The following is a 144,179-nucleotide window of genomic DNA, read 5'->3' on the forward strand; positions in this document are numbered from 1 at the left end:
TCTTTACTTTATACAGAAAATGGGTAATCATCCTATTAGTTGATCTCTCTATCTCTGAGACTCCCTTGTCACTTTCTCATCAGCACCCTATTTCTGCATCTTTTTTTTTAATTAAAAAAAAAAATTTTTTTTTTTTAAGTATTTGATGTCCACAGTCTAACTCCACACACACACACACACACACACACACACACACACACACACACACACACACACACACACACACACACACACACACACAGTGTCAAATGTCTCATCATTTTCCTACATTTCATCTGCCTCTGTTCTTTGGAACAGCCTTTCTCGCAGTTTTTTAATGAGTACATACCCAGCTTTCAAAGAAACTAGTTAATAGATTATTCTTTCTTCTTAATCACTTGCCTAATGAATGACACCATTGTGTTATAGGTCTTGTGGTATCTCATGTATAGGGTCAATATAAAATCAGTTTTTAAATAAATCTAAGAAGAAGAGCAACCAAGATAATCAGTAAAATTTAAGCAGCACAAAATTAATACTGGAAATGACTGCAGAAAATGTCATATTACTTTGTGTACTGTTTAACAATGATTTGCAAACTTTAAGACATAAACTTACATTTCAAAATAAGTTCATGTTGTTAAGACATGGGCAAATATTTTCGATTATAACTCATAGATATAAAAAAAACTGTTTATACATGCAATCTTATGCAAATGAATATACATAGAATGGAGAGTTAGTACTGATATATTCAAATTAGGAAGACATTTATTAAGGCTGGTTCATATATTCAGATTTTTTCCTGCAAAGTTCTAGTATAATACAATATATGACTAGTAATAAATGAATACACATGGATATTATTATTTGGCTTTATATATCTCTTACATGTTTTCCAATTTACAGTACAACCTAGTCAGTTTTTCCCATATGATCCTGATGATACATTAGCAAATGTTAAATCAACATTTCTAATATTGAATAGAATGTTCTGTTATAAGACAATTTAGATAATCAGAAAGACTGTGTGCATTTACTATGATCAAAGAAACAAATAACATTAAATTCAGTTTGCAGTAACTGAAAATATTTTTAATGATCACAGTAACTCAATATCCAGCCATATATTTTCCAATTCATGCCACAATCCCTCACATTTCTACAAAATGGTCACCTGATGATACATAAGCAAATGTTAATTGCTTGCTTATCATCAAACAACCAGATCTGAATGAACATATCATTTGAGTTATATTAAATTTGATTTTAAGTATCAATGTTATTTAAACTGCATAGGAATAAAATAAATCTATACTGATAAACAATACATATAAAAAAACTGGATACAGATGTTTCCATAAATATTTAAATTCTATAATCAGATATTTAAATTCTACAATTATAGATATTCTATAATTCGATAACACCACAGACCAAAATTTGGTGCATGATACAGAATCTGTATACTGATGAATAAAACAATAACTACTATAAAAATATCACATTTTTCTTGGATTATATTATAACAAGCACCCTAAGAAAGTAGTATGTAAATTTCATATAATTTACAAAAAACTGGCAGTTATGAAACGAAAGTATGAGACTACAATAATGAAATGCAAAATGGATTTTCATATATAAAGAAAATTTCAATTCAGGGTGATATTATTTTTGTCTTAAAATCTTGAGATTTTTGTATCCAAAATATTAAGATTAACAATTTTGTATTTCAAATAACAATTAGCAATACAAATCAACTGACCAATGCTAACTCAGCAAAAAAAAAAAAAAAAAAAAAGATGTAACTCATCACTATTTCCATTTATATTTCAAATTAAAAAATTCTGTTTCATTATATATTATAAAACAACAGCAGCAGCACTATTCCAAAATTCAAAAAGAATCTACAATACTAGCTATTATACTACAAGGATATTACATATTTCTGTACACAAAATATTTACAGAAATTTCCTTGTGTGTGTGTAATACAATAATCAATTTAATACAAGTATATGATTTAATTTATATAAAATTAACCCACAGATAGCTGTAACAACGTTTACTGAAGGTTGTAGTTCAACATGTCTGCTTCCTTCAGAAATAAGCTCTTAAAAATTATGACAAATTAATTTGAAAACACATGAAAAGTCATGTTATAATGGTTACTGAAGTCTTCATTCAGCTGACGCTCATTTTCCTATTTACGTAACATAATGCATTTACTTACTTTGGAAACATGCTTGTTTAACACAGCTATTTAGTTTCTTATGGAAAAGAACTACTATTTTGCAATATGCCACTCTTGATCAAGTTTTTTTTTTTTGGAGGGGGCATGTCATAAGTGCACTGCAAGTAATTACTTTATTTGTATATGGATACATAAACAAAATGAATTTTTCTCAGAGATCAGAACAAACATATACTAGAACCATTATCTTGAAATGACATAGGATTTATAAATTGTAATAATACATTTTTAAAATTGTATTCATTTGAATAAGCAAATTCCTTCTCTTCAACAGAAAGTATAATGGATATGAAATAGGTGTTTTTTTTTTTTTTTTTTGCATTGTATTACAGCAAAATGCCAACAGTTCAGCACCTTATTAGTTCATAACTCCCAGAGCTTATGATTTAATGCTCTACTTATCACCTTTAAATTTAAGCACTTTTCATCTTCACTGATACATAGCTCAGTCAGTACAAACAAAGCCCTTTGGTCAGAAAGACCTGCGTTCGATTCCAGTCCATGACATGAAGAACCTTTATCTTGTCTTTTGACAAAAGATGATATTGCCGGTCTCATCCAGGGTTTTTTCACCTGGAAACTCAGGTTTTTCATCCCTCAGAACAGGCAAACTGGCTTCATGAACACACACACACACACACATTTACAGACATAGGACATTCCTTGAATAAGGATTAACCAACCTATTCTGTAGGAATTCAGTTTTGAATGCCCGCAGGGTGAAGTGTGGGCCTACACATGTGAGCATAAACCATCAGCAACAATTGATATATACATGTTTTCTAATGTGAGTACAGGTAAAAGGATAATAGTTTAAAAAAGAATGTCACTTTGAAAATACATTGAACATTGTATTTTCAAAATGGCAGAAATTATACAGAAATTGAACGTTATAAAGCAGGTTCGAAAATACTGAATAAATGGATAGGACATTTTTTTAAGTTGTACTGCAGCATGTTGCATACATATAAGCATGTATTACATGCTAATCTAATTTTGCTCATTTCTCACAATAAATCTGATATAAGTGAGTAAAATGAAATATTGTTCTCAAAGGGAGGATATAATAATTGTTCATAAAATTACTTTAATACTATCTAATACATGAAAGTATAAAATAATAGTATCTTGATATGCCTTAGGTTATTTATAATAGTTTCTAATAATTTGAAACACCCAATAATTTGGCACATCATGCATATCAATAGAGCAGAGTATCAGAATTTTATTGTATGAGTACAAAAAAATGATATTTATATGACATTTTACATAAGACTAGTCATATAAAATATCTTGCTAACTAATTACAGATTGTTATATTTTGCTCTTTGTATTTGCATGGCAAAAGATTAATATCAAGTAAATTATCACCTGAATAAACAAATTAGTCACTTAGCTAAGATTTCTTCTAAGTTGAACTTGAATTTCACATTCTAATTGTCAGTGGTGGGAATGGGCAATATCTATAACTGTTTATATATGAAAAATGAAAATAAATAGTGTTGAAATCAAGCATCTTACATATAAATTGTTAAAGTATTGCTATTTTCATAAAACCAAAGTCAATTTATTATACAATAGTTAGATTCACTTCAAATCAATTAAAAGAGTAACAATTTTTAAAAAATTTTTAAAGTGAACCTAGAAGTTCATATCACATACTGGTTGCAGCCTTTAATAAAAAAATATCAGCCTTAATGCCCACATGACACACAGTCCTAATAAGTAAGATCAATTATTAAACTTTGACATGTTTAATTTTACTACATGTGCACTCAATACAATTTTAACAACTTTCAACAACTAACAAATTGCAAAATCCTGATGAGCAAAATATGAATCCAGAATCAAAGATAATTAGTCTTCCACAGACTAACAATCATGACATTAAGGGAGGTGGGGGGGGGACTCCAGAAGATATAAGATAAATCCATAAACCAAGTGACTAGAAGGGAGATTTACACCTTTGCGATTTTTGTATTATTAATATCAGTTTCAATACTACTAGGTTATTCAAAAGTGACTCAAAAGTTTATCACAGGAAGAATATTGATAATTTGTACTGAGCAATACAATTTTTATATAAACAAGTGCTTCAATTCCATTTATGAAAGCAGTCCATTCAAGAAATATAAGTGTATATTATTTCAAAGTATATTTAAAAGCATATTTTATATGTTAAGGAAACTCATATAATGATATACTAATCCTTATATAAAGAAACGGTCTTTATATAATTTACAAAAAATAAATAAAAGTGGAATGTTATTGTAGTTATGAAGATTAAAAAATGCTGCATGCAAGCAAAACTGACTAAACTCACTAAATGTATATATAGAATCTGCAACAATTCCGAATTGAACTCCTCCAAATGTAACATCAAAAAATGTGGATACAACAATAAATACTCACATTTAATCTCACTTTTTACACTTAGTTCAAAAGTTCTTTCATCAAGTACTACTTGTGGTCACTAACAATTTTCAAACAGAACTAACAAGCATGAAACAAAAGATAATGATAACTCAGTATCTAGGAATAAACTTGGAGATGAATATAGCTGCATTTTTTTTTTAATAAATTATTTATTCTCTGTCCAAAACTAGATAATGTAGCTCTTATGCTTCGCATCAGCTGTCTGTTACATTCCTCTTTGACAAAAAATTACCACTATTAATTAAACTGACCACATCTGTGTCAAGATGATGTTACTAAAACCATCCTAAGAACTATAACAATGGATATTTTAATAATTTTAACATTAAAGTCATATGAAAAATTTCTGCATGTTAATTAAGATTTTAAAGAGCATTCACAAGGGGGGGGGGAGTTGAACTCATTTAGCAGTTAACTGCATTATTTTACATTCTTTTTAAATTATGTATAACTAAAATTGTATAGTAAATTTATTGTAAACATAACTATATATGGTGTATTATGATGGTAAAGGTTTACGTTTTTGTGACCATTAGTATAATAATAAAAAAAAAATGTATAACCTTGCAAAATGCATCCAAAAGAAAGATCAAATAAATAATAATAATAAAAAAAAACTCCTGAGTATTGAATATTAATTATAAAAATAAATGCTCTGAGAGTCCCAAGATATTTCTGTTAACTCACATTTACCAAAATTAACAGCTCTACAACAGATATAAGAATTAAAAAATTATCTGTGTAACTGCTTAGCACAATGAGAATGAAATTAAAATGTTCAAATAAAGACACAATTTCATACAAATACATAACTGTCCTTGAGATACTCACATACTATAACATCTGGAAATCATCATTCAAAGGAACAATAATGTAACAGAAGTCTGAGAATACAAGACTAGGTGAACATATTTTATGAAGATGTAAGAATGCCATGTCATTGCAAACATTTGCTTATTTTCTTGCTCTGCAAGAAATTAGGACTAACTCCCATCCACACCAACAATGAATAATTCCAACTGTCAGTGAAGAAGCATGTTGGAGAAAAAATGTTAGAACTGAAGGAAGAAAAAAAATTACTGGTTTTGCAGAGATGTGTGCTCCGTCATGTAAGTAACTCTCTGTGAAGTATTAAGCCCTGTGGTCTCTGTAGCATTAGGATCACCAGCAGCAGGCATTGGTATTGCAACTGATTCTGAACCTTGTGGTTGGGATCTAACTGGAGATGAAGGATTACTTTCTTCACTACTATATTCCTCCTAAGAAAAGTAAAGCATACAGTAAAACTAACTATACTCAAACAAAAATAATGAAATTTAATACTTTTATAAAATAGATTAAAAATAGTTGGTCCATCAATACAAAAGCAACTAAGATAAGAAGGAAGCACATGTAGTGTCTAATATAAATACACAGCACATTCTAGAGACAGGGTGGTTGACCATGGGATGAAAAACAAGAATTCACTTCTGTCATAGCTAAGGGGAAAAAAATACTCATTGTATTCTTAGTTGCTGAGTAATAAAGTCTTACTTTTTATCGAATTAACTTAATGAATTACTTGAAGTACTTCAAAGAATGCAGGTGAATTGATGAAATAAGATATTTAAATATTTCATATGTTTGTTAACTTGAACTGATAGTGCAAGTTAAATTATCATAAATGACTATACTTTAATAAATATTATCCGATATTTCGGCAATGTCACATTGCCATCTTCTAAAGGACCTTACAAAAAAAAGCACGTGCACATAGGCACTACAAAGACAGTAACTGGGAATGAAGAGATGAAGCTATTGTTCTCCTAAAAGTCCTGATGGTGCCCTCTAGCGGGCTAAGTAGGTGTTCTTGGCCGTTGGGCTGAAGGTCTGCTGATGTAAGCCTCCCAAATTTGGGGCAGTCGCATACAACCAAATTTGTTGAGGTTTGGAGAATTTCTTAGGGCTGATTCCATAAATAGTCTTTCGTATTTGTATTTGCTACGGTGTATTACTGTAGCTTTCTTCCACCGTATTCTGTGGCGTGTATCCAGAGCATGGTCCACAAGACCAGAATGGCTGTACTTGTGAAACCGGATGCAGTCCTTGTGTTCAGAAATTCTGATATTCGCTGTCCTGCCTGTTTGGCCAAAGTAAGATAGATTACAACTGCAAGGGACCTGGTATACACCAGGTAGGTCTAGGGGAAGTGGTTGGTCTTTTGTGGAGCGGATAAGGGATGCCAATTTTCTGTAAGGTTTGTAACAGGAGGTCAGGTCATGCTTTTTTAAGATTTTGGTAATCTTTTCCGAGGTGCCTCGGATGTAGGGAATGGTGATGGATTTAGAGTAATCCTTGTTGTGGAGGGGGGGGGGGGATCTGTGGTTTGTAGGTTCTAACTGTAGGTTCTGCGACTGCCCCAAATTTGGGAGGCTTACATCAGCAGATTAGAACCTACAAACCACAGATCCCCTCCACAACAAGGATTACTCTAAATCCACACACACACACAGGAAGATACCTACATAAACAATTACATCATCATCCAGTTCAACAGTATGGCATTTTAAAAACACTTAGCATAGCCATTTGTTCTAATGATACAGCTCTGCCCACAGAACTCAAATATCTGAGCCATACGTTCTTGGTCAACGGCTACAATCCTTACAAAATAGATAAAATATTCCATAGTTACCCATTATCCCTTCCACCCTAATACACAGGAACACAACATTATCATTTCTATTCCCTATGTCAAAGGTACATTAGAAAAGATAGCCAAAGTACTGATGAAACATGGCTTTTGCAGCACATTCAAACCTCATGTTAAACTAGCAACTCTGATCCACTCACCTAAGGATAAACTTCACCCTCTAGCACACCCTGGAGTGTATGAAGTTCCCTATGACTGTGATATGGTCTACTATGGGCAAACAGGAAGATCAGTTAACATCTGCCTGGAAGAACATAAAAAATATATTCACTTGCTATAGTAATAGTAGTGAATACTATTTCACTACTATTCAGGACTAGCAGACCACACGTTGGATACCCCCTTCACACAGGATTAGATGGAAGAAAACAAATGTGCTATTTAGAAGCCATTATAGATCAAAAAGATTATTTTTTGAGTCAGCCATGGCTTTGAAGAATTCTCCTAATCTAAACAAATATGGTTGCATTAATTTGCCAAAAATTTGGGAGACTATTATTGTAAGAACAACTTCCACATAGCTATAATGTTTCATTTACTCACTGTTGCATATACTAGCTGTGTTGTGCTCTGATAATGCTGATTTGAAATTCAGCAAAATATAAACAGTTAATAAAAACGTCTTTGATAAAATTGTTTGCTGTTGTTAATGCCATTAAAAATAAGTAATGAATAACTGTCAATACCTAAGCTTATCTGTTAGAGTAATATTTCTTGGTTACACTTACTGCAATCCATACAACAGACAGGTAGGTATGAAGTTACAGCCTAAATGATTTCTAGAATAAACAACTTGGAGTATATGGAAGTAATGCAGCAGACTGCAATGAAATAAGAAAGTAATGAAAAAAAAAAAACAGACACTAACCTAATGTTCATTAACAAGAAACTTGACTTGCTATAGATGAACAAATCAAGGTAAAATCACATTTGCTTTCATAATAAACAAGCCTTGTTAATGATAGAAGTATCAGAGAATCAAAGAAACCAAGTAAATATTTCTGGTAGATATGCTTATACATTGCTTACTGATAACTTATTTTTGAGGAAATAACGTATACTAAAATATTAATTATAAAAACTTTAATACTTTCCTATGTTTCAGCAACATTACATTGCTATCATTGGGGATCACAAAAAAAACAATGATATGTGCATGCAACCACTAATACTAGGCAAATGAGGCTGAAGAAAGGGAACCAAAGTCAGGCCTAGAATCCTAAATGGTATCCCCTAGCAGGCTAAATTGAGTAGTCTTGGCCGGTGGGCTGAAAGTTTGAGAATTAATGCTTACCAAATGTGGGGAAGTTTCATGCACCCAAATTTGTTGAGGTTTAGAAAGTTTTTCAGGGTGGTGGCAGATTCAAGGAACAGCCTTTCCGATTGGTATTTGTTGTGGTGTATTAGAGTGGCCTTCTTCTATCATAGCCTGTGGCAGGTGTCCAAAAGCATGGTCAGCAAGCAAGTCCTTGGTGGAACCAGATGTAGTCCTTGTGTTCAGAAATTCTGATATTGACTGCCCTGCCTGTTTGGCCTTAGTAGGACAGCTCGCAACTGCAATGGACCTGGTAGACCTACGGAATGTGGATGGTCTTTGGTGGAGCGGATAAGGAATGCCAATTTTCTATGTGGTCCATAAATGGTTGTATTTCCTTAAGATTTTTGTCAATTTTTTTGGATTATCCCAGATATATGGAATTGTGATAGCTCTTGAGTAATCTCTGCTCTGAAGAGGGAGTGGGATGGAAGAGAGGTGGGATGGAAGTATATTGTGTAAACACTTTGGCTAATTTGTATGTGGGTGAATCAATGCCATCCACAATAGGACGCGTAATGGCACATTGTTTATGGATTTTTGGTAGTCCATTTTTAAGGAGCCTATGGAGTGTTCTGATCTATGTACTGGTGGGATCATATTCTATAGGAAGATAGGTAGGCATAACAATTTGGAAGTAAGGAGGCAAGTTTACTTGTGTAATCCAATTGGTTTAAAATTACAGTGGCATTTCCCTTATCCACTTTAGTAATTACTATTCTGTTGTTGTTTTTAATTGCAGAGCTTCAAATTCTTTCCTTGAGAGGTTGCTTTTTGGTGGTTTAGCATGAATGAGTACATTGGCTATATCCAGTCTGATGTTGTTGGCAATATGATTGGAAACACACCTTCACACACAACAAAAAAACTCAGCCTACTTTAAAGCCAGTATAAAAAAAACCTCACGCTCCAACATACTGACATAATGGAAAGTTTTGATGTCTCCTCTTTATCCACTGATGTCCCACTCAAAGACACCTTAGACCTCATCCAAGCCATATTTCCAACTGATATCTCAGCCCTATTTCAGTTTGCCATGAACTTAGGCTACTTTGTTTGGCAAAGAAAATTCTATAAACAGATAGAGGGGACAGCAGTGAGTTCTCCATCCCCTGGCCAACTTCTTCAAGGAGACCTATGAAGAAAAAGATTTAAATTCTGCCCAAATAAATCCACTATCTGGCTATGCTACGTAGATGATGATGTGTTCTCCATTTGGCCACATGGCCTGGATATGCTCCGCAATTTCTTAACACATCTAAATGATCAACGCCCTAGGATCCACTTTACCTTAGAAAAGGAAAAACAACAGTGTCCCATTCCTAGACACAGATTACATGTTAACCTGACGGACCCCTGGAATTCTCCATTTACAGAAAACCTACACATACAGGTAGATACATTCATCAGCAGTCACACCACCCCCTCTCCCAACAATATGGGATTATAAAAACTCTATATAACAAGGCAAAATTAATCAGTTCAGATAACAATGCCCTAACTACTGAACTTATCATATCCTTTACACCTCAGCCAATGGTTACAATCCCCCAAAAAAATTAAAACCATTTAACCACACCCCTCCCTCTGCCTTCATAACAGAGATTACTCTAAATCTATCACCATTCCATATAGGCAGGGTACATCCAAAAAAACTAACAAAAATCCTAAGAAAACATGACCTCACAACTAGTTACAAACCACATAAGCAGTACCCTAATATTGAACTTGATCATTCTCGACACTTTCTTAGGCTACAACCTCCAAAAAATATTAAAGCCCTGTAATAACCACAACCAGAGCAGAGATTACGCAAGAACTATCACTGTTCCATATATCTGGGGGCTATCTGAAAAATTGACAAAAATCCTAAGGAAATACAACCTTACAACAACTTACAGACCACGCAGAAAATTAGCATCCCTTATCCGCTCCACCAAAAACCAGCCACATCCCTAGACCTACCAGGTCCCTTGCAGTTGCAAGTTGTCCTACTATGGCCAAAGAGGCAGGACAGCCAATATCAGAATTTCTGAACACAAGGACTACACCCAGTTCCAACAAGGACTTGCTGACCATGCTTTGAACCCACCACAGGATACACTGGAAGAAGGCCACTCTAATACACCGCAGCAAACACAAATATGAAAGGCTGTTCCTCAAATCTGCCTCAGTCCTGAAAAACTTTCCAAACCTCAACAAATTTGAGTTCATAAAACTGCCCCACATTTGGGAAGCATTAATCCTCAGATCTTCAACTCAAGGGCCACAACTACACTTTGTGATCCCTGTCACAAAGGTGATCCCTGCTGATGGCAATGTAACATTGGCATGATCATGTAACATTGCCGAAATATAGGAAAGTATTAATTCAAGTTTTTATAACTAATATCATTGTTATTTCCTGAAAAATAATAGTCAGAAGTAAACCTTGCTATGGAATATAAACCTTACACTGGAGAAAATATAAAACAAGCATACCATGCTGCATTTCATCTGTTTATATGTTAAATATTTTCTGGATGAGTGTGTGCAGTTATGCCTAAGAGAGAGAGAAGAATTTTTAAAAATCAATTCCACCAAAAGGCTGTGAAATCTAGCCCACACATGCATGCATGCACACACACTGGTGCTACATGGACAATAAAATAGGCATATAAAATATCCTTCCAGAAACAGTAGAGAAATATTTACAATTAATTCAAAGATCACTACAGCAAACTTTACTCACATCATTCATTCACTATAACAAAATCACATGTTACGGAGTGAGACCAAAAAAAGTCCCAATCAAAACCCCAAAAGATCTGGTTTATGTCACACCTTTGAAAAGTAATAGTCTCCTGGACCAGATGGAAAACATTTGTTTCTCTATTTAATAATAAGTAATGTGGGCTAATTTTAAATATGAAGGACAAATATCAGTATATATTTTATTTATTTTAACCTCAATTTCACACAACTGAGAACACAGAATCTAGTACTGTGTGTAGAATGTAGGCAAGAGTTGAGAAAAAGTAACCTAACTTTTTTTTTTGTTTTGTTTTTTGAAAAACTGGATGTTGCAGTTGGGGAACACTTTGTGGGAAAGACTACTGCAGAGAATAGAGGAAGATGAAATAAAAAATGAAGAGGATAAGCGGACAGGATGCGTTTGATGTCGGACTGTAAAAGGATGCTGGCTAGATACTGCTCATGTTTTAACATGTCCAATGAAAGCAGAGGAATGATGGTGGTGTTATTTCAGTGAATCAATGTCCATGGAAGTACCTATAGAAAACAATGCTGAAACATAACACTGTGAGCTAGTGAATTGAAATGAGACAGTGAGCAAGGGATCAGCAAAATTACTCTCTTTTGGATAACAACAAGAATTTTTGAGGTATTTGATGCCCCCACCCCATGTGAAGAGTATTCTAAGGCCAGGAAAATTTAGGATTTGTAGAGTTAGTAGTTGAATGGGTGAAAAGTAGAAAAGGATGTCTAGTTTTTGAGAAGTTAAGGAAGATAATGATGTAATATATTTCTGACAACTTACTGAAAAGGCCTGAATGTCAGACTCAAATGTTTTGGAAATATCAAAGGAATATCACAAGTTGGGAGAAACTTTTTCACTGGATGTGCACAGTGATGTAGGCTGAACATCCAAGTATCTGCCATGGAGCTAAAGTGGCAGAATTCATATTGGTGGTCATTCATTAATTAATCAGCATCTAGGTAGTTAAGTTGACTGTTGATGCCTTCTCCATGATTTTGGAGAGGACTGGAGTAGGGAAAAGGCAGTAGCTTTACAGAAGATCAAGTCCTCCCTAAATCTTTTTTTTTTTTTTTTTTTTAATGAGCTTTATTCCATGTGAGTCCACAAAATTTAAGGTGTTACCAGTGGTGTATCCCTAGGATCAGTCCTTGGCCCATCGGCATTCAATCCTTACATTAATAATATTGGAAGGGATTTGACAGGAGAAATACAGATATTTGCTGATGATGCAAAGATAGGCAGGATTAACAAGTATGTGACTGACATGCAAGAAGAGAGAGGGAGATCTGACCCTGTCTGGTGATTTGTGTGGCATTCAAGGTAAGGGAATGTGAATTAGATTTGTGAGGAAAAAAATGGCAAGATTGCATTTTAATGTTAGTAAAAAACATTTAATAAATGTTTTTTAAATAAATGTTTATTTAAAAAAAAAAATTTTAACATAAATTCAAGATGTCATGAAAACTTTTTCAAGCAGCATTTGAAAAATAGAACTCTAGGTCAGAGATGTCAGATTTGATCACGGCATCCAAAGGGAGTCTCAGTAAGGTCTCATGTGACTGTTTTGTCACCAGGAAGAAGAGAAGTAGCAAAGTATATGGATATTCTAAATTAGGAGAGATTACATGCTGAACTACACAGCTGGAAATTATGACAAACTCAGGAGAATACTATGTTCAATCTCATGGTATCAGTTACTCAATGGGAAGGTAATCAGTATTGCATGCAAAACTTTGAAAAGATGTTTAAATGATGCAGTATGTGAATGTGTCCCTATCTGATGAAAAACACAGGGTAAGACTGAAACGATGTGCAACCTTATTAAGCAGATTATAAGGTGATGAAGAAAGAATATTGTAATAATAAGGATGAGGAGTTATGAAATATATACTGCATAGACTAGAAAAGTTATAAGTATTGCAAAGAAAGCTAAGTGTATGAAAATAAATTTGGATTGCTTTCAGCCTACACAGCCAAAAAATGTTATCATAATGCTGCAAGTAAAAAAAAAAAAAAAAAAATTAAATTAAAAAATAACATGGAAGAATATAGCTTGACTAAATGCAGACAGTACCTGTGTCAGAAGTAGATGCAATTGTTCAAATAATAAGTGCTCACTTTGCTAAGGTCTATCAATCTAGTGTATGTAACATGGTATGGTAGACAGTGCAGTCACTATATTGGATGAAAAGAGATAGAGGTACATGAGAAGAAAGTTCTAGAGCTGTTGCATAACCTGGATAAGAATTCAGCAATAGGGACAGGTGTAATATCAGCATGTATGCTACAGGAATGTTCAGCCAAAATGGTTAGGCCTTTGATATATTTGCATAATTTGAATCTCAGCTGTGAAAAGATCCCACAAGAATTGAAAGAATGTATGACAGATCTATACAAGGATGGTGCAAAAACTAACACATAACTATTGGTCTATCTGTATCTCAGGAGTGGTAATGAAGAGTTTAAAAAATGCTAGTAAGAATTCACATACATTAATGCATTGAAAGAAAAGCTGTACTTTACAATGAACAACGAGATTGCTAAAGCGAGGTCCTGTCTGAGCAATTTGCTCATAATCCATGATAATGTTAAGTTGGGAATGATAATGAGATAAAGGGAATGGATACTATGATCCATTGACTTTGCTAAAGTATTTGATAAGATACCACATGAAAAGGTGTTGTATAAATTAGAGGATAAAGGAATAGAATACAGTAATCACCCCTTATTTTCAGTTTCAGTTGTCCACAGTCAACTACAGTCCAAAAATATTAAATGGAGAATTCCAGAAATAAACAATTCGTTTTAAATTGTGTGCTGTTCTGAGTAGTGTGTGATGAAATCTCACAGCATTCTGCCTGTGATGCGAATCATTCCTTTGTCCAGCACATCCACCTATATATGCTATCCACTTGTTAGTCACTTAGTAGCTTTGGTTATCAGATCAACAGTTCGCAGTATCTCAGTGCTTGTGTTCAATTAACCCTTACAGTATTTTACTACCTAATGGCCCCAAAGCGTAAGAGTGCTGGTAATTCACGCATGCCAAAGAGGAGCCATCAAATGTTTCCTTTAAGTGAAAAGTCAAAAGTTCTTGACTTAATAAGAAAAGAAAAAAAATCGTATACTGAGGTTGCTAAGATCTACAGTAAGAATGAATGTTCTATCACTGAAATTGTGAAGAAGGAAAACGAAATTTGTACTAGTTTTGCTATCACACCTCAAACTGCAAACATTATGGCCACAGTGCATGATAAGTACTTAGTTAAGATGGAAAAGGCATTAAATTTGTGGGTGGAAGATATGAACAGAAAACGTGCTCTCAATGACAGCAATGTGTTGTGCAAGAAAGCATTGAGCCTATATGAAGAAGGATTTTAGAGATTTCCTTGCAGAAGACTTCAGCAAAGAAATCTCTAAAACGAGTGACATCAAGCCATTTACTGCAAGTAAGGGATGGTCACAAACGATTCAGGAATAGGTTTGGACCAAAAAATATAAAAATTACTGGAGAGACTGTGTCTGTCAATGAAGAAGCTGCTGCAACATTTCCAGCAGAGTTGAAAAAGTTGATTAAAGAGAAAGGATACCATCCAAAACAAGTCTTCAATTGCGATGGAACCAGACTCTTCTGGAAGAAGATGCCCAATAGAACTTACATTCATAAAAGTGCAAAGGAGGTGCACTAGGGCATAAAACATGGAAGGACAGATTAACTCTGGTACTATGTGGCAATGCTGCAGGGCGATAAAGCCAGGCATAGTGTACAGAGTGAAGAACCCATGCGTTCTCAAAAACAACCTGCCCATGTTCTGGCAACATAATCAGAAAGCATGGATGACAGTCATCTTGTTTATGAAATGGTTCCACCAATGCTTCATCCCAGAAGTGAAAAAAATACTTGGAAGAACAAGGGTTGGAATTTAAAGTCCTATTAATAATAGACAATGCACCTGGCCATCCTGAATCTGTTTGCTATGAAAATTAAAATGTCAAGGTTTTATTTTTACTTCCTCATTGCTTCAGCACCTTGACCAGAGCATCATTGTTTGTCAAGGTCACATACACCTGCCTTGTATTTAATCACAGATCAGCAATTGATGCAAATCTTAATCTGGACATAATACAGTGCATGAAATCACTCACAACTGCTGACGCAATAACATTAATCAAAGATGCAATGGATGAATTAAAACCAGAAACTGTAAATTCTTGCTAAAATAACTTATAGGGTGAAGTCATGAATGATTTTAAAGGATTCCAAGGGATCAATGGAGAGGTTAGGAAAATCATTCATGCAGCAAGACAAATTGGTAGAGAAGGATTTGCTGACATGCTTGATGAAGAAGTGGAAGAACATATTGAAGGCCATCGAGAAGTATTAACAAATGAGGAATTGAAAGAACTTTTTGAGTCATCTACAGAGGAAGATGAAGAAGAAAACTGAAGCAGAACCAGTAATGTGGACATTACCAAATTTTGTCAAAGTGTTTTGAATTGCACAGGCATTAAAGGAGAAAATTATGGAATATGATCCTCAGATGGAACGAAGCATTAAAGTTACCTGTATGATCACCGAAGGATTACAACCTCTGCGGCAACACTTTGATGAGTTACAAAGAAAGAGGCAAATTCCAATTACAATGTTCTTTGACAAAAAACCTTCAACTACTGAGGATCTCCAACCATCAACATCGTCTGCTCTGACATCCATTCATCAACATCATGGCTTGATGATCCTCCTTCTGACATATTGTCAGAAGGTCAATAGTAGCCTAATGCTATGTCACAATGCCTACATCATTCATCTCATCTCCTAGGCATTGAATCATCTCAAATCATCACAGGGTGAGTACAATACAATAAGATACTGTATTTTGAGAGAGAGAGAGAGAGACCACATTCATATAACTTTTATTGCAGTATATTGTTATAATTGTTCTATTTTATTATTGTAGTTAATCTCTTACTATGCCTGATTTATAAATTAAACTTTATCATAGGTATGTATAGGAAAAAATATAGTATATATATATAGGGTTTAGTACTATACGAGGTTTTGGATATCTGTGGGGGAGGGAGGTCTTAGCTCTTTGAACATATCCCCCACAGATAAGGGGGGTGGGAATATGGTATAAACTACTGACCGGGATAACAAGGTAGATGGACAGAGCATCAGAAAATATGTGGGAGGGGAGATGCAAATCTGCCAGATTTAAGATGACCAGAGACCAGATATCAGTCCTTGGACTATTGTTCAATCTATACATCAATAATATCGAGAAGTACCTATTAGAAGATGTTTAACTGTTTACTGATTATGCAAAGATAGGCAGGGCAATCAGGAATGCTACAGATATAAGAATGTATGTGTGTGGGGGGGGGGGGTGAACTGGAAAGTTCTGATAAACACCTAAAACAAAAATGATATTAAAGTAACTGATATAACTGATAGTAGCAAAGTTATGAAGATAACTTATGTTCTCATATTCTTGTACGTCCTTTCTTGTAGTTATATCAGTTGCTTTAATATAATTTCGTTCTAGGTGTTTATTAGAACTTTGCAAACCTGACCCCATATATATAGCATTTAAAGTATGATTTGAACAAGCTGGAACAGTGGGAAAATTATTACAGCTATCGATATGTATTAGCAAATGGCAAATTATATTGGTAGGATTATGTTGAGGAAATGGATGATTGTAGGGGATCTTAGAGTTAAGGTGGACAGGAGGTTGAAATTTTAAAGATCACAAAGCAAAAATTGCAAATACAGCTCTAAAGATAATTGTGATGCTGAAATGAACAGTCTCCTGGTTCTGAGGAGATAAAGTATACAAAAAAGATATTATGAATTATAAGGACAATTGAGAGTATGTGGAGTAGAGCAGACACGGGTAAACAGGAGAAAGAGGGTGATATGAGAGAGGCCTATAAACTTCTGAAAAGATGTTATAGGTCATGGGTTGAAGGAATATTTTGTTATATAGAAGCACGGAGAGAACAAGGAGCATCCATGGGAGTTAAATATCTGTATGGTTAAATAAGGGGTGTGAGCTAGATTTTTCTCTCCCAGTGAGTGAGTGGAACAGTCTGTTCCACGCTTTGCCTGTTGAAGAGGTGAATGCAGCATGTTTGAATAAGTTTAAGAGATGGTATGACAGATGATGTGGGTGATGTAATGTCTCCTTTGATAAATACCAGACTCTTTGTAGGTTGCTGATAATAATGCTTGATTCTGGTTTTTGAAAATCTAAACACATACCTTGGAGAATCAAAAAAAATAAAAAATAAATAAATAAATAACATTTCTGAGGTATTGAAATGAAACCAAAGGAAATTTATGGTACTACAGGCAAAAAATACAATTCAGATCTTGAGAGATGCACAAGATAAGAAAAGTGGAAACCCACAGCTGCAAACTTCCAGATCAGCGACAGCACCTGACTGAATGAATGAAAGTTTAAATTATTAACAGAATAAATTAAAATATATAGGAATTTCCACATTCCGGTTTAATCAAGATGTTCTTCATACTAAAATGCATAATGATTAATTAAATATGGTCTAAAGAGACCAAACAGGTAGGAAAAGAGGAAGAGGCATGTTTGAACTCTTACTCCAAATAGGAGAAGTTTAGACCAGTGATGATAAATAAGCATGAATAGTGTACAGTTGAGGATGAGTTTTACAATAACAGACAAGATGATATTATGATGGTGATATATCCATACTGTATATTTGTGCAAGTCTGATATTGAACTTAACGAATTCATTGATTTCATTAAAAATTTATTGAAAATGATAATTGCAGTTTAATTCAAATGCATATACGATATGAAAAACTTGCATATAATCTTGCACACTTGAACTGTGCAAGATTTTTTTAAAGCCCCATAACTATAACACATAATGGAAGCTCATTTTTCTCACTTCATAACTGAAACAAAACTATCTAGAAACAAAACTTCTAGAATTTGTTGGCACCCACCTGTGATCAAAGAACTTGACAGCATGATTGAGATATTTTCAGAAAAATAAAAGTGTCAATTATTTGCCACTGACATCGTGGGTTGGACTGTTTATAGATATCGGGAATGACCTCACATAATGGGATGTCTTAAAAATTTTTTGCTGGTCATGGAAAACTCATCGGGAAAATAAGGTGATTCGTATCGGCCGGAAGTGTGTGTGTGTGTGTGTGTGTGTGTGTGTGTGTGTTTGGGGGGGGGGGGGTAATTAATGGCTTTGGGATGTTCTGAGTGAAATTTTTGGGTATATGCAGGGGATGATTCGGACATGACAAGGGATGTTATTCATGATGGAATCCATGGATGCCAAGTTCGTATTTAGTATCATGATGAATGGAGTAAGATAAGAACATTTTTCCCTCGTCTAACAATGCACTTAGCGAATGAATGGAACAGTTTACATGTCACAGGTCAAATCAGAGAGTGCATGAAGATAAAAGTTGAGGCTAGCTTCATGAGAATGGGAAGATGAATGGGGATAACATACAATATATAAAAGTTGCTGTGGGTAGATGAATGAAGGTATCAGCAGGATGGCATTCACATTCCCCATTCATTTGCCCATAGTACCAACGGCGCTAAAAATGTTGTCGTGGGGTGAGCTTAATGATGGGCAGATGAATGGGGATTCATATAAAATATAAAAGTTGCTTTGTGCAGATGAATAGGGGTGTCAGCAGGACGATGCTGTCATACCCATTGATTTGCCCACAGCAAATTGGACACTGATACCTTTATTTGTTTAATAAAAATTAAAACTTTTTTCAGTGATGATACATTTTGAATTGTTTATTCCAACTTAATTATGTTTACATATGTATTTGTAAATGTTTATGTATATGTAATTGTTGTATCTAAATATAATATGTATATGTATATGTTATAAATATATATGTAAATATTGGTAATCCCCACATACATTTAAAAAAATTACATAACTTAGTGGTCCGTAGAATTGTTTTAGGCATTTTACTGGGTCCTTGGTCTTAGAAAGGTTGAGAAACGCTGCCTTGCTCAAGGCAGCGTTCATGTTCATTATTCATGAGAAAGAGAATACAAAACAGAAGGAGAAATGCTATCCTTGCTGTTATCTATTCCTATATTCTTCACGAAGAAACCTACGAAGATATTTAGGGATATGAATAGGCATTCCCATGGATATTTTTTATATTTTCATCGCTATTCATTATTTTAAGAGTGATGGTTAGTAAAAATCTGAAGAGATATTACATTACTGGTCCTTGGGTCTTAGAAAGGTTGAGAAATGCTGATGTAGAGGATACTGACTTGTATTAGTACTGGTTCCATTGCATAAGGCCTTGTTGCATGTATGCAATTAGTCGCATATGAACTACTGTGCACAGATTTGGTCATCTGGTTTTCAAAAGGATGAAAATATACTGGAAATAGTGCAGAGGCAACTGACTAAGGTAGTTTCTAGTCTCTGGTAAGTTGAGTATGAAGAAAGGTTGAGAAGATGCAATTTGCAGTCAACTGGATAGGAAGAAGAGGGGCGAAATAATAGAGATACAGATGTTGCTAAGCGAGTTATTATAGGATTAACATTGTAGAGGTTTTTCATAAAATGGTGGGAGATGATAGAGAATAAGAAGGAAGATGTAAGAAGGGTATGAGGAAGGGAGTGAGAAGTAGGTTTTTTTGTATGGAGATGAATGATTGGAATGCATTGCATAAGAGTGTAGTGTCAGCACAAAATCTGAATGTATTTAAGACACCATATGATGAGGAGTGGATGACAAAGAGATCTCCTGCAATGAGTCTTTGACTTCATGGGGATTCATGCTCATGATCCATGATGATGATAATGGATACAGAAAGCATGACTAGATTAATGGAATATGAGATTACTGATCAAAATAGGAGGGAGAAAAAAAAAAGATTTAAGTGACTGCAGTAATTGGAGAGGAATATCATTATTGAACACAAGTAAAATACATACAAGAATAATATTAGAAAAAATAAAAAATAAATAAATAGCCCAAAAGCTAAGAGAAACAAAGATTTAGAGCCAACAGGTCATGTATAGATCCATTATTAGCACTCAAAATAATAATAGAACAATCTAGAATCGCAGTTGAATCTTTATATCAACTTAGTTGAATTTGAAAGAGCTTTTGACAGCATTGACAATGAAGCAAATATGGAAATTAATATCACATTATGGCATACATGTAAAATTATCAATACAGTTAAAAATTTATGAAAAATATAAAACGCAGATCATGCAAAAAGTTTGAAATTTAAACAGGAGTTAGATAGCGTTACATTTTCTCCTCAACAATATTTCTTATTGTAAACTGAGTTGTGAGAAATGCTAAGAAAAATGCACAAGTAATACCTTGGAATTTAATGAAATACAGCTACATGACCTGGATTTTGCATATACAACAACATATATATACATATACTGGCATATACACAAGATATGAAGGTAAAAACAATAAAACTCAATGAAAAAGCCTTGGCTGTATGACTGAAAATAAATAAAATGAAAGCAAAGATAATGAAAATAAATAAACAAAAAGAAGACAATACTAGATGGTCAATTTTAGAAACAGTGGAGAACTTTAATTAATGAAGATCAATAATAAATAAAGAGGGAGAGAAGAGGACATATAAAATCTAAGATATAAGGAGCACAGAGAATTTTTAACATGTTAGGGAAAATATGGAGATCAAAGGAAATAGGTTTAAAAACTAAAATCAGATTATTTAATACAAATATTAAATCAGTTCTACTCTATGCATCAGAAACATGGACAGCAACAAAAGCAACTTGGAAAAAAAATGCAATGCTTTGCAAATAAATGTTTAATAAGAATTCTACAAATAATATAGCCAAAAAAAAAAAAAGATATCCAATAAAGAATTATGGCAAAAAACAAAACAAAAACCAATAATGTATAACATCAGAGAAAATGGAGATAGATAGGGCATGTACTAAGAAAATCTGAAAAAGACAAAGTCGAACAATCATTAGAGTGGAATCTGAAAGGAAGGAGAAAGAGAAGTAGAACGAAAATGAGCTGAAAATTGGCACAAAAATTCATGCCAATTTTAAAATGGCATGTGTGACAGATGGCACCATCTATGGGGAGCTTAGTGTACCAGTTTCAACTCTCTACCTGCATCACTCGTTTCCTAACATGTGGAATGCTAAGTGACTGTAATGCTAAAAATTGAGCACCATGCTGTGACCAAGTTTTTCCCCAAAGGTTTTCTCCAAGTGCTATCAAACAGCAATTGGCTGGTGTTTATGGGGAAGCTTCTCCTCCCTCCTTCCACTGTGAAGGAAAGGGCTTAACAGTTTTGCCTAGGAAGAGAGAACATCAAAGATGATCCTTGTGATGGTTGGCCTGTGGAAGTGATAACCAAAGAAAAACCTCTCTCTCTCTCTCTTGTTCAGGAGGAACTGCTCAATGACAGAGGCTGAAGCTCAAAGAAATCTCAAAGGTTGGAGCTTTCTATAACAACTGTCTTTCGCATCATTCATGAGAAGCTTCACATGACAAAAATCAGTGCAAGGTATGTGCCCCGACTTCTCTCTTCATTTAAGGAGGATCATGTGACCTGTTTCCACAAGTTTTAAGACCTTTGCCAAGGGAATCAGAGAAAAGTGCTGGAATCCATTGTCGCCAGGGATGAAACCATGGTCTTTTATTATGATCCTCTCTCCAAAAGGGAATCCATGTAGTGGCACAAACCAGGTGAAGTACCGCCAAGAAAAGCCAAGGTCACTCAGTCCACCGAGAAGATCATGGCAACAATCTTTTGAGATTGCCAGGGAATTCTCTTGATTGATTTCAAGGAAAGAAATACCACCATGAATGCAGAATATCATGCTTTACTCCTGCACAAACTGCGCAATGCCACAAAGGAGAAGAGACGAGGAATGCTGAGTCACGGTGTTTGTATGCTTCATGACAATGCTCCAGTCCATATGGATTTGTTACAAAGACTGCAGTGAAGGAATGTGGCTTCCAGGAGATTGAACACCCAGCTTACAGCCCAGATCTAGCACCCAATGAATACTACCTCTTCTTGAACTGAAGAAAGACCTTCAAAGAAGAAAATTTACAGATGACAATGAGGTGAAAGATGAGTTTAAGGCCATTTTGAAGACAAAAGTTCAGACTATTTTTTCAAGGGCATAGAAATGTTAATTCAAAGATGTGAAAAGTGTGTTGAAGTAAAGGGAGATTATGTTGAAAAGTGATATAGTTGTTTTCTATCACCTCTAAAAGTCAGTCCGGCCAGAAACTTATGCAACAACCCTCATATATGTGGAACTACGGGACAGACAATTATGACAAGCTTAGAAAGCAGGTCAAAACAGTGACATGGCATAAGAATCTGCAAACAAAGGATATCAGCGATGCATGGGAAATGGCTAAATGGTGTCTGAAGGAGACAATATCAGATTGTGTATTCAATGTCAGGAGGATAAATCAAGTAAGCTAGATAAACAGTATCATTAAGCAGTAGCTGCAAAAAAAGAAAATATTGTAGAGGAGTAGTAAAAGGCACAGATAACAAGCAGGTAATTAGCTTGGCAAAGAGAGCAATGTCCTATAATTGGAAAAAATAGCCAAGCAGGTCAAAAGAAGTCTCAAACAATTCTTTTGCTATGTGGTTAAGTAAAAGAAAGAATGACTATGGAAAGTTAATGTTAATGAGTTAATGCTAACGGTTTTGGTAATTCTTTTGTTTCAATTCCTTAGGATAATTACATGAATAAACTAAAAACAAGTAAAGTGAAAATATATGAACATGATTAACCCTGCGAAGGTCGCAATCGAAAAAATTGCAGTGTAGGTCGTGTGTATTTGAGAGATACATTTATTACTAGTATGTGCTAAAATGAGATAAAACTTTAAAAAAAAAATACTGTAAATATCATACATGATGGTTTATTTATTTTCAGTTACAATCTAGAAATTAATGAACAAAGAACAAAAAAAAAAAAAAAAAACTAACCCAATACTATACCGACATCGGAGTTCGCAGTATCTCTCAGATACAATTTACTATCAAATATCACTTTCACTTCCGCATTCGATTTTTATCATTCTCATCATTGGACTCAGGGTGCATAAGGGTCAAAGCTGTATAACTGAGAGGAGACCTCCACGTAGCCTTTAAAGGAATGCGGAGAACCGACCAGGGCTTCTGACCTAATGTCCAATCCTCACCTTCTCGTGGTGAACCCTGTTGGGTATCTACTTTGATACTGAACGAATGAGGATGGGCTGGCAATTTGGGATTTAGCCGACCAAATTGTATTCTTATTGGTTAAACCAAAATAAAAAATGATGGTACAACATGACAAAATTTCATGCCGGCTGGGGCATCGCCCGGTTAAACAAGGCCCCCGTTGTTTTCGCCAGGGAACCAGGGCGAACAGCAAAAAGTCAGCTACTGGAACAAATCTGAAAACAAACCCCAACTCAACATCACCAGAGTTAAAGATCGGTACTATCAACGTAAGAAGCCTGAATGGCAAAGAAATGGAGCTAGCTGAGGAATTAGATAAGTACCAGATCGACATAATAGGGGTGACTGAAACAAAAAAGACCAAAACTGGTGAGATCTTTCTGAGCAATAAATACAAAATGTTATATTCAGGCAATGACAATCAAGGAAAAGAAGGAGTAGCCATAGTATTCAACACAAAATACGAGGCTAATCTTCTTGAATGGCAGTCAGTCTCAAGTAGAGTAATGTGGGCAAATATGAGAATGGGGAACTGGACAATGAGACTTATTTGTGCCTATGGTCCCACAGAAGGTTCTACTAAGGTAGAAGTGGAGGAATTTTTTGAGGCTTTAGAAAAAGCAACTGACACAATGAAAAAGGAAAAATTGGTCCTTGTTGGGGATCTAAACAGTAGAGTAGGAAATGATTGTGAGACATACAAAAATATTTTGGGAAAATTTGGAGAAAAGAGCAAAGCTAATAATAATGGCAAATATCTGTTGGATTTCTGCTCAGGACATGGACTGGTTATTACTAACACCATGTTCCAACATAAAAATGTGCACAAATTCACATGGAGAGAAGAGGCTAGGAATAAGAAAAGTCTCATTGACTATGTTATTGTTGATAGTGATGTTTTCTCCCTGGTGCAGGACACCAGAGTGTACAGAGGATTTGAAATTGGAAGTGATCACTATTTAGTCTTGAGCAGGATAAAATTGAATTTCATATTGAAAAGAATAACATGTAAGAAAGTTTTAAAGCGAATAAAAGTTGAGCAGCTCTCAGATGTGAACTGTAGACTAAAATACAGAAATATTATTGAAAAGAAAATGAAAGAGTTTGAGAACAGGAATCAAACCTTGAAGATTCAGTGGCAAACTCTGAAGGAAACATTGATTGATTCTGCCAGAGAGACATGTGGTGAGGTTGTGTGCAAGGATAAAAAAATCAGAACTCCCTGGTGGACACAGGAAGTTAAAGAGGCAGTGAAGGAAAAGAAGAAAGCATATCAAAAGTTCCTGGCAAATAAGTCAGCTTTTACTCTTACAGAATACAGAGACAAATGTAAGAAAGCTAAACAGTGTGTAAAACTAGCTAAACAAAAGTCATGGGAGGACTTTGGCAAGAATATAGAAAATAAATATCAAGAAGGTGGCAAAATATTCTGGAGGTTGTTGAAGAAGCTTAGGAATGGAGGAAAGAGTGCTGTAAAAGGAATTAGAGATGATAAAGGTGAAATGAAAACAGGAGAAAAAGATATCCTTGAAGTATGGAGTAATTACTTTGAAAAACTGCTAAATGAAACAAGCAGTAATGACAGCACAGTGATAAAAAACACTGACCAGGCATGCAGTCAGGAATACATATCCATACTTGAAGTAGAAAAAGCCATCAAAGGCTTGAAATGTGGAAAGGCAGCAGGAGTAGATGATATTCGACCAGAAATGCTGAAGTATGGTGGTATAAGAGTCTTACAGTGGCTGCACTGCATAGTTCAGAAAGCCTGGACAGAGGGACGAATTCCTGATGATTGGAGTAGAGCTCTCACAGTACCCATATATAAAAAGGGAAATAAAACTGAATGTGAGAATTACAGAGGTATTTCCCTCTGAGTGTTCCTGGCAAGATCTATACAAGTATACTTGAGAAACGGTTGAGAAGAATTGTGGAAGAAAAGCTTGGTGAAGAACAAGCTGGATTCAGGCCAAATAGAGGCTGTCAGGATCAGATCTTCACTTTACGACAAATAGTCGAGAAAGCATGGGAATATAACAAAGATCTGTATTTAAGTTTTGTCGATTTGGAAATGGCATATGACAAGGTGCCAAGAGAGAAGTTATTCAATACGCTGCAGTTATATGGTGTCAATGGGGCATTATATATCAAGCAATACTTAGTCTTTATTTGAGTTGTGAGTCAGCAGTTAGAATTGAAGGAAGTACAGGAAGATGGTTTAATGTTAAATCTGGTGTGAGACAAGGATGTACATTATCCCCTCTGTTATTCATTATCTATATGGATCACATTATGAAGGAATGTGGTATTAAACCTGATATCAAAATTGGAGATGTTAATGTCAGCTCTTTGCTTTATGCGGATGATGTTATACTTCTAAATAAATCCGCTACAAGTCTGCAAGATTTTCTGACTAAATTGAATAGCTGTTGTAATAGATATGGTATGAAGGTCAGCAATAAAAAGACAAAGACAATGAAAATAGGCAGAATCATTGAAAATGTCAACTGTGTTGTGAATGGAGAACCCGTGGAACAAGTAAAACATTTCAGCTACTTAGGCACAATTTTTACTGAAGATGGTAAACTAAATATAGAAATAGACAACAGAATCAGCAAAGCTGGTATCGTGGGAAGTCAATTGAATAAATTCATATGGAATAAGAAAGAAATTAGTCGGAACACTAAATTAGCTGTATACAAGACTGTGTTCAAACCAATTTTAACTTATGGATCTGAGAGCTGGGTCAGAAGTAAAACACTTGACCAAAGACTAGAGACCGCAGATATGAGTGTCCTGAGAAAGATTAGAGGCGTGAACAGATGGCATCAATGGCAATATCATATTAAAAATGAGGATATTAGGAAAGAACTTGACATTGTCAGCATCCAGGAATGCGTTAGCAGAGCTAATCTCAGATGGTATGGTCACTTAAATAGAATGGGAGAGGAAAGATTAGCAAAACAAGTGTTCTCTGCCAGGTTGGCAGGAAAACGACCCAGAGGAAGACCAAGATATAGGTGGATTGATACGGTACAAAGTACCTTAGACGATAGAAATATAAGATCTGATAATGTTGGAGTCTTGACAAGTAACAGACTGATTTGGAGGAAAATTGTAGATAAGAAGTTAGTAATGATGTAATTTTTTTATGTAGTACTGTCATATTCTGTACACCCCTTGAGGGTACATGGCAGGAATTTGATGATGATCATTGGACTCGTGTAATACTGAATCTTTTCAACATCTGATGGATTATCCAATCGATTTTTCCAACCATTTTCAATGGTTAAAAAAAAAAAAAAAAAAAAAAAAAAAAAAAAAAAAAACCCACCCTAAACTAATACTATACTGACATCGGAGTTTGCGGTATCTCTCAGATACAATTTACTGTCAAATATCACAAACCTTTACATAACGTGTTAAACCAAACTGACAGCAAAAAACAATGCGGAATATCACTCGTAACATACGCACGTGCAGCTAGTTATGACCTTCAAGCTATAAACTGAATATGTGTAAGAAATATTTATATTTTTGCATGTATATGTCAGAGCAGCCATGACCTTCACAGGGTTAAACAATGGAAAGTGTGCATTCACTATAATGCTGGCTGCTAGTTCATGAGTTGCCATATACTACTGGCAGATACGAGTGTATCATGATGAATTAATGAAGACCAAACAATGTAAAATCATCCTTTGTTTTTTTGTTGCACTATAAAGGATGCTTTGTCATTTCAACTTGATTCTTTATGCTCTTGAGAAAAAAAAAAAATGGTAATCTATGTGGAGCATTTTTGTCCACGCTACTTGAGGTTTTGTTTCTATTGTTGTATGTGCTGTCAGCCCTGATTTGTGTCTTCTTTCATTCTCAACATCTTTGAAGTGTTCCAATCAGCTTACCTCTCCAGATGTAATGTAAACCACAGCTACAACTGATCTGTAGAGGCCTGGTATTTTTAAGTGGTAAATGAGGAGATTTAGGAGGTTTCAGGTGATTAGAGATCTTGTTGATTGGGTACTTACTTTTTACTTATTCCTCTTCACTCCATTCAGAGCACAGGGCCTCGACCACTGAGCTCCATCTGACTCCATTTTGTACTTCTCTTTTCATCTGTGTGCAGTTCTTTCTAATCTTTCTGAATTCTTCTACTCCTCTCTGCCAGCTCATCTTTGGTCTCTCTTCCTACAGATCCCACTCTAATGCTTGTTTGATTTTTTTCTTTTCTAGGTTTTTTCTTAGTACATGCCCTATCCATCTCCATTTTCTCTGAGTGATGTCACATATTATTGGTTTTCGTTTAGTTTTTTGCCATAATTCTTCATTCAATATCTTTTCTGGCCATTTTATTTGTAGAATTCTTCTTAAATATTTATTTAGAAAACTTTGCAGTTTTTTCCCTAATTGCTTATGTTGTTGTCGATATTTCTGATGCATATAGAACTGATTTAATATGTGCATTAATAATCTTTTTTTGTTTTTTTTTAAACCTATTTCCTTTCTTCTCCATATTTTCCTTAACATGTAAAAAATTCTCTGTGCTCTCTGTATCTTAGATTTTATATCTCCCTTGCCTGTTTGTTTATTATTCATATCATGTTTTGGTGTGACCGTAAATTTAAGGAAGCCTGTGAGATTTGATCAACCACCCTAATCTGACAATAATGATAGTCTTAAAATCCCAATCATGTGGAAGGCACATATTCTACAAACGGAACCTTTCTCCCTAAGAGTTAAATATAAACATAGCTGTAGATAATCCAGAATCTTAAATCTAATATAACAATTGTTATGTTAAATTAGGACATCATTGTTACTGTAAGAAAACTATCCATATGAAAGAATGTTTCTCCTATGTTACCTTAAATAGAATTTAGCTTTGATGTAGTTTCTAAATAATTAATTTTATCATTTTTTTATATTATATATATATATATATATATGTGTGTGTGTGTGTGTGTGTGTGTGTGTGTGTGTGTGTGTAAATATATATTTTTTTTATATTATATTTTCACTAGAGGTCATGCCAGTAGAATAACTGTTGATCAAATCATTGTTTCTTTAGCATACTGTGTGAAATGTAACTCAGCTTGTCCCTGTATATACTCCGGATGATGACCTTAATATGAAGGATATGTTATTTGTTTTCAAAGGAATTTTCATATCAGCAACGAGGAGTTGATGACAGAGCCACAATCAGCTCTGGGAAATGCTTTAACATTTTTCATCACAGACCTCCATCTTTTTGTTAAACGTCGGGAAATTAAAAGTTATTTATAACATGGTTATAAAGTCCATAATTTCTAAAATGAATTCAATTTCTCTGCATATGTAGTTGATAAAGTTGTTTTTTATTTTTAATGCAAAGTCTTTTGATGAGCTTCGATAACTCACTATAGATCTGTCTATCATTCTCCATCGAGTCCTTTTGACTTTATTTCTCTTCTTTTTTTGACTTGCTTCAGAGTTTCATTTGATATTCAAGGGTGTGTTGATTCTGGATTTTTTGAATAATGTTGACTTTGTAGTTTCCAGTAATATTTTAGTTTTATCCCAAAGTTCTTCTGGGGTCATTTCATCAGTGTAATTCCCTAGCTCAAGAAATTTATTTTCCACATGAATGGTATATGTCTCAGTAACTCCTGTGAAGTCTAATCTGGGTGGATATGTTATTTGTTTTCAAAGGTATTTTCATATCAGCAATGAGGAGTTGATGACAGAGCCACAATCAGCTCTGGGAAATGCTTTAACGTTTTTCATCACAGAGCTCCATCTTTTTGTTAATAAGAATGAAATCAATTTGGTTTCTTGTTCTGTCTCCAGGTGACCACCAGGTGTATGGATTTTCCATTTGTGTTGCTTAAAGAAGGTGTTAGTAACTATAAGTTCTCTTTCTATACAAAAGTTGATCAGTCTTTCACCTCTTTCATTTTGGATGCCCAGTCTGTGAGATCCCAGGACTCTCCTGTTGTGGTCTTCCATACTTTTTCCAATTTTTGCATTGAAATCACCATTAATGATCAAAACATCTTTTTGGTATTGCATCTATGGCTAAATTCAGATCTATGTAGAAGAGGTCAATGGTCTCTTCATCTGCAGCACTTGTAGGAGTGTAAATTTGTTAGAGTGTGATTGGTATCAGATTACAGTCAATCCCTTAAGGAAATATTGTAGCTGATTTGAACATACATTTTTTGACAATTATTGCAACTCTTTCTGCTTATAGAATCATGTCCAGCAAAATAAATGGCATTGTCTAGCTGTGATGTAAAGTGGCCCTTGTTTTTCCAATGTCTTTCTGCAATTCCTAGTATATTGACGTTTAGTCTATTCATTTCATTTTGCACTACGTCCAGTTTGCCTATATGTAGATCCTTGTACATTCCAAGTACCAATACATGTAATTTTCCTTAATTGGTACTTTTTTTTTTGGTGATAGTTGGATTAGCTGAGAAAGGTATCAGTTTTTTTGAACGTTATAAATCCTCAGCGGTTGTGAAGATTGGAGTGTGCACTCCTTTCCCCTCTGTGCCTGGAAGTACTACCTTGGTTTGAAAGGCTAGTAACTGCCTCACTCTTATCATCATTCTTCATTGTGGCTATGGTTGTCATGGGAGGATAGTAGAGTCTTTCCCCTTGCCTTCTCTACCACAGAGCTATTGCCAATAACATTGATTCAGCCACGCCAAATTGCTGTCCAGACATGAGCCATTGATGATATTGCACATCAGCTTCATGCCAGTACCAGAATGTGCTGTTGTCCACTTCCAGGGTATCTTGCTTAGTCTGGCTCCTGTCCAAATGAGACCTGAGCAGCTTGGGTAGACCTGCCGGTTGCTAAGCAACCATCAGTATAGCTCTCTGGGTTGTCGGAGCACGTCCCCTCACCACATCAAGGTAGAGATAACTTTGAGGTGGGTGGACATACCTTCTGTGACACCGCATATCAAAAGCTGCTATCCTTTTCCTATCAGACTTCTTAAGTTCCAAGTTTCACATCCATAAATCGCTGTTGAAAAAAACAGCTGCATACAAAATCCTTAACTTTGTTCTCATGGAAATAGATCCATTCTGCCAAATTTTAAACAAGTCTCTGACTTTTGTTTTAGCCATTCCTAATCTTCTGACAGCAATTCTTCACATCAATAATGAATCCCAGGCACTCGAACTTGCTAACTTCTTCAATTCTTTCTTGATTAAGATACATGTGTTTCTCAGTAACTTCCCTGTTATTTTCTTTGAGAACCATAATCTTTATCTTATATTTATCTTTGTTTATATCTGCTTTTCCATTTTTACTAAAAAGTAAAAATGGAAAATTAATACCTATTCTGAATATTTTTTCTTTTCTTTCTGGTATTTGAATTTCTTTTTTAGTTTTTCCCTATTCCTTATCTCTTTGAAGTATTCTACTCATCTTTCTATTTTTTTTTTATTATTGTTTATTATATTTCCATGTTCGTCTTTAAAAATATCTCTTCTTCCTTTCTTGCCTCTTATTGTTATCATAATATTATATAATGTATTAGTATTACCTCCATTAGCTGTAATTACTGCCTCATATAATAAGCTTTCAATAAACTCTCTCTCTTATCTATTATTTTTCCTGTAAGCTGTTGTTATTCTTATCTGGCATTATTTTTTTTTCTTTATTTCTTTTCTTTATTAAATTTTGAGTTTTCTGTGTGAAAATATCCATTCTTCGTCTTTTCTTCTATGTACTATTAGTATTTTTTTTTCTGTGACTTCATGGTATGATTTTAATACCTGTCGACATTTCTTCAATGCTTCTGAACTTTTTATGTTCCTTCTGTCTGGTCTGAGTGAGAACCTTCATATCTATTTCCTTTTAACTTATGTTATGCATTATATTTTTACCCATTATTTTCTTTATGGTTTAATCTTATTTTAATTTCTTCTATTACTAAAAAATGGTCTGCTCCTCTCATTTGATCTCACATTCAAAAGAGAGCCTCTCCATTTTCTTTGTATCATTATGTGATCAATTTGGTTATAAGTTTTTCCATCTGCTCTTCATGTTACTTTAGGTATATTTTTATGCTTAAAGATGGAGCCTCCTATTACTAATTCATTCATCATGCAGAAATCCAGTAACATCTCTCCATTCTCATTTACATTTCTTATACCGTCTTTTCCCATTATCATTTCCTCTACTTGTATGATCATTTCCTATTTTAGCATTTAGAGTCCCTATTATTATAATTATATCTCTAGGATTTGTTATCTATTATTTTTTGTAATATATCATAAAATTCATATTTTTCTTTTTCATCTGCATTATTAGTTGGTGCATATACATCTTGCTTTTGGTCATATTTTTCTGTAGTTCTGGTTTCCATAGCAAAACAGTTTTTTGCGAGGATGGATTGCTAGCCCTCAACCCTCACTTATGTACCTGGGCTTGTGAACAGCATCATGGCTGGTTTTGATTTTAGCTGCCTCTATTTACACTAATCATTGTTAAATATAATACAGACTGTAAATGTCTGTACTAGATTTAGTGATATAATAAAATAACTTGTAATTCTTGCATCTGTAGGATAGTGCATGTTGGGGACAATACAGTGATATCACTATACATGGACGTTTTAATTTTATCCTTTGGAAAGAATAGATGTAGTGAGTAAAAATCTATCTATTCTGAATTAAAAAAAAAAAAAGAATCATTCTGTTTTAAAAGAAAGGGACTGTATCTGGTGATCTCTAACATTGGTTGATAAGATAGAAGAGCTGTTGACAAGAAAAAAAATCTCAAACAACATGTATAATTCAAATGATAAATTATTTATGTATATATTACCACTTGCTCCAGGCAAGTAAACAGAGACATATTAACATAAACCATTCATAAAAATATTCAGAATTTTAAATTATGATTATTTTTACAGGTCTGGATAAGCATCTGCTCCTCTCATTTGATCTCACATTCAAAAGAAAGCTTTTCCATTTTCTTTGCATCATCATTATATGATCAAGTTGGTTATAAGTTTTTCCATCTGGTGATCTTCATGCTACTTTATGTATATTTTTATGCTTAAAGATGGTGCTTCCTATTACTAATTCATTCGTCATGCAGAAATCCAGTAGCATCTCTCCATTCTCATTTATATTTCTTATACGTTCTTTTCCCATTATCATTTCCTCTACTTGTATGATCATTTCCTATTTTAGCATTTAGATTCCCTATTATTATAATTATATCTCTAGGATTTGTTATCTATTATTTTTTGCAATATATCATAAAATTCATATTTTTCTTTTTCATCTGCATTATTAGTCGGTGCATATACATTTATAATTGTCACTTTATAAAAACTTGAGTTAAATCTTGCTTTAAGCATCTTTCTATAATTGGTTCCCATTCTATCATTGCAGCTCTTGCTTTAGTAGATATCATTATTGCCACTCCTTTTTCATGTTCACTATCCTTATATCTTTGTTTCCAGAGTATATTATTGTTTCTCTTAAACTCGACTGGATCAATTCCCTTCCATCCCATCCTGTCTTGCTTATTACCATTCTTTCAATTTTGTAGTCTTTCATTTTTCTGGCTCTATATTGGCTGCTTTTGATGTTTTATACACAGTCCTCACATTTCAACATCCAATTCGAACTGCCCCCCCCCCGTCTAAATAATTTGTATGTCTTTCTCTCTCTCTCTCTCTCTCTCTTTTTTTTTTTTTTTTTTGCGTCTTGTCCTAATTTTCTCTTGTATTCCTTAATTCCTTGGTTTCTCCATAAGAGCTTTCACTAGGGGATATCATTCTCAACAGTTTTTCTTCCTTTAGGGTTATTACTTTTTAGTGAGATTTTTCTGTCGTCCTGGTGTCCTAGTAAAGCACTTTTTTGTTATAAGAATTGGTTGCCAGCCTTTTGCTCAACCCTCACTTATTTACCCAGGCTTGGGACTGACATGATGTGGCATAGCCTCATTATGGCTGGCTTTAATTGGGTAGAAAGTGACCTTTAAGTTTTATATTGGCAAAGCAACCATGCCATTTTATCTATGACTGATTGTATATATATATATATATATATATATATATATATTAGGGAATCACTGCTCCTTTAAAGTCTTGGTTTTCTTGTTCATCTGATTGTTTTGGAGGTTGAAATAGAATTTTTTAAATGAATATTCTGTTGTAGCCATATTTTAGTAGGACTGAACTAACATATAGTAGAACATGGTTCTTTTTATCTATGTTGGTGGAAATTCTGTAGACCCTACTATGTAAGAAATGGATGATGTCTATTTTTTTAACTGGGTGGTGATGAGATGTGGTGTGTAGATAATGTCCTGTGTTTGTTGGTTTCCTATAGAGAGAAGCTGAGTAAATTTTTTTTGTTCTACTTTAACCTCAACTATTGTGTCCAAAAATAGTCAAGATCTGTTTGTTTCTAACTTGAGGATGATGGTGTTGAGGTGGGTGATGAAATCTTCAAATTGGGTAATAATACTGGGCCAAATAAGAAAAATATTGTCAACATATCTTTTGCAAATTTTCAGTTGTCTTCCTTGATACCAGAAGGCTAATTTTTATCATTAACATGACAAGTTGCAGGAACAAGGAACCTTGTACAAATACCTGATACAGAAAGGGAAGGAAGTGGATCTTTAGAAGAGTGGATAAGGGCTGCCACAGTTTCAAATGATGTTTGAAAACATTGCAGAGATTATATTTCTTTAAAGTTCGGGATAATTTTTATGAGGTAACTGGATACCGGGAATAGTAATAGCATTACTATAATTGGTATGTTGAGAGAGAAGTGAGGAAAAACAATTTTGTTAATCTTTTTCGTATTGTAGCCAGTGGATAGTAATGTATGGTGAATAAAAGAGAATTATTCAGCTGTAAAGGAAAGTTTGTGTATGTATCTATTTACCTGGGTACATTTTGTTTGCAAACTGAAAAAGAAAGAGTGCTATTGGGAAGATGTGTAATTAGAGCATTCCTGAAAAGGCAGGCCATCATTATTTTCTTTTATTATGGTGAACTGGTTTCTGGGGTGAAGGTGGAGGAGAAAAGAGTAATGTGTGGGCCATGTGGCATACCTTCTTGTCTTATGGAGCATTTTGAAAAATATGCTCTTGATACTGCCATTCTCAAATCTTCTACCTAGCTAAGATTTATTAATGATGGATTAATGATGTGGCCAGATGGAGATGTGATCTCCATCTGGCCACATAGCTCAGACACATCACTCCTTCCTCCTCCACTTCAACAGTTAGTACCCCAGAATCCAGTTCAGGAAAATTCAGCTGTGAGTGAAGCCAAACAGAGGTTGAAGACTGTTGACAATAGCCTGACTTTTCTGGAATACTAATCACCCATCTTCCGAATGGCACTCTTTCTTTCTTGGTTTACAGAAAATATACCTACACGGAGAGATACATACTCTTGTGAACAGTTTTCAACCTCTATTCAGCTTCCCTCACAGCTGAATTTTCCTTTATTTGGTATACCATTTTGTCCAATGGCTACAATGCCAAAAAGATTAACAAAGTCGTTCTTCATAACACATTCCTCTCAACACACAGATAATTACAGTAATGCTATTACTTTTTTTATATATCTGAGGCATCTCTGAAAAATTATCCAGAACTTTAAAGAAATATAATCTCAATGCTTTCAAATCTCATTTGAAACTGCTATCCTTATCAGCTCTCCTGAAGATCCACCCTCTACTCTCTCTATGCTGGGTGTTTACAAGGTTCCTTGTTCTTGCAACTTGTTATGTTATGGATAAACTGGGAGATCTGCCAACATCTGCCTTGGAGAATATCCATCAGCTATCACAATTATGGTCAGTCAGGTCTAGCTGACCATGCCTTGGATATGTTGCACATAATAAAATGGAGAAAAACTATGCTTCACTGCACTAAATACAAACTTGAAAGACTTTTTCTAGAATGAGCAGGAGATTTTTTTTTAAAAAACAACAACATAATCTAAATAAATATGGTTAAACTTGCTAAGATTTGGGAAACATTAAGTCTTAGATTGCTTGCACAACAGTAGGTACCGTGTCTCTCATAAGACTTAAGACTTTAGGTTTCTAGTCTAACTTCTTCCACTTATCATTTTGTGTGTTTTCATGTGTTATTACAATTTTTATAACATATCTCCCAAGATGTCACTGCAACAGAGATGACATATCTAAATGATTAAACCTAATTATTTCTCTGTGCTCCTTCTATTAAGCCTAATTCTGAGTTTTACCATGCTACAAATGCATCATCGAAGTGAAGATTTTATAGTGACAGAAGTAGTTGGGGGAACAGTAGTTGATGAATGAACCACTTGATATATTGCAGAATCTCAATGCAAATATAGCCATGGGTATTACTTGAGTTAATTCTTCCTATGATGACAGAATGAGGATTTGAGGATTGCTAAACTTGGCTGATAAATGGAAAGAGAGAATATAATAGAAACAAGTTACTAAAAAGGTTTTTATAGGACTGATGTAGAGGAAATATTTCAACACTTGGTTAGAGAGGACAGAATATGAGGTCATCCCTGAAAATTTAATCTTAATTTAAACTTAATGAAAACTTAAGTCCTATAGATTAGATTTTTCACTTGGAGAGTGGTGAATGACTGAGTTTTGCAAGAGTGCTTTGTTGGTGAATGCTTTCAATAAGAGGACAGGCTGGACCTCCACAGTGAGTCTTTGAAAGTCATGCATATTCCCATGATAAAATAATATGCAATTTTCATTTCTTTTGTTCATAGGTTATTTAAAAAAACTAACACTATACAATTTTGCAGAGAGAGAGAGAGAGAAATTTTTTCTTAGATTTTACTTAATTAGAAATTTGAAAATCAAAATTTTTCTGATTCTATATTAGCACATTTTACTATATTTTCACCTCAACGCTTTTAACAGATGGAAAGTAAATGTCACATGCTATCCATCATTAAAAAAAAAAAATATTAATAATAAATAAATAAAATCAGAGCTAAGTGATTGATGTCGTTGTTTCTAGTAATGGCAAAGTCATGCAATGTTGGTGTATACCCAAAATTATTATGGCTAAATAAATGTCTTTTTGTTGGGAGTTGCGATTAATCTGTTTATGAATGAGCAGATATGATTCGGTCATCTTCTCTAAATGCAGGTATACTACTTCATTCACACAGACAAAATATTATACTGCATTATAAGTATAGAAATTGTTGTAACCTGATTTATATAATAATACACAGTAATACAAAATGAGAAAAAAAAGTACTCACTTTTAAGTTACAGTAATCTCCAGAATCTTCAGGAGGTCGAGGCTTACACTTGCCACAACAGAAATTACAACAGCAACAGAAGCAACAACAGAGGTAGCAACCAGTAATAATGCCACAGAAAATGAAAAGTGCCTAAGTGAACAGAAAACTCATATTGTAGTCTTATAGGTTTTTAATTTCAAGTAATACATAAATGTTTCTCTCTCTCTCTCTGAGAACACTTTATGGAAAATTATTCAATTTAATTAGTTAAATTTAATTATCAAACCTTGCCCTTTTTTTTTTTAACTTTTATTGCATATACTTGTTCAATTCAAATAATTATGTAAGTTTTGAAATATATAACACACCAATATATGCCTATTTCATAATTACAGATGATTGGCAATACATACATATACTAGTGTATACAAATAGCCTACTGTTGTCATAGAGACGTGGAAGCATAATGTCACATCCATCTTAATTAAATGAGCAGAACTACAGTAGTTTCCATAAATTAAGGAACAAAGACAAAATCATGATAACCCAAAAACTGATAAATATTTATGTAATTTGGTGAAAAGCAGTATCATTATTATTATCTGAGACCTCCAGGGAGTTCTTTGGCTATAAATCACCCAAACCTTTCCTTAAATTTATTCACACCAAATACACTCACTACCCCTAAAGGCAAACTATTATTATTATTTGGTAACCTCCGTGAGGCCAACAGACTTATTGTGGGAGACCCACTCAGCCAGCAACATGTCTATCACAATGAGCTTTGAAGTTGAAATACAATTTTATTAATACAGACCAGTATTTTACAATAAAAACATTTATTCAAACCTACCAGTTTCGCCAGCAAACTGTCTGGCTTTTTCAAGGCATTACGGAGATATGAAAGTTAGTAAATGCAAATTAAAAGGAACATAAAAAACGTTGTAAACCAAACCAGTATCTATGGTTACACGTTTCGCGTGACAGAGATGACTTATTGTTCTTATTCATTATCACGCATGTGTGTTTGTTGTAGACTTGTAATGTGATTACTGGCTAGCTGTAGTTCAGATTGATTGAGAGAGAGGATCAAGTTTTTCCATGAACTGTTTAGAATTACACCCTGATTTCTGTTGAGGTTTCCGCCGGTTATTAGTACTATTGTGGCTTCCTTAAATACACGATGCCTGTAGTCGTCATCGAGATATGGCATGGAGCTGTTTTGCCAATCTGTCGTGTGGTTAGACGTGCAGAAATGATGTGCTAAGCCGAAAGAGATGCTTCTGTTGTGGTTTACATCACCAACATGTTCTTTTTGTCTAATTTCTAAACTTCGTGAAGTTTGGTCCAATGTAGGCAAGACCACAGGAGCAGGGAATGTAATATACTCCTGGATATTTGTAGAACGGAACTTTATCTTTTGGAGATCCTAAAACTTGTCTGATGTTGGTGGTTGGTTTGAAGACCACTCTGATGTTGTGGGCTCTTAGTATTCTTGCTATTTGATAACAAATTGACTTGATGAAAGGTATCACTACAGTAGAAATGTGCTGACGGTGGGATTCTTCTTGTCTGGGGGTTGTCATTGTATAGATATTTTTTGATGATGTTTTGAGGATATCCATTTTGTGATAATGTGTTGGCTATTAGTGAGAGTTCATTCTGTGTATCCTCCTCTTCTGATATAAACGTTTTGGCTCTATGTTTCAACATGTGGATAATACTCAGTTTGTGTGACTTGTGATGGTTTGAAGTATAGTGAAGATATCTTCCAGTATCTGTGGGCTTTCTGTAAATGGATAATTTGACACTGTTAGGTTGTTGTTTTTTTATCAAGATATCTAAAAAATGCAGTTGGTTGTTGTTTTCTACTTCCAGAGTGAATTTTATCTTGCTATGTATTGAGTTGATTTTATCCACGAACGATTTTAGGTTGTCTAAGCTGTCTTGCCATATGATGAATATATCATCCACATATCTCCACCATGTAGATGGTCTCAGAGAGATTGCAGAGAGAATTTCTTTTTCAAGTTTTTCCATGAAAAGGTCTGCACAAGATGGTGATAGTGGGCTTCCCATTGCTAGGCCTTCTAATTGTTGGTATATGGTGTTGTTAACCTTGAAGAAATTAGATTGAAGGCAGTGTCTAAACATCTGTGTGATGTCTAGAGGAAAGAGGTCTTGGAAAAACTTGAAAAAGAAATTCTCTCTGCAATCGCTCCAAGACCATCTACATGGTGGAGATATGTGGATGATATATTCATCATATGGCAAGACAGCTTAGACAACCTAAAATCGTTCGTGGATAAAATCAACTCAATACATAGCAAGATAAAATTCACTCTGGAAGAAGAAAACAACAACCAACTGCATTTTTTAGATATCTTGATAAAAAAACAACAACCTAACAGTGTCAAATTATCCATTTACAGAAAGCCCACAGATACTGGAAGATATCTTCACTATACTTCAAACCATCACAAGTCACACAAACTGAGTATTATCCACATGTTGAAACATGGAGCCAAAACGTTTATATCAGAAGAGGAGGATACACAGAATGAACTCTCACTAATAGCCAACACATTATCACAAAATGGATATCCTCAAATCATCAAAAAATATCTATACAATGACAACCCCAGACAAGAAGAATCCCACCATCAGCACATTTCTACTGTAGTGATACCTTTCATCAAGTCAATTTGTTATCAAATAGCAAGAATACTAAGAGCCCACAACATCAGAGTGGTCTTCAAACCAACCACCAACATCAGACAAGTTTTAGGATCTCCAAAAGATAAAGTTCCGTTCTACAAATATCCAGGAGTATATTACATTCCCTGCTCCTGTGGTCTTGCCTACATTGGACAAACTTCACGAAGTTTAGAAATTAGACAAAAAGAACATGTTGGTGATGTAAATCACAACAGAAGCATCTCTTCCGGCTTAGCACATCATTTCTGCACGTCTAACCACACGACAGATTGGCAAAACAACTCCATGCCATATCTCGATGACGACTACAGGCATCGTGTATTTAAGGAAGCCACAATAGTACTAATAACCGGCAGAAACCTCAACAGAAATCAGGGTGTAATTCTAAACAGTTCGTTGAAAAACTTGATCCTCTCTCTCAATCAATCTGAACTACAGCTAGCCAGTAATCACATTACAAGTCTACAACAAACACGCATGCATGATAATGAATAAGAACAATAAGTCATCTCTGTCAAGCGAAACGTGTAACCATAGATACTGGTTTGGTTTACAACGTTTTTTATGTTCCTTTTAATTTGCATTTACTAACTTTCATATCTCCATACATAATAAATAACGGAAAAACTCACGTAGAAATATTATTTAATAGTATAATTTTCGCCTGTGTGTCACAGGCATCTTCAGTACAATAATTAGCACAAAAATTAAACACTAACTGACAATTCCAAAAAGCGCCACCTAAGTAGCTGGTGTAAGATAACTAAAAAGGTCAATAACTTTCCTAAAAAAAAAAAAAAAAAAAATACCAGCTACTTAGGTGGCGCTTTTTGGAATTGTCAGTTAGTGTTTAATTTTTGTGCCAATTATTGTACTGAAGATGCCTGTGACACACAGGCGAAAATTATACTATTAAATAATATTTCTACGTGAGTTTTTCCGTTATTTATTATGTATAGTTATGTCTACTCACGGTTTACCTCTTTTAAAACTTATTTCATATCTCCGTAATGCCTTGAAAAAGCCAGACAGTTTGCTAGAAAAACTGGTAGGTTTGAATAAATGTTTTTATTGTAAAATACTGGTCTGTATTAATAAAATTGTATTTCTATTATAAAACGACCAAAAATGTATAATTTAAAAAGCTTTGAAGTTATTTACACTACTTGCACTCACAATGCACTCAGGCAATGCATTCCACTCACCAACAACTCTCCACATAAAAAATCTACTCCTCACACCTTTCTTCACCACATCTTTATACAACTTCCAAGGATGGTCTCTCATTCTTCCCATCTTAATAGCCACTCTTTTTATAATTTCTTCTGTATTAATCTGATAGAATTCCTTCACTAATTTGAAGGTCTCTATCATATCTCCTCTTTTCCTCCTATCCACCAACCTCTGCAATCCACATTCTCTCAAACACACTTCATAACCAAAATTCCAGAGTCTTGATATCATTTTCGTTATTCGTCTTTGGACTCTCTCTAGGTGTTTTCACATCACAATGAAAACTAAGCGGCCACCTCCTTATCCCTACCTGTCAATGTACTTTTTATCATAACAGCTATATAACGTGCAGTCTTTGCACATCAAGGTTATGCTACAAGAAACTGATGAGGCTTGGTGTAACGGTGATTAGGAATTTGAAATTCAAAAGGTCACATAGCAAAAATCATTTGCAGCATCATGCACACCACTATGATATACACTGATGAAGTTTTAGTAAATATTCCACTCACTCACTGCTCTGTGAGAGAAAAACCTTTCTTTGCTGCAAACAAACTTAATTTCCATGGATGCCCCATGTTCTCTCCCTACCTTCCATATAACAAAAAATTTCATCAGATGATATCCTATAACATCCATTTAGAAGTTTATAGACCTCTATTATATAACCCCTCTTTCTCCTGTTAAACAGTCTGTAATCCACATACTTTTAATCTGTCCTCAATCTAAATCCCCATAATTCAGATATAAAGTTTGTAACTCTTCTTTGCATCCTTTCCACAGCTTCTTTATCCTCTTGGACTCAGAAGAGCAAATCCAAGTGCAGTCTTATCAAGGCTTTATAAAGAGTCAAAATGACTTTCTTATTCTTACATGTCAAGGTTTGCTTTAACATCGCAATTATCTTCTGAGTTGTATTTGCAATTTTTGCTCTGTGACCTTTGAACTTCCTTCATGTCCACCATTATGCCAAGATCCCTAGCTTCATCAGTTTCCTGTATTATAATCACATTAATATAATATGCCTCTGGAAATCTCATCATGCCAAAGTGCATAACTTTACACTTACTAAGATTAAACTGAATGCCATTTTCATCTGCCCAAATTTCCAGCCTATTCAAATCATTTTGTAAGTGCTGGATATCAGTAGCATCCCTGATTGCCCTGCCTATCTTTGCATCGTTAGAAAACAATTGCGCATCTCCTGTTAGACCCTTTCTAATGTCAATGTATAGAGTGAACAACAATGGCCCAAGGACTGACCTCTGAAGTACACCACTGGTCACCTTAAATCTGGCAGATTCACACTCGCCGTACACCACTTTTTGATATCTGTCAACCTCCACTAATCCAAGTTAAGAGTTTATATTCCAATCCCATATTCTCCAGTTTATGTAACAGCCTTTCGTGTGGCATCCAATCAAATGCCTTAGCGAAATCCAACATTTTCATAATGTATCCTTTCAACCTGGCTCAACAACTCAGCCATACCATGTTATAAAATATGAGCCAATTGCTAAAACATGACCTTCCTTTGATAAACCCATGCTGCTCCTTGCAGAGTACAGCTGGTTTATCTTCCCATTTCTGTATGCAAGTTCTTACCATCATCATCAAATAACTGACATGTACCCTCAAGGGATGTATAGGATATGATAGTACTACATAAACTTACATCACCACTAACTTCCTATCTACAATTTTCCTCCAAATCAATCTATTACCCTGCCAAGACTCCAACATTATGAGCTCTTATATTTCTGTCTTCTATAAGCACTTTTTACTTAATCAATCCACCTATATATTGGTCTTTCTCTGCATCTTTCCTGCCAACCTGGCAGAGAACTTATTTGCTAATCTTTTTGCTAATTTTCCCTCTCCCATTCTGTTTAAAGTGACCATACCACCTGAGATTAGCTCTGCTAACACATTCCTGGATGCTAACAATGTCAAGTTCTTTCCTAATATCCTCATTTTTAATATGATATTGCCATTGATGCCATATGTTCACATCCCTAATCTTTCTCAGGACTGGGTCAAAGCTGAATAACTGAGAAGAGATAGACCTCCACATAGCCTTTAAAGAAATGTGGAGAACCAACCAGTGCTTCTAACCTAATGTCCAATCCTCAACTTTCTTGTGGTGCATCCTGTTAGGTATCTACCCGGATACTGAACAAACGAGGATGGACTGGCAATTTGGGATTTAGCCAACCAAACTGTATTCTTATTGGCTTAAACCACAATATAAAATGATGGTACAACATGACATGGCAAGTTGTACCTTTCACATCTCAAATCACTTTAGAGAAGTACTAACTTCTCTAAAGTGATTTGAGATGTGAAAGAAACCCCAGAAGAACACTAAATGAATAGTTTAATTCAATAGCCAATGTGTACAAAGACAATGGTGAAAAACAAGATGCCCATGTGAGATTGCAAAAAAAGTACCTCAATAAGAAATATGGTCATCCCTCACAGCAATACAGCACTCACAACACTGTTTTATATTGCTTATAATGGTGTCCAGCAGCTCAGATGGTAATAACTATTTCTCCTGCATAGCTCTTATAAGAACCTCAAGGGTTATTTTTTGGGGGAAGGCAGCAGTTTGAGAGCAGCAACACCACTACAGCATGCCAGACATCCTCAATAGAATTAAGGTGAGAAGACCTGGATGGCCAGTCCATACATATGATAGTGTTTTTTTTGAAGATATTGGTCCAATAAATGCATCTCCTATAGCAGCTGCATGTGGAAGAACATAGGGGTCTAGGACCTCATCTTTATAAGTTGCATCACTCACAGTTCAGCTAGGAAGCACATACAGGTCAGTGTCCACCCAACAAGATGCTACCTCCCTAAACACACTACCTCCACCGTAGGTCACTTTCATGATATCAGAGAGATAATGTGTCCCTGATTCTCTCCAGATCAGAGATGCTGGTATCATTTTGTAGAGCAAATTGAGACTTGTCTGTAAGCGATACTGATCTCCATTGGTCTTTGGTCCAGATGACATGGACAGATAGTAGCACTCCTGTTTTGGAGCAGATAATCAGAGGTATTGGTCACTCAGAGCGAATGTATTCACACCTTCCTTCATTTTATCTCTAGGATGCGGTTTGTGACTGCTGGAATTGGTTTCACAGTCTAAACCACAGAGTGATTCATATGCAACTATCTGGCTATCTCAGCCTGCCTTTCGCTGGCTTCTAGTTTGACAATCGCTCACCACCTGAATTTATTGGTTAAATGATGTCTTGCAGCCATATCCAAGAATTTTATCATGAAATTTCTTGTTTTCACTTCAAACATGAAATGGAAAACCACTCCAAAATGCCTGCTTTTATGCAGTGGCTTAGTTGCATATACTGCTGACAGCACCACTTATTTGTATATGATAACCAGACTCAGCGTCACTTTTTACATAACATACCTGACTTTCAGATGCTTTTTCCCAAGAGTTATGATTTTTCTCTTTGTTCCTTAATTCATGGAAACTATAATATTTTGTTATATTACGCACAAAAATATGTATTTTGCATAATATCAGCTTGCCTGATGGTTGGAGAGCTGGTATGCTAAGGGTTCAAATCATGCATTAGGTACAGATGTTTATTAATGTCCATAAGTGGAAGATGAACTTCACCACCTAGTGTGTGTGTGTAGACTACTGCCTTAGTTACTGGCCTGAAGTCACTTGAGAAAATCCCACATTTCATTTCTAGAGAAAGATTTCTGGATTATGTATTAAAAAACTTAGTCCTATAGGTGTTAAATGTACATTATGTTCATAATCTTTAATAGGTAAGTCACATAAATATACACTGCTTAGAAAGAAGGCAATGGACACCCTATATGCAAGGTGCATCATGCCATGTAAAATGAGTCATGTGTTTGTAGCCAGTATAAACTAGAGGAATATGATGCTCCCAAGTCAGTGGAACTGTGTCTGAGTGAAATAGCTGAGAGAAAGGAACTGACAGAGTTTGAAAGAGGCACTGTGATAGGATGCCATGTTGCAGGCCTATCTGATCGGCAAAATGTTGACAAATTAGGCCATCAAAAGATCAACAATCAGTGATACCATACTGAGATGGAAACGATGGAAACACAGGGAGTCAATTGCAAGCGCTACCCACAATGGACAACCCACCAAATGTTACCAGAGGGTGCTACAAAGGATGATATGTAAAAACTGCCATTCATCAGCAGACACATTAATTGCAGAGTTCCAGACATCGACTGGATCGTGAAGCTACACAAAAATGTTCAGAACCGAGGCTCACAACATAGGTTTCATGGTACATTTGCAACGTGGAGATCTCACATTACCCAAACCAAACTCACTCTTTGCACAACTAAAGCATAGTCTTTAGTGGTGCAAAGAGTGAGTACAGTAGGACATGGAGGCTTAGAAAGCAGTGTTATGGAGTGACAAATCATGCTACACCCTTTGCGAGCAGATGGATGGGTGTGGCTCCCATCCCAGTGAACATCTCTTACCAGTGTGTGTGTGTGTGTAATAACCCCCAACTAAGAAATACGGATGTGACAGTGTGATCATATGGTCCTGTTTTTCCTGGCTTGGCCTCAGACCGCTGTTTGTGATGCTATGAACACTGAACTCCAAGAGGTATCTAAACATTTGGGACAATATAATGCTTCCTACTTTGTGGCATTTCTTGAACTGCCCATTGTCTTTTTCAGCAAAGACAATGCACCGTGTCATACGAGGGTGGACTGAAAAGTTCTCGGTCTAACAATGAAAAAACGAATTTATAATTTAAAAATTTTTATTTTTCAACATAATCTTCCCTAAGACTAATACATTTATTCCAGCGATGCTCCAGCACCATTATCCCATCCCTGTAGTAGTTCTCAGCAAGATATGCAAAATATCCCTCTACAGTTGTAATCACCTCTTGATTCGAAGAAAAATGCTGACCAGCGGGGAAGAGTTTTAGTTTTGGGAAGCGATAGAAGTCAGAGGAAGCCAAATCTGGAGAATAGGGTGGGTGTTCCAACAATTCATAGTGAAGATCCCTTAATTTTCCCATTGCCAAAACACCTTTGTGGGAAGGTGCATCGTCATGATGAAAGATGATTTTTTTTTCTTCTGCAAACAGGGTCTTTTCTCTCGCAAATTTTTTCATCTGGTCTGGTTAAAAGATCAGAATAATATTCCCTGGTTATTGTTTTACCCTTTTCAAGATAATTAATAAACAAAATGCCTTTAGCATCCCAAAACACCAATGCCATGACCTTTCCTGCTGATGGAACCAACTTTGTCTTCTTTGGCACTGAACAACTGCTTCTGTCCACTATTTTGACTGCAGTTTGGATTTTGGTATGTAATGGTGAATCCAAGTCTCATCCATAGTAACAAGTCAATGCGCAAAATTAGTTTTATTCTTGTTAAAATGCTCCAAGTACTGTTCAGAGATTTTCATGCGAGCGAGTTTTTGATCTGCTGTGAGCAAGTGCAGCATCCATCTTGCGCAAAGCTTTTTCATTTGCAATTCTTTATGCAAAATGTATAGTACATGTTCTTCTGAAATGCCTATATTCTCAGCAAATTTCACGCACTTTGACTTTGAATGACGCTGGTCATCCAATACCCTATCGTGTGTACTTGATCAATGATTTCTGGTGTTATGTTACACTTTTTGCACGACCTTCACATGGATCATCTTCAAGGCTGATAGGGCCACATTTAAACTCGGCAGCCCATTTCTTAATTGTCGAAAACGAAGGAGAACAGCGCCCATAAACTTTTTATGAATTTCGAATGAATTTCTTTTGGAATTACACATTCTTTTACAAAGAATTTTATAACTGCACGATACTCAATTTTATCAATTTCAAGGGATACAGACAACACTTTTGCTTCAGACAGCTGTATAAAACAAACTACTTGATAGAATGACTTGCAATTTCACATGGATGCTTATGATAGATGTACCAAATTAGAAAAAAAAATCTTGCCGGTAGTATTGCCATCTATGGTCGAGGCTGAGAACTTTTCAGACCACCCTTGTAAGATTGCTGCTGCAACTGCATGGTTTGAGGACATTAACATTATCACACTTGACTGGTCTCCACAGATCCTGATCTCAACCCTGCTGAACATCTGTGGGAAGAACTGAAGCATCAGGTGAAGTAAAGAGATACCCACCACAATAGTCCAGGACCTCATCACATACCTACAGGAAGAATGGTCCAAAAGTCCCACTGATTGCTATTATACACTTGTGTAAAGTATGCCCCCTAGGAATGCTGCAGTCATCGCAGTGAAAGGAGGTACATCTGCATCGTATTAAGGTAGGCACCATGGATGTTTGTTCCTCATACTATGGTGTCTCTTGACTTCTTTTCAAGCAGTGTATATTATATAAGGTTGTTTTTGATACAACAACACCAATATCTGATTATTAGCAACTAGTCATATATTGGTTAACAACTAGGTAGTTGTTAAGTCAGTGTTAAATAATTTTTAATGCATTTCAGTTTAAGATTGAAAGATTTTTAGTATTTAGATTAGTTTTTAGATTGAAAAGGTCATACAGAATTTCAATAGATGAAAATTTTCATTTTATGGAAAGTGGGGAAAGGATGCAAGGGCATCCATGGAAGTTGAGAATGAATGTATGATTGGAACGGATTGCCTTTGGATGTTGTGTATGCAAGTAGCATGAATAAATTCAAGAACAGGTATGACAATTGCTATGAATAGTATGGCCTCCATCAATGAGTTCTGACTTCCTGGAGGTCTATAATAATAATAATAAACAAGCTCATAGATCTTGGTTGAAATGAATGATTTGAAAGGAGATAAGTATGGTATGAGGGAAGATATGAATACTATTAAATGAGTTGAAAAAAGAAGACCAGAAGAGTGTCAAAACAAATTTTGAGTAGTTATCACTTTTCTTGTCTTTATAAGACAAGAAAAGTGATAACTACTCAAAAATTGTTTTTAAATTAAATAATTTTTTTCTCGTCTTTATAGAAAAGTGATAAGTGATAAGTAGTTTTAAGTTTATGAATACAGGTAAACTTAAAACAGATACATTTTACAGATACATTCTTAGCAAGTAGTAAGCTCAAAGGGGACAAAAGTTATTGCATTAGTGAGATCCTCAGGAACAGAATGTAATGGATACATGGTACTCAGGGTGGATAGACAAGATGGAAAGGGAGAGGGTGGGTATTGCTAATGACTGAAGATGAATTAAATACAACATGCCAGAAATCTCAAACTGCAATGATAGCATCAGTGATAAATAACAGATGTACAGACAACACATCTGATGTGGTTTGATAGGTGACAGACATTAAGAAGACAATATAGCTGGATGCTGCTAGAGACCTGGTTGCTTGAAGACGACTGCCAACTGGATATAGATAAACCTTGATAATACAAGAAAAGATATCATTATAAGTGACTTCTACTTTGAGGATATAGATTGGAGGAAGGAGAATGCACATGCAACATAAAGGAAGTTACTGAGGATAACTATCTTAAGCATCACGTAAGGGAAGAAATTCAAGATACAAGAATGTAGGATCAAGTAATAGCAACTGAGAATCTCTCTCTATAAAAGCGACTATTGTTCCTATAGTTGGTGAGTAATCACGTAGCTTTAACTTGGTAACAAATCATATGAAAGCTCTGATTAAGAAAATCATATGAAAGCTCTGATTAAGAAGCATATATGAAACCATATTGATGTCTAATATTTAAAGATGAACGCTATTGCTAAAGATTACAATGCAAATTCAGACAAATCAGCTTATGCTAATTTGTATAACTGATGATTTCGAGTAGAAAGTGGTTATAGTTTAAAATTTTCAAAGAGGTCACGCAGTAGCACTCAACAGAATAAAAGACAAAAGGGTGCACTAAGCAAATTATGTTTGAAGGAAACTTTTTTTTGCGAAGGAATAAAGTTGCAAACTTGGATGTCTTGTAATGGCTCAAAGACATCATCTAGATGATTTCATGTGGGAAGAATTATTGGAAAGCTTGGAGAGGGCATTGAATTACTGATATTTTGGAATCTCATATAGCATTGTATCCAAGCTGTGGACAGCCCTTCAAACCAATGAACTGTGTTCCCAATGTTGGTTAAGAGGTCACTCTCACTCTGCCATGGAGCATGAAGACAGATTTTTGGTTATCACAGCAAAATGCAATTGATGCACCACAACAGGTCGGCTGGCAAGTCCGCTTCACTGCAGCACAGGTATGCGGATATCTCAACAAACTGTGGCAAGATGTCTGCGATGAGTAAACCTATACACCCGAAGGCCTGTAGTCCATCACTTTGTCCACAACTCATTGTAGAGCATATTTACAGTGGTGTTGTATACATAAAAATTGGACAAGACACCAATGGGCTAATGTACTCTACAGATTAGCATCATTTTTGGCTTCCTTCTGATTCTAGATAATACTTGATCTGGCATAAAAGTGGTACTGCATACCATTGCATGAAGGTTCTTGAAAGGGAGAGATAAGGTAGTGCTGCGGTAATGCTGTAAGGATACATCATGCTTAATGGATAAACCAAGCTACAACTGCTGGAAAAAGAAACTATGACTAGTGAAAGATATTACAACAAAGTTCTTTAACGTCACATTCGGTTGTTCCAGGATATAGGCAAAGTAATCATTTTTATTATTATTAACAGGCACCTCTATGGAGTCTGAAGACTCACTGAAGGAGACCGAATCTATCCACACAATCTATCATAACTCTCCTTGAACTCATTAACAGATAAAGCACTCAACTGACTCTGGCAAATCATTCCACTAATTCACAACTCTTCAAGTAAAAAAATCTAGTCCTCGCATCCCTACTAACTACACCTTTATTCAACTTTCAGGGATGACCCCCTTCTGGTCCTGCTTGCCAAGTGCTGAAACATTTCCTCTGCATCTATTCTACAAAACCCCTAAAAGCAACATTTAAGTTGCTTTTAGGGTTTTGTAGGATACAACCAACTTCTGTAATCCACACACACCTTCAATCTGTCCTCATGTGGAACATTCTACAGGTCACTCACCTTCGTGGTCACTTGCCTCTGAATCCTCTTCACCACTTTCCTCATCCCCCCCCCAAAAAAGATGGTAAATTAAACATGGAAATAGACAACAGAATCAAGAAAGCTGGTATGGTAAGAAGTCGACTGAATAAATTTATATGGAATAAGAGAGAAATTAGTGAAAACAGTGTTCAAACCAATTTTAACTGATGGATCTGAGAGCTGGGTTAGAAATAAAACACTTGAACCAAAGACTAGAAACCATACCATATCTATTACAACAGTTATTCAATTTAGTCAGGGAATCTTGCAAACTTGTAGCAGATTTATTTAGAAGTATAACATTGTCAGCATAAAGCAAAGAGCTGACATTAACATTTCCAATTCTGATATCATGTTTAATACCACTTTCCTTCATAATGTGATACATATAGATAATGAATAAGAGAGGGGATACGTACATCTTTGTCTCACACCAGATTTAACATTAAACCATCTTCCTGTACTTCCTTCAGTTCTAACTGCCAACTTGCAAACTCTGAGCTTTTTCATGTTAATCATGTTTAATACCACTTTCCTTCATAATGTGATCCATATAGATAATGAATAAGAGAGGGGATAATGTACATCTTTGTCTCACAACAGATTTAACATTAAACTATCCTCCTGTACTTCCTTCAGTTCTAACTGCTGACTTGCAACTCTGAGCTTTTTCAACAGACTATTTTGCCACCTTCTTGATATTTATTTTTTATGTTCTTATCAAATTCGACTTTTGTTTTGTTTAGCTTTTGTTTAGCTAATTTAAACAGTGTTTAGCTTTCTTACATTTGTCTCTGTATTCTTTTAGAGCAAAAGCTGATTTATTTGACAAGAACTTTTGATCTGCTTTCTTCTTTTCCTTCACTGCCTCTTTAACTTTCTGTGTCCACCTTAGAGTTCTGATTTTGCTATCTTTGCAGACAACCTCATTACATGCCTCTCTAGCTGAATCAATCAATGTTTTCTTCGGGATTTGCTACTGAATCTCCAAAGTACCTGTTCTCAACTCTTTCATTTTTCTTGAATAATTTTTGTGTATTTTAGTCTATAGTTTACATTTGAGAGCTTCACAACTTTTATTCACTTTAAAACTTTCTTACACGTTCTTCTTTTCAAAATGAAATTCAATTTTATCCTGCTCAAGACTAAATAGTGTTCACTTCCAGTTTCAAATCCTCTGTACACTCTGATGTCCTGCACCAGAAAGAAAACATCACTATCAACAATAACATAGTCAATGAGACTTTTCTTATTCCTTTGCTCTTCCTTCCATGTGAATTTGTGCACATTTTTATGTTGGAACATGGTGTTAGTAATAACTAGTCCATGTCCTGAGCAGAAATCCAACAAATATTTGCCATTATTATTAGCTTTGCTCTTTTCTCCAAATTTTCCCAAAATATTTTTGTTCCACTTGTTCAGCTAGCTCCATTTCTTTGACATTCAGTCTTCTTATGTTGATAGTACCGATCTTGAACTCTGTTTATGAGTTAAAGTTTAGAGGACATATTACTAAGGTTGCTACTGTAGCCATAAGTACTTTGCTATTGAAGAACACATTTACAAGTAGAGATAAGGAAGTTGTTATTCCTTAGTAGGAATAACAACTTCCTTAAGGTCTTTATATGCCCACATGTGGATTACTGTTCTCAAGTCTGGTCCCCTGGGTTTTTTTGGGGGATGAGGAAAGTGGTGAAGAGGATTCAGAGGCAAGTGACCACGAAGGTGAGTGACCTGTAGAATGTTCCACATGAGGACAGATTGAAGGTGTGTGTGGATTACAGAAGTTGGTTGTATCCTACAAAACCCTAAAAGCAACTTAAATGTTGCTTTTAGGGGTTTTTAGGATAGATGCAGAGGAAATGTTTCAGCACTTGGCAAGCGGGACCAGAAGGGGTCATCCCTGAAAGTTGAATAAAGGTGCAGTTAGTAGGGGTGCGAGGACTAGATTTTTTTACTTGAAGAGTTGTGAATTAGAGGAATGATATGCCAGAGTCAGTTGAGTGCTTTGTCTGTTAATGAGTTCAAGGAGAGGTGTGAGAGATTGTTTGGATAGATTGGGTCTCCCACAATGAGTCTTTGGACTCCATGGAGGTGCCTGTATAATAAGAAAAAAGAGTACATATTATTAATCAAAGTGTGACTTTTTCACAGTTCTTTAATTATTAAATGGATGAGAGGAAATGCAAAGGAAATATCACAAACATAAGGAAGTGCAAGCCATGCTATTCAGGACTGCATATTTAGGAAGATAACATGTTTTCATGGTGGTCACAGTGGTGCTTGAAATATATATGGCTTAACTGTTGGCATCTGGAAGTGGTCTTTCTCTAAGTGTTCTAATTAATGAATACAGTCTAGCACACTTTCTGAAAGGAAATGAGAATTCATTTTATTGGTGCCAGGTATACCTGGTAGTGGAAGGCAGAACTAAGTGCTAATTTTTTAAAGTTTTTAAATTCCTTTGACTTTAAAATCGCTGTGTTCTCTTATAATATTCAAAACTTACTAGCACAGTTAATTGAGCAGATAGGATCCCCAGTCTATACGATGTGGGTTCAACATGTAGGCTTGAGAGAGAGTGTGAATATCACACAATTGATGATTTTTGTTATATGGCTCAATAAAAGAGAGACTCTACCCTACTTACTGGAGCTTTAAGATGTATCCCATTTTTCTCTGGAGCAGGATTTCTAGATTACTGAACCTAGGGCACTGATGCCAGTATTAATGTACTACACATTTATGACCTTTTATGTGGAATGGTACTCTTATTAAATAGAAATTAAGAAATATCATTTTAGGTGTGTAATTAGGCATATATATGGATAAAATAGTTCGATTTAAAGTAGTGACAATAGCCAATACCATTAGTATAAAGAAAATCAAGATGCAATGCAAAAGGTCCCCATGTTGAGGGAAAGGATTATTGCAAGGTCATTGCAATGCTTAAAGAATACCTCATTTATCCCTGATGTTAAATTTTCCAGGTTCATAAGTGGATGCCCCTTATCAAAAAATGCAAATATATTATACCAGTAGAGTATTACAATATGAGGATGCAATGACAAACTGGTTCCTCTTTTAAAGTATCTCTAAAACTCAAGATGCAGCAGGTCAACAGCAACCATATGTGGTCCATCTTCAAACCCACCATACTAGCTTTTCTTCCCCTTCTTTCATTCTACTTTCCTGCCCCCATTCTTTTCTCTGGAACAACCATCTTCATCTAGTATTTTCAAAGGGTTACACAACCTGTAAATGTTTAAGAATGACAATGATATGGTTGTTCTCTAATGCTGAACCAGCAACTTACATGTGGTATTAGCATGCTATAGGTTTTTTTTTGTGTGCAGGAAGATAATCTTGACAGGTCCTTCACTAACACAATACCAACTAGATTGCTTGGTTCTAAACAAATAGCTTAGATATTACAGCTGTTAAATCTGTATTTGTTCAGGAGAGGAGAAAAAAAAAATCCCAACACTTTAGTCAAAGTGGATAGTATTTTCACTCTCCAATCAACAAAATGTGGGTTCGAATACTACCATGGGTATGAATATCTATGAATGTAAGTAAGAGACGAATTTTTGGCTTGATGCAAGACTGTCACCCTGCTTATTGGAGACATGAAGTGGCTTAAAAGTTTTTCTAAATTTTTGGCCTCTAGCACAGAGTTTCTGGATTGGCTATCTCTAAGTCCCCATACAGTACCAATCTATGATAAGTCTACAACCCTTTGTGGGTAGAATTCACATAAGAAATGACAGCTAAAACAATCTTGCTTAAAAAAGACTAAAATATGCCACTTATTTGTTCTTGATGGAATAAAACTGTTTTAGCAATAAAATGATCTTCATATTTTTAATATGTTTTCTCCTACATGGCAACGGAAAAATAATCACAGAAAAGTATAGATATGCAATATGATTACAATTTAATAAATAATGCAGAAATGAATTCTTACCTTACACCAGCCACTAGTAAGAACAAAGTATGTATTAACATTTTCTTCTCCAAATTGTTCAGCAATATAAAGTCCTAAAGATCCATAATTATCATATATATTTCTCTTTGTTAAGTCACTAAGTATACTGTGTGCTCGATTTATATCCTTGAACTAAAAGAAACAGAAACTAGGTTATTAAAAATTACATAAACTAGGTCTTCAAATACATTTAGAAAATTATTAGATTTTTAAAAAATTGCAATAAATTAAAAAAGATACAGAAAGTATTTATGAAAACAATATTTGTTTAATTAAAATGCACTGATTCAGCTTCTCAATTAATGAACAGGCCACAGAATTTCAATGGTAGAAAAAAAAAATGCAATTTAGAAACAGAAATTTTCTTAATAGAGTATAAGGAAATTGACAATGTTAAAGATTGTATTTCCACACTCTTTTTTGATGCAAATTATGGTATACTTTTTTCCTTATAGAGCTACCTTGACTATTAACACTGATAATATTGCTACTATTTAATTTTAATGCATGATTATATAAACTGACTATTAGTGACAATAAAACCAATAAAATAAAGGCACAATTTTACTATGAAAAGCTGATTTAGCACAAGACCAATAAACAAAGAATGAAAATCACCTGAACTGGCTTTGGCTTTATAGCCTGGTTTTGAAAGATTTTTACTATACTGCACATAAGGTGTAACTTTTGAAACTACAAAAATCTACCATTTATCTGACCTCCAAAGCAACAGTACTTCAATTAATCGATTACCCTTGCATATCAACTTCTGGTGTAACACCATGTAAATGTACTCAAAATTAAGTGGATACTGAATACCACATTATTTCTTAGCCAAATGAGAAACTCAAAAGATAGGAAATCTAATCTAAGAGTTTCATGCCGAATATAGAAAACTATATAAAGTTCGGAAAGACCAAGTGTAAGCCAACACCTGGAAGTGCAATGCTGGGCAACTCATAGTAAAGATGGGGTAAGCTCCAATCACTGTCTTTAGTATTTACCCATAATGTAAAACATAGCTCCCAGGAGATGTGTTATTGTTCTACATTATGAGAGAAGGTCACTACCCAGACCAGTTTGACCTTTTTTGAGGTCTCGTGAGTAGGTAGACCTAGATGTAATACTAACGTTTCAGTAGTCAGAGCCTTATTTCTTTACTGTACGATTTGCCAAAAGGTGCACAAATACAATTACTGAAATAAGAGCCAACAGGCTTCACTTCAGCGAAGTAACATATTCAAAATTAAGTTTAAGTCTTAATTTTGAGTATGTTATTTAATTTCACTTTCACTTAATTTTGAATATGTTACTTTGCCGAAGTGAAGCCTGTTAGCTCTTATTTCAGTAAATGTAAATATACTTCAATTATCAGAATGACAAACTGTCTTACAAATGTGATCTGATAAAGGATAGATTACTGTAATTAAAAGCTTCTAAAACTAGAGGCCTCCAAATTTCAACTTTAATCTAATAGAGAAATTTGTGAGGGAAAAAAAAAAAAAAGCCAAAGGAACATCATCGTAACACTAATTATGAGTATAGACCATATTGGTCTGTTCTGGTCTCATTATCCATCCAATATCCTTTTTTGAGGTTTACCATGCCTTCTCTTTCCAACTGGCTTATATTTCAGTATTTGTTTAGAATATCGAGCATTGGCCATTTGGTTTACATGTTTTATCCATTTTTGTTTATAATTGTTTAGCTTTTCTTCTATTGATTTTGTTTTCAGTTTTTTTTTTTTTAAATGTCTTCATTCCTTTTTTGGTCTAATGTGTATTTTGCAGTTCTTCTCATAAATCTCATTTCACTTGTTTTTATTCTTTGTTTATCTTGTTTGTTTATTGTCCAAATTTCATTGCCATATATTAATGTGGGCACTGCCACAATATTATATATTTTTAAGTGTGTTTCTTTTTGTACTATATTTGGATTGAGTGTTCTATTTATCAGGCCTATAATGTGTAAAAATTTTGAAGTTTTTAATTTTGTCTTTTTCTCCTTCATAAGATATTTCACATCCAAGATAACTGAAAGTATTTAACTGTTCTATTATTTTATTATTAATAACAATTTTATTTCTAACTGGAGTTTGTCCACAAAATGCCTTTTAGTATTATCTATGGAAATTTTCATTCAAAACTGTTCTGCTATAACATTTAAATTATATATTGTTCTTTGTAGATTGTCTTCCTTATCTGATGTTATTACCTGATCATCTACAAATAATAGCATATTTATTTTGTTATTCTAGGAAATTTCCATACCTGGATTGCTTAAGGTGTTCCATTGTATTAATATTTCATTAATGTAAATATTGAAAAGTACTGGAGGGGCATCCCTGTCTTACTCCTTGGTTTATAGATTGTTTTTCAGACATTTTTTTTTCATTTATTTTATTTCATTATCTTTGTATATATTCATTAGATATAGCAAAATTTTAGGTATATTTATTCTTTGTAATATAAACAGTATATATCTTTTTACTTTGTCAAATGCTTTTTCGTAATCTATATACAAAAGATGATTACTAAATTAAATTCTGTTCTTTTTTCTATAAGTAGTTTTAAGAAAGCTGCATCCATTGTAGAGCGTCCTTTTCTAAATCCATTTTGATATTCTAATAATATTTTTTCACTGGATATTTTATGTTTTTCATTAAGTATTCTACTATATATTTTGTAACATGTATTCAATAAACAAATACCTCTGTAATTAGCAGGTTTTGTTTTATCCCTTTTTTAAATATAGGTATTACTATACTTGTATTCCATTCTATTTGTTTTTGATCATTTGTATATATTTTATTTAAAAATTTTAATAATCTTTGCTGAATTTCCCCCCCTAGCAAATTTCTACAGTTCGGAGTTTATCGCATCTTCTCCTACTGATTTTTTATTTTATTTAGGTCGTCCTTTAATTCTTCCATTGTTATTATATCATTTAAAGTATTTTGTAAGTTTCTGGTGTAATTTTTTTGATGCCAGTATTATCTGTCCAAAGATCTGTAAAGTAATCCAAGATTTCTTTTACATCAATTTCACTTTTTTATAATTGTAGTTTCATTTATATCTGCATTCATGTGTTTTAGTATTTTATATGCATTGTGTCTTATTTTGTATAGTCATTTTCTAGATATGATACAAATTTTTCCCAGCTTTCTCTGTCTCTCTTTTGGCTATTGCTCGTCGTATTTTATATTCAATTTCATCTTCTTGTTTTCTGCTACTTAACCAGCTTTTAAAAGCCAGCTTTTTATTTTCAATTATGTTTTATTTCTATGATATTTTTAGTGTGTTCCTAGACTTTCATGTGCTGCTGATGCAAGAATTTCTTTTATATTATTACATTCTTTCTCAATGTCTTCATTTTCCAAATTTTTTTTTCTAAGTAGTTATTAATCCTCTGTTGGTATAAATTTCTTATACTTGAATCATTTAGTAGTCTTACTTTGTAATTAGATTTTCTTTCTCTAGTTGGTTTATTTTTTTGTATTTTTTGTAACCAGTTTGATGAAAACCTTAGTTTTGCCTACACTAAATAGTGTACCCCTCTTCTGACTTCCACATCTAGAAAGAGGTTTGCTACTTTTTCATTTGCTATAAAGTAGTCTATTATTGATTTGTGTCCTCTTCCACACCATGTATATTTATGTATATTTTTATGTTTGTAAAATGTAGTCATTATTTTTAAATTATTATAAATTATATATAGGGTGGGTGCTTAAGGCTCAAAGCTGTATAACTGAAAGGAGACCTCCACACAGCCTTTAAAGGAATGTGGAGAATCGACCAGGGCTTCTGACCTAATGTCCAATCCTCACCTTCTTGCGGTCCACCATGTTGGGTATCTACCTGGATACTTAACGAATGAGGATGGGCTGGCAATTTGGGATACAGCTGACCAAATTGTATTCTTATTGGCTTAAACCAATATATACAAAATGATGGTACAACATGACAAAATTTCATGCTGGCTGGGGCATCGCCTGGTTAAACAAGACCACCATTGTTTCACCAGGGAACCAGAGTGAACAGTGAAAAGTCAGCTACTGGAACAAATCTGAAAGCACACCCCATCTCAACATCACCAGAGTTACAGATCAGTACTATCAACATAAGAAGCCTGAATGGCAAAGAAATAGAGCTAGCTGAGGAATTAGATAAGAATCAGATCGACATAATAGGGGTGACTGAAACAAAAAAGACAAAAACTGGTGAGATCTTTCTGAGCAATAAATACAAAATGCTATATTCAAGCAATAACAATCAAGGAAAAGGAGGAATAGCCATAGTATTAAACACAAAATACAAGGCTAATCTTCTTGAACGGCAAGCAGTCTCAAGTTGAGTGATGTGGGCAAATATCAGAATGGGGAATTGGACAATGAGACTTATTTGAGCCTATGGTCCCACAGAAGGTTCTACTAAGGTAGAAGTGGAGAAATTTTTTGATGCTTTAGAAAAAGCAACTGACACAATGAAAAAGGAAAATTTGGTCCTTGCTGGAGATCTAAATAGCAGAGCAGGAAATGATTGGCAGACATACAAAAATACTTTGAGAAAATTTGGAGAAAACAGCAAAGCTAATAATAATGGCAAATACCTGTTGGATTTCTGCTCAGGACACGGACTGGTTATTACTAACACCATGCTCCAAAATAAAAATATGCACAAATTCACATGGAGAGAAGAGGCAAGGAATGAGAAAAGTCTAATTGACTATGTAATTGTTGATAGTGATGTTTTCTCCCAGGTGCAGGACACCAGAGTGTACAGAGGATTTGAATTTGGAAGTGATCACTATTTAGTCTTGAGCAGGATAAAATTGAATTTCATATTGAAAAGAATAACATGTAAGAAAGTTTTAAAGGAAATAAAAGTTCAGCAGTCTCAGATATGAAAAGACTAAAATACACAAAACTTAATGAATTAAAAATGAAAGAGTTTGAGAACAGGAATCAAACCTTGGAGATTCAGTGGCAAGTCTTGAAAAAAAAAAAAAACCTGATTGATTCAGCCAGAGAGGCATGTGATGAGGTTGTTTGCAAGGATAGAAAAATCAGAACTCCATGGTGGAAACAGGAAGTTAAAGAGGCAGTGAAGGAAAAGACGAAAGCATATCAAAATTTTCTGTCACATAAGTCAGCTTGTGCTCTTAGAGAATATAGAGACAAATGTAACAAAGCTAAATATTGTGTAAAAATAGCTAAACAAAAGTCATGGGAGGACTCTGACAAGAAAATAAATATCAAGGTGGTGGCAAAATATTCTGGAGGGTGTTTAAGAAGCTTAGAAATGGAGGAAAGAGTGCTGTAAAAGGAGTTAGAGATGATAAAGGTTACATGAAAATGGGAGAAAAAGATATCCTTGAAGTATGGAGTAATTACTTCAAAAAATTGCTAAATGAAATAATCAGTGATAGCACAGTGGTACAAAACACTCAACAGGTATACAGTCAGGAATACATATCCATAATTGAAGTAGAAAATACCATTAAAAACTTGAAATGTCGAAAGGCAACAGGAGTAGATGATATTCGACCAGAAATGATGAAGTATGGTGGTATAAAAGTCTTACAGTGGCTGCACTGCATAGTTCAAAAGGCCTGGATAGAGGGACAAATTCCCGATGATTGGAGTAGAGCTCTCATAGTAACCATATATAAAAAAAAAAGAGAAATAAAACTGAATGTGAGAATTAGAGGTATTTCCCTACTGAGTGTTCCTGGCAAGATTTATGCAAGTATACTTGAGAAACAGTTGAGAAGAATTGTGGAAGAAAAGCTTGGTGAAGAAAAAGCTGGATTCAGGCCAAATAGAGGCTGTCAGGATTGGATCTTCGCTTTATGACAAATAGTTGAGAAAGCATGGGAATATAAGAAAAATCTGCATTTCAGTGTTGTCGATCTGCAAAAGGCATATGACAAGGTGCCAAGAGAGAAGCTATTCAATACGCTACAGTTATATGGTGTCAATGGGGCATTACATCAAGCAATACTTAGTCTTTATTTGAATTGTAAGTCAGCAGTTAGAATTAAAGGAAGTACAGGAAGATGGCTTAATGTTAAATCTGGTATCAGACAAGGATGTACATTATCCTCTCTGTTATTCATTATCTATATGGATCACATTATGAAGGAAAGTGGTATTAAAAATGATATCAGAATTGGAGATGTTAATGTCAGCTCTTTGCTTTATGTAGACAATGTTATACTTCTAAATAAATCCACTACAAGTTTGCAAAATTCCCTGACTAAATTGAATATCTGTTGTAATAGATATGGTATGAAGGTTAGCAATAAAAAGACAAAGACAATGAAAATAGGTAGAATCAATGAAAATGTCAACTGCGTTGTGAACGGAGAACCTGTGGAACAAGTAAAACATTTCAGCTACTCAGGCACGATTTTTAGTGAAGATGGTAAATTAAATATGGAAATAAACAACAGAATCAACAAAGCTGGTATGGTAGGAAGTCAATTGAATAAATTCATATGGAATAAGAAAGAAATTAGCCGGAACACTAAATTAGCTGTATACAAGACAGTGTTCAAAACAGTTTTAACTTATGGATCTGAGAGCTGGGTCAGAAGTAAAACACTTGACCAAAGACTAGAGATCGCAGATATGAGAGTCCTGAGAAAGATTAGAGACACGAACAGATGGCATTAATTGCAATATCACATTAAAAACGAGGATATTAGGAAAGAACTTGACATTGTCAGCATCCAGGGATGCGTTAGAAGAGCTAATCTCAGGTTGTATGGTCACTTAAACAGAATGGGCGAAGAAAGATTAGCAAAACAAGTGTTCCTTGCCAGGTTGGCAGGAAAACGACCCAGTGGAAGACCAGGATATAGGTGGATTGATACGGTACAAAGTGCCTTAGACAATAGAAATATAAAATCTGATAATGTTGGAGTCTTGACAAGTTACAGACTGATTTGGAGGAAAATTGTAGATAGGAAGTTAGTAATGATGTAAGTTTTTCATGTAGTACTATCATATCTTGTGACTGCGCCCCCCCCTTGAGGGTACATGTCAGGAATTTGATAATGATGATGATATATTATATAATCAATGAGTCACTTTCCATTTTTGTTTACTGTTGATTCTCCAAATTTTTGTATATTATTGTTAATTTTTTTCATTTTCCTATTCTGGCATTAAGATTTCCGCTGTAATTATATGGTCTGTTTTATTTAATTTTTCATATATTTCTTGTAACTCTTTGTAAAAGTAATCATTTTCTTCTTTTCCTTCTTCAAGGGCATACACGCCAACAACTGTTAAATTTTCTTTATTTAAATTTAGTCACACTTCTAATATTCTTTCATTCCAGTATGTATAATGAGTTATTTTTGCTTTAATTGATTTATGAAATCAAATCATTATGTCAGTTTTTGCATGTATTTGTTTCTCCACTCCACTATATTTGGTATTGTAATTAGCTGTTTCTTTTTTTGTCTCTGTAAGAACAGACCAAAGGAACATACATGTACAATTCAGCGAATTTTGAAAACTAATAGATTCAAAATATTAATAGGAAAGATAATAAGAGAAGGAAACCACTACGTTAAAAGAACTAAGTAAACTATATACTGATCATTTCATAGTTTATACAAGCTAGGAGAATATATGATAAGAATAAAATAAAATTGGGAAGATCAATAAAAGGTCATAATTTTGTGATTGAACCATTTTCTTTAGGAAGATTTTGCTATGTTTTCTACATCAACTGTTGTTATATCAAACAGTCTCAGCCCGTGCCTCTATTCACAATGCTATTATAAACAAAATCCATTACAGTAAACCATAGTAGTAGTTTTATTATAGTAGTAAAACTATCCTTGTGGTCTGAATGAATTAGCTATATTGAGAGTTCAACACTGTAATGAGTTCAAATAGACTAAAATGTGTTTCTTAAAAAAAAAAAAAACCTATCTGAAAGATATTTTCCTTTATGTAGCAAAAGTTGGTTAATGTCATAAAGGACAAATTATTTCAAATATTTTTTTTTAGAAAACACAGCATTTTTTTCCAATTGTATATTGCTGTGCATTATGGGAAGAATCACTAGGCAAATTTGATGTAAATTCATCTGCCTCAATGCATAAGTTGCTCATGCTTGGGTAAAGGATTAAAACAAGAATAAAACTTCATGTCAAGAAATTATATTCATGTTTTAATCCAGAGTATTTTAATAACATGGTGATACATCACTTTGCTCCTTGTATATGAATAATATGACTTTTGCAATGAGTTAGCTTTGCATATCTCCACAGGTCTAGCTCCCACAGAATGAGACCTCAAGGTCTGAAACTGGTCTAGGTAGTTTCCCATCAAGTACAATATATATTCCAAAATAAGTGTTCTGTTCATTATGGGATTTTAGAGTAATTTAATGAGAAATCATCTGCTTTCATATACAAGTAACTTACTTTTGAAGATACTTCACACACAAACTTTTGTTAGCTCAAGCTTGGGTAAAGGATTAAAACATTAATATAATTTCTGATGTGGTATAATTTACTTTGTAACCAAGCAAAAAAAAAAAAAAAAAAAATGTTTCTTATAGCTTGTAGTTACAACATTGTGTTTCTGGAACACATTTTAGTAACTTGAAATTTAATATTTTGGCCAACTTAAGGAGCTATATAATTTTATTCTCAAGATTTTTTTTGTTGTTGTTTATTTGCTTTGTTGAATCAGTGAGTTAATGACTATTTTAAAGAAGCTGTCACTGACTAAGTCAACATTATAAGTAAATAAATAAATGTACTGAACTTATGCAGTATCTGATGTAACTCTTATGACTTATTTTTATCTTTCCATTGTGTGTTTTGAGACATGCATGCTAAAATGAAAGTAACTATTTAAGTGTTAGTTTGAAATAACTTAAACACTGAGATTTACTATAAATAAAATGACTGTTTTCTCATGTATGTCTTAAACTCAAGTCTTTTTATTATTATTATACGGTATCTTCCAGAGACTCATCGTGGGAGACCCTAACTATTACACACACACACAAAACCTATAATACCTCTCCTTAAATTCATTCATGGTCTGGGAACTCGCAACTAATTCTATCAATTCATTCCACTCATTCAGCACTCTCCATGCAAAAAAATCTGGTCCACACATCCATACTAACCACACTCTGATGTAACTTCCACGGATGGCCTCTAGTTCTCTGAATATGTCATATATTAAAAAATTTGAAAAAAATGATAAGTTGGTCCTTGTTGGAGATCTAAATAGCAGAGTAGGAAATGATTGTCAGACATAAAAATATATTTTGGGAAAATTTGGAGAAAAGAGCAAAGCTACTAACAATGACAAATATCTGTTGGATTTCTGTTCAGGACATGGACTGGTTATTACTAACACAACGTTCCAATGAACAGGAACATTTTTATGTGCATATTTTTATGTTGGAAATATGTTCCAACATAAAAATATGCACAAATTCACATGGAGAGAAGAGGCAAGGAATAAGAAAAGTCTCATTGACTATACCAGTGGTTCCCAACCTGTGCTCAGCGGAGCCCTAAGGGCTCCATGTGCACTTCCCAGGGGCTCCGCAGCCACTCCAGGAAAATAAAATAAATAAAAATTGAATGAAATTAAAGAATAAGAAACAAAAAATAGAATAAATCACTTCACAGTGAATTTTCATAGCGATAACACTGTGATTTCTTAGCGATTCTTCCATGCGTTTTCTGTGCTTTTGACCTCTTTTTGAGTGTTTAGTTGTGTAGTTAGTAAGTGTTCATTAATAAAGTGTTGTGTTTTGTTCTACTCGTATATTCGAACCAAACTGCGATACATTTCAGGTAGAAAAAGTTACATTATTGATTAACTCAGGTGCTTTTATTGGTTTTCAAGTAGGTAAGTATTTGTATTTTGTTATAAAATTTTTATTTGCTTTATTTTATATTCCGGGTTATGAAGGATAAAGTCGGTTATTCTCGTATTCCTGTGCGAGTTTCTTTTAGGCATGGATCGCTGGCTTCAAACAGGTACTTTGAAGAAAAAAGGTGTTATATTTGAAAAGGAGGACAAACCAGCAGCTCACTCCATTACTTCGCCAGATGAGCCAACGACAAAAAAAAAAGATGATAACCAAGCAATGCACTCCAGCGTTTGTTTGTCAGAAGCGCTTTCCACAAAAGAAACCATTTCTGAATCTGTGGCGCCACCTCAAACATTGTTTGCAAAACACGACAGAAGTGGGGCAGTAAGGGAAGACCTCCCAATAAAAAACAAAAATATGAAGAAAGTTACTTGAATATGGGATTCACAAAAACAAATGATGGTCAGCCTCTGTGTGATTTGCAGAAATGTGTTGACCAACAGTTCCATGTTTCCTGCTAAACTGCGGCGTTATTTCGAGGGAAATCATCCCAAGTTGAAAGATAAACCATCTGGTTTTTTTTTAAGAGGAAGTGCAACGAAATTTTGGCTTCACAGAAAACTATGACAACACTTGCTAAAACCAATAATGAAAAAGCACTGGCAGCTTCCTACCTAATAAGTTACCATGTAGCTCGAGCTGGTGAAGCTCATACCATTGCAGAGACTGTTATTAAACCTTGCACAATCGATATTGTCAAGTGTTTGCTTGATGAAAAAGCTGTTAAGTTAGTCTCCAACATTCCTTTATCAAATAACACTGTTGCTAGATGAATCAGTGATATGGCTGATGACGTGAAAGAGACACTTGTCAGTTCCCATCAGGTGTACTAAATTCACACTACAAATGGATGAATCGACTGACGTCACTGGGTTGGCGGTTTTAATGGTATTTGTTCGTTATGTTTACTTACAAAGCTATCAGGAGGACCTTCTTCTTTGCAGACCACTACCAACCGACACATCAGGGGTGAAATATTTATTTTTTTGGATGAATTCTTCTCATCAAATGAAATACCGTGGGAAAACTGTGCAGATATATGCACTGATGGTGCAAAGGCAATGATGGGTCACAATGCTGGAGCCATTGCCAAAATTAAAGATAAGACAAAGAAATGTAGCAGCAGCCATTGCGTTCTTCATAGACATGCGCCAGCCTCGAGAAAAATGCTTTCTGAGCTTATGATAGCGTTGAATGATGCCATAATAATAATAAACTATATAAAATCGCGATCTCTTAAAAGCAGGCTCTTCAAACTAATGTGTGAAGATATGGGAAGCCACCATGAGTCCCTCCTGCTGCATCCCTCCTTATGCTACCTCTACATGCATTTCCATGTAGAGGTAGCATAATTTTTGATGGACCATAACACACTATTGGCAATGGTTTTAAATGATGAAGACTGACTGGGTGTGCAAATTGGTGCATTTGGCCCACATTTTTAGCAAAATGAACAAAATGAATCTATCATTGCAAGGAAAAACTGCCACAGTTTTTGATGCAAATGCCAAAGTGTTTTCTTTTAAGAGGAAACTTATGTATTGGTTGGAGTGTGTGGAAAAGGAAGATATCGATTGTTTCCCTCTTACAAAAAGCTTCTTGAATGAAAATAACATCAAGATTCAAGAAAAAATACAGAAAAATATTCAGACGCATCTTGAAGCTTTGAAAGACTCGTTTGAACATTATTTTCTGACAGCTCAAGAGAAGGTGCTTGATGACTTTAAATGGGTACTGAATGTGTTCAGCATGAACAAAAAACCATCCAGCTTAAACTCAGCGGAATAAGAGGTCCCCATAGATTTGCCATCTCACAGCAAACTAAAAATCGCATTTCAAAACCAGTCTACCGGAGTTTTGGCTGCATTTACAAGATGAATTCAAAATCTTGTCTGAGAAAGCAAAATTAGTATTGCTGCCTTTCTCAACTACATATCTCTGTGAAGTGGGATTCTCCACCTATACAGGTACCAAAACAAAATACAGAAGCTGCTTAAATGCAGAACCAGATATTAGCCTGCAATTATCATCAATTGAAGCTAAAATAAGAAAACTGTGCAAAAAAATGCAATCACAGGTGTCTAATTAAACGTTTATATGTTATTTTAAGTTATATCTTAATTTAGGCCTACTGTTGCACTACAGTGCACTCTAATTAGTAAAATTAAATAGGAATTGTCTTCTATAATGAATAATAAAAAATTTGAATAACAAGTAATGAACGAATGTGTATTTCAATTGAATTGGATGTAATGATTAAATTGGAGGAACTGAGTTTATTGTATGGACCTAAGGGGGCTCCGCAATAGAAATTGATTCTGAAAAGGGCTTGCGAGTCAAAAAGGTTAGGAACCGCTGGACTATACTGACACAGTAACTTACCCAAAATATTCCTATGCGAACAAGAATTTTTTTTTTCTATAATTAAATGCACTTTCAACCTGATAAATGTTGGTAACATTTTAATTTAAAAAAAAAAAGCAATTTAATATTCGTGATCATTTCCAAAACGTAAGAAGTAGGTTCAGTTTTATTCCATCGTTTAATTGAAACATTCCCAGATCGCATAATGCCCACTAAACACACACACAAATATAACCTAAGTTTGTTATGAGCGAAGCTTAAAAGCATGCCATGTTCACACACATTTTCGCTTTCAAACTGCAACAATGATTAGCCAGACATCAAATTATTTTAAATACAGTTCATTTCATTTTCTCGTTGTCAGGATCGATAATGCAACTTCTCACTAGTGCAGGACACTAGAGTGTACAGAGGATTTGAAACTGTAAGTCATCCCCATTTAGTCTTGAGCAGGATAAAATTTAATTTTATATTGAGAAGAACACATAAAAAAGTTTTAAAGAGAATAAAAGTTGAGCAGCTCTCCGATGTGAACTGTAGACAAAAATACACAAACATTATTCAAGATTTTGAGAATAGGAACCAAAACCATTGAGATTCAGTAGCAAGCCCTGAAGAAAACATTGATTGATTCAGCTAGAGAGGCATGTGGTGAGGTTGTCTGCAAGAATAGAAAAATCAGAACTTCATGGGAAACATAGGAAGTTAAGGAGGCAGCGAAGGCAAAGAAGAAAGCACATCAAAAGTTCCTGGCAAAAAAGTCAGCTTGTGCTCTTAGAGAATACAGAGACAAATTTAAGAAAGCTAAACACTGTGTAAAACTAGCTAAACAAAAGTCATGGGAAGACTTTGGTAAGAATATAGAAAATAAATATCAAGAAGGTGGCAAGATATTCTGGAGGTTGTTGAAGAAGCTCAGAAATGGAGTAAAGAGTATTGTAAAAGGAATTAGAGATGATAAAGGTGACATGAAAACTGGTGAAAAAGATATCCTTGAAGTATGGAGTAATTACGTCGAAAAATTGCTAAATGAAACAAACAGTGATAGCGCAGTGGTAAAAAACACTCAACAAGCATGCAGTCAGGAATGCAATCCATACCTGAAATAGAAAAAGCCATCAAAAGCCTGAAATGTGGAAAGGCAGCTGGAATAGATGATATTCAACCAGAAATGCTCAAGTATTGGTATAAAAGTCTTACAGTGGCTGCACTGCATAGTTCAGGCCTGGACAGAGATACGAATTCCAGATGATTGGAGTAGAGCTCTCATAGTACCCATATATAAAAATGGAAATAAAACTGAATATGAGAATTACAGAGGTATTTCTCTATTGAGTGTTCCTGGTAAGATTTACAAAAGTATTATTATTACAGGCACCCCCAGAGAGTCCTTAGACTCATCGAGGGAGGCCCCAAACTATTCGACATTCATACAGTACCTATCATACCTCGCCTTAAACTCATTCACTCTCACAGCATCCACCACAGACTCTGGCAGCCCATTCCACTTATTCACCACTCTAAAAGTAAAGAACCCAGCTCTAACACCCTTACTAACCACACTTTTGCCAAGTTTCCATGGGTGTCCTCTAGTCCTCCCACAACCAGCCCTGTTCTCAAAAATATCTTCTGAATTAATTGTATAAAAACCCTTCAGTAATTTGAATGTCTCAATCATATCTCCCCCTCCTCTGCCTATCAACCAATTTTTGCAACCCACAAATTCTCAACCTGTTCTCATAAGGCTCATTCCACAAAACTGCTATCATCTTGGTCACTCGCCTCTGGATCCTCTCAACCTCCTCCTCCCCATCAAGAAGAAACCTAGGTGACCAGATCTGGGCACAGTAGTCGAGATGGGGTTTTATCAAGGCTCGATACAGAGGAACAATAACCTGCTTGTCAATGTATTCTTCAGCAACCAAGTGATTTGATGAACTGATTTGGCCACTTTTACAATGTGCCCCCTAAACTTCAACTCCTTATCCACCAACACTCCTAAATCTCGTGCCTCATCAATTTCCTGGAGTACAGTTCCACCAATGTAGTAAACTGATGCTAATCTTTTCACCCCAAAATGTATAACCTTACATTTTGCCACATTAAATTGACATCCATTCTCCTTAGCCCAGACCTCCAATCTATCCAAATCATCCTGCAAAATTTTGACATCATTTGCATTCACTATTGCCCTACCCAACTTTGCATCATCCGCAAACAAATGCACTGTTCCTCTCAGATCCTTTCCTATATCATTAATGAACAAATTAAACGGCAGTGGTCCAAGAACAGATCCTTGTGGCACACCACTAGTCACAGGCCGTCTTGTGGACTCTATTCCTGAATAAACCACTCTCTGATATCTCTCCGTCAACCACCCTCCTATCCATCTCACCAACCCTATATCAATCCTCATATGCTGCAATTTACTGATTAGAATTCCATGTGGTATCCTGTCAAAGGCCTTAACAAGGTCCAGAAGAATCACTGTAAACTCATTAACCTTATCCAGTTCAGCCATCACTGTGTTATAACACATGTGAGCAAGTTACTGAGGCATGACCTACCCTTCACAAAACCATGCTGTCCCCAATACAGTATCCCATTTTCATCTATCCAATCTTGTATTTTCCTCTTGATTATTTTCTCCAAGACCTTGATAACGATTCTTGTTATGCTGATTGACCGGTAATTTTCAACAGCAGCGTTGGAACCACCTTTATGCAGTGGAACTATTTTCCCCTCTTTCCACCCACTTGGGACTGACCCAGACCCAAGGCTCAGATTAAACAAAATGGTCAAGGGCACTGACAATTCTTTAGCCGCTTCACGTACGACACGAGCTGGTATACCATCCAATCCCACAGATGTATTGACATTTAGGTTCTGTAATAGACTATTTACCTCTACTTCATTCATCTCAATTCCAGTATAAGCTGTTGGTTCTTCCATTCCTGCAATGTCACCACCTGGATGATATACTCTTGCAAAGTGCTCACTCAGTAATTCCACTATATCACCTGATTCGGTTACCTCCTTACCCTCAGCATTTTTTAAAATCATTCTGCCATGAACATTTTTCCTTTTACTTGCAACATATTGAAAACTGTTTGGGATTCTCTTTAGCCTGCATGGCCAATTTTCTTTCGTAGTCTGCTTTTGCTTTTCTTACCACCCTTGTTACCATCCTGGCCTGAGTTTTATACTGTTCCTGTACCTGCTGGTCGCCTTTCTCCTTAAATTCCCTCCACAATTGTTTCTTTTTTTGCAGCTCAAGCTTAATGGTGTTATTCATCCATTTAACCCCTACTTGATTTATTATTTGGACTTTTGGTATACAGTCAACCATTGCCTCCTGCAAACACTTCTTAACCACCTCCCATGCACTATCAACATCCAGCACTTGCAGTTTTACATCCCATGGCACTGAGCCAAGCACGCTCCCAAGCTTGTCATATTTATCAGCCCGGTAATTCCACATATACCCTGTCTTAATTGTAAATTCCACACCTTTAGACACCTCTTAAGTCATGACCTTATGATCACTCTCACCAATTGGTGGTAACATGGTTATGTTTGTTACAGCCACATTCTCAGATGCAATTACTAGGTCAAGCACTCTCTGCCCCCTAGTATTTTCACTACATGCTGTCGCAGATAGTTGTCCCTTAATAACCACATAAAATCCAATTCCTTCCTCCCATGTGCCCTCTCCTCTTTCCAGTCAATGTTACCATAATTGAAATCACCCATAATAATTACCCTCCTTCCACTCATTTCTTCTATTTGCCTATGCATACTATCCCCACTATCTAATTCCATCACCTGGTCTATAGCAGCACCCAATTGAAAGTATACTTGAGAAACGGGTGAGAACGATTGTGGAAGGGAAGCTTGGTGAAGAACAAGCTGGATTCAGGCCAAATAGAGGCTGTCAGGATCAGATTTCACTTTTAAACAAATAGTTGAGAAATCATGGGAATATAACAAAGATATGTATTTAAGTTTTGTAGATCTGGAAAAGGCATATGACAAGGTGCTGAGAGAAGCTATTCAATATGCTACAGTTGTATGGTGTCAAAACATTATATACTTAGTCTTTATTTGAGTTGTAAGTCGGCAGTTAGAATTGAAGTACTGGAAGATGGTTTAACGTTAAATCTGGTGCAGAGACAAGGATGTACATTATCCCCTCCCTTATTATCTATATGGATCACATTATGAAGGAAAGTGGTATTAAACCTGACATCAAACTTGGAGATGTTAATGTCAGCTCTTTGCTCTATGCAGATAATGTTATACCTCAAAATAAATCCAATACAAATCATTCTCTGACTAAATTGAATAACTGTTGTAATAGATATGGCATCAATAACAAGCCAAAGACAATGAAAATAGGCAGAAGCATTGAAAAGATCAACTGCATTGTGAATGGAGAACCTATAGAAAAAGTACAAGATTTCAGCTACTTAGGCACAATTTAGGCGTGAATGGAGGACCTATAGAAAAAGTAAAACATTTCAGCTACTTAGGCACAATTTTTAATGAAGATGGTAAATTAAATACGGAAATAGACAACAAAATCAACAAAGCTCGTATGGTAGGAAGTCAACTGAATAAATTTATACGGACTAAGAGAGAAATTAGTGAAAATATTAAATTAGCTATATACAAGACAGTGTTCAAACCAATATTAATTTATGGATCTGAGAGCTTGGTGAGAAATAAAACTCTTGACCAAAGACTAGAGACTGTAGATAAGAGTCCTGAGAAAGATTAGGGGCATGAACAGATGGCATCAGTGGCAACATTCATATTAAAACAAGTATATTAGGAAAGGACTTGACATTGCTAGCATCTAGGAATGTGCTAGCAGAGCTAATCTCAGGTGATATGGTACAAGCACTTTTTGCCAGGCAGGAAAAAGACCCAGAGGAAGACCTATATCTTGGTCTTCCTCTGGGTCTTTTACAGTAATCTGGACTGATACAGTAAAAAGTGCCTTAGAAGATAGAAATATAAGTTCTGATAATGTTGAAGTCTTAACAGGTAACAGATGGATTTGGAGGAAAATTATAGATGGGAAGTTATTAATGATGTAAGTTTCATGTAGTACTATCATATTCTATACACCCCTTGAGGGTACATGCCAGGAATTTGATGATGAAAAATTTGCTTTTAATCAATTTTATAAATCCCCTTTAATATCTTAAAAGTTTCTATCATATTCCTCTTCTTCTGCCTATCAACTAAACTTTCTAACCCACAAACCTTCAACCTATCCTCATAGGAAGCAATTCCATAGATATGTCACTAGGTCACTCGTCTCTGAATCTTCTCTACCCCTGCTGGTCCCCCAAGAAATTTCAAATATGTGCACCGTAATTGAGAATGCTGCCAAATCAGAGCCTTATAAAGAGGGATAATAACTTCCTTATCTTTACTTGTTAACATATTTTTCAAGATACAAATAATTCTTTGAGCCATATTATCAACTTTTGCAATATGCTCTATGAACTTCAATTCTCTGTCCACCATTATCCCCAAGATCCTAGCCTAATCAATTTCCTGTAATCCAGTACCATCAATATGATACACCATATGCAACCTTTTCAACGCGAAGTGCACAACCTTACATTTTGCAACATTAAATTGACAATCATTATCCTTTGACCACAATGTGAATTAATTTAAATCATCCTGTAGGATATCTACATCACCTTTATCAAGTATTGCTATCCCCAGTTTTGCATCATCAGCAACGAACCGAATATTCCTCTCTTAAATCTTTCCTTATATCATTCACAAATCAAAGAGTAGTGGCCCTGGTACAGAACCCTGAGATACTCCACTGGTCACCCTCATTCTCCTAGATTCCAGTTCACCATATACTACTCTCTGGTGTCAATATGTCAGCCATCCCCTCCCCCCATATATCCATGCTACTAGCTTCATATCCATTCCCATTTGCTCCAACTTTTGTAATAGTTTTCAATGTGGTATTGTCAAATACCTTTGCAAAGTTCAGCAATATCATAGTATAGCATTTCCTTTATCTAATTCTGTTGTCACTTTATTATAACATGTATCACACCAGCAAATGCAAAATCTCCAACTGGATGATACAACTTTGTAAAATGATCACTGAGCAACTCAACTATTTCTTTTGTCTCTGTCACCTTCCTACCATGAGCACTGTTTAAAGTTATCCTACCATAGTAATTTTCCCTCTTACTGGCTTTATAATGAAAAAACTTTTTTTGGTTTACTTTGGCATGCTTAGCTAATTTTCTCTTATAATCTGATTTGGCCTTTCTTACCAAACTAGTCGCCCTTCTTGCTTGCCCTTTGTATACTACTCATGAGTATGCTGATAACCTTTATCTTTATATTCCCTCCACAGTGTTTTCTTTTTTTGCAGCTCTTGCTTTATATATTTCTACTCTGCATTCAATTCCCGTTTGGTTTATCCTCCTGGCCTTGGGTATGCAGTCTGATACTGCTTCTCTCAATATCTTATCGCTTCCCATGTATCAGTGACAATCTTTCTTTGTAGCTCAAGCCATGGCACTGGTTCAAGATGTCTCCTAAGTCTGTCATAATTACCAGCTTTATATTTCAACATTGTCATAATTACATGTTTTATAGTTCAACATAAGTTCTTTCTTGACAGACAATTCCACATGTTTGACAACTTCCCAGAACAAGACTGCATGGTCACTCCCCAATTAGAGGCAGAGTGTCTACCTTGGTTATGGATATATCTTCTGATGCTATTATCAGATCCAACACTCTTGAATCCCTTGTTCCCTCTATAACATGTCGTTGCATGTAATTATTCCTTAGTAACTGTATAAATTCCACTTCCATCTTGCCATGCCCCCCCTTTCCTCCTCCTAATAAGGTCTCCCATAATAATTGTGCTATCTGCCAATACATGCCATCTTCCTATGGATCCCCTGGTCTATAGCATCACCCAACAATATATTTTGTACTATTGGCTCTATCTCACATCAGACAACATCAAATGAACCATCTCCCCAGACCTACAATTCTCTAACTTCTAATCAGCAATACCCCACCTCTTTCCTCTATTCCCTCTTTTTGCCCTGAAAATACAACACATTTTACATTCTATCCATGTAACTATATCATTTTCTGTCAACTAGGTCTCATTAAAGACTACTGTTTAGAGACTCATTATTTGTTAAAGACTCGTTAAAGCTAGGTACAAACTTGAGAAGCTTTTAAAAAAAAATAATAATAATTACAATTTCACAGTTGTATTCAGAAATTTATCACCTATAAAGTTTGGGTGCTCTCAGAACTTTAAATATCCTTTGAGAATTTACCATAATCTTAAATAGGAGCCATTAGGGAGAATTTATTCTTTATTTCATAAGTTTATCTAAGGAAGAAAAAATACTTTATAAAAAAAAAAACATAAACTAAACATATCAGCTTCTTTTAAAACAGAGAAGGATAACCACTAAGTCAGAGAAAATACTTTATTCTCTATCTCTGAGTGTTTGTTTAGTTAAAAAACAAACTGTGATAAAAACATGATATACTATAATAACAGTCAATAATAGACCATAAAGGAGAAATGGTGAAAAATGACAAACAAAAATAATAATGGAAAAAAATCTCACTTACCTTCTCAGCAGCTGCAGGATCATCAGGATTTTTATCAGGATGATACTTCAATGCTAACTACATAAATATCATATGGTGAGTTTTGTATAATTTGAAACATAAAATCAAGTTTAAAATCCTAGATAAACAAGGGAAGCATCAGTTTAATGAAATCGTAAATTACTTTTCACAAATACTATAAAAAAAAAGATTACATTTTAATACACATAAACTTAACTTTCTGCAAAAGTTCTTAAGTCATGTCATAAAACTGATATTTATTTCACATGCCTTTTTGGTGATTCTTAAATCAGAATTCTAATGAAAATTCTACATTCAAGCCCTATATTCTTTCGACTATTATTTCCCATTCTTCATTCCCCTTGAAATTTCAAAATTAGCATATCATACAATTTCTTATCTTTTATTGCTAACAGTGCAACTCAATAAAATTTCCACTCGTTACTGGTTTTGGAATTAATTCATTTCAAAAATCAGACTCTTGCCCTTCCAATGGGCGGTTCGTTAACATGGTAGTCTATGGGAGACCGCAGCAGACACATCAATGCGTAAGCAGGTACCTTGTCTCCTTTCGCAACCGGATGTGAGATCACTGGAAGGGGGATGAAATGGAAGTTTTAGGTTAGGTTAGTGCATCCACACTATTTTCTTAGCAATTTCACTAACAAAGACATCTAATCGATGTAAGTCCCATTTCATCCCCTTCTGTGACATCACATCCAGCTGTGAACGAAGACAAAGTGCCTGCTCACACATCAATGCGTCCCGCTGCGGTCACTCATACACTTCCATGTTACAGAAACGACTGCTTAAGAGGAAAGAGTCCAATTGAAGATTTCAATTAATTCAAAAACTAACAATTCTCCGAAATTCTAGTTGGTTGTGCTATGAGATAGAAGAGGTAAGATATTCTCTGGGATGCAATTCTGATTTTTTCCGGGGGAATTAAAAATGGGAAATCGTAACCATTCTTTCCTTTCAGGACTTACCAATCTGCACTTCCAATTGGAATTTTTCTTAAGTTATTCAATTCATAAAGAAACTGAATTCAGCTCATGAGGGAGAGAAGGGGTCTACCCACTTAACTTTTTAAGTATTACACACAATGATGTAAAACCTATAGCACATAAACACCAAGTGTGGTCAACAGGTTAAGGAGGGAATCAGGAATCTGTTCTTCTTGAACAGCTGGGGTTGCAGTCTTTGGTTCAGTATGTTTGCAGTTCAGTAAAGAGATGATGACCAACAGCTGCTGATATTTCATAATCTTAGAAGAAAGCAGAAGAATGATGGCTAGAGCAAAACTTTTCTCAAAAATACCTATAAAAGAGGCATAAAGTAGAAACCATTTCTGTGAGAAAATTGACTGGACTGAATCTGTAAGAGAGGTGTTGTTACTAAGATTGCTCTTCTAGATAGCATCAAGCAGTTTTAGAGTTTTTTTTTAAGGATGATTCACATCATCCCAAATGTAATAGTATTCCTAGCATGTATGGATTTGTGGTTTATATGCTAGCAACTGTATAGTCTTGATGGAAAAAAAGGACTTTTTTTTTTTGTTAATCCCTTTTTTTTGGCCTAAATCAACTTGCTCTTCAATAATTTTTCCAAAATAATTATTTATTAGATAAGTGGTTATCTGGAATATTCTTATCTTCATTTTATCACTTTTTTTAATCGTTGATTCTTTTTGTAATATTATTTCCTCAAATTTTAAGGCTTTCTTAATAGCTCCAAAACATTTTTCTACTTTTATTATATTCTTATCTTTAATATTCTTTCCAAAATCTTCATGTGATTTTTTTTTTTTTTTTTTTTTTTTTTTTTTAAGCTATGTCTTAACTTTTCTACAATTTCCATGATATTCTCTAATAGTCTCTCTCTGGTGACATAATAGCCAAGAAACGTTTTCTGAGTTCTATTCTACTTTTTCAGGGATTGCTTCCTTGACTTCTTTAACTTAATTTTGTTTAAAATTTGGCAAATAAGAACAATTTTGATTCTAATTTTGGTAATAAGCTTGTGTACATATGAAAATTTCCTCACAAAATTGAAACCAGTATTAACAGAATTTATTCCAACATGAAAACTTCAATTTTATTACGGAATGAAATGAATCTAATTTATAGAAGGGCGTGCAGAGCTCCCATTCAGTATTTATTCCTGGTATGGTATAATATAAAAAATTTCTTCTTGCTACATTTTTGTTGTAAACATATAGCACATTACAATTAGTACCATGGATAGGTGGGCTGTGGGCTAGATAATCTGGAAGCAGCTCTCAAGACCAAACATGAAACCTTTGTCCTGGATGTTCTGTAGTGTCCTGTAGATGGACAAAGCCACTTTGTCCATCTACTAATAAGCAGTATGGAAATTTCACACTAGAATGACATTCGTCTATCACATAAAGACATTCAAATATCCATGAATTCATAACTTGCTGTTTGGGGGGGAGTGGGAATACTATCCACCCAACTAGCCAAGATGGCAAATTAGAAGATATTTTTACATTCAAATGACATCTACAGTGGCCTTAGTATAGTATAGTATACTGCTCCCAATGTGTCTGAAGATGCCTTTGAAAACCTTCAAAATTCTAGAACTCTCTAATGGAGAGTAATCAGACTGACCAACCCTTTGTCTTACCAACTTACTCTACTCTGACAAAAAGATGCTTTATATCTTCTCGGTGTCCCCTTCTGTAGGTATACTTCCAGAGGCTTCTGTTACCTACACATCCATCTGTAATTACAATTATTTCCTGAAAACCCAAGCAGCATCATTCTCCACCAGTTTTCCATTATACTTGCTGTAGTTACTAGTTGTTCCTACTTCTCCATTCCAACAAGTATCTATGCAGTCTTTCAAGCTACAGGAATAGGGCATTTAACAAAAAAAAAGAGTCAAGTTTCTATCTACCAAACTATTGGCAATCTGCCAACAAAAAAGTTCAAAACTACAGCATAGATATTGTGGTGCAGTTCTGAACCTTTTGTAGGTAGGATTACTGTATTAACCACGCTACCGGCCAGGACATATATATATACGTCCAAGTTACAACGGATGCAAAGTGCATATTAAAATTGTATTACCATTGATATTACATTGAAATATATGATGGATGTGAAGCATATGAGGATGCATATTAGATCCATAATGGCCGGTAAGGTGGTTAAAACAAATAAATAGTTACAGCCTGTAGCAGTTTAGAGTAGCTCTGGTAATGGTATTAAAATAATGCTAGCCATTGCCAGTAACTTGGCTAACATGTATATGCAATTTGATGTGTTTAACTATAGTTACGAGTTTTGGGAAAATATTCTTTAATTATTTTTCTTTTAACTCTGCAGAATTCCAATCATGCAAAATAGTTTTCCATCTCTCTCTCTCTTTTTTTTTTTTTTTTTACAGTTATCATCTTTATATGTAAATAATGGTTTTAATTAGACATAATACTTGGTACTGATTATCCAGATTTTGAATCATATTGTGTTACAAAACTGAACCATGTTGAATTATGTTACATATTATTAAACGTGACATCACATTTATTTATTTATTGTGTGATTTTCGTTTTTAGTTTACCGTTTTGTATTACAGCTATGGACATCACACCACTTATCAAACTGAGTACTGACACTAGTGGGAAAATCACAGCCAGTTCTCTAGATTATAGCAACAAATTCGTTTACAATCCAACTATTTTCAGAGTAGTTAGTTGTCAGCCAGTCATTATAAACATGAGGTTCAGTTATTCTTCTCACCTAAGCCAGTTCAAATGATCCTTAACATGTTGAAAGTTTTCCCACTTGGTTATACTATAAATTAAAGATGCCAAGAAATTATATTCTTGGTTTAATCCTGTGTCCAAGTGTAAGCAAACAAAGTTTGCACAGTCGTGAAGTAACTTCACGACTGGGCAACTCATATATAGAGGCTAATGACTTCACATCACTTGCCTTAGTATTCCATAATGCAAAGCACATATCCTTACAGACACGTATAATGCTATGCATTATAGGAAGGATGACTACCCAGACCGGTTTCGACCTTTATTAAGGTCTCACCAGTGGGAACCAGAGCCAGAGGTGATACCAAGGTTGAAATAATGCAAAGTCCTATTTCCATATACAAGTAGCCAAAACGTGTTGCACCTTATTACTGAAATACTCTGGATTAGAGATACATGTTGAAAGTTTTTCCAGTTTGAAACTGATATTGCCTACTATTCAAGAAGATTATCTTCATATTTAGTGTTGAATACTATGGCTACTGAGATCTTTCTAAGCGACAAATACAAACTGTTATATCCTGGCAATAACAATCAGGGAAAAGAGGGAGTAGCCATAGTATTCAACATTAAATATGATGTAGGTATTATTTCTGGGAAAATTCCCATGTTACTCCTCTAAGTAAATATTATTTTTATGGCTATTTAGCCTATTTTTGTTTAGGAGTATCCCTTTTTTTATAATGCCATTGGCTTTTTACTCAAATTTTAGGGCATTACTGATGTTTTATATGGGCAGATATATGAAGAATATATAGGAAGAAAAAAAATATATATATAGGAAGAAAAACTGGACATACCTTTGTGGGATGTTGCTGGCTGTCTTCTTTTTCAGTTGCATCCCAGCATATGGCAATATACATTCATTGTTGAAGGAAGGAAGTATGACCTGAATGGAGGGGGGGGTCGAAAAGCGAGGTTTGAGAGATGTGAGAGAATTATTGGTGAGGCAAGAGGTATGCAAACTTTTTTTTTTTTTTGAAAAACTCTAATTTTTTTATATTTTTTAAATTATTAAAGGTGGGCAGAGAATACTTTGGGATGGGGGTGAACATAGAAATTTTTGGGGAAAGAGAAAGATATTATGGAATAAGATCAGGGGTGGGAGAAGAGGATGCAAGCCATTTTGACTATGTGTCGTCTTCAGAGCTCATGGGAGAAGTGGAGGCTATGTCATGCTGGCTTGGTGTTTCTATCTTTGGTATATCTGTGTTGTTTAATTATAAAGAGCTAATAAGCTTCATTTCGGCGATATAAACAATATTTTAAATTAAGGGGATATAAAATCCACATTGTTTCAAAACCGAATAAGAAACTCAAAGATTGGAATCAGAGAGTTTCATGCCGAATATAGTAAACTATAAAGTATCGGCGAACACTAGCGTGAGCTAATGCAAGTGACCCTAGTACATAGTATAATACCGGACAACTCGTTGCAAAGGTGGGGAAAGTTCAGATCGCTATTCTTAGGTATTTTCCATAATGTAAAAACACATTTCCTAGGAAATGTATGCTGTTATTACATTATGGAGGGAGGTCACTACCCAGACCGGTTTCAGCCTTTTTTGAGGCTTCATCAGTGAGTAGCTAGACCATAATACCAAAGTGTATAGCGAAAAGAACTTATATACTCTGCTATACGAGTTTCCAAAGAGGTGCAACCATTAAGTTACTTAATTATAAAGAGCTAATAAGCTTCATTTCGGCATATAAAATCCACATTGTTTCAAAATATATCCCCTTTTTATATACCCTTAATTTAAAATATTGTTTATATCGCCGAAATGAAGCTTATTAGCTCTTTATAATTAAGTAACTTAATGGTTGCACCTCTTTGGAAACTCATATAGCAGAGTATATAAGTTCTTTTCGCTATACACTTTGGTATTATGGTCTAGCTACTCACTGATGAAGCCTCAAAAAAGGCTGAAACCGGTCTGGGTAGTGACCTCCCTCCATAATGTAATAACAGCATATATTTCCTAGGAAATGTGTTTTTACATTATGGAAAATACCTAAGAATAGTGATCTGAACTTTGCCCACCTTTGCAACGAGTTGTCCGGTATTATACTACTTACTAGGGTCACTTGCATTAGCTCACGCTAGTGTTCGCCGATACCTTATAGTTTACTATATTCGACATGAAACTCTCTGATTCCAATCTTTGAGTTTCTTATTCGGTTTTGAAACAATGTGGATTTTATATCCTCTTAATTTAAAATATCTGTGTTGTATTCTATTGGTAGGAGTCGTGACCTAATTTTTATGTTATGAAGCTTCCAACTGTCAGAAATTATGTAGAGCCAATGGACGTTTATTGAGAGTTGGAAGCTCCATAATATAAAAATTAGGTCACAACTCCTACCAATAGAATACAACACAGATACACCAAGCCAGCATGACATAGCCTTCACTTCTCCCATTAGCTCTGAAGATGATGCACAGTCAAAACAGCTGTGCATCATCTTCTACTGCCTTCCTTCAACAATGAATGTATATCGTCATAGATGCCACTGAAAAAGAAGACAGCTAGCAACATCCCACAAAGGTATATCTGGTTTTCCTTCCTCTATATATATATCTGTCTATATAAAACATCAGTAATGCCCTAAAATTTGAGTAAAAAGCCAATGCCATTGTAAAATAAGGGGTACTCCTAAACAAAAATAGGCTAAATAGCCATAAAAACTAAATATAAGGATAATCTTCTTTAATGGTAGGCAATATCAAGTAGAGTGATATGGACAAATATCAGAATGGGGAACTTTATAATGAGACTTACTTGTTTTTATGGTCTCACAGAAGGCTCTACCGAGGAAGAAATTGAGGAATTTTTTGAGACATTAGCTGGCTTAATGAAAAAAAAGGAAAAGTTGGCCCTTCTTGGAGATCTAAACAACAGGGTAGGAAATGATTGCCAGACACAGAAATGTTTTTGGGAAAATTCGGAGAAAAGTGCAAAGCTAATAATAATGGTAAATGCCTGCTGGATTTCTGTTCAGGACATGGATTAGTTATTAGTAATACCATGTTTAACATAAAAATATGTATACAAATTCACATGGAGAGAAGATGCAAGAAATAAAAGTCTCATTGACTATGCTATTGTTGATAGTGATATTTTCTCCCTGGTGCAGCACACTAAAGTATACAGAGGATTTGAAACAGGAAGTGATGACTATTTAGTTTTGAGCATGGTAAAATTGGATTTCATATAGAAGAAGTGTGTAAAAGACAGTTTTAAAATGAATCAAGGTTGAGCAGCTTTCAGAGGTGAACTGTAAACTGAAATACATAAATATCATTGAATTAAAAATGAAAGTTTTAAAACAAGAACCAAACCTTCAGCCAGATTATCCTCATATTTAGTGTTAAGTACAATCGTTACTCCCTCTTTTCTGATTGTTATAGCCAGAATAAAACATTTTGTTCTATTTGTCATTTAGAAGATCTCACCAGTTTTTGTTTTCTTGTTTCAGTCACACCTATTATGTCAATTTGGTACATTATATATATATATATATACACATATACACACACACATATATATATCAGGGGCAAATGCTGGTCTTGAAATTCAAGCTTGCTCTTGTTATCATTCAGGAAGTGAGAGGTGTGATTGAAGTCTGATTAGCAGAATAATGAATTACTAACCATTTAAAACTATATATTTAGAAATTTATGTACATTTAAATATACAAATATAACATTTATTTTACAAATGATATTCTATCTTTTTCAATTTAGCTACTTGAATACAAATTCTACCCTGCGGTTCTTCTTTATGAACTGGTTAATAACATCATCATAAAAGGTTGGTTGATTTAATTTTCCCAAGCAACATGCACACTTGTAAAGGCTGGCTGAAGCTCACTGGCTAGAGCTACGTTGACTGCGTATGGCTTGTGTTTAAGCAACAGAGTAAGACGATGTGAAATGGCTATGCACATGCATGAAATCACAGTACTGCTGCAAGGACCTGGAAGCTCCTACAACTGAGCAAGCCTAGGTAGCTTTGACTAGATGAGCAGGCATCAGCCTTCGATACACAATGCAAAGCTCAATTATTGCCGCGCAAGCTTAAGACGTCTTCTGTCTACAAAAATAAAAGCCTAAATGGAATGCTTATAAATGCATGTTTCTTTCTCGATTAATGAGCTTGCGCAACAAGCATGGAGAATTTGCCCCTGATATATATATATATATATATATATATATATATATGAAAAAATTAGTTTGAATGACTATAATACCAAGAATAAAAAGAATAAAGTTTAATGCTGAGATATTACTAGTTTTGTTGAACAAAATTCAACTTCTTCAGGTATCAAAGACAAAGAATTATGTAAAATAACAGAGACATAATAAAATTACATCAACAGAACTAATATAAAAGACTAAAGTACAGTTTAAAACAGGAATGCGTGCTGGAATTCCAATTAAAGTTGGCTAAATGCAAGAGTTGTCACGAGAGTTCCAGTATTGGACAGTAGCAATGTGTGCATCAGAAAGATAGTTTATATGGGATGAATCAAGGGATATTTCTTTAGATTCGACTATCTTCCTTTCAAGCTCATCATAACACCTATGAATATTAGAAGTTTGCCGCCAGTCTATGAGGTGTTGAAGGCCTTCATCTGAGTTAATAGAGAAGAGAACGTAGCCTGAGAGAGCACTGGCCTTGGTAGACTGGCCGCAAACTTCTAATATTCATAGGTGTTATGATGAGCTCGAAAGGAAGATAGTCGAATCTAAAGAAATAGCCCTTGATCCATCCCATATAAACAACAGCCTTAGCTACAATCTTTCTGACGCAGACATTGCCACTGTCCAATACTGGCGCTCTCATGACAACTCTCGAATGTAGCCAACTTTAATTGGAATTCCAGTATGCATTCCTGTTTTAAACCGTACTTTGGTCTTTTATATTAGTTCTGTTGATGTAATTTTATTATGTCTCTGTTATTTTACATAATTCTTTATCTTCAATACCTGAAGAAGTTGAATTTTGTTCAACGAAACTAGTAGTATCTCAGCATTAAACTTTATTCTTTTTATTCTCAGTAGTAGTCATCCAAACTAATTTTTTCATAACATCGTCTACTGAGTAAATATGTACACCAATATATATATATATATATTTTTTTTTTAAATTGGGAAGTAAGCATTATGCAAACTTACATGTATATCAATAGATAACCATTTATGAGTATCTAACATGTAAATTCATATGATAATTTATACAACAGTAAGTAAAACATACCTTCCTATAAGTTTTCTTAATATCATCTGATGTAGCAGTTTTAGGCAATCCTAAGACTTGATAGAGAGTATCACCAGAAGTTCTGTTATATGTGTATATATATAAAATGAAAAGCTAATTAGTAGAGAACAAATGGTAAGCAGATTCATGGTGCATAAAGGTTTGTGAAAACTCTTCTAAACTACTAAACTATAGAAGAGTTTAGAATAACTCTTCAAGTCAAAACAAATAACTTAGGCTTAAATCATAAAGGCAAAATCAAACATTTCTCAATTTTATTCCAAAATATTGTAAGTCTGAATAAGGTAAGGCCATTCTACTATTTTAGACAGCTCCACGAAAGTAAATGAATGGAAAGGATGACTACACAGGAAAAGTTGAAAGTTTATTTTTCACTTGGTTAGACTATAATAAATTTAGTTTAATCCTTTATCCAAGTGTGAGCAAACAAAGTTTGTGCCTGAAAGTATCTTCAGGACTGGGGTAAGGTGGTACAACACCGGGCAACTCGTTGCAAAGGCGGAGCAAGCTAACATCACTCCTGTCTCAGTATCTCCCATAATGCAAAACATCTCCTTGCATATATGTATAATGTTATGCATTAAAGGAAGGGCCACTACCCAGACTAGTTTTGACCTTTATTGAGGTGTATTTAAGTAAAGACCTCTCTAAAAATTAGGACGATCCCTAGACCACTCCATAGTGGCCGAAAGACCATCCAACTCGGCATTGTTCCACTCAGTGACAGGCTCACCCGTCACCGAGAAGAACTTCTCAGAGTTGGCTCTACCCAGTGGCAGGCTCACCCCACCACCAGCCAGAGCCATAATCTCAGCAGTGGCCCTACTCAGAGACAGGCAAAAACCTATCCCCAAGCAGAGCCTCTCAAGGCCAGCCCCCCACCAGTTCCAACCCCTATCGGGGTCTCATCAGTGGGAGCCAGGCCCAAGTGGAGATACCAGACAGAAGCATTAGCAAGGTCATCTCTACCTATAGGAGTTGCCAAACAGTGTGCCACCTTTTTTTATTAAATTACTCTGGATTTAGAGAAAGATGTTGAAAGTTTATTTTTCACTTGGTTAGAATTCACTTGGTTAGAGTGGCCCTTCCCTTAATGCATAACATTATACATATCCGCAAGGAGATGTGTTTTGCATTATGGGAGATACTGAGATAGGAGTGATGTTAGCTTGCTCCACCTTTGCAACGAGTTGCCCGGTGTTGTACCACCTTACCCCAGTCCTGAAGATACTTTCAGGGGCAAACTTTGTTTGCTCAAACTTGGATAAAGGATTAAACTAAATTTATTATACACAGGAAAAGGCTGTATATTTCTCAAGGTAGGAGAAGAGACTGATATGAAAATGCTGGGAATTACATCACTGACCAAAATTGAGTTAAGGAATGAATAATGAGAAATATCATGCTGCTCATGATTCTGATTTTCATGCTTAATTACAAATAATGTGAAGTGTCAGATATAAGAAAAGCTGTGGAACTCTTTTTTTTTTTTTTTTAGCAAAGTCTGCTCATAATAATTCTGAGGTTTATAAGTAGTCAAAACAATACAATAAATAGGATATTAAATAAGATGACACAGAGTATCTTTCATAAAATGAGATAATTACTTAGAATCACATACATAATAAGGAAAATGTGCACATATGTGTATGTGAGAGGGAGAAGTAGTATGTGCAGCGTGAGATAAATGAGGGAATGCAAGATAAGCGTTTAGGGATAGCCTCAGTGAGACCAATGAAGCCAAAGTTCCTATCAAATGATGGAATGAAGAATGGGGAAGAAAATGGGACAAGAACAAGCTCTTTGCTTATAAATCAATGCAAGTAATATTAGGAATAAAGGAGAAGAGTTTGAGGCCTTGATAAAATTAATTGGTCCATAAATCAATGTCAGGGAGACATAGTTAAAGAGGATGATGTACTCACTGGATTAGAATATGATAGCTACAGCATTTTTCATAAAGAGAAAGGATTAAAGAGGTATGGGGTATTACTGATTATCTTACAAGAATTTCATCCCATCATTGTGGAACTTGAAGAGAGCAGTAGCATGCAGCAAGGTTGAGGTAAGCATGAATTTTAGATATCTAGTGGGATATTGCTATGTGATAATGTTCAGGCAGATAATGATGAGTAACAGGAAGGTGATAACAATATATGAATAACTATACAAGCAGTGAATGGAAGTAGGATGTAAAAATGTAATTAGATAGAATTCCTAAAACTACTTAGAAAACAACCTTGCAAAGCATGTAGTTAAAGCAACACAAGTTGGACATGAATGTTGAATTTAATAATATTGTCTCATACAGGGATAACAGAAGATGTCACCACTATCTCATCAATTGGGTGTGTGGAGTGGAAGTGATGATCATGTGGTTTTGAAGTGGGAAATGAATAGGCAAGTGCAAGTTTCATGGACCAGAGCAGGAGACTATGATAAATTAAAGAAACAGACTGTGACCTGCCATGCTGGATAAATTGAAAGAGGGAGAAACTGATCCAAAAATCAGTTATTTATAGCAATGTCAGATATTTCTAAGGTTAAGAGGATAAATAACATAGAGGTGAAAATCATGGGATTATACAGGAGCTTTGGAAAAAGAGACAGCTACGGAGGAGACATAATGAATACTCTTGGCAGCATGAAAAGGATAAGAAACAGGCTAGAAGTGTAGTGAGGAAGGAGAAAGTAAATGATGAATAGAGCCTGGCTGAAACAGCAAAGCAAAACCATAATTCTACAGTAATGTGGCTATAGATAGCATGAATATGGAAAACTTGCTTTAGTTGGAGATGTAACACAAATCTGCAGAAAATATAGTGAAAATGTTTAATGAATATTTTATTAGTATATTTCATACTGGCAGCTGGGAGTAATGCTGAATAACAACAGGAAAGAGAATAAAAAATTGACAGTTCAGGAATGCGAAAGGTTTAGAATTTTAAGTAAGTCAGATGTTAATAAGGCTATGTGACCAGATGGAATATCACCACATATATTAGGGAAATGTGCAAAGGAGCTGCTAGTGCATGATTTGGTTGTTTAACAAGAACGACAACAGGAACAACTCCCATCTTTCTCAGTTTCAATAGGAGTTTGTCATTTGATAGAGCGCCACATAACAAACTACCACTGAAACTGAGCAAGATGGGGTTGGACAGTCAGTTGATAGCTTGGTTAATCCAAGGGGGGGGAGGGGATGAGAGTCTGCAAGACTGAAAATAACCAGTGGTATAATATACCACAAGGATCAGTCCTTGGTCCACTGTTATTCGATCTGTACATTAACGATATTTGGAAGGATTTGACAGGAGACATACATCTATTTGCTGATGATGCAAAGATAGGTAGGGTAATCAGGAATGCAGCTGATATGAGGTACTTGCAGAATGATTTCAATAGGCTGGAATTGTGGGCATGGGAAAATGGATACAAGTTCAATGTCAATAAATGTAAAGTCACTATGGATATCCGATGTCATATTATACTGGTTGGATTATGCTAGCAGAAACTGATCAGGCTAGGGATCTTGGAGTGTTAATAGATAGGAAGTTGAAGTTCAGTGACCATATAGCAAAGATTGCACATACAATCTCAAAAGATAACTGTAATGCTGAAATGAATTTTGATATGTCAAGATAAGAATGCCATTTTGCTTCTTTACATGGCCTTGATAAGATCTCACTTGAACTATTGTGTGCAGGTCTGGTCTCCATTGTGATTCTGATACAGTGGAAAGAGTACAAAGGAGTGTTGAAAATATCAGGATTGTGGAATACTGACTATAAAGACAGATTAAGAATTTGTAGGCTACAGACACTAGCAAACAGGAGAAAGTGGAGGTGATATGAATGAGACAACCTTCTGAAAGGGTCATACATGATTTCAATTGACAGAATTTTTCATTTTATAGAGGATTGGAAAAGGACAAGAGGGTATCCTTGAAGCTGAGAATGAGAATGATTAGAACAGATTGCCACTGGATGTTGTGTGTGGAAGCAGTATGAATTAATTCAAGAACAAGCATGATAGATGATGTGTATAGAGAATATATTATTATATATTAATAATAATATATAATTATTATTAATTATTTATTATTATTAAACGGGAGCTTGGTCGTTTGGTATTGAAAGTTTATTTTTCACTTGGTCAGACTATAATAAATTTAGTCTAATCATTTAATCCTTTATCCAAGTGTTAATCCTTTATCCAAGTTTAATCCTTTATCCAAGTGTGTGCAAACAAGTTTGCGCCTGAAAGTATCTTCGGGACTGGGGTAAAGTGGTACAACACCGGGCAAATCCTTGCAAAGGTGGAGCAAGCTACCAACACTCCTATCTCAGTATCTCTCATAATGCAAAACACATCTCCTTGCAGATATGTATAATGTTATGCATTAAAGGAAGGGCCACTATCCAGACTAGTTTCGACCTTTATTGAGGTCTCTTCAGTGGGAGCCAGGCCCAAGTAGAGATACCAAGGTGTGTACCACTTTACTCCAGTCCTGAAGATACTTTCAGGTGCAAACTTTGTAAACATCTTAGTAAATTCAGTAGTTATCTCTAGATGTACGTTATCTCTACTAAACATCAATATGAGAGATTATAATAGGCAAATTATATTCTTGTTTTAATCCTATACCTAAGCATGCACAAAGTTTCAAGCAAAGTATCATCATGAATATTATTATTATTATTCGTGACACCTCCAAGGAGTCCGAAGACTCATCGCGGGAGGACACCTACAACTGTCTCAACTACTAAACTGAACCTCTACTACGAATCATCTCCATCTACCACCCACCTCCACCACTACCACAACTAGTATTTTTTGTCTGTAAATTGCGTGTGTTCTGAAGGGCCGATTTGTCTGTATGCGGGATGAAAAACCCGAGTTTCTGGGAGAAAAAACCTTGCTACCTCCGTATGAGATCGGCTAACTCACCTTCAATTGAAATTGTCCAGATAAAGATTCCTCCCGTCGCGATGAGAATCGAACTTAGGCCTATTCCAATCGAAGGGTGCAATGTACCGTCATTCTTCCAATTGTGCTACGGAGGCACTTATGCTGCCTGTATATAGAGGCTGCTGTCTGCCTTCTGCTTTGATATTCAATCTCATAATGCAAAGCATTCTGAGATTGATATCGGGTTAAGATAAGAAAAATCCTAATGAGGTCTTTCGATATGTGCCAAGTAAAAGGAAAAATGACTATGAGAGGATGATGCTAGTTGATGACACTGATAGACTGGTAACCAACGCAGAGGATATAGTTGAAGCATTCAATGATCAGTTTATCAGAGCATTTCATCCTCATGAAGATATAATCAGTAGAAGCTGGAGTATGAAAGAAGGGCTGATGGTGAATGAGCAGGAAGTATATGAGGAATTAAATAACCTTGATGTTAATAATGCAATAGGATTTGACAGTGTATAAGGTCTTCTAATGAATAAGAACAATGTGGAAAGTTAAGGGATGTATAAAGGATGCAACATTGGGCTGTACCTCTAGAGCTGGAGAATAAATCATATAGGAGCTCAATGTGGATGATAAAATAACAAGAGCTACCAAAAAAAAAAAAAAAAAATGCATGGATAGAATTTAAGTGCGAAAAGTAGTGAACACAAAATGCATCAAAAGAGTGACAATTTTTGATAAGATGGACAAGCCAAAAGAAAAACAGATTATGGGAAAATAGCATGAAGACAGAGGGAAGCAACATTCCCTCTAAACTTTGCAGATGTACAGCTGCACAGTAACTGAAATGCTCCCATGAATACCAAACCATCGCCAAACAGCTGCCAGTACATTTAGTGATTTGTTTTCTACATATTATGAAAAACCTTTATTAGGTCAAAAAAAAATTTTCCATGAAGAGCAGTAGCAGGCTGGTGCTACCGTAAAAGAATTAGAGGGAACACTGGATGGGAGGAAAGCAATTCATGCAGAAGAGATTGTGGAATCTTTGAGTGATTATGATTCAGGATGTTCCGAAAGAACTAGTAGAGGGAAAAAAGTAAGTAAGCTAGGTATTAAAGGTATAAAGAGATTAATGCAAATATGGCAGTGGAATTGGATATCAACATGAATGATAAGACTGACACTAATTATTCATACAGTATTCATTCACTGTTACAGCCACCTCTAACAATCCATTCCAATCATTCATTACCCCCCTCCCCAAAAAAAAGCAAAAAATCTAGTCCTCATACCCCTTACTAACCACACTCTTATAAAACTTCTGCAGGTAACCCCTTGTTATTTCACTATTTGTCATGTATTGAAACATTTCTTTTGTATCAATCCCAAAAAACCCATTTTGTAAATTTTGTAAGTTTTTGTCATTTCCCCTCATCTGGGTCTTCTCTACCACCTTCTCAGCCTCAAGAAACCCAGGTAACCAAATCTCTGCAGAGTACTCAAGATGCAGCCATATCATAGCCATATAAATAGGAATAATAAGCTCCCATCTCTAGTTTTTAATGTGTTTTTCAACAATATAGTAATCCTTTGAGTTATTCTGCCCGCATCTGCAATATGCTCTCTGCACTTCAACTCCTAGTCTACTATTCCACCAATCCCAAATTCCTAGCCTTGTCAATTTCCTGTAGTCCAGTTTATACAAAGTAAGTAAACTTTTCATCCCAGAGTACACAACCTTACACACTACCACATTAAAATGACAGCCATTATCCTTTGGCCACACTGCCAATTTATTTAAATCCTCCTGCAGGACCTCCACACATCACTGTTGCTCTGCCCAGTTTTGTATCATCAAACTGGAGACTCTCTTCAAATCATTCAGTAGTGTTAAACAGCAGTGGCTCTAGTACAGTCCTAAAGAACTCTACTAATCACCTTTGTTCTCCTAGATACTATTACACCATATACGACTCAACCATATAACCTGCTGGAACAAGTTAATATGTTTATCTTGGCAGTCTTATATCTAGTAACCTCAACAATATGGAAACAGTAAAACACAGGCTAAACCTAGGTTGGACCAACATGAATAAACTAAACAAAATATGGAAATTTAAAAAATCTCAAAAAAGAGTTGGAAATTAAAATTATATAAAACAATTATCATCCCAACAGCTACTTATCCTTCAGAAGCCTGGAGATTAACTCAACAACCAATCAAGAAACTTCAAGCATTTGAAATGAAATGCCTCAGAAAAATTAATAACACCCACTAGATGCAACACAAGACTAATGATCAAGTCAGAAGAGATTTAAACTTCCCAAATAATATAATAGACAGTTTTAATTTCCAATTCTATCTCTGCAGGTCAGTATCCTTCTCAGTATTGCAGCAATCCTCTGGGTTACCTTCACTACCTTTGCAATATGCCCCCCCCCTGAATTTCAGTTTTCTATCGATCATCACTCCAGATCTCTTGTCTTCCCTACTTCCTCCAGTACAGAGTTTGAAATTAAAATTATATAAAACAATTATCATCCCAACAGCTACTTATCCTTCAGAAGCCTGGAGATTAACTCAACAACCAATCAAGAAACTTCAAGCATTTGAAATGAAATGCCTAGAAAAATTAATAACACCCACTAGATGCAACACAAGACTAATGATCAAGTCAGAAGAGATTTAAACTTCCCAGATAATATAACAGACATAATCATTAAGCATCAACTGAGATGGTTTGGTCATATTCAGGAATGGCCCCTCTCATAGACTCCCATATTTAGCTCTGAATGAATATATAAGAAGAAAAAGACCTAGAGGCAGACCAAGAAGTACTTGGAAGTATGGAGAAAATTTCTTCTTAGTGGACTCAGCCCGTTATCAAGAGGATGAGATGAGATGATGATATACGACTCTCAGGTTTCCTTCTCTGCCAGCCATAACTTTCCATGCCACTAGCTTCATGTTCATTTACATTTGCTCGAAATTATGTAATAGTTTTCCATATGGAATTCTGTCAAATGCCTTTTCTCAAAGTCCAGCAATATCATGATATAGCTAATCCAACTCAGTCATCAGCAACACTGAGCCCAGTGGGGTCTGGAGGGGATAATGATAAGTATAGAAGCAGTGACATTTTTATGCTTTATACTAATACCAGCAATATCCGGAATAAAGGAGACGAATTGGTGGCTCTGATAGCATTAGCCTGGCCAAACATTATTGGGATCACTGAGACGTGGTTGATGGAAAATTATATAACAACAGGAATAGAAGTAGTAGGGTACAGCATTTTTCAGCAGGACAGGTGGGGAAAATGTGGTGTTGGAGTACTGCTTATAATAAGCGATGACTTATGTTCTCTAAGAAATTGGATGCTTTGGAAGGCAGTGACACTAATGGTTTTGAAAGCATATCGTGTGAGGTAGAGGTGGACAAGACAAGATATTTAGTGGAGGTTGCTACAAAACAAGGAGTACAGAGGGTGGGAGCAGTGACAAGAGCAGTTGAGGAAAAGGCATACACTGCCATTTATTTGTTTTTTTGCAAAGGAATTTGACAGGGTGCCATATGATAAGCTGATATTTAAGTTAGAGCACATGAATTTAGATATCAGGTTAGTCAACTGGATTCAGAATTGGCTGTCTGATAGAGTTGTGTATGGTGGAGCAATATCAAGGAAGCAGAAGGTTACAAGTGGGATTTCACAGGGCTCACTACTGGGCATTGTATTGTTTAACCTTTATATTAATGATATTGTCAATGGATTGCAAGGGGATATTCAGTTGTTTGCAGATGATGTGAAGCTGGGAAAGGTTATTAGTAATAGTGCAGATGTGGTAACCCTCCAAGAGGATTTGAAATAAAATAGATAGATGGGCAAATGAATGGGAAGTCGGTTTAATGCAGCAAAATGTAAAGTCCTTGAAGTTTGGGTTACAACGATGGGCGACTGCATACTCAATTGTAGGAGCTGTACTGGAGGAAGTAGGGAAAACAAGAGATCTGAGGTGATGATCGATAGAAAACCGAAATTCAGGGGGGACATATTGCAAAGGTGGTGAAGGTAACCCAGAGGATTGCTGCAATACAGAGAAGGATGCTGACCTGCAGAGATAGAAGAGTTATCATTCCGTTGTATAAGACCCTGATCAGACCACACTTAGAATAATGTTCTCAAATTTGGTCCACAGGATTTGAATTGGATAAATTAACTCTGGAAAGGGTGCAGAGGCAAATAACAAAGATGGTTTCAGGACTGTACAATGTTAATTATGAGGATTGGTGAGGGAATGTAGACTGCAGATATTTGGTGAATAGAAGACGGAGAGGTGATATAATCAAGATTTTTAAACAGTTGAGGCAGTTACAGGGTGGACACTGAGGAGTTCTTTCACTTGGTGGAGCAGCAGGAAGGAGTGATGACAAGGGGCCATCCCTAGAAAGAATGAAAGGAAGCTGTGAGCAAGAGGGTGAGGAGTGGTTTCTTTGCATGGAGGGTGGTGGAACTGTGGAATGCATTGCCTAATAGAGTAGCGAGAGCAAGAACAGTCAATTAGTTCAAGGAATGGTATGACAGACTGTGTTTTCTAGGAAGGACCACCCATGATGAGTCTCTTGACTCCATGGAGGCCTGAATAATAATAAATCAAAGGTGAGTAAATTATTAAGGCAGGACATGCCCTTCACAAAGGCATACTACCCAAGAATTCCTGAATTCTGTCTTTAACCAATTTTGCAATACCTTAACTAAGACTCCTGAGATAATAATCAGTCTGCAATTTGCTACTTCTGTCTTGAAGACTCTTTTATGTAATTGAACTATCGTCCTCTTTCTACTACCTAGGAAGCTTTTCAAAGTTCAGACAAATAGTTTGGTCAAAAGCATGCTAGTTCTCTTACACATTCTTGTAACACATGGGCCGTTATGCTATCCAAACCTACTGCTATGACATTTCTCAATATACTGAGCATTTCCAGTTCATATACCTAAATTTTCTCATCTATCTGTCACATGATGGTGGGATGTATGCAGCAAAATGGAGTGCTCTCCCATGATGAGTCCTTGGACTCCATGGAAGTGTCCCGCAATAATAAGCAATTGTAATATCTCCAACTAGATGATACACCCTTGCAAAGTGATCACTTAGTAGTAACTCAACTATTTCTTCTGCTTCCATCACTTTCCTACCATCAGCACTGAATAAGGTTATCCTTTCATAATCACATATCTCATTACATAGCAACAAATCTTTTTTTTAGGATTTTTTTTGGATCATTTAGCTGATTTCCTCTCATACTCTCATTTTGCCTTCCTTACCATGGTAGTCACCTTTCCTGTCCGTGCTTTGTATGATCATGGACGTGCTCACCTTTCTTTATATTCATTTCATAACATTTTCTTTTTTCCATTTACTTGCTGTATAATGTTATTCATAGTTTTAACCCCCACTTTGTTATCGTTTGGATCTTGGATACATAATCTAATTTGCTTTGCTCAACCACTCCACCTGACCATTTACCCTTGTAGCTTCTTACTATGGCAATATTTCTCTGCTACCTCCTAAGTTTGTCACATAATCACTGGCTCTGTAGTTCTACATATATTTTTTAAATGAGATTTCCATATGTTTAGCAACCTCCTAGCAGGACAAGACTGTACAGTCACTTTCTCACAACTGCTCACTTTAACTTCTTCCAACAAACTTTTATATCTTTTCTTCATACTTATCAACCTTTCAAGCCATTCTACCTACAATAGCAATCAGCTCTCTTACTTTCTCTCTGCATATAATAGTAGCTTCACTGGCATCCTTGATCTCTGCAGTTGGAAAATAAGCATTTGTTACAATCTCATCAAGATCTCTATACAATATTCTCCTTTTCATTCTTTCATACTCTTTCCACTCACTTTTCCTTTCATTATATGATAAAGGGACAATCGTTTGAATAAGGAAAATGGCTATGCCATGATATTCACGGACTTTGTGAAGACATTGAATAGAACGCTAAATGATTTTTATTATTATTATTATGAGAATCTCCAGGGAATCCAAGGCCTCAGAGAGAGAGACCTATAGTCAGCTCATATACCACTTATTATCTCTTCTTAAATACCTTACAATGTCCTCCTTAACATAAATACCTTAACAAAGCTAGCCCTTACTCCCTGCTAACATCGTTCTGCTTCTACCATTTTCATTCAGCATCTTATCGAACTCTTACCAGCTTATTGCTATTATATCATCTCTACCTATTATCCCAGTTTGTAGTTCGCATTCCCCTAATATGGCATCACACCTCACATTCCAAAGTGCCAATACATCTTTGATTACTTCCATCTGTATCTTTGATTACTTCCATCTCCTTGAAACAGACCAGATGTGAACATTGCAGTCCAGATGTGGTTTGTTATAAGATCTTCTAAAGTAATACCTTAACTGTTATTTTTACCATTCTGTTCATCTTTGAAAACTTGATTGTCTCCTCCGACATTACACCAAGATTCCTAGAGCCTTATTAGTTTCTTGGAACAAAATCCCTTGAATGTAGTACAACAGAATTTCTTCAATCAAAAATGCAGAATTTTGCATTCAACAACACTGGACTCAAATCCATTATTGTCTGTCCATAGCATTGGTTTACACAAATCTTTTTACAGGAATCCCAGGTTGAAAATGCTCCTTATTACCCAGATTTGCTTCATCAGCAAGTAGATACTCATTTTAAAGACTTTCTTAATATCATTAATCAACAAACTGAACAGCAATGGTATACCAAGACAGATTTCTGTGTGATCTCTCAATTTCTGACAGTGTCCCTCCATATTATTATTGACATTAATAAATTATCCTCTTATCTATGTCAGCAGTTTATTTTCCATTCCCATCTGCTACAGTTTATATTAAATGCTTACATAAACTAACAGAGAGAGAAGACGATAATGGAGAAGAGTCTACTCCCTCTATAGGCAACTTGGAATGACCATGTGCAATATGAATGATTATAAAATATTTTATAAAAAATAATTACACTATTTCATCAGCTAAAGCTAGCATTGCCCAGGCACCTGAAAGACACTCAACAAAAACAGAAAATGAGATGACCCACAAGAACAAAGAGAATCAAAGGCTCGAAGATGGAGACGAAAGTTGCACTCCTTGTTCTGATCTTCCATAGTTACTGCTGACAGAAAGATAAGGCAATTCTAAAATTTGTTTAGAACCACACCATCAGTTCTGTTGTAATTATCAGAGTTCTGATAGAATCATGAGTATCACAAGAGAAATTGAACTTCCAAGAAATATCTTTGTGATTCGAACTGAGAATCCAGCAATAGCTTTTGTGCCTCAAGTGCCTAAACAATGCTATCTTGAGCTGTTGAAACATTGTGTAAATATTTAATTTAGTAATTAAATTATTTTTCATTCCTGTTTTTCATAATCATTATTCGAGAAAACTTCAAAAAGAGCAAGAATTGCAATGTTGAAAAGAACCCTAAATTATTGTATGGGCAACCCCATGGAGTCCAAAGCCTCATCGCATGAGACCCAAACTATCCACACAATCTATTATACTTCTTGAACTCATTAATGGATAAAGCACTAACAAACTTACTCTGTCCACCCATTTCATTCATTCACAACTCTCCAAGCAAAAAATTTAGTCCTCATGCCCCTACTAGCCATACTTTTACTTACTTCCAGGGATGACCTATCATTCTGCCCCTTTAGCCAAGTGCTCAAACATTTCTCCTCCATCCATCCTATAAAACCTTTTAACTTAAATGTTTCTTTCATACCCCTATTTTTCACCAATCAACTAACTTCTGCAGTGCATACACCCTCAATCTATCTCATAGTGAACATTCCACAGACCAATCGTCATCTTGGTTGCTCACCTCTAAATCCTCTTCACAACTTCCTCATCCCCAAGATACCTAGCAGACCAGACATGAGCACAGTAATTCAGATGTGGACATATTGAGGCCACATGTGAGACTTGATAAAGAGGAATAACAACCTCCTTATCTCTACTTGTTAGTGTTCTTCAATAGCCAAGTAATCTTATGAGCTACTTCAGCAATCTTAGCAATCTGTCCTCTTCAAATGTATTGTAAACGTTAACTCTATCACCACCCCTAAATTCCTAGCTTCATCTATTTCCTGGAGTGCAGTTCCATCAATGTGGTACACAGCTTGTAATCTTTGTATACCGATGCATAACTTGACATTTCTCCATATTAAACTGATATCAATTATCATTTACCCATACTGAGAGCCTATTTAAATCATCCTGCAAGCTCTCTGCACCTTTTTGCTTCGTCTAATTTTGCATCCTCAGCAAACACCTGAATATTTCCTTTCAGGTTATTTCCTATATTATTTATGTAAAAATTAAACAGTAGTGGTCCAAGCACTGAACCTTGCAGCACACCACTAGTCACCAGCTTTTGCCTGGATTCTGCTCTTCCATATACACTTTCTGATATATGTCTAGCAACCATCTTCTTAACCACAAAACTAGTGTCATATCTATCCCAAGTTGTGTAAGAGTTCCATGTAATATTTGGCCAAATGTCTTTGCAAAATCCAGCAGAATTATCATGTAGCCATTTCATTTATCCAACTTAGCTGTCACTCGAACTGTAACTTGTAGGGAATAGAAAGCAATTCCTGTTCTTTCTTTCCAAAAGACTGATACTATATACAGACTACTGTGCTCAGATATTCACCTGAATTCAGGTGGAGATAAAGATATGTGAAGAAGTTCTATAGGTGCACAGCCAAGATACTATTGGTCCACTGAAATTTTAAATATAGTTGAATTTTGTACCAAGTAGTTAGTTGCCACTAACTGGTGTGGATTCAAATCCCACAATGGCAAGGATGTTTGTGAATTTATCCTCAGATGGAAGATAATTTTTTTGTGACCTTGTGTAACATCATCTTCCTTGCTGGTATCCTGAGATACTTCAAAGTGCCAACTTTGATTGATAGAAAAGGGTTCTGGATTATCTAACCTTTATACAGTTGCAACTTTCACGAGTAGGAATGTCATAAAAAATGGAGAGCAAGTGGAACTGATTACCAGTGGGAGTGAAAGTGCATCTTCAGGAAAAGAATTTAAATAGAGGAATGAAAGGGTTAGGTTGAATTCATTCACTGGACTCATACTGAAATTTCCATACTCCCTCCTTTATTTTAGGTTTCTAGGGATAACAAAATACAAATGAAAAAAGTCAGAATTTTATAAACTTTGTGAGTTGAAGGTGAGCAAGTAATCTGGTTTACTTAAGAAATTATATGAAAGTATAAATTAATTAAAAGAAAGGGTTTTTATTATCGCATCTATTGTATGCCAGCCTGGTTGGCCAAGTGGTTAGCATATCTGCTCTCCAGCCAAAAGGCTGCGGGTTCGAATCCTGTCATGGGCATGGCTGTTTGTGATTGTCTGTAAAAATAGTAGTGGTCGACAGTAGAGGGTGCTGGTGTAGATGATGAAGGTAGTTGCGGTTAGTGGAGTGGTGGAGACAGAGCTGTAGAGCAGGTGCCCTTCCTCGATGTGTCCTTGGACTCCCTGGAGGTGTTATGTAATAATAATAATAATAATCTAGTCTATATTTTCTTATTTATATAAAGGTTTTTATAACTATATCTGGTCTACGTTTCATATCTTTACACACGCACACACAACTTTATATAGTGAACTAATAGGAACCAGAAGAATAGTTTTGCTGAAGGTTATAGAAGGTTTGCTACACCTACAATGAATGTCCAATAGAAAAGCAATACTGCTGGAGCTTTAGCAAGTTACTTCTCAGATATATCTGAATGAGGAAAGTCACTATAACTGTCTCTGTTGTAATGAGATCATAAACAAAGAAATAAAAAGTAATGACAATTTGAAAACAGAAATATCCTTTTATGTTAAATAAAATTGGATCAGAAAGCTTTGTTAACCTTGCAGTGTAACAGCATCAAATAGATGCTGAAAAAAAGATGAGCAAAACTTATCTAAATCATACGTTTATTTGCCACTGGTCATAAAAATTAGGATTTTTATGAATTTCCACTTTTATATTCATAAACCATCAAGTTCCAAACATCAGAAGTATATGGACATTTGCTTTGAAATTCTTTAGAATTTCAAAACAAATGTCCGCCCCCCCCCCCCTCTCGTCACTCAGTATTACAATATTGTAATACTGAGTGACGACAGGTATTGACTAACTTCTAACATCAGTCGACATAATCCCTGCAATGTGCTTAACTAAGGTTTGGGTTATTTGAAGGTTGTAAAATTGAGAAATCATTGTATGTACATGTCAAATGCCTTCTCCTGCTCCCCCCCCTTCAAAAAAAAAAGATTTATTACCATTTCTGTAGAAAGCCTGTCAAATGGTATATTACAATTTCAAAAACATACCAATTTATGGTATGTTCAATAAATATTTAAGACATGTTACATTTTTTTAATGAAAATATTACCCATAAAAGGATAGAAAATCTACAGCATGATTAGTTTGGAAAAACCAAGAACAAATAAGAACAAAGAACTCTTGTTTTGAGCATAAATATGTTACTTTCAATCTCCAACAGGCAGGTAGTTATGGTGTTATGCCAAGTGAGAAAAATCCTTTACTACCTATAAAGAATTTCAAATGTCCAGACTAAGGTGAGCTCGCTGATAGTAAAGATGCTATCTGCTGAGCCATACAGCAAAGCAGGTATCATTATGTAAGAAATATGTAATTATTTTTATTTGTAAAAATAAATAAATACCAGATTAAATACAGAACACAATATTAATCCTTGAATGTGTGATTCCAATGAATGAAAATAGAGAATTCTGAAATAGTTATTTTACAAATCACTGCCTGCAATAATATGGAGGAGGGATGAAAAGTACTGATAAACACCTAGAACAAAAATTATATTAAAGCAACTGATATAACCACAAGAAAGAACATATCTTAAAACCTTTTAACCCCCATATTTCATCAAATTGAATAATTTGTTCCTTTTCTTTAAGGATGTATAAGAAGACTTGTCAGAGGTTTTGAAGAAATTCAAAGACACATGGGTGGGTGGGGGAAATCATCAAGTTTTTTGTGCTGCAAGAAAATTCCACAACTAAGATTAACCAAACTTTGTGAGAAACCATAGGGGACTTTGCCTAGCATTAAAACTGGGCATCCTGAAACAACAGATGCCCCCAGGTCAGGAAGACCTTCCACAGTGATCACACCTGAAAACATTAATGCAGCGCATGCCATGATCTTTGATGATAGACGAATACCAGCCAAAAACATTGCAAAGACTGGAGATATCCAAGGAATGAGTTGGGATCATTATCCACCAACATCTGGACATGCAGAGGCTATCAGCAAAGTGTATGTTTGAATGCCGACTAAAAGAGACAACATGTGCTGTCACCTCAAGGGATTTTGGGTCATTTTGAGAAATCAGGTGCAATTTTTAGACTCATATTATGACTGTTGATGGAACATGGTTTCATTACTATGGCCCAGAAACCAAATAACAGTCAATGCAGTGGAGACACAAAGGTTCTCCAGCCAAAGAAGTTCCTAATCCAAAAGTCAGCAGGGAAGGTTCTTGCCATTGTCTTTTGGGATATGGATGGTGTAATTCTTATCAAGTACCTCAAAAAAGGTGAAAATGTTACAGCAGCAGTTTATTCAACAGCTCTGAAGGAGGTACTGAAGATAAAATGCTGTGGGAAACTGAGCAAGAGAATGTTGCTTTTACAGGATAATGCACCTGCTCACACTGCTCATGAAACCAACAAACAATACATAACTTGAAATTTCAATGTCTGCCTCACCACCCTATTTGTCAAACTAGTCCCATTTGACTATTTTCTCTTCGCAAATTTAAAGAAACACTTGAGAGGAACAAAATTTACCACAGATGAAGTCAAATCTGCAGCTGAGGACTAGTTTGTGCAACAAGAGAAAGACTTTTTTCTCAGAAGATTGCAAATTACACAGCAGTAGCATTGTAATAACATATAACACTTTATGAGAATATGTAGAATAATGTGCAAGTTACATGGTTCTACCTCAATTCCTTCATGGTGATTATCACACTTTTCAGCACACCCTTGTAGAGTTGTCCATTATCAATAAAAGAATGAGCCCAATGCTTATTTTCATTTTTTTTTTAATGGAAGATATACAATAATGATAGGTTTTACTGGAACCAAATTAACAAGGATGAGATAAACATGATGATCTGCTCTGCAGTGAGAATATAATACAAAATATTGTGTGGAGAATAGTTTTTGAAATATAGTTTTGAATCAACTTGTGTGGAGAATAGTTTTTGAATAATAATAGGATGGGAGCAAAACTCCCATGCTATTATTATTATTATTCAGGAGGTCCTTCCTAGGAAACAAAGAGTCTATCATACTACTCCTTGAACTCATTGACCGTTCTTGCTCTCACCACTCTATCAAGCAATGCATTCCACGGTTCAACCACCCTCCATGCAAGGAAACCACTCCTCACTCTATTGCTCTCAGCTTCCTTTCGTAAATTCCAGGGATGGCCCCCTGTCATCGCATTCTCATCCCATCCCCCTCCCACACATCATAAACATTTAAAGTGAACAATACAGATTATGCAAAGATGTAACGAGCAACTTAGTGATGCTGTATAGCATATTCTGTTTGCAAAGAAAAATCAGAACTCTCTGTTAGTGATAAAGAGAAATGACAGCACTATAAGATTTGGGATTAGGAAACTGGGATATCTTCTAAGAATAATTTAATCTTATAATGTCAATATTTCAAAAACATTTTCAAAAAAAATATATGTAACTAGTTAAGATGTGACAATTACTTCATTACTAATATGCAAAGAAATATAATCAGGAAGTTTTGTTAATCTTGCAGTGTAACGGCATCAACAGGAATTATCACTGCTAGTACCCATTTAGACAGTACTTGTGTGCTCTGTGAGTACTTATGAGAATATGCTATTTTAAGCATAAAAGTTAATGAAATGATTTATCAGTTTCTTAAATATTGATATAAAATGAAACAGTAAAAAAAAAAAAAATTAACACTCAATAATGTAAAGCACACTAATTTTCTGAATAATTTTCCACACTCTTGATTCGTTTAACCCCCCTCCCACAAACATATACACATTAAAATCATTTAAAGTGCAGTAAGAGTGAACAATATAGATTATGCAAAGATTCAGCAACTCACTGATGTTGTACAGCATGTTCTTTTCTCAAAAGAAGAAACAGAATTTTTTGTACTTTTCCATAATATTATCAAGATCTGTTTCTGAACATAGGCTAGTTATGCTTCTCAGTTATCACGAATAATAAAATTTTACAAGATGTTATCAGTATGTGACAATTGCTGAAGTTTTATGTGACAAGTTAGCAAAATGTTTTTAAGTTTTCGGCAGTCCAGTAATTTATTGTTTAATACTAATGCTGGAGATTACAAGACAGTTTATATTGCTTTCAGCACTTTAATTTACAGAATCGAGTTTCTTTAGTCAACATCTCTCAGCACTGTAATTTACAGAATCGGGTTTCTATAGTCAACATCTTTCAGCACTGTAATTTACAGAATCGAGTTTCTTTAGTCAACAGCTCTCAGCATTGTAATTTACAGAATCGAGTTTTCTTTAGTCAACATCTTTCAGCACTAATTTCTAACAGATTCTGCACTCGCTTCACAAATGTATTATACAGATAGTTCACTTTAAAGACAACCGTTCTACTAGACTACCAATTATGGGAAAAGATTCCTAAATCCATGCCAAAGTATCACTGGAGAGCAAGTAATATGATTTAGAATCTAATCTGAGGTTATAAAGCTTTTTAATTGTCCTAAACATTATAAGTTATGACTAATGTGAAATATCCTAAATTCATTTATATTAATTAACTAGTCTTATATTTGGGTAATAGTGTATCCTAACCAAATCGATACACGACTGACTTCATCGAAACAGAATAATCACGCTCCTCTTTAACAATCTCGCTCTCGTTAGTCAAATGAATCGCTATACAAAGTCCCTATTCTTAACTTTCTTTTTGTCTCGTTTCACAACTTGGAATACTATAAGATGTAAAGAAAAAAAAAAAAAACTTACGACAGCTTTCGAGTTGCGGTCGCCATGGCCTGTAGTCAGTGTACTGTCACAGAAATTGCCCAGTTAAATATCAATACCCAAAAAATAAGAAGTAAAAACAAAGAAAGCGGGAAAAGAAATCAGTACAAATTAGGAGAAAAAAGTAGTCTGATTAGTAGTTATATAATTTATTCGAAACTACTAGTCATACCAAACAAATAAATAACATTCGTGCTATCATCAAAAATATGAAACCATCTGCAGACAGCTTTGATAGCATCCAAACACGCTCACGGTATATGACGTCATTTGAACGATACAGCGATAAATTCACACCGAACAGGTGAATGCTCATTCCTAGAAAACTGAAAGAAATGATTACTAAGCAAATGAGTCTAAAAGGCATCTAATATGAACGATAAAAAGGATAAAAACGAAAAAAAAAATGATAGAAGAATAAAAATTATAAAAAAGACATTTAAGATATCTTTTTTTTTTTTTAGCCAAATAAGTCAAAACTATGAAGTTTAGAAACATGATTTCCACGGGGCTACACAGAGCCTGTGTAGCTTACTGAATGTGGCGTTTGCACACCACAGCACTTAACCGCATGAAGGAAGACTTGATGTTTCGTATCTAGTCGGCGACTAGAAGAAATATTTCTAAGCTTTTTCGACTCGTTTCCCGAGTCAATCTTTGGCACGGGCAAGCGGGTTTTTTCTCCCGGAAACTTAGGTTTTTCGTCCCTTAAACTCAAGAAAATCGACCATAGAACCCACATTATTTCAGACATTAAATATATTGTGTTAGGGTCAGGGACCACGAGATGGCGACACTTGTTGAGCTGCCTCTTCACTGCGTGCCGCTTAATTAATGATAGCCTTGGGCCAGCAATCTCTGATTGTGTACCAGTGGAGATTGAACTGCCCACTCACTCTCCAAAATTTAGATAGGGCTAAAACTGCCTTGCCTACTCGCTATACGTGAATAAAAGGGCGTTAGCTAGCTGAGAACACGAGCACCTCTTTCAAAACTTTATAGTTTGAAAAGAGATACCTGTTTATCCCTTTAGAAAGCGTATTTCCATCCATAACGCTAGGCTGCCTGAAGAAAGACTGTTCTAAGTTCGATTCTGGTTGCCAATTAGAGGAATTTTTTTCTAAACCTTTCTTTGGCTGGTTGTCAAGTTAGTCCGCAATCCTAAGGAGTACTAAGGTTTTGTACTATGGTTTCGTACTAGCAGTTGTCTGCCACCTTTCACGAAAGCTTTCAATGCTTTTCTCTTAAAAAAAGCTTTGAATTATTGATTTCCAAGCTCACTATAAGGACTGAAGGAGTTTTCTGCCTACCCTCTTTGGGGAATAAAAGGAGTTAGAGGTTTTTATATTTTTATTTTATTAAGGTTCGAAAGGGGACGAGTACATATAAGAATGCAACCTTTGGCATCAGAGTTGACTAGGTATTACAGTACTTAAAGCATGAAGACTTTGCCTACAAGCATGAGTCTGCTTAAAATCTCACGGATCTGGGAGATATTTCAAACTGTCTGGTTGCCACAGGAGTCAGCTGAAAACACTAGGAAGGTTTAAAAAACCTTCTTACTAAAGTGATTCTATATTTTATATGATTATAGGATTGTATGATTATATGATTCTAAGTTTTTTTTCAAACAAGTGAACTCTTCGTTGCAGCAGAAAACCAAATTGTTAAAAGGCACTTCAGGCTATTGAAAGCTTCATTAGATGTACTAATGAAAGATAATTATACAGTTTTGTTAACAGAGTTCCTCGTCTCTTCAATAGTACAATACATAAGCAACTTCTATGATAACAGTTGCATTCTTATAACTTCTCTGTCATTTTTGAAACTTTATAGCTTCAGTTTATCTGACTGAAAAAACAACGAATGATCAGCAAACTTTCTTTGAATGGTATTTGGTTTTGATCGCTTACCTTGATATTATTATTATTATTATTATTATTATTATTATTATTATTATTATTATTATTCGTGACACCTCCAAGGAGTCCGAAGACTCATCGCGGGAGGACACCTACTATACAACACTCCATCTCCACTGCTACACCGAACCTCTACTACTAATCACCTACATCAACGCCATCTACTGCCCACAACCATCACCACCACAGCTAGTATTTTTGTCTGTAAATTGCGTGTGTTCTAAATATTACTCAACATAAAAGACACTACCTCTGCCCATGTGCCAACATCCTGCTTTTGATCACGCTTTTCACTGAGTTAAACAGTTGTTTCTAACTCGTTTTTCAAGTCTAAGAATATGAGACCAGTCTAATAATTAAAAAGAGTCTAAGAATTTCCGGCTCTTTAAAAATTATTTTCTCTTATTTTCTTTCATTTTTTTTTCTTTCCGTTTTTGTTTTCGTTACTGTGTACATACCTATATTTTTATAGTGCTCCCCACGAAAGGTTATTTGCAAATCTGCAGAATATTTTATAATGTAGTTGGGATAAGGCTATATTTTTCAATTATATATATATATATATATATATATATATATATATATATATATTGTGTATATATATATATATATATATATATATATATATATATATATATATATATATATATATATATATATATATATATATATATATATATATATATATATATATATATTATATATATATTATATATATATATCACGACATATTGTATCTTCAATCTATTTTTACATAATCCAGAAACACTGCTCTAGCCCCAAACATGGAGCTTTTCCACGTCATCACATGCCTCCAATAAGCGGTGAGGAAGTCTTACATCGGGTAATGAAATTTATCTTCAACCTAAAGAGAATCACATACATCCATACCCAAGGCAGGTCAATGACCACTCTGCCAACCTAGACAGATGATGGTGGAAATGCAATGTATTTATTATGAAATCAACGTATCGATATTATATTCAAAAGTGTGAACACGAAATCGTTTTACATTATCAAAACATGTCTTTTTTTTTCTCGCTATAACGTCTTAACTACATTTGAACTGCTCAGGAAAGCAAATTTCAGTGGGTTCATTTTATCGCTCTGTTTAGTTCAATGAATACGTGCTTCATTACAAGTCTCCCGTGCAGTAACTAGTCTCTCCCTTTCTCAATTTCTGACCATCATTCTAAGAAGATTTATCGGATATGCAGTAAGATGGATTGATTTGACACTTCACTACTTATACTACTACTTGACAATATTTACTGTTCATATTGGATAAAAAATTGTACATTAAAGATATTAATTTTTAATTTCACAAATTACAAAGGCAAGGGCAAGTGGGTTTTTTCTCCCGGAAATTCGGGTTTTTCGTCCTGTAAACTCAAAAAATCGACCGTAGGACCCACATTTTTTCAGACATTAAATACGAGTGTCACGGTGAGGGATCACGACATGGCGGCACTTGTTGAGCCGTCTCTCTTCACTGCGAGCCGCTTAATTAGTGATAGCTTTGGGCCAGCTATCTCTGATTGGGTACCAGTGGAGTTTGAACTGCTCACTCAGTCTCCAAAAGTTAGATATGGCTAAAGCCTCGCCTACTCCCTATATACGGGAATAAAAAGACGTTAGCTGATTTTTTTTGAATTAGTCCAGAACAGCGTTGTTGAAGTTGCTTTTGTATTCGTGCCACTAGCCACCCGAAGTCGAATCTAGTCGCCAACTAGAGGAAATATTACTAAGCCTTTGTTCGACCGATTCCAGAGTTAGTCAATGACACTCAGGGTTTTTTTTTTTCCATTAAATTCAAGAAAATCGACTGCAGAATGAAACAGTGTCCTGAAAAATGTCATCTGTAAATCAGCAATAAAAAGAGCAAACCTATGAAAATAGGCAGGAGTATATAAATTATCTAGACACAAACACAAAGAAAAGTATTATTTATTAAATATACTGCCAAACATTTCAGTTTGAAATTAACAAACTATCATCAGTGGCCTGAACAACATTTTTTACAAGGTAAAATGTAAACAATTGATTTATTTAAAATAGTACGAGCCACGTGATGTTAAATTACTAACAGCGTTATGCTTCACTGAAGGAAAGGCTAATCATAAAAGTGATTATAAAACATTTATATGATTTATATTATAATCCAAAAAAAAATTAATTCATAATATCATACTAAATAGATCATTAGATACATGTAGTATGCAGATGGTTTCTTAGGAGACCTTCTATCTTTGTAAATATCATTATTGGCCTTAACTTAAAAAAATAATAATAAAATGTGCAATTTGGATCAAATTTTCCCATATTTTTGACAAGGATAGGCAGTCATTCCGATTCAAGTTAGGATGGTGAAGTAAGGCCTCAGCACTCTTTTTAAATGGGCGTTCGAATTTATACCGACATCTGCGTAGAAGGCAAGTTTCAGACAAGAGAATGTTGTGAACAAACTTGCCTGTATTCCATGTCGCGCCAATCCAGACATCGAATTTATTGCGAAGAATATAAGGTTGATGTTCTTGTATTTTTTTCTATTAAACGTCCGGTTTGTCCAAAGTAAGAAAGCTCCAGTCACATGGAACTTGATATACACGATATACACCAGGACGAGACATAGTCGAGAGTTTATCTTTAGACGATGGGAAATACGTGGATAGTTTATTAATGGGAATATAAGTAACTAATAAATCATATTTTTCAGAATCCTTCAAATAGGCTCTGAAATGCCGAAGATGTATGGGATTGAAACTTAACGTACTGAATCTATTTTGTTTTGGTTGAGTTTGTAGTTAGCCAAGAAGACGTTGTGTAGTTCTTTCGGAGAAGCCATTTAGTTTCATATACTGTTTCATAGCAGAGAATTCTTTCTGCAAATGATGGGGAGATGAACAATTAGTTCTAGCTCGTTGAAATAAACATTTTATGATTTTTCCTATCTTTTGAAAAGGATGATGTGCAGATTGTTGGAGAATGTATCTTTAGTAAAAGTGGGTTTTCTATAAACTGATGTTAAATTACCTGATGATGAGGTAGGTAAGGAATCTATATTGTGATGCCAAACAGCAAAAATGTCGTGTATATATATATATATATATATATATATATATAACCCAAAATGAAGGTTGAACGTTTATAGATTAAAAAAGGATGTCTTCTAAATGCTCTAAATAAATGTAGACTAAAGCAAGGGTGAGTGGACTTCCCATTGCAGTTTCTCCCTTTACATGAATCAATTGTTTGCATTCGATCTTGTGAAAAATGTTTAGGCTACTGAGAATTGTTTGTTCATTTCAAACTGAAATATTTAACAGTAAATTTCCTTGTGTTTACGTGTAGATAATTTATAATACTATGGAAAATTTCCCAAGAGCCTGTGTAGTTCAGTGGATGTGGCGTTTGCACACCACCGCGCTAGGCCGCACGAAGGAAGTCTTGGTTTCGAGTCTAGTCGGCGACTAGAGGAAATTTTTCTAAGCCTTTTTTCGACCGGTTCCCGAGTTAGTCGATCTCTGGCACGGGCAAGCAGGTTTTTCCTCCCGGAAACTCGGGTTTTTCGTCCTGTAAACTCAAGAAAATCGACCGTAGAACCCACATTATTTCAGACATTAAATATATTGTGTTAGGGTTAGAGACCACGAGATGGCGGCACATTTGAGCCGTCTCTCTTCACTGCGTACCGCTTAATTAGTGATAGCCTTGGGCCATCTGTCTCTGATTGGGTACCAGTGGAGATTGAACTGCCCACTCAGTCTCCAAAAAGTTAGATAGGGCTAAATGGCCTCGCCTACTCCAGTATATACGGGAATAAAAAGGCGTTAGCTGATTTTTTTGATTTTGGAAAATTTCCCTCAAAACTAGGCTGGAGCATAGAAAACTTCAGTCGCATTCTGAATGGAGATCCTATGGCACAAGTAAAACATTTTTCTTGTTCCATGAAGATGGTAGTTTTTAGTTAAATCAGGAAATAGACAACATAATGATCAAAGCTAGTATGGTGGAAGCCAGCTGAATAAATTTATATAGAATAAGAGAGAAATTAGCCAAAACACCAAATTAGTAGTATAAAGGACTTCAGAAACTTGCCTTCTACGCAATCCAGTTTTAAGTTATGGAACTGAGTGTTGGGATTGAAACAAAGAAGTTGGTCAAAGACTGGAGACCACAGATATTAAGGTAATGAAAAAAATTAGGAGAGTGAACTGATGACATTAATAGCAGAATCATATTAAAAATGAAGATACTAGAAAGGAACCTGTAATTAATAGCATTCAAGAATGTGTCAGAAAAGCTAATCTAAGGTGGCATGGTCACTTAAATAAAATGGATGAAGAAAGGTTAGAAAAGAGGTATTTGATGCCAAGATGTAAGGAAAGATACCCAGAGGAAGATCAAGGTCTAGGTGCATCGATTCAGTCAGACGTGCCTTAGAAGATGAAATGTTAGAAATGGCAAAATTGAAGTTCTCACAAGTAATAGACTGATTTGGAGGAACTCGATATTATTAGCATTCAAGAATGTGTTAGCATAGCCACTTTAAGGTAGTATGGCCACTTAAATAAAATGGATGAAGAAAGGCTAACAAAACAGGTGTTTGATACTAAGATGGCAGGCAAGAGACTCAGACGAAGGCAAAGGTCTAGGTAGATTGATTCAATCAAATGTGTCTCAGAAGCACGAAATATTAGATATGACAAAATTGTAATTCTCAAAAGTAATAGACTAATTTGGAGGGAAATTGTTGATAGTATATTAATACTAATATAAACGTAATCATGTGGTGCTGTCATTGTAACCTGATCACCCCTTGATGGTACATATCAGGAAATTGATGACGATGATGACATATTATGTTAGCTTTAGTAATCATGAGATAATTACAATTGGTTCCCTGTGGTGGTGGGTTTTGTATTCATTGCCTAGGCCGCCCGAAGGAAGCTGTTCTCAGAAATCAAATAAAGTTGCCAACTTGAGAATTTTTTAAGCTCATGCCATATTCAAACGGTTCCCGAGTTAGTCGATCTCTGGCACAGGGAAGCGGGTTTATTCTCACCGAAACTTATGTTTTTTTGGTCTATTGAAATCAAGAAAATTGATTGGACGATCATCACTAATTCAGAGAATAACATATTACAGTAGAGTAATGCCCTCCCGCGATGAGTTCTCGGAACCCTGGAGATGTCACGTAAGGGTTAGATGCCTTGCGATGGTGGCAGATGTTTTCCGTCACTTCACTTTTTGATATTTAAAATTACTCATAGCTCTGGACCCAGCTATCTCTGATTGTCTAGCAGTGGAGATTAGACCGCCCACTCAGCCTCCAAAAGTCAGACAAAACAGCCTATTCCATCTAGTAAATAAAACGAGTTATAGTAGATTTATTTTATTTATAATCGAATGCATCCTATTTGACCGAGAGTAATCTATGGTGACCTGTCGGCTTTCGTTTTTTATACTCTGAGGATAGCCATCTAAGTATATCATGAGATTACTGCGGTTTTATTATTTATGGTATCTGTTTGGTGTAATAATCTGAAATGGGTTGCTGGTGATAATATTTGCCTAATAAGTAATGATCTATGGAGATGATTAAAGCATTATGAGGTGACATTAATATTTACAGTAATAGTTAACCATGAAGGATGTCTTTCTGAATTTCCTTAATAAATAAAACAAATCCTCAAACGCCCTGTCATTTCTAAAAAAAAAATAAACGCGTCATTTTATCCTTAATTTTTTGGCTTTCAACTGTCAGTCTCACTGAACTGAGTGAATAAAGGTAACAGTTTCCGGAGAAAATCCCTGTTACCGTGATCATGCCATAGAATGAGTGAACTCAGAACTCATTTGAAAAAAAAAAAGTGTAAGATCTTCCTCATGAGGCTATTTTGGCACCAGACTAATTCTAATTCAGTGGCGTGGCCGCTACTGAATTAGAAACTGTTTCTTTTAGCTCTTCCAGCCGTTATCGCTATTTTTTATCCAATCTCTTGTTATCATTTAGCCGTTATCGCTAATTCAGTGGCGATAACGGCTCTTCCAGCCGTTATCGATACTGAATTAGAAACAGTTTCTAATTCAGTGGCATGGCCGCTACTGAATTAGAAACTGTTTCTTTTATCTCTTCCAGCCGTTATAGCTATGGATGCAAATAAAATTTCCACAGATGTACACAGTCCGCTATTATTATTAGTAGTAGTATTAGCAGCAGCAGTAGTAGTATCACTGGGTACCTCTATGAAGTCCATAGAGTGATAAAGAGGAGTCCACTAACCACCCAACCAGCCATGATGTGTATATACGTTAAGGTTACCATGGATGAGAAGTGAATATTAAAATTTCACTACCATTAATATTACATTGCAATATATGATGGATACGAAGTGTAGAGGAACGATCTATTTTATCCATATTGACAGCGACGCGGCTTACCATTGTTTGCACAACACATACTATATTTTGTATTGAACTCTTTTAGCGATACAGAGTTCACAACTGACTCAAGCAACCCATTTCATTTATTTGCAAGCAAAAGGGTCTAGTCCTCACTCCCTTGATAACTACATTCTCACTTAATTTCTGGGGAATATCCCTGGTATTCCCGACAATAGTTACGTACTGTAAAAGTTTCTATAAACTCCATAAACGGCTCATATGTTTATATTATGTCCCTTTACCCCCTTAACCAGCTGTCAACTAGCTCCCGTATAACAACTCATCAATCATTCCTAATATGAAGCACCCATACGTATGCTATCATTTTAATCACTCGCCCCTGGATTCAATCCACTGTCTCTATCTCCAAGAAAAGAGAGGACCAGATATGTCAGAGTGGTCAAAGTGGTACACTATCGGGATTAAAAACAGTAGTAATAACATTTTTAACATTTGCTTTCTTTGAGTTATTCAATAACCAAGTAATCCTATGAACCATTTTATTCACTTTTACTCTATGACATCTGAACTTCATCTTAGAACCAATTGAAACCTATAAATCCTTAGCTTCATTAATTTCATGTAGCCCGTTTTATAACTGTGGTACAGAGCTGGTAATGTTTTCAAACCAAAATGCATTACCATACCCTTTGCTACATTAAATTGATAACCAAATAAATTAATTCCGGAATAAACTCACGTAAAATATTATTTGATTAGTATAATTTTCGCTTAAGTATCGAAGGCATCTTCAGTATATGTAAAAAGCTAATCGAACAATAACTGATAATTAGAAAAGGCGCTACCTAAGTGGCTAATGTAAGATAACTAAAAAAAAAGTCATTAAATTTCATAACATGCTCAGTTAGCTTTTTACATACAGTGAAAATGGTTTTTGTAACTATGGCGAAAATTATACTAATAAAATAATATCTTACGTAAGTTTATTCCGGCATTATAAATTATTTAAATATCCTTAATCAGAATATTTTCTTATTGAAACAAACCGATAACCATTCTTCTTTTCTCACACTATCACTCGAAATAAACCATCCAGCAAGAATCTGCATAATTCTAATTAACTATTGCTTTAAAAACTTTTATATCATTTGTTTACACCACTGGTCTACTCACCCTCTCGACACTCTGCTCTTCCATAAACTGGTCTCCGATGCCTCTCTGCAAGCCACCCTCGTATCCACATCACCAGATTTATGTCCAAATCCAAATCCCTATCAAATACTTTTGCAAGATCAGCATCATCATTGTGTAGCATTTCCTTTATTTAATTTAACTGTCACTTTATTATAAAAAGTGAGTTAATTACTGTAGCAGAATCTACTCTTCACACTGGTCAGGGAACATGCTGTTTCCTATCCTTTCATGTCCACCGATTCGCGAATTTTGTCATTAAAATAACATCTCCGATACCATGACCACCATTCGTGAAATGCTGACCAGTAGATGATTTTGCACCAGTAGAGTAACTAGAACTTTTTGCGCTCGGGGCAGTCGCTGAGTTTGCAGCCTTTCTCAATACGCACCAAAAATATTACGAAAAGGCAAAACGACGTATAGGGAAACAAATTAAAACACTATGTTTATTTTTGAAGTAAAACTTTAATTTCAACATTCTAAAATGTTATTTCTCTTGCTTTTCTGTTAACAATATCTTCGATGATATTGACGAAGTCTATTTCATAGTAATGTAGGTAATTCTTAATCAATTTTATTTAGAAAAACTCCTCTCACAATGAACAACACTTATAGCAATTGTGAGGAAAATTCGAAGAAGTATTGCAATATTTGGAACTCAGTTCTCGAGATTGTATACTTTAGAATTAACTGCAAAAGTTCAAAAAGGTTCAAAGTGCCCTCGGAGACCGACCATTTCCCCCTAGCTACGCCACTGTTTTCAACACCACATTTAACAACGAAGCTATTTGTCTACCTTCCCTCTAGCCCAGGACTCTACTAATTCCGTAACATCAACAGCTTTCTTTATTCCACTGTTAGACGAATGCCTCTCCATATTTCTTCAATCTTTGCCAGTCTTGTGCATCTCTCCACACCATAAATGTTCATCGCATCTTGTTATCTCTTTGTCCCATCTTAACACTGACCGAACTGGTTTCTGATAACTAATTTATTCTTGGTGTCTATTTTGTTGTTCTCTTTGTCCATCTGTTGTCAGACATTCTCATCACATGTCTTGCACAGCGCTATTTGTTGCCTTTTATTACTAATGCAATGTCCATTACCTTTGTTGGCTTCCTTATCCAAGTATTATTTTTTTATCTAACCGGATTATTCCCAAAATGGCTCTATCCATGTTTCTTCGTGTTGTTTTCAGTTTTTCTAGGTGTTTTTTAGTCATACTCTGGGTTTCACTACCACAGGTCATTGCTGGGAGTGCACACTGAGAGTAGATCTTTCTTTTTAGGTAGATTGGTTAATTGCTTTTAATTATCTCTCTATAAGGGTTAAAACCTTCCATCCTTCTGTAATTCTGAAATTGCATTATCAATTTTAGGGTTATTTGTAATGCTTTGTCGTAGATATTAATAGGTATTCACCATTTCAATTTCTTTTCGTTTTGGAGAATTTCAACTATACATTATATTTGATTTATGCATATTTATTTGTAGTCTAATATCCAGACTCACTACACTCAATTAATTTATCATGTGTTCTAGTTCCTAGCATATATTCTCGTAATTCTCCAGCTGATATTCCATCCAAAAACATCGCTGTATTCACATCAAGGTTATATAATATCCCATACACCTCAGCTTCACTAGTCTCTACTTCTAGGTCAACCCTTGTCACATCTAATACTACAGTATCTCCACCTTGATCTTGCAAAGTGAGGAGCCTGTAATTATTTCATCCGTTTTTGTCACCTGCTTGAAATCAGCAGTTATCAAAATTATTTTATTGAGGGCATTGTTTCATTTACTTTCAACATAACGAAAGAATTCTTTCAGATTACCTTTAGATCGCTCAGATAGTTTCCTCTCGAACTCTGATTTTGCCTTACACACCAAATCAGTCCCCTCTTCTGGCCTGTGCATTACGTTTCTCATAAGCTTAATGCTTGCCCAGAGGCCTAGCTAAAGGGGGCGGTCCTCCCCTGGCGGCACTTTGAACCTTTTTGAACTTTTATAGTTAATTCTGAAATACAGTCTCGAGAAATCATTTCCAAATATTGTAATACTACTGCGAATTATCCTCACAATTGATGTAAGTGTGTGCTAGTTGTGAGAGGGGTCACTTCACTTGTCACTCACCATGTCACTCACACCACATGTTATACCTTCTTTTGAATTGATTCATGCTAATTGCAGTCACTCCTCCAAAGGTATGCAAGCATCCTTCTATGAGAGAAAACTCTAGCTCTAATCCCTTCTTGTATGTCCTCTTCTAATCATTCACCCCTCCGTAAAATGTAGATTTACTTCTACTGTTACTTGCATCACCCTTTCGAAAGTTTGTAGTTCTCTATCATGTTATCCCTCTTTCTCTAGCTTGCTATCATCTATATTCCAAAAATGCTAAAACTCTACTTACACTCTACATTCTACACTCCTGATATCATGATTGCCACAATCTCCGATGTCTACTTTACCTCAATTTCAAGGAGACTACTTCCACACTAATTTAGACGAAGTCATGTGAAAGTCGTAAAATGACTTCAATATTATTACATGTTAGTGTTAGTGCACATATTGCAATTATCATGTGCTTGATCAATTTCTTCTAGTATCATTCCAGAATTAAAATACGCCACTGGATATCTCATTGCACCATTAATTCCATAACTCTGCATTTACTGACATTGAGCTACCAGCCATTTTCACATTGTCAGTGGGTACACCCAGTGCCCACTCTCTATAACCCAAACTCTTTCCTCCTTCTTTCCATTAAATCGGGCTTTCTAATCCCAACTATATTTCTATATTGCGGTTCATCTGCAGTCTCTCCAAACCTTTGTTTCTCAACCGGTTATTTAATATGGGGACCACGGCATCATACCGTTTCACCCGAATACTATGAATTCGAAAATAACATTGACCAATATGAGAAAGTGTTTCACTGTAGCGCAATCTGTCCTGCAACTACCATCACCCCTGCCACCGCAGATTGTGCAGGCCCTCCTGGGCAGGGCATTCATCCTAGTCCTGATTAAATCAATAATTTCGTAACCAGGTAGGACTCTAGTACCTTCCCGTACCCATTTATGCTGGGGAGGCACTAGATTATATCCAGTTGCACCATTCATAGAGCTATACAGCTGTGTAGCGCATTTCTAATGCTCTGCCGATGCAGTCTCAGTTAACCTTGATATTTTTGAGAAGTGGATGTTTCTAATTTCCAATTCTCTTAATTCTATTATAACAAGGCGTGGGATAAACCGGCGGAGGGAAGGGATACTAAGTCTGCCGTCCTTTACCAGGGCATGAAAATAGGCAACAGGAGTATCTAAAGAAAGCCTAAGCCATGAACGAACAGCAGAGCGAATAGTCCTGTCCATACTGGACAGTAATGAGACATAGCTACTCCCGAGTAGAAACTTATGATAGTACCTTGCGAACAATTAATTTGAAAGGAGGAAAAGCCTTTGCTAGGGTTTCAGAGGAGGCTCTGTCATCTTTAAGAAAATATGACAAAGCATTTTCTAAAGAGGAGGGAATAGAAGACCGTCCTTTTGGTGTAAAGAAGATATCAAGGTGTCTGCATACCTCCAGGACAGTAAGGAACTGCAATGGCCTATCGTGCAGGAAAAACTCAAGATTTTCGAACTTTAGCTTCTTGTCACTCACCAAAGGGACAAGTGCTAATGAGCAGGACTTCTCCACATTTATGGTAAGACCTCTAACATGAATGAAGCCTACTACCTGGTCAAGGAGCTCCTGCAGTGCAGCCTTAATGGAGACCACTAGAATAACGTCGTCAGCAAAGGCCATACCATTATAAGAAGCATCAAGAGAGTAACCAACACGGTGTCAGGTAGAGAACGAAGAAACTCATCAGTGATGCAGTTGTAGAAAAGAGGGGACAGAGGGTCGCTTGGCGAATACTCCGGACTGCGGGAAAAGAAGTTGCACAGACCCCTACATTAATAGTTAGAGAATCTTTTAGATTCACAATCCCCATCACTACTTTTTGATATCTGTCACTGAGCATCCTCTTACTCAAACTAATAATTAATAATCCAATCCCATAATCTCCAACTTATTCAGCAGCCTTCCATGCTAAATCCTATCAAAGCAAACTTCAAAAGTACACCCCTTGTCTAACTGAATCCTGATCTTATTATAAAATGTGATCAAGTTACTCAAACACGACTTCCCCTAAGTAATCTCATGCTGTTCACTGCAAAGATAGATTCTCTGTCAAAGCCTTCCTGTATGCAATCGCTTACCAACATACCCAAAATTTTCACTACCATTCTAGAGATACTGATAGTTATTATTATTATTATTATTATTATTGTTGTTGTTGTTGTTCCGGGCAACTCCAAGGAGTCGACAGACTCATCGAGGGAGGCCCTAACATCATGTCAAGAACAACTATTCGACATTCACACAGTATCTATCATACCTTGCCTTGAGTTCATTCACGGTCGTTGCACCCACAACAGACTCTGGCAGCTTATTCCACTCATTCACTACTCTCCAAGCAAAAAACCTAGCTCTAACGCCCTTGTCAACCACGCACTTTCCCAGCTTCCATTCATGGCCCCTAGTCCTCCCACCACCAGTCATATTTTCAAAAATATCTTCTGGATCAATCTTATAGAAACCCTTCAGTAATTTGAATGTCTCAATCATATCACCCCTCCTTCGCCTATCGACTAATTTCTGCAACCCACAAATCTTCAACCTATTCTCATAAGGTTCATTCCACAGACCTGCTATCATCTTGGTCACTCGTCTCTGGATCCTCTCCACTTCCTCCCCATCACAAAGAAACCCTGGTGCCCATAACTGGGCACAGTAGTCCAGATGGGGTATTATCAAGGCTCGATACAGAGGAACAATAACTTGTTTGTCTCTGCATGTTAAAGTATTTTTCAGATGCCAAGTGATTTGGTGAGCTGTTTTAGTCACTTTTGCAATGTGCCCCCTATACTTCAATTCCCTATCCACTAACACTCCCAAATCCCTGGCCTCATCAATCTCCTGGAGTACAATTCCACCAATGCGATATACTGCTGCTATTCTTTTCACCCCAAAGTACATAACCTTACACTTTGGCACATTAAATTGACATCAATTTTTCCTAGCCCAGTCCTCCAAACTATCCAAATCATCCTGTAAAATTTTGACATCCTCTGCACTCATAATTGCTCTACCCAACTTTGGATCATCAGCAAACAAGTGAACACTTCCTCTCAAATCCTTTCCTATATCATTAATGAACAGTTGAAAAGCAGTGGTCCAAGAACAGAGCCCTGTGGCACTCCACTTGTCACAAGCCGTATTTTAGACTCCACTCCTGAATAAACCACTCTCTGGTATCTCTCCTTCAACCGCCCTCCTATCCATCTAACCAACCCTATATCTATCCCCATCTGCTCCAGTTTACTGATTAGGGTTCTATGTAGTAATCTATCAAAAGCCTTGGCAAGGTTCAGTAGTATTACTGTAAACCCATTACCCTTATCCAGTTCAGCCGTCACTGTGTTATAAAACGTGAGCAAGTTACTGAGGCATGATCTACCCTTCACAAAACCATGTTGTCCCCCATACAATATCCCATTTTCATCTATCCAATCCTGTATTCTTTTCTTGACTAATTTCTCTAAGACCTTGACAATGATTCCTGATATGCTAATCGGTCAGTAATTTACAACAGCAATCTTGGAACCACCTTTATGCAGTGGAACTATTTTCCCCTCTTTCCACCCCCTCGGGACTAACCCAGACCCGAGACTAGAATTAAACAAAATGGTCAAGGGTACTGACAATTCTTTAGCTGCTTCTTGTACAACACGAGCTGGTATACCATTCAATCTCACAGATGTATTGACATTGAGGTTATGCAATAGACTACTCACCGCCACTTCATTCACCACAATTCCCTTATAATCTACTTCTGCAATGTCACCATCTGGATGATATATTCTTGCAAAGTGCTCACTCAGTAACTCAACTATATCAACTGATTCAGTTACCTCCCTACCATCGGCATTCTTTAAAATCATTCTGCCATGTACATTTTTCCTTTTACTTGCTACATATCTAAAAAACTATTTATATCTAAAAAACTATTTAGGATTCTCTTTAGCCTGCATGGCCAATGTTCTTTCGTATTTTTTTTTTGCTTTTCTTACCACACTCGTTACCCTTCTGGCCTACGCTTTATACCGTTCGTGTGCCTGCCGGTCACCTTTCTCCTTAAATTCCCTCCATAGTTGTTTCTTTTTTTTGCAGCTCAAGCTTAATGGTGTTATTCATCCATTTAACCCCTAGTTGATTTATTATTCGGACTCTAGGTATACAGTCAGCCATTGCTTCATGCAAACACTTGTTAACTCCCATGCACTATCGACTTCTAGTCCTTGCAGTTGGACACATCACTCATTGCAATACTTTGTGAAATGCGATAACCACGCATTATTTATATTCCTGTGTGATTTTTTTGTGTTGAGACTAAAATTATATAGCCAGATCAAAGAAACATGCTATTTCGCTGATATCCCATTATTCCGTATTGCCGAATTCATATTTAGTTTATGCAACAAGTTTGATACCGCTTCCTCATACACCCGAGTTTCTTTCTCCAGTGTAGAGGTGGCATTGAATCAGATTTCAAACTGGTGTACTCGAAGTTGATAAATTTTAGCAAAATGGTCACTTATTATTTGAACAATCGGTTTTGCAACTGCCACTCCTGATATAAAGGGTATTAGTCATCACAATGCTACGTAGCCCGCGTAGAAATAACAGTTCTGGTGCTTTCTGTGGGTCTCTCTCAAATTTCATATTTTATTTTTCTTGTGTCCATTACTTTATTATTTCGTTTCAGTTTCTCTATTTTTTTAGAGTGGCGCTTTTGGGCACCATGCTTGACTACTGGTGTTTGTGGTACTGTGTATCTGATGTTGTTATGATATTGTTGTAGAATGGCTGGTGTACTGTTTGAAGATATATTTGATGTGAAAGATATTGACCCAGAAGGGAAAAAATTTGATCGTGTAAGCCGTCTCCATTGTGAGAGTGAGTCTTTTAAAATGGATCTCATTCTTGATGTTAATACTCAGATATATCCAATGGACTTAGGTGACAAATTTAGGCTTGTTGTTGCTTCTACTCTAAGGGAAGATGGATATCCGGATGATGGCGAATGGAATCCTATTGACACTGGGCCATCGAGAGCTGATAGTTTTGAATACGTTATGTATGGAAAAATCTATCGTATAGAAGGAGATGACGGAACAGGCGAAGCTACAAGACTAGCAGCCTATGTTTCTTATGGAGGACTTCTTATGCGTCTTCAGGGAGATCCAAATAATCTTCATGGGTTTGAAGTAGATAACCATGTTTATTTGCTAATGAAAAAATTAGCATTCTAAGTATGCATTTTTTTAAAAATATATTTTATTAAAATATTGAACGTTAAAGCTTAGTTAAATTCTTTCTCTATAAAATGCCACTTAATAGATGCAGTGTTGATTATACATTTGACTTGTATTAGGTTGCCGTCTTTCAGAACAAAGTGGTATTCGATCTTATAAAGTAATTCAGATATACAGAAAAATTGAAAAAACCAATGTAATTTGTTTTTCTTATTTGAGGAAAGGACGGTAAGAAAATGAAATATTCCAGGACAAGTTTTTAATTATTACTGCTGTACCTTAAAATCATTCTGAATTATATCTGGTATCCAGAACATTCAGTAAGCTTTAATTCTTTAAAAACTTTGTAGTATGTAAAGCTATGTAAGCTTTTCCATTTTTTACCCTGTTATCACTAGCGCTACATTATTTGAAATGAGCAATTTGCAGTATTTAATATTTATAGAAGTAATCTATAGTGACCACATTTCTGTTAAATATCACATCAGTCACTTTAATAAAATTATTAGTTATGCTAAATACACAGAATATTGTACAAATATGTAAGTTTTACATAGCACAAAATATGTATTCACTACATTGTGTAGAAAATGTTTCTCATATCACTCCATTATGTTGTTACCTGCATTACTTAAAACCTGAATTTATATATGGTGAGAAATGTTATTACTATACCCATATTACATTTAAAATAAGACACATCGAGTATACTGACAAAGAAAACAAGATTTCTGTTTATGGAAAATTAATTGCATTCTATTTGGCATTTATACGTTACTGAATTTTTTCTGCCGTGGTATAGACTCAGGATATTCAAGTTATGTATATAGCATACAAAAATTATATTTTTTGTTTTCGTATGTATTCTGCTCAAGGTAAAGTAAAGAGAAGTTTGACACAAAATTGTATGATTGTTTTTTAAATTACATTCTTTAATACTGAGAGCACTATGGGTTGCTCAGAGTAATCATCAAATTCCTGATATATACCTCAAGGGTGTACAGGATACTATGATAGTGCTACATAAAAAAGTTTATATTATAACTTATTTTAGTCTTCCTCTGGGTCTTTTCTTGCCATCAAACACCTGTTTTGCTAACCTTTCCTCTCCCATTCTGTTTAAGTAACCATGCCACCTAATTTCTGTCTTATTCCATATCAGTTTGTTTATTTAACTCCCTGCCATACTAGTTTTGTTAATTATGTCGTGTTATTCCATATCAAATTTGCCATCTTAACTAAAAATTGTGCCTATGTAGCTATTAATATTTTACTTGTTCTATAGGTTTCCCATTCAGGATGCAGCTGATGTCAGTATTCTTACCTGTTTTCATGGCTTGTGTTGTTTTTGCTGATTTTCATACCAAATTTGTTACAGCAGTGAACCATTGTAGTTAAGGGATCCTGCAGACTTTTACAGGATTTATTTAAGAGTATATTTGGATAAAGTAAAAAAGCTCAAGTAAACATCTCCACTCTTGATATCAGGTTCATTACCATTTTTCTTTATAATGTGACCAATATGAATAAGAGAGCTGATAATGTGCACACTTGTCTCGCACCTGGTTTTATATCAAACCATCTTCCTGTAGCTCATTCAATTTTAATTTCAGACTTACAGCTCAAATATAACTATGTAATCATGCTCAATATAATGTCCGGTTTACGGAATTAACAACGTTACAGTATATTCCTGTTACGGACCATATAAAAAGTTGGCATCCCTTATCTGCTCTACCAAAGACCAACCACTTCCCCTAGACCTACCTGGTGTATACCAGGTCCCTTGCAGCTGCAAACTGTCCTACTTTGGCCAGACAGGCAGAACAACAAATATCAGGATTTCAGAACACAAAGACTACATCCGGTTTCACCAGTACAGCCGCGCTGGGCTGGCAGACCATGCCTTAGATACCCACCATAAAATTCGTTGGAAGAAAACAAAAATAATTCATCTCAGCAAGTTTAAATACGAAAGATTATTCAAAGAATCTTCAGCAGCTCTAAAAAACGTTCCTAACCTCAACAAATTTGGGTGCATGAAACTACCCCAATGGGAGACTTACATTATGAGAACTTCAGCCCAACTGCCAAGACTACCAAATTAGCCCGCCATTAGGACTTTAGGAACAATGTTAGTTTCTTGCTTTCTTCCTCATTTGCTTTGTGTTAGTGCCTGCGTGCACATACCATATCTTTATGTTCCTGAAGATGGCAATGTGACATTGCTGAAATATAGAAGTTATTCATTAAAGTTACCTTTAATTAATATACTTTATATGCGTTGTTAATTCCGTAAACTAATCACCAGTTATGTCTGACCAACGTATAAGCCTTGCTACTAGAATATAATGTGTCCTGTTTGAACAGTCTTTCTGGTACCTTGTCATATGCCTTTTCAAGATCTATAAAACTTAGGTACAAATCCTTCTTATATTGGGTTGGCAAATAAGTTTGTTCGGTTTTTCAGAGAGGAATGAAACACATTTTATTTAATATATATAATACATACTAGTCAGTTATATATTGACCCTCTTTATCAGTGACCTCTTGCCACCTGTATATCAACTTTATTATGCCGCATTCATAAAACTCTGGAGGTTTACTGGCGAAAAACTGATCCAGGTGTCTTTTGACAGCCTCCTCATCAGCGAAGCTTTTCCCGTTCAGAGAATTATGCAACGATCGGAATAAGTGGTAATCGGAAGGTGCCAAGTCCGGTGAATACGGAGGATGCAGCAAAACATCCCGGCATAGATGCAAGAATTTACTCTGGGTTGTTAACGATGTGTGGGGTCTGGCGTTGTCGTGGTGAGAGACAACTCCTTTCTGATTTGCCAATTCAGGATGTTTTGTGCTAATTGCACAGGCTAGTTGTGTTAACTGTGAGCAATTGACAGTTGAATCAATCGTTCTGCCTGATGATAACGCCTCGTAGTGGACAACACCTTTATAATTGCCGGCCTGGTTGGCCTAGTGGTTAGCATATCTGCTCTCCACCCAAAAGGCTGTGGGTTCGAATCCCGCCATGGGCATGGATGTTTGTGATTGTCTGTGATACTAGCGGTGGTGATCGGCAGTAGATGCCGTTGGTGTAGATGATGAAGGTAGTTGCAGTTGGTGAAGACGAAGAGTTGTAGAGTAGATGCCCTCCCTCAATGAGTCTTTGGACTCCCTGGAGGTGTTATGTAATAATAATAATAATCCTACCACACAGAGCATAATCTTCTTTGGGCGCAATCCCACTTTCAAGGTTGTTTGCGGTGGTTCGCTCTTGTGGCCCCATGATCTTTTACGTACCACGTATAATTCTATGAATTAAGGGAATGCATAGTATTATGTTTTACAATCTCCGAAGTCAAGACCACATGGTCTTGACTTGGGAGATTGGGAAATAAAAGGGGATTTTTTTTTTTTTTTTTGTGGCTATTTGAGTGTTTCTGTTTGAATATCATTTACTCTGCCACCTTTCCACACATCAAGCTCTTGATAGCTTTTTCTATTTCAAATATTTGTATGTATTTCTGATTGCATTCCTTTTGAATGTCTTCTACCATTTCATTTAGCAGTCTTTCAAAGTATTTAAGAGAGCCATAATATCTTTATCTTTAGTTTTTGTGTCACCATTATCATCTGTGATTTTTTTTACAGTACTTATTACTTCATTTTTAAGCATTTTCAGTACCCTCCAGAATATTTTGCTGCTGGCTTGTTATTTTCTATATTCTTACTAATAATGCTTCCCACAACTATTGTTTAGCTAATTTTGCACAGTACTTTTCTCTCTTGCCTTTTCCTCTATATTCTTCAGATCATGTACTGACATTCTTGCTGGAAACTTGATATGCTTTCCTCTTTTCTGTGACTGCCTTTTTTAATTTGCTGAATCTGTCTTGGAGTTCAGATTTTTCTGTCTTTGTAGACAACTTCACCACATGTCTCTTTGGCTGAACTGGTTTTTTTGGTACCTGCTAATATGTCTATACAGTTTAAATCTTGTTTTCAAACTTTCATATTTTCTTAATATTTGTATATTAACCACCTTACCAGCCATTATGGATCAAATATGCATCCTCATATGCTTCGTATCCATCATATATTTCAATGTAATATCAATGGTATTATAATTTTAATATGCACTTCGCAATCATGGAAACTTGGATGTATATATACATCCTGGCCGGTTGCATGGTTAAGTCTACTCAGGTTTTATTTTTTTTTAAACTTTCTTACATTTCAATATGATGTTCAGTTCCATCTTGCTCAAAACTAAGTGGTGACAACTTCATATTTCAAATCCTCATAGTCTTGTCCTGTTGCAGCATGTTGATATTGGTATCTATAATAACATATTCAGTGAGACATCTCTTATTTCTTGTATTTTTTATCCCTATGAATTTGCATGTCTGTATGTGTAGCATGGTGTTAGTAATAAATTAGTCCATGTGCTGAACTAAAATCCAGCAGGTACTTGATAATAAAGTCAATAAGACTTTTTTTCTTGTGTTTCCTTTCCATCTGAATTCTTGAAGATCTTTATGTTGAAACAGGGTGTTAGTGGTAGCTAGTCTCTGTCTTGAACAGAAATCCAACAGGCACTTAGTATTATTTTGTTATGTTCTATTCTTTAAATTTTCCCTAAACATTCTATATGGATGATATTCATCTTCTATTCTGCTGTTTTGATCTCCAACAAGGCCCGACTTTCCCTTATGTTTGCCACCTTGTCTATTGACTCAAACTTATACTTTCTCTTAATAGAACCATCAGTGAGATCATAGATACAAGTAAGTTTTATTGTTCAATTCCCCACTTTGATGTTCACCTACATCACTACTTGAAACAGCTTCACATTCAAGATTATTTGTGTTTAGCGTTGAATACTACTCCTTCCTTTCTCTGATCATTATTGCCTGAATATAGCATCTTATATTCGTTATTTAGAAGAATATCACCTGTTTTTGTCTTCTTTGTTTTGGTAATCTTAGTTATGTCAACCTGGTACGTCTTTAATTCTGCTGCCAGTTCTACTTCATTTCTGCTGATACTGTATTTTTCTGTGTATAAGATGAACCCTACTTTTTTGAACCTGAAATTAAGAAATCAATATTTTAAACATAAAATGGAACACATTTGATATTTTTTTAAAATATATCAAAGTATCTGTGTGTAGAGATTTAAGTGCTGTGAGAACATCATGTTGGAGGCTTAATGGATTGTATACCGCACTCAGAAAGGATTAAAAACAGAATTTAATTCTTCCTATATTTCATCTCAGTCAATGAGACATCTTCAGGGATTACAAAAAACTAATGTAACATAAAAACAAATAACAAACAATACTAAGCCCAACCACGTGGGAGACACTAAAGTCCTATCTAGGAGGAATGTCCTCTAAGGGCGGTTGTAGGGCTGACCACCTTATCACAGGATAAGGTGGTCAGCCCTACTCCCCGATGTATCTTATGTCCTATAGTGTTGAGTTCTCAAGGCCAGTTGTCCTGCTTTGCAGGCTGGAAAACCTTACTGTCCATACCCAAGACCGGCTTAAGTCAACTTGGCTATGGCTGAGGAAGATCCTTATGCTCCTCGTGTCACCGACGGGAATCAAACCTAGGACACTCCTTCCTCAGGCAAATGGTTGCGAAGCGCACAGTCACTAGACTAACCGCTTTTAATATAGGCTTTTAATACTTGATTGGTTTATCATTCTGTTTTTATGAATTTCTTTACACTTGCTTTTATACACTCATTTCTGTACCTGTTTATGTTGCTGCTTTATTTATTTATTACTTATTACATTGCATACTGCTATGATCTGTGTAAAAGCAAATCTGAAAACACACCCCAACTTAACATCACCATACTTAAAGATCGGTACTATCAACATAAGAAGCCTGAATGGCAAAGAAATGGAGCTAGCTGAGGAATTAGATGAGTACCAGATCGACATAATAGGTGTGACTGAAACAAAAAAGACAAAAACTGGTGAGATCTTTCTGAGCAATAAATACAAAATGTTATATTCAGACAATTGACAATCGAGGAAAAGAAGGCATAGTATTCAACACAAAATATGAGGCTCATCTTCTTGAATGGCAGGCAGTCTCAAGTAGCGTGATTTGGGCAAATATCAGAATGGGGAATTGGACAACGAGACTTATTTGTACCAGTGGTCTCACAGAAGGTTCTGCTAAGGTACAAGTGGAAGAATTTGTTGATGCTTTAGAAAAAGCAAGAGATACAATGAAAAAGGAAAAATTGGTCCTTATTGGGGATCTAAATAGCAGAATAGGAAATGATTGTCAGCCATACAAAAATATTTTGAGAAAATTTGGAGAAAACAGCAAACCTAATAATAATGGCAAATACCTTTTGGATTTCTGCTCAGAATATGGACTGGTTATTACATAAAAGTTCCAACATAAAAATGTGCACAAATTCACATGGAGAGAAGCAGCAAGGCATAAGAAAAGTCTCATTGACTATGTTATTGTTGATAGTGATGTTTTCTCCCTGGTGTAGGACAACAGACTGTACAGAGAATTTGAAATTGGAAGTGATCACTATTTAGTCTTGAGCAGGATAAAATTGAATTTCATATTGAAAAGAATAACATGTAAGAAAGTTTTAAAGCGAATAAAAGTTGAGCAGCTCTCAGATGCGAACTGTAGACTAAAATACACAAAGGTTATTGAAGAAAAGAAAGAGTTTGAGAACAGGGACCAAACCTTGGAGATTCAGTGGCAAGCCTTGAAGAAAACCCTGATTGATTCAGCCAGAGAGGCATGCGGTGAGGTAGTCTGTAAGGATAGAAAATTCAGAACTCCATGGTGGACACAGGAAGTTAAAGAGGCTATGAAGGAAAAGAAGAAAGCATATCAAAAGTTCCTGGCAAATAAATCAGCTTGTGCTCTTAGAGAATACAGAGACAAATGTAAGAAAGTTAAACACTGTGTAAAACTAGCTAAACAAAAGTCATTGGAAGACTTGGGTAAGAACATAGAAAATAAATATCAAGAAGGTGGCAAGATATTCTGGAGGTTGTTGGAGAAGCTCAGAAATAGAGGAAAGAGTGTTGTAAAAGGAATTAGAGATGATAAAGGTGACATGAAAACTAGAGAAAAAGATATTCTTCAAGTATGGAGTAATTACGTTGAAAAATTGCTAACTGAAACAAACAGTGATAGCACAGTGGTAAAAAGCACAGACCAGGCATGTAGTCAGGAATGCAATCCATACCTGAAGTAGAAAAAACTATCAAAGGCTTGAAATGTGGAAAGGCAGTAGGAGTAGATGATATTCGACTAGAAATGCTGAAGTATGGTGGTATAAAAGTCTTACAATGGCTGCACTGCATAATTCAGAAGGCCTGGATAGAGGGACAAATTGCTGATGATTGGAGTAGAGCTCTCATAGTGCCCATCTATAAAGAGGGGATATAAAACAATGTAAGAATTACAGAGGTATTTACCTACAGAGTGTTCCTGGTAAGATTTATGCAAGTATACTTGAAAAACAGTTGAGAAGAATTGTGGAAGAAAAGCTTGATGAAGAACAAGCTGGATTCAGGCCAAATAGAGGTTGTCAGGATCGGATCTTCACTTTACGACAAATAGTTGAGAAATCATGGGAATATAACAAAGATCTGTATTTAAGTTTTGTAGATCTGGAAAAGGCATATGACAAGGTGCCAAGAGAGAAGCTATTCAATACCTACAGTTATATGATGACAATGGTGCATTATATCAATCAATACTTTATCTTTATTTCAGTTTTAAGTCAGCAGTTAGAATTAAAGGAAGTACAGGAAGATGGTTTAATGTTAAATCTCGTGTCAGACAAGGAAGTACATTACCCTCTCTGTTATTCATTATCTATATGGATCACATTATGAAGGAAAGCGGTATTAAACCATATATCAAAATTGGAGATGTTAGTCAGCTCTTTGCTTTATGTGGATGATATTATACTTCTAAATAAATCCACTAGAAGTCTGCAAGATTCCCTGACTAAATTGAATAACTGTTGTAATAGATATGGTATGAAGGTCAGCATTAAAAAGACAATGAAAATAGATAGAATTGTTGAAAATGTCAACTGTGTTGTGAATGGGAAACCTGTGGATCAAGTAAAACATTTCAGCTACTTAGGCACGATTTTTACTGAAAATGATAAATTAAATATAGAAATAGACAACAGAATAAACAAAGCTGGTATGATACGAAGTCAATTGAATAAATTCACATGGAATAAGAGAGAAATTAGTGAAAATACTAAATTAGCTATATCCAACACAGTGTTCAAACCAGTTTTAACTTATGGATCTGAGAGGAGGGTGAGAAATAAAACACCTGACCAAAGACTAGAGACTGCAGATAAGAGAGTCCTGAGAAAGATCAGATGCATGAACAGATGGCATCAATGGCAATATCATATTAAAAACGAAGATATTAGGAAAGAACTTGACATTGTTAGCATCCAGGAATGCGTTAGCAGAGATAATCTCAGGTGTTATGGTCACTTAAACAGAATTGGCGAGGAAAGATTAGCAAAATAAGTGTTATCTGCCAGTTTGGCAGATAACACTTACTTTAGATTAAAAAATGCCTGAGACCAGGGGTTCCCAACCCTATGCCCGCTGGCACCATGGCGCCTGTTGACCAATTTGTGTGTGCCGTATAGTTTGAAATAATCATGCAATAATTCATGGCATGCTATATGATGCATGCGTTAATGACACATGACGAGTATTAAACTCATACAATGTAAAGTAGATGCGCATTCAAAGTTGTTCATTCCAGTTTAAGAACTGGAATATCATCATATTCTCCTAATTATGAAGCACTGGTCAATGAAATGCAATGCCAAAGATCACACTAACTTACATATATATATATATATATATTTAAATTATTATATAATGTAAATTTTTGAGTAATAAAACATTTGATTATAATGTAAACTTTGTATGTATTCATTTAACAAAAGAATTCAAAAAATTTGCTTGAAAAAATAGATGGTGTCCGTCGCCCTACCGGTATTTTAGAATGTGCTCTAGGAAACAAAAAGGTTGGGAACCCCTGCCTTAGATGATAGAAATATAAGATCTGATAATGTTGGAGTCTTGTAACAGACTGATTTGGAGGAAAATTGTAGATAGGAAGTTAGTCATGATGTAAATTTTTCATGTAGTACTATCATATCCTGTACACCCCTTGAGGATATATGGTAGGAATTTGATGATGATGATCTGTACTGACAAGTATTCCTTAGTTTTCTTGTCTACACTGATTATGGACAGATCATAAGACAAACTTTTATGCAAGTGGCAGTCATCATGGAATAGAGATACTATCAACAAGTCTAATTAAATTAAGCATGAAATTGAATTGTGGCATTAGTCTATGCAACGACCATAAAGAGGAAGTCATTCTTGCTCACATTTGCATAGGTCGTAGTCATTTTACATACTCCTTCCCATTGAGGGAAGATGCCTGCATGTGTTCTGGGGTACCAGTTTAACCATCATTCATGTTTCGATTGGTTGAGCTCATTTCGTTAATCAGAGCAGTCACTATTTTAGTGATATTATTATTCCTGACACCTCCATGGAGTCTGAAGACTCATCGCGGGAGGACACCTACAACTGTCTCAACCACTACACCGAACCTCTACTACGAAGCAACGCCATCTACCACCCACCTCCACCACCACAACTGGTAGTTTATGTCTGTAAATTGCGTGTGTTCTGAAGGGCCAATTTGTCTGTATGCGGGATGGAAAACCCGAGTTTCCGGGAGAAAAAATCCTGCTACCTCCTTATGAGATCGGCTAACTCACCTTCGATTGAAAATCGTCCAGATAAAGATTTCTCCTGTCGCGACGAGAATCGAACTTAGGCCTATTCCAATTGAAGGGTGCAATGCACCATCGTTCTTCCAATTGCACTACGAAGGCAATTTTATTATTTTATTCATAATCTGTTTGAACCCTGTACATGGAGATAGATTTTATCATATTCATGAAATGTTTTTTGTTTTTAAATTTTTACAGAAACATATTGTATATAGCTTTTAATACTTGATTGGTTTATCGTTGTGTTTTTATGTATTTCTTTACACTTGCTTTTATACACTCATTTCTATACCTGTTTATGCTGCTGCTTTATTTATTTATTACTTATTACTTTGCATACTGCTATGATCTGTACTGACACAGTATGACTTTAGTTGTCCTTGCCTACACTGATTATGGACAGATAAAGATCATAAGAAAGAAGCATGTGAAATTCTAATTAGTCACTTATTCTAACCTCAATAATGATGATGATGGCCTAGGAATCTAAAGAATATAGATGGTACACGTTTGTACATCTACATAACTTTTGTTCTAACTGCCCTTAATAATTTGGACCATAGGTCTCCAGCAGTCTTTTTACTCCAAGGCCCTTGTTATTAATTATTCCAGACATAATTTGGCAATAACAAATGTCACTCTTTGTTTTAAATATTAAATAGACCAACATAAATGCTGTATTGTGATAAATAATATGATTAAATTCGATCTCTGGTCATATAACACAAGGCTTGTATTTTTTTTCACCAGAGGCAGTCAGACATAATGGTTTTTATTATGCCTGACTGCCTTTCCCATTATGCTTTGATACTGATAATTACTGATATTTTGGCATTCTGTTTGAATTGTAAGTTAATGTAACTTTTTCCCCTCTATATAGCGATTTATTTATTTAGCGTATGGCTCACACATGAAAAGTTATATTGCATTAATCCTTAATATATATGGACATAGTAAAAGACGTGTACAATAATAAGACATAATACAGTCATAAAGAGACACTCAAGAATAGACTACAAATGAATGTCTCGGTTGATTATTCAGTCAACTGCATTTGGTGTAGAATGGATGAAGTCTGACAGGTTTCCACTGTATGCATGTTGGACGTATTCTGCTGTAATTTATTTATTTATTCGTATGGAGTTTCCTCCCCCCTGTCCGTATTGGAGTGAGTTGAGCCCCCCCCCCTCATGGGGGTTAAGTATTTATGGCTGTAGATCTGCGTGTGTTCATGGGGCCGGTTTGCCTGCTTGCAGGATGAAAAACGCTAGATAAACTGGCAGGAAAAACCCTACTGTCCGCGCCCAAGACTGGCTAACTTGGCTATGGCTGAGGAAGATCCTCAAATTCCTCACGTCTTCGACGGGAATTGAACCTGGGATACTCCTTTCCCAGTCATATGGTTGCGAAGTGCACAGCCACTAGGCTAACTTCGCGGATTCTGCTGTAATATGATTAATTGTCTGGCAGGGTGATCCACAGTCACACCTGAGTGAGGCAATCATTCCCCATTTGTAAAGGTGGTCTGCACATCTGCCATGGTTGGTGCGGATTTGGTTAAGGGCAGACCAAGTTTTCTGAGGTAGGTCAAAACCCAAAGGTATCTGTGTTAGGTCCACTAATTCATGGAAGACCCCTGTTGAAGTGTTATACCAGAATTCTTTCTACTTCTCCTTCATGTTGAAACTTGTCTCTGCAAGATTTTTTGCTGTTAAGATTGGAGGGTGCCTTGACTAGCCTGTTTATTTCTAGGGATGGAATGTCTTCATATATAGCGATGATGACCTTAATATAAAGATCGAAACATCGTGAAAGTACAGTTATTACTTCTTTCATGGTAGCAGACTCCATAATTTTATCATAAAGAACTTTTCTAAAATAGGCAATTCTCGACACTTTTCTGTCTTCCCTTGGACAGCCTCTCCTTCACTTCTATTTCATTACACATACTGACAATGACATACATACTCTTACTACCTCTCAGCACAAAAACTAGGAATCATTAACATTATTATTATTAATCAGGCCTCCATGGAGTCAAAAGACTCATCGCAGGAGGTCCTTCCCAGAAAACACAAAGTCTATCATACCACTCCTTGAACTCATTGACCGTTCTTGCTCTCACCACTCTATCAGGCATTACATTCCATGGTTCAACCACCCTCCATGCAAAGAAACCACTCCTGCTCACAGCTTCCTTTTGTAACTTCCAGGAATGGCCCCTTGTCATCACTCACCAAGTTCTTTAGCCTGTAACCACCTTTCAACAGTGTAAAAGTCTCAATCATATCATATCTACCAAACTCTGCAGTCCACATTCCCTCAGCCAATCCTCATAACTTACATTGTATGGTCCTGAAACCATCTTTGTTATCTGCACCCTTTCCACAATTAATTTATCCCCTTCAAATCCTGGGGACCAAATTTGAGAACAATAGTCTAAGTGCAGTCTGATCAGGATCTTATACAACAGAATGATAACTCTTCTACCTCAGCAGGTCAGTGTCCTTCTCAGTATTGCGGCAGTCCTCTGGGTTACCTTCACCACCTTTGCAGTATGCCCCCTGAATTTCAGTTTTCTATTGATCATCACCCCTAGATCTCTTGTCTTCCCTACTTCCTCCAGTACAGCTCCTCCAATAGAGTATGATGTGTCCCAAACTTCAAGACCTTACATTTTGCTGCATTAAACCGACACCTCCCCCCATTCATTTGCCCATCTGTCTATTTTAATTCGAATCTTCTTGCAGAGCTACCACATCTGCACTATTACTAATAACCTATCCCAGCTTCACATCATCTGCAAACAACTGATTATCCCCCTACAACCACTGACAATGTCATTGATATAAAGGTTAAACAGTTTACATCCCAGTACTGTGCACTGTGGGACCCCACTTGTAACCTTCTGCCTTCTTGACACTGTCCCACCATACACAACTATCTGATACCTATTGGACAGCCAATCCTGAATCCAGTTGCCCAACATTACATCCAAACCCATGTGCTGCAACTTAAATATCAGCTTATCATGTGGCACCCTGTCATATGCCTTAGCTAAATCCAAGAAGATCGCAGTATATGCCTTAACCTCATCAACTGCTCTTGTAACTTTATTATAAAAGGCTAGCATATTACTAAAACAAGAGTGCCCCTTAACAAATCCATGTTGACCTCTCATAGATAACATTACCCTCATCTGCCTAGTGCTGTATACAGTCTCTCACTAATTTCTCCAAGATCTTAACAACTACTGATGACACACAAACTGGCCTATAATTAGACACTTCCAGTCTGCAACTGCCCCTATGTAATGGCACTATCTTACCTTCCATTCCCTGGGCACCTTTCCCCATAGCCAGACTTTCATTGAAATGCCAGGGCAAAGGAGCTGTCAGTTTTTAGCACATTCTCTCAAAACTCGTGGTGAAATACCATCCAGAGTACTCAGTATTTGAAACACACTCTCCTCCTGCACCTCTAAACCTCGAACCTGCCCTATCCTTCTAGTATTAAAATTTACTCCTCCAGGATGAAATACTCCAATAAAGTGTTCGTTGAACAATTCCGCTATGTCCTCTGCATCAGTCATTCTATTCCCATTTTTATCCCACAATGTCATTCTTCCACAAATCATTTCTCCTCCTACTGGCCACATAGCTAAAAAATTCCCTAGGAATTTCTTTGGATCTTAGGGCCACTCTCTTTTAATATTCCAGTTCTGCCTTCCTTACCATACTATTCACTCTCCTGGTCTTTGTCTTATATTCTTCATGCATCTACTCTTCACCTGTCTCTTTATATCTCTTCTATAGCCTCTTTTTTACATACAGTTTCTGTTTGATATTGTTTGTCATCCACTTTACATCAAATTGTGTCCTCTTCTTCACTTATGGAATACAGCTTACTATTGCTACTAACAAATATTCCTTCACAATTCCCAAGCATTAATGATATCCCAACCTTCCAATTCCTTCCTCCATGAAACTTCCCCGAGTTGATATCTAAGACTGTTATAATCACCTGCCTTATAATTCGACATACATTTCCGTCTCTTTGATACTCCTGCATTTCTATTCATCTTCCAAGTCAAAACCACATGGTCACTCTCTCCAACTGGTGGGAGAGATGTCATCTCAGTTATTATCAATTCTTCTGATGCTATGACCAAATCCAAAATTCTTGAACCTCTTGTTCCCTCTATTACATGTTGCCTGAGACATTTGTCCCTCAAGAATTCTAGGAATTCCATTCCCTTATTTCTACATGCATTTTCCTTTCCCCAATTTATACTGCTGTAGTTAAAATTTCCCATAACAATCATTCTTCTTGCGCTTGCCAAGCTCAACTGTCTAACCATCTCCTGGTCCTCACCCTCTGTGCTCCTTGGTTTGTAGCAACACCCCACTAAATATCCTGTCTTGCTCACCTGTACCTCATACCATATGCTTTTAAAATCATTAGTGTCACTGCCTTCCATGTAAAGGCCCTCTTGAAAAAATTAAAATATTTCATGGCCCCCATTGAAAAAAAAAAAATTGTAATATAGACATATATTATTATAATATTTATTGTATTTATATTCAATACAAAACATACACAGTGAATATTGCAAAAATCAAATACAAATATTACATTTTTAGCACCTACATACCATTTGACAGGCACACTTAAGTCTTTAAACATTTAAAATTTGTTTTTATTATTTCACAGCCCCCTCAAAAAAACTAACGGCCCCCAAGGGGGCATAGCCCACAGTTTGGAAAGTGCCGTCTTAGATTACATAAGTTGTCACTTATCATAAGCAGTACTCCATCACCATGCTTTCCCTTCCTATCCTACTGAAAAATGCTGTACCCTGCTACTTCTATTCCTATTATTATATCCTCTTCTGTCAACTACATCCCAGTGATCCCAATAATCTCTGGCCAGGCTGATGCTATCAGCACCACCAATTCCTCTCCTTTATTCTGGATACTTCTGACATTAGTATAAAGCATAAAAATGCCACTGTTTCTATACCTCATTATCCTCTCTAGACTCCACTGGGCTCAGCATTACCTGATGTCGTCCCCCTTCTCCCAAGCATCCATTCCCACAAGAGGCCACCCCTGCTACCATCCACACTGGGTATTCTAGTTTCCCTGCATTGACACACCGACTCATTCAGAAAACAGCAATCTCTCCAGATGCCTATGTCCTTCCTCATTCAAATGCAAGCGGTCTCTCGTATACAATTCCTTTTTGTCCTCAAATACCCTCCAAGCATCCACATATTTCAATCCTCTCTTCTGACACATTCTAGCTATTATGCTATCCAATATTATTACTCTTCTGTTCAGCTGATCACTATCATACCTAGGCAACATGCACACTATCTTTCCTCGCTGCATTTTCTTTTGTACAACCTCAAGCAAGAATTTCATATCTCTCGCCTCCTGATTTACATTGCCTCTCATGTCATTCATTCCTACCATCGCAATCATCTCATCCACCACCCTTTTGCCCCTTCTAAATGCCATAGCCACTTTTTCTATCGTTCCTCCAGGCAAACACTCCTCACACATCCTATCTTGTACACTACATATTTCTAAAGCACCACACATTTCTAAAACCACAACATATTTCTAAAAGCCATGTGTTTATTCTGATAATTCTTAAGCATCAATCACAAATTATCAGTAATACTTTTATAAAGAGTGGCTATAGCAGTAATACTCCTATATAAAAGATTTTCATAAAATCTTAGCTACTTCATATAGTACATATAGTAGAGAAATCAAAAAAAATAGAATACTTAAACTCTATAAAAGTAAAGAACTTATTCAAGTCTTCCTCCAAAGAGCTTCTTTTGCACAGCCTAGAGTGTACCAAATCCAAGTCACCTGTAACTTGACATATATATAGGTGAAATGGGATGCACGATTCCAATCCAGATAAAGGAACACCAAACAACATATCAAATTTAATAACTATGGTAAATTGGGTCTTTCTGATTATGCTGCCATACACTCAATACCGAACTAATGGAAAACCAGCTAGGAACAAAAATTTAAAGATGCCTATGAAATTCTAATCAACGACCCTAATCACAGCAATAACAGCTGTCTAAAAATCTTGAAAATCTGGATGGCACACATTTGAACCACATAACTTGTGGTTCAGATGTGTTAAACAGGTTCAAATTAGGATGTAGGTCTCCAGCAAATTTCAAGACTAGACACTAGTTACTGGAGGAGACTAGGTAATAATTTGACAGTAGCAAAAGCTCGCCATGGTATAGTGTATTACAGGTTGACATTCTCTCGTGGATGGGTTCTTCATAAAAAAAGAAACATCCCTTGTTTTTTAATATTATTTTAAATATTGATTAGATAACTATTAATTTCCAGAAATACTAGCATTTCCAAGTATTTTTAATTAGAGGATAAATCTATATAAAAAAAAACCCTTGTAATGTCTTCTATTTCAAAAACAGAGCTCCTTTAGCTCTTACTAACTTTGGAAGACTAGCAACAGCCATTCTCCATCCTTCAACTATTTACTGATAGTGAGTCCAAACTATCAATACATCGCAGCTTTTCAGGAGAGCATACAGTAGTAAACTGGTGCCATTTTGTGGCATTATATCCTAACACTTGCATTATTGTCTATAATAGAGGTTAAAAACCCAATTTTCCAGGAGGAGAAATCCTACTTGTCTGTGCAGAGATTCAGGAACTGGTCCAGTGGTAGCTGGTGAAAATTTTAAGTGCATGTACAAAAAAAAAAAAAAAACTCTTTTTTTTCCCTAATCAATAATGAATTTATTAATAAATAAATTTACATATTAAAAATTGCTTTATTAAAAATATTTCATCCTCACCACAAACAAACACCAATAAAAGTTTCATATCAATAGCAATGACAAGTGCAAACGATCGGCGTTAGATCGCAGTGCATTTGTTTCGTGTAACGATAATTGAAAAAAAAAATTCTTTTCATATTTTCAACAGTGACACTCGTCATAATTCAGCCTTGTATCTATAATAAATAAATAATTATATGTTATTTTAACAAAATAAAATAAGATTTACAAAAAATAGTTCACCACGAACATGTGCCAATAATAAATGTTTCATATCTCACAGAAATAACAAGCGCATGCATAAGATACGCTGCCCAAGCGGCAGTGTATCTAATGATGTAACATGCAATGACAGCAAACGAATATCAGCATTAGATCGCAGAGCATTTGTTTTGTGTAACGATAATTGAAAAAATATTATTCTTTTCATATTTTCAACAGTGACACTCGTCATAATTCAGCCTTGTATCTATAATAAATAAATAATTATATGTTATTTTAACAAAATAAAATGAGATTTATTATCAGCGTGTGTTAGTTCAACACGAACATGCGCCAATAATAAACGTTTCATATCTCACAGAAATAACGAGTGCAGGCATAAGATACGCTGCCCAAGCGGCAGTATGTCTAATGACGTAATGTGCAACGACAGCAAACGAATATCGCCGTTAGATCGCAGTGCATTTGTTTTGTGTAACGATAATTGAAAAATATTATTTTCATATTTTCAACAGTGACACTCGTCATAATTCAGTCTTGTATCTGTAATAATAAATAATTATATATTATTTTAACAAAATAAAATAAGATTTACAAAAAATAGTTCACCACGCACCATTAATAAACGTTTCATATCTCACAGAAATAAGGCACGTAAGGATACTAAAAATATACTGCTGTTTGAGCAGTTACAGTTGGGAATGACGTAGCATGCAATGACGAGCAAACGAATATTGGCGTTAGATCGCAGTGCATTTGTTTCCTAATCTAAAGCATTAATCGAATAATTCCAATTATTAACTATTCAATCAATGTCAAAACATAAGCTGTAACCTTTAACATGTTGTACTGCATTTATATAATGTTGTAAGCATTGTTATTATTTATAAACACAAACAAAATTTAATTTTTTCATTTTTTCCTTGGGGTGCTGCAGTGTCGCAGTGCTTATGTACGGGCCGCCACTGAACTGGTCAAAGAAAGGCTTAGAAAAAGTTCTTCTAGTCAGTGACTAGAATTGAACTTCAGATAGATTAGTGTTGCAAATGCCATTTCCACAGGGCTACACAGGCACCTGTTAGACAATAAGCCAGCCATATATATAATAATAATAATAATAGAATATATATAAAAATGTTATAGCTTAGATGTAGTGTTTTTTTTTTTTTTTTTTTTTTACTTCATCAGAGATCAGGCTAGTAGAGTAACAATTGACTAGACTATAAAAGCAGCTTGTTTCTTTGCATCTGTGTTTGTGTTTCAGATGATGAATATGAAGATTGAAACATGGAATAATTATTTTGATTCATATTAAAATTATGTCAACATTGTGGTGGTTGGCATAATAACTTTAATCATAATGGCTTTAATTATTTTAACATAATGAATTGAAAAGATTCATCATAAAATAACCAAGATGACACACAATTGATCAAAAAATTTGGATGCCTGCTCATTACAACTCTCACTCTAATATGAAAGATTAATATGGAGGTTAGTCTACCCTTTGTTATAACAGTCTTCAATCTTCTGGGAAGGTTTTCCACTAGATTATGGTATGTTACTGCAGTAAGTAGTTCCCTTCCATTCTTCCAAAGAAACATTAATGAGATTGGCCACTGATTTGGAACACAGTTGGTGTTCCAATTGTCCCAAAGGTGTTTGGTGAGGTTGAAATTGAAGCTCTGTGCAGGCCAGTCAAGTTCTTCAACACCCATCTCATCAAATCATATTGCACAGATCTTGCTTTGTGGATCGGGCATTGTCAGTGATACAAGAAAGTGTGCCTTCACCGAACTGTTATAAAGTTGGAAGCACATAATTATCTAGAATGTCATTATAGGCGACAACATTAAGATTCTCTATCACTGGAACTAGAAAGCTTGCAATCAAATTTCATGGTTGGCACACATTTGGGCATGTAGCATTCTCCTGGCATCACCAAATGCAGAACTTATCTGTCAGACTGCCAGATAGCAAAGTGTGATTCATCACTCCAGAGAACACATTTTCATTGCTTCAGAACCCAATGGCAGTTAGTTTTACACCACTCCACTCAATGCTTAGTATTGCCTTACTGATGTTAAGCTTATGTGTTATTTTGTGGCTATGGAAATCAATGTTTTTCAGCTCCCAGTAAACAGGAAGCTGAAATTCCATTGCTTGCAGAGGCATTTTGGAACACAGTAGGGTTTAGGGTGTTTCAAGCTAGGGCAGGCAATGTTTTTTTTTGCAAATGTGGGATCCTATGATAGTGACAACACATCAAAAGTCAGTCTTCAGTATGACCATTTTACTGTTAATGTTTGTCTATGAAGATTGCAAGACTGTTTGCTTCCTTTCTTACCTGTCTGAGCTATGGTTGTGATACATATAGTCACATCCACTACTACGAAGGGATGTCTTGATATTTTAGATCAGATAGTTTATCAGGCCTGAGAAAATGTTGTCTTCAAAGTTTATGTAATATCTCATCTCATCTTCTTTTTACTCTCTTTTTATCTTGCAGTGTCGAGGGTTTATTAATCATTGGACATCAAACCGTTTACAGGATAAGGTGGTCAACCCTAAGTCCCATGTATCAAGGCCAGTTTGCCTGCTTTGCAGGATGAAAAACCCCAGAATAAACTGAGGAAAAACCCTACTGTCCATGTCCAAGACCGGCTAACATGGCTATGGCTGAGGAAGATCCTTCAGCTCCTCACGTCACTGACGGGAATTGAACCTAGGTCATCCTTCCCCAGGCATATGGTTGCGAAGCGCACAGCCACTAGGCTTACCATGTGGACGTTTATGTAATATACAAAAGAAAAATATGATAGAAACATATGTTGGTAAATGGATCTTACAGCATACACCCAAGTAAGAAGTTAGAGCTCATGGCATGTTGGGGAAGGAGAAGTGAAATTCAAGCCTGGAGAAGAGTAAGGATGGTTAAGATGCATGACATCCAGATTCTTATGTTCCAATATATGTTATTATTATTGTATGGGCACTTCCATTGAGTCCAAAGACTCATTGCAGGAGATCCAAACTATCCACACGATATCTATCATACTCTCCTTTAACCCATTAACAGAAAAAGTACTCACAACTACCTATGGCAACCCATTCCTTTCATTCAGCACTCTTGTAGTGAAAAATCTGGTCCTCACAGCCTACTAACCAAACTATAACTTCCAGGGCTGATCTCTTGTTCTACATCCTCTAACCAAGTACTGAAACACTTCCTCTGCATCAATCTTATAAAACCCTTTAAGTAACTTGAATATTTCTATCATATATGACATGATCCAACTACTGCAATTCCACAGACCACTCGCCATCTTGGTCACTTTCCTCTGAATCCTTTCCACTACTTCTTCATCCCCAAGAAAGGCAGGTGACTAGACCTGAGCACAGTAACTCAGATGTGGATGTATCATGGTCTTATGAAGAGGAATAATTTCCTTATCTCTTCTCTTCTCTAACATGGTGAGTACATCTTCAGTGAATGTTTTCAGAGAGAGATATGATTGGTATTTCCCTTTGGGATACCAATATTTGGAGAAGACTCTTCCTCAATGAGTTATTGACTCCCTAGAAGAGCCTGCACTCACCAGCTGTGCTTGCTCATCCTTGGGACTGACAAGTATTCTTCACTTTTGTAACCATAATTTTAATAGGATAGGGTAGGTAGTCTTCCACTTAGAGATATTTTTATACTTTAAATTTCATAAGACTTTTTTTTTCATTTTATTATTATTTTTTAATTAAAAAAATCAGTTAACACCTTTTATTCCCCAATAGGGAGTAGGCAAGGTCATTTTAGCACCATCTAACTTTTGGAGACAGAGGAGGAAGTTCAATCTCCACTGGTAGTCAATTAGAGATAGCTAGCCCAAGACTATCACTAATTATACATGGCATCCAGTGAAGAGAGGTGGCTGACAGATACTGCCATCTTGTGGTTCCCTAATCCTACAACTGTGTTTACTCTTCTGAAAGTAGTGTGGGTTCTACAGTCAATTTGCTTGAGTGTATGGGATAAAAAAAACTGCTTTCCTATGCTAGAGATCAACTAATTCTCGAACCTGTTGAAAAAAGGTTTTGTAAAAGTTCCTCTAGTGCAGTTCCTCTTAGAATTGAACTGATAGTCTTTTTTTTATGGGTGATCTAGTGCTGTGAACAGCACATGCCATGCCACTGACTATACATGTGTCTTGTTTTTTTTATTATTATTTAAAAACAAAAATTAATAAAAGATTGAAATGCTCTTATAATGATTCTTCATGCCTTAAATGAGATTCAAACTCGGGTTTTTCCAGCCGAAGGGCGTTGTCAATATATATTGGCTAAGTTATGGACACTTACAGAACCTGTATAGTAAAAAAAATAAGATAAATAAAAAAGAGGCAAATGCTCCTGAAGGATATATATTTTTTCACAGATGTTGCAGTATTATGCATTTCTAAAGGCACATTTTGTAACCATTTCTTTGCCAGTTCTCAGTTTTGTCTCTTTGGTACAGCAAGTAGGTTTTCTCTCTCTCTTTTCTAGATTTGCAGGTTTTCAATTTTATATTTTAGCAATAACTGGTAGATTATTGACACAAGCTTTAAAATATAAAATCTCTGGCAATATATTCTGGCTGGCTGTTTAAAAAAAAAAAAAAAAAAAAATCATGGCTTTTAAACATTCAGTATGTATTAATCCTCTGAATTCAGATTAAAAATTATAATTTGTATATGGATTAATTGTGCATTCTAGCTTATAGCTAGCTGTTTAGTATTATTCACTGTTAAATTTTGATTGGCCACCTAACAATGCTACAGAAGGGCGTATGCAAAATATAATCATCTATCTCCATGAAAAATATCATTTAACTTGCAAAACTACAAGAAATATTAAGTGTCATTTACACAGTGAGTAGCCTATTAAATATATTGGATGTTTGGAAGATAAATCTCAGTGTCCATGTTCCAATGCCCATTACTGTCAGATGCCTGTTGCACTATCCTTTGACACTTCTCTTTGTCTGCTGTCAGATGACTCATATCCTGCAAACTCTTTCCACACTACCCTTTCACCTCATTTACCCACTTTTGCCTTGGCCATCCTCTTCTATTTATACTGTCCATTGTACCAAGCATCAAGATCTTTCTACTATTATCCATTCTGCAGATATGTCCAAAAAAACTTCAGCTTCCTTTGAATTATTTTGTGCATTAGATTTTCTTTGCAGTTTATTTTGTGATACAGTTCTTCATTTGTTTCCTTTGTGCCCATCCAATTCGAAGAATCTTTTGATAACATGTTCTATCAAAAGCCAATATTCATCTCACAGTCTTTGACCACTACCCATGACTTAAAACCATAGAAAGCACTTATGAATACGCATGTTTCCAGCAGTGTCAGTTTTATGGAAAAGCTCACTAATTTACTTTTAAATATCTTGTCCATTGCCTGTAGGTTTACTTTAGCTTTTGCTATCTGGAATTTTATTTCTTACAGTCTGAATCATGTGTCGTGTTACTTCCTAGGTATGCGAAGTTCCAAACCTCTTCCTAAATTTCAAAGTTCCAAACTCCTGCCCCTTGTTTTATCGCTTCATCTTCTTGTGAAGTAAGTCTAGCTTTCTCAGAGCCCATAAAGTATGGACATGTCATGTTCCTACTCATAACTTGTCTCTTGCTGGTTTTAATTTTATTGCACTTTCAGTAGCTAACTTGTCGACCCAACCCCGATCACTCATAAATCTTATTGTACTATCTAAAAAAAAAGAAAAGAAAGAAATTGTTTGTAACTATGAAACAAGTCACACCACTTCCCAACTACTCTATAATATAGCAATTAGGATGGTCTATGGTGGATTATTGTAGTTTGTCCTGCAGGGATGGAAAGATATCAGAAAGCTGCTGCTTATACATTCTCTACAAAACTGTGTGTATGGGTTCTATAGTATGGGCCAAAAAACCCACTGAGGTGATCCCTTTTGAAGTGTGGAATCACCAAGAATGTATTATTGGTGATGAAACACAGCTTAGTATTAGTGGAGATGCATTCTTCAGAAAACCATTCTTGTTTAGTGATAATGTGGGAATTTATGTTTATGAGGAGGAAGATAACTGCTAGTATATTTTTGCATCCATTTACAATTCCCTTTCCATTCTGCAGAAGAAAAAAATTGCTGTTAGCTGTTGGTATTTTCAAGTTGCTGATCTCAGTTGGCCAAGAAAGCAGGGATAGCTGTGGATAAATATTGGATAGGATTTCCTTTCAGCTGAACAATCATTGCTTTTAAATCCAGTAAATAATCAGGATTTAAAACGCAAGTCCAAAGCAGGTTATGAGATCGATAAACAGTGATATCTAAACACAAAGAGGGCAGATTTAAAGACCATGATGATGTGTTAGAGTGGCTCAATTCATTAATGGACAAGAGATGCTGCAATAATATGTCCCAAATTTTGCCATAAAACAAGGGACAAGCCATGGTCCTGATGTAATCTGCAAATTATCATCTTTATCATTCTATTACATGTTAGACTCAGTGACTTGTCATCACCAAGTAACTTGTCTTCATAAAAACTTAATGCTCTGATAGGGTGAATAATCTATCTTGATATTCTGCCCTGTCTGCCAATTGGATGTTTCTCTGCTGTTTATCTGTCTTGTAGGATCAAAAACATCAGTTTCTGGGAAGAAATATCCTGCCACTTTTATATGAGAACATCTAACATCCTGGCTGAAAAACACTTATGGTTCTTTACATCTTGGATAAGATTCTAATTCAGGTCTTTCCAACCAGAGGGCATCTGGGCTATGGAGGATGCAGGCTAATTGTTTAACACACAAGGTAAACACATGCATAAACCTATTAAATTGTTTTACTGTTTCATTCTGCTTTTTTATTTCATCATGATGGGCAGTCAGTAATGAGGCAATTCCTCAACCAGCTATAATAATCTGCTGCAACACTGTATATTTTAGTACTACCATCATAAATGTTGCTGTTAATAGTTGTGCAGAATTAATCTTTTTTTTTTATTATTCTTTAAAACTATCAAGGAAAAGAGAAATCATTTCTACTTAATTACAAAGTTGTTTTTTTTAATGAGAAGCAAAGTAAGGAATATTTCTTTGCAATTTTTCCCTAGGAAGGGAAAACTCTTATCAAACCTCTATAGTGCAGTCAGTAAACAGAATGCCCCATGGTTAGAAAAACATGAATTCATATCATCTTCTTGAACTTTTTTAAGACTATTATATTTACGGCTATTTTGCCTGCTTTCATTTAGGAGTGCCCCTCTTTAAATGTCATTGGCTTTTTACTCATGGATTCTTAGGGCATTGTAGATGTATATTTACCAACAAATATACGTAGCATAAGGGAAGAGAAATTTACACATACCTTTTTCCTGGGTGTTGTGGCTTGGCTTCTTTCTGCAGTGTGCAAACTACTGCAGTTATGGTGTTTTGGAAGTTAGTGGAGGGGGTCTTAAGCAATGTGGGAGAATTAAAATAGAAAAAACCCGTTTTTTTTTTTTGTATAATATATATATATATATATATATATATTATTGAAATTGGGATTTACTCGGGATGTATACATTTATAAAATTAATTTAACTTACTAGTCAGTTAAATTAATTTTATATATATATATTATATTATATTATATAATGCTTAGAATATCGGAAACAATAGCCATAAAATGTGATGCGAACTCTATCAACGTCCACCGGCCCTACATAATCTCTGAGTTTTGGAAACTTCACAACGTAAAATTGAGGTCACAACCCCGACCAATAGGTGATAACACAAACACTTCAAAGGCAGAAACGCCAAACTGACCTGACATAGCATCCACTTCCTCCATGAGTTCAGACGACAACCAAGCATAGTTGAAACGGACCGCACCCCGTCAACCCCCTTTTTACCCCCATAAAAAATCAGTTGCTGTTTTCAACAAATTTGCCTTTTTTCCCACCCTATATAAAAAACGCTCCGCCCATCCCTAATAATATAATATATATGTATGTATATATATATATATATTATACAAAAAAAACTGGGTTTTTTCTATTTTAATTCTCCCACATCGCCTAAGACCCCCCCCCACACACACACACTTCCTTCCAAAACACCATAACTGCAGTAGTTTGCACACCGCAGAAAGAAGACAAGCCACAACACCCAGGAAAAAAGGTATGTGTAAATTT

At 35.5% G+C, this 144,179-nt stretch overlaps 2 protein-coding genes across 2 annotated transcripts; one reads left to right on the top strand and one right to left on the bottom strand.

The window, feature by feature from the left end:
• Positions 1 to 792: 792 nt before the first annotated feature.
• On the bottom strand, positions 793 to 102,234 carry LOC150093036 (dnaJ homolog subfamily C member 5-like). The gene is made up of 6 exons (XM_090413452.1): positions 102,078 to 102,234; positions 82,981 to 83,062; positions 73,924 to 73,980; positions 53,960 to 54,112; positions 36,965 to 37,096; positions 793 to 5,927 (listed from the first exon to the last, which is right to left on the bottom strand). The coding sequence occupies exons 1-6, from the start codon at positions 102,101 to 102,103 to the stop codon at positions 5,745 to 5,747; spliced, it is 633 nt and encodes a 210-aa protein (XP_090269578.1). The 5' UTR covers positions 102,104 to 102,234; the 3' UTR covers positions 793 to 5,744.
• Positions 102,235 to 118,533: 16,299 nt separating this feature from the next.
• Positions 118,534 to 119,951, top strand: Polr2H (DNA-directed RNA polymerases I, II, and III subunit Rpb8). The gene has a single exon (XM_090413687.1). It carries the CDS (start codon positions 118,596 to 118,598, stop codon positions 119,043 to 119,045), a length of 450 nt encoding a protein of 149 aa, XP_090269813.1. The 5' UTR covers positions 118,534 to 118,595; the 3' UTR covers positions 119,046 to 119,951.
• The last annotated feature ends 24,228 nt before the right edge of the window (positions 119,952 to 144,179 follow it).

The sequence above is a fragment of the Typopeltis vanoorti genome, chromosome 24 (assembly GCF_054136105.1).
Source record: "Typopeltis vanoorti isolate ZY-2024b chromosome 24, IOZ_Tvanoo_1.0, whole genome shotgun sequence".
NCBI lineage: Eukaryota > Metazoa > Arthropoda > Arachnida > Uropygi > Thelyphonidae > Typopeltis > Typopeltis vanoorti.

What these genes read in the sequence shown, in the direction of transcription:
- LOC150093036 (XM_090413452.1), bottom strand. Translation starts at nt 102,103, where the DNA reads ATGGCGACCGCAACTCGAAAGCTGTC. An exon ending in TTAAGAAAACTTATAGGAAG is followed by an intron (nt 73,981 to 82,980) that starts GTATGTTTTACT and finishes ATATTTATGTAG; the next exon opens with TTAGCATTGAAGTATCATCC. An exon ending in GAGATTACTGTAACTTAAAA is followed by an intron (nt 5,928 to 36,964) that starts GTGAGTACTTTT and finishes TACTTTTCTTAG; the next exon opens with GAGGAATATAGTAGTGAAGA.
- Polr2H (XM_090413687.1), top strand. Translation starts at nt 118,596, where the DNA reads ATGGCTGGTGTACTGTTTGAAGATATATTTGATGTGAAAGATATTGAC.